Source organism: Plecotus auritus (assembly GCF_963455305.1).
Source record: "Plecotus auritus genome assembly, chromosome: 6".
Taxonomy (NCBI): Eukaryota; Metazoa; Chordata; class Mammalia; order Chiroptera; family Vespertilionidae; genus Plecotus; species Plecotus auritus.
In genome coordinates this window covers 36,925,738-37,069,916 of record NC_137773.1, presented here as the reverse complement: position 1 = coordinate 37,069,916, position 144,179 = coordinate 36,925,738, and the positions used below count along the sequence as shown (strand labels likewise).

The following is a 144,179-nucleotide window of genomic DNA, read 5'->3' as shown; positions in this document are numbered from 1 at the left end:
AGTTGCTCAACATCGTTAGTCATTATGACATGCAAATTAAAACTGCAATAAGCCCTAGCTGGTTTGGCTCAGTGGATAGAGCGATGGCCTGTGAACTGAAAGGTCCCAGGTTCGATTCCAGTCAAGGGCACATGCCTGGGTTGTGGGCTCGATCTCCAGTTGGGGGCAGGGGGAGAGGGGCGCGTGCAGGAGGCAGCCGATCCATGATTCTCTCTCATCATGCATGTTTCTATCTCTCCCTCTTCCTTCCTTTCTGAAATCAATAAAAATATATATATTTTTAAAAAACTGCAATGAAATTTCACTACACATCCTCTTGGAAGGCTAAATGAAAAAGACTGTGCCAAGTGTTGGCAATGGTGTGGAGCCATTGGAATGCTCCTAAGCTGTTGGCAGGAAGGTACATGATACAACTATTTTGGAAAACATTTTGGCAGTTTCCTTAAAAAACTTATGTAATACTAGAGGCCAGGTGCACGAAATTCATGCACTTGGGGGGGGGGTCCCCTCAGCCTGGCCTGCACCCTCTAGCAGTCCAGGAGCCCTGGGAGGATGTGGGCCTAAGCCGTCAGTCGGACATCCTTAGCATCGCCACGGAGGCGGGAGAGGCTCCCACCACTGCCGCTGTGCTCACCAGCCCTGAGCCCGGCTTCTGGCTGAGCGGTGTTCCCCTGTGGGAGCACACTGACCACCAGGGGGCAGCTCCTGCATTGAGTGTCTGCCCTCTGGTGGTCAGCACGCATCATAGTGACCGGTCATTCCACCATTCAGTCATTTGCATATTAGCCTTTTATTATGTAGGATGCGCTGTAGATGAGGCCCCCTAGACCCATAAGAAATGCAAAAAATTCACTGTTAACTCATTCTCAAATTGCCCGCCCCCCTTGGGAACCACTGGGCTTGACACTTTCCCCGCTCTGAGCTTCATTTCTGAATACATACGCATATACCATGGGAATTGTAATCTCTTCTCCGCCTACCTCACTGAGTTGTCATGAGGAGGTTCTGAGCTAATAAACCTAGAAATGTTTCATCAAACGGGAAGGGATTGTTATTTTTAAGCTCACGGGTACCCTCGCAGGTAGCAGGTGCTGATTAGGGGAGGAGGGCATGATTGTTTCCTGGGACTGTAGCTATGGAAGCTTTGCAGAGGGTTCTGCAGGCCTTGGAGGGTTGGGCTCTGGCCAGCAGCCTTGTAGCGGTGGTCGTCCCTGGAGGCACTGGGAGGGGGGGGCAGGGAGTTAGGGGGGGTACTAGGGGGGTGGCAAGGCCGAAGGGGGAGTAACTGTCAAACCTTCCCGCTTGGCACCATTCTTTAAATTGTACATGGCTGTTTCGCAGCGGTACGTGCTCAGGGCGGGCCTCCAATCTCCTGGAGTGGGGTGGGGGCCAGGCCAGGGCGGAGCCAGGCGGGCTAGGAGGGCGGGTTTAGCCGAGCCCCCAGTGAGGACGGCGCTGCTGCTGTGGGGAGGGGGGTGGTAGGGTCTGACTCAGGCCTGCCTTCACCCGGGTCTGGAGTTGTAGGGAGGAGAGGCATGCCTGGCCCCAGCGGAGGGGGCCCAGCAGCGGTGGGCCAAGGGCCCCGAGTGCCTCCGGGGCACTGACAGGTGGTCGCCAGCGTGCTATTGTTGTGGGCACCCCTGGCGGGGGTGGCGGGTGCGGGGGGTTGGAAGAGATGGGGGGTCAGAGGTGCGAGCTGCAGCTACCCCCGATGCTGGGTCTTCTCCCCGTCTGGTCAGCCTCCCCGTCCCCCTGGGGGTGCGGGAGCTGGGGTAGGGTGTCTGTGCAGGGGTATTGAAAGAGCTCCCCATGGCTGCTTCCTCTTCCTTCTTTGCAGTCTGGGCTCCTGTCAGGCGCTCTCCTCAGACCCCCTCCCCCCATCTTGTCTCCAGCCGCCTGTCCCCTGCTGCGCTCGCATTAATATGCAAATTGGTCATTACGGGGACACCGTAACAGCAATTAGTATATTACCTCTTTATATGTATAGATATATATGCCACATATATATATACATAACATATATAGCACATATATAATATGTAAAGTTATATACTATATATAAAATTGTGTATCTGTATATATATGGCATAAATATGTATAAACATTTTTCCATTCCATACATAGTTTTTCCATTCCAAGGTATTTATCCCAAAACAAATGGAAGTATGTGTCCACACACAAAGATTTTTGCTTGAATGTTCATATGTTCATAGCAGCTTAATTCGTAATAAGCAAAAACTGGAAATAACAAAAATGACCATCAACAAGAGAATGAATAAATAGATTGTAGCATAATCTATACAATGGATTACCACTTGGCAATAAAAAGGAATGAACTAGGTAACGTGGAGTAAACATATTCCACTTTGTCTCTTCCACTAAATGCAGCAATAAAACCTGGACAGGATGCATGGAGGACTCTGAACAGAGTAAATAGTAGCAGGTGAATTGGGGAAGAAAATCAGTATTTTGAGTACCATTGAACGGAGCATGAGAACCCCATTTTCCCTCCAGCGCTCTCTGGGCTGGACTTAAAGCAGTCTGAAATCTGAACGTGGGCAACAGGGCACAGACAGTGGAAACTCTAGGACCGTGTTCGGCAAACCGCAGCTCGCAAGCCACATGCAGCTCTTTGGCCCCTTGCGTGTGGCTCTTCCACAAAATACCACGGCCTGGCCGAGTCTATTTTGAAGAAGTGGCATTAGAAGAAGTTTAAGTTTAAAAAATTTGTCTCTCAAAAGAAATTTCAATCGTTGTACTGTTGACATTTGGCTCTGTTGACTAATGAGTTTGCCCACCACTGGTCTAGGAGAAGCCATTTAGTTCTGGTTTGAAAATTGAGAAGGAAACTCCTAATGCTTTCCTCTCCTCATACATTTTCTCATGCTCCAGCCCCCGCCCCCAACACTCCTGCTGCAGTGGTATGTGAGGCTTGCAGGCACCTAAATCTCTACAGGAGGGAGTTTGACTGGAGGCGTCCCAGGGTTTGGGACAAACCCTACTGCTGGCTCTTGCTCTTGCTCTCTTGGCTCTCCATCCTCTGGCCACGTGGCCCTGAAAGAGGGCACAGTTGCAGGAAGTGCACTGCAGAGCAAAGGAACTAAAACTCCAGCTTTTTGACCAAAAAGAGCGGCCCCAGGGAACCCAGAACTACTAGGGAGATTATGGAGAAGGAGGAACTCGGGAAACCAACTTAATAAAGTCATTCATGAACTCCTGAACTTGACTCCAAGCTGAGTATACATGGATTTGGTCCTAAGCAGCATACCAAGTACTTAGAATTGAACTAAAGGACAAACCATGCCCAGCCATCATGGCTCAGTGGTTGAGCATTGACCAATGAATCAGGAAGTCACAGTTCTATTCCCACTTAGGGCATATGCTTGGGTTGTGGGTGTGGGCTCAATCCCCAGTGTAGGGCATGCAGGAGATAGCTGATTGGTGTTTCTCTCTCATCCATGTTTCTAACTCTCCCTCTCCCTTCCTCTCTGTAAAATCAATTTTTAAAAAAAGGATAAACCACTACTCTATTCTCAGACTGACCACTGGATGATGCACACATGGAACAAATCTAAACAATACCGCAAAGGCTTCCAAAATGGAATTAACATTGAAACCACAATCCACAGAAGAACTTGTGGCTGAATCCAATAGACAATTCCCTGCTAAAATATAAATATCAACATTCTTCATAGTATTCAAATAAGACCAAGTCTCAAAATTCAAAAAGTCCTGGATTCAAAACAAGATTACTTGGCATACAAAGATCCAGGAGCCCTAGCCAGTTTTGCTCAGTGGATAGAGCATCAGCCTGCGGACTGAAGGGTCCCGGGTTTGATTCCGGTCAAGGGCACATACCAGGGCTGCAGGATCCTCCCTGGTCAGGGTGCTTGCAGGAGGTAACCAATTGGTGTGTTTCTCTCACATTGATGTTTCTCTCTGTCTTTCCCTCTCTCTTCCACTTTCTCTAAAAATCAATGGAAAAATATCCTCAGGTGAGGATTGAAAAACAACAAAAAGCAAAGATCTAGGACAGTGGTCGGCAAACTCATTAGTCAACAGAGCCAAATATCAACAGTACAACGATTGAAATTTCTTTTGAGAGCCAAATTTTTTTAACTTAAACTTCTTCTAATGCCTCTTCTTCAAAATAGACTCGCCCAGGCCATGGTATTTTGTGGAAGAGCCACACTCAAGGGGTCAAAGAGCCGCATGTGGCTCGCGAGCCATGGTTTGTCGACCACTGATCTAGGAGAATATCAACTTACATGGCAATAAACTATCAAAAGAGGACAATAGTGAGATGTTGGAATTAAGTGACACACTTTAAGGTACTATAATGAAAATGTTCCAAGAAATAAGGATAAACACTCTTGAAATGAATGGAAAGAGAAGTTCTCAACTAAGAAAAAGAAGATATAAAAACAAAGAAATAAAAATTGTATAACAAAAATATAAGACCCAAAATTTAGATACTCACTAGATAAGCTCAAGAACAGAATAGGAAATAGGATATAGAAAAGAGTCAGTAAGTAAACTTGGAAATAGGCCAATATAAATGATCTGATCTAAATAACAGTGAGAAAAAGATTTTTTTAATGAATAGAGCCTCGCCCTGCCTGGTGTTGCTCAATGGTTAGAGAAATGGCTGGTGCACAGAAGGATCTCGGGTTTGATTCTCGGTCAAGGGCATGTACTGGGGTTGCAGGTTAGATTCCTGCACTGGTTGGGTTGTGTCTCTCTTCTCTCTCTCCCACCATCACTCTCCCCTTCCTTTCCACTCTCTCTAAAAACCAATGGAAAAAATATCCTCAGTGAGGAGTAACAAAAATAAATAAATAAAGCCTCAAAAAGAATACCGGAATGTCATTGGAGTTTCATTTGCTTATTAGTTTAATAAAGAAATCAACAGATTAGTTTCATTATGATACATGGGGTCATGGATTTCTTTGGTTTATCCTGTTTGGGTCTTGCTGAGCTTTTTTTAAAAAAAAGATTTTATATTTATACTAGAGGCCCGTTGCACAAAGATTCCTGCAATAGGCCTTCCTTCCCCAGGATGCCGGCACTGGTTTTCCTCCAGCACCCGGGACCCAGGCCTTTGCTCTGGCCGCAGCAGAGAAGCCAAGTCTCTTCAGTCTTCGGTCTTCGGTCTTCAGTCTTCGCTCCGTGCCTGCGTATGCAAATTAACCCGCCATCTTTGTTGGGTTAATTTGCATACTCCTAATTGGCCGGTGGGTGTTGCAGAGGTATGGTCAATTTGCATGTTTCTCTTTTATTAGTGTAGATTTAGAAAAGAAGAAAGAGGGAGAGAGAGAGGGAAACATAAATCAAATACCTCCTGCACACCCCCTACCAGGGATTGAGCCAACCCGGGCATGTGCCCTGACTGGGAATCAAAGCAGTGACCTTTTGATACACAGGATGAAGTCCAACTGAGCCACACCAGCCAGGCCTTGCTGAGATTTTAAAAAAAAAAATCTTTTTCTCACTGTTATTCAGATTGGTGCTGGGAAAACTGAATAACTTCATGTAGAAAAATTAAATTGGAACCCTATCTTATGTCTGGAATCTAAAAAAAACAAAAACAAAATCGTAACAGCAGAGAGTAACATGGTAGTTACCAGGGTCTGGGGAGTGTGCAGATGGGAGAGATGTTGTTTAAGTTATAAACTTAAGCAACTAGTACTAGAAGTATGTTACTAGTAGATAAGTAGTTACTAGTAGAAGTAACTACTTATAGAAGTAGTTACTAGTAGATAAGTCCTGGAGACCTAATACTCAATATAGTAATTATAGACAACAAAACCATATTATAAACATTAATTGCTAGAAGTGTTAGCAAATGCTACTGTGCAATCATATTGCAATATAAATGTATCAAAGCAATATGTTGTACACCTTAAATGTATGCAATGTGTATATCAATTATAACTCAATGAAGATAATAAAATAAAAACTTACTATAGTACCACAGTAATCAAAACAGTGTGGTATTGACCAGCTGGTGTGGCTCAGTGGTTGAGCATCATCCTATGAACCAGGAGGCCATGGTTCGATTCCCGGTCAGGGCACATGCCTGGGTTGCGGTCTCAATCCCCAGTGTGGAGCAGCCAAACAATGATTCTCTCTCATCATTGATGTTTCTATTTCTCCCTCTCCTTTCTTCTCTGAAATCAATAATAAAATATTTTTTTAAATGTTATGAGCAAACGTAGGAGACTATCTTCGTGACCTTAGGTTAAACGAAGATTTCTTAGCTGTGACTCCAAAAGCATAATACATGAATGAAGAATTGACTAGCTCAACTTCAAATGTAAAACTTTTGTTTTTCAAAGACATCATCAAGAAAACAGAAAGTCAAGCCAGAGACTTGACAATATTTACAAATCCTGTATTGGAAATAGGACTTACAGCTAAAATGCATAAAGAAGTTAGGAGACAGGGAAAAACAACAACAAATAAATGAGAAATGAGAGAGCGAGCAGAAAACAAAATATAAAATGGCAGACTGAAACCATAATATATCAATAATTACATTTATGCAAATGTTTTGTATTGTTAGTCATTAGGAAAATGCAATTAAAACTATGATGAGGTACCACTCCACATCTATTAGAACGGTTAAAATAAAAAACATTGGCAAGGCTAAGTGCTGGTGAGGGGACAGAGCAGCTGGAGTCTTCATACTTTGCAGATGGAAATATAAAAATGATACAGCCACTTTGGAAAACAATTCGGCAGTTTCCTTATAAACATACACTTACTATATGCTAGATCATATAGTAAGTGTATGTTTAACTCTATAAGGAAACTGCCGAATTGTTTTCCAAAGTGGCTGTATCATTTTTATGATACACTGTTATGATCTAGCATATAGTAAGTGTATGTTCTCTGGTTCTAGGTATTTATCCTAGAGAAATGAAGATATGTGTTCACACAAATACCTGTGCACAAATGTTTATAGCAGCTTCATTCATAATTGTCCACTACTGGGAGCCACTCAAATATTCAACAAGTGAATGGATAAACAAACCCATACCTCCATGCAATGGTAAACTACACAGAAAAAAGGAGAAAGACACACACAATTTAGATGAATTTCTAAGTCATTATGCTGAGTTAAAGAAGCTGGTCTCAAAAAGCTACAGGCTACCTGATTCCATTAATGTGACATTCTCGAAAAGACAAACTGTCGATGGAAATCTGATCAGTAGATCCCAGGGGTTCAGGGTAGAGGTAGGTGGGATTACAAAGGCATTGATAACACCAGGGAGTTTTTTGTTCTGTATTCTGATTGTGGCGGTGGTTATACAAATCTATACCTGTGTTAAAATGCATAGAACTGTTCACCAAAAAAGTTTTTTTTATTGTATGTTGTGGGGAAGCACTGGACTTGGTTGGAATGTCTGTAAGGAGGATTCTCTGAAAGGTTGGGGCCTCTAAGGGGACCTTGCTGAAGGCGGCAGCCCCTACCTTGACTTTTCCAAACAAGTCCGATCCCCCGGGGTGTTTTGCTAGAATGTCTTTGTTTAGTCTTTAAAGACCCAACCTTCTTAAAGGATGCATGTATTTTCTCAAGGATACTTACCCTGCTAATAGTATCTAATAGTTAATTTTATTTTATTTATTTATTTTTATTTATTTATTTTTTAATAAATCTTTATTCAGATTATTACAATTGTTTCTCCTTTTTCCCCCCATAGCTCCCCTCCTCCCGGTTCCCACCCCACCTTCTGCCCTTACCTCCTCCTCACTGTCCTCATCCATGGGTGTATGATTTTTGTCCAGTCTCTTCCTGAACCCCCCATACCCCTTTTCCCCTGAGAATTATCAGTCCACTCCCTTTCTATGCCCCTGATTCTATTATATTCACCAGATTATTCTGTTCCTCAGGTTTTTAATTCACTTGATTTTTAGGTTCACTTGTTGATAGATATGTATTTGTTGTTCATAATTTTTATCTTTACTTTTTTCTTCTTCCTCTTCTTTAAGAATACCTTTCAGCATTTCATGTAATCCTGGTTTGGTGGTGATGAACTCCTTTAGCTTTTTCTTATCTGTGAAGCTCTTTATCTGCCCTTCAATTCTGAATGATAGCTTTGCTGGGTAGAGTAATCTTGGTTGTAGTTTCTTGCTATTCATCACTTTGAAAATTTCTTGCCACTCCCGTCTGGCCTGCATAGTTTCTGTTGAGAAATCAGCTGACAATCGTATGGGTGCTCCTTTGTAGGTAATTAACTGTTTTCCTCTTGCTGCTTTTAATATTCTCTCTTTGTCTTTTGCTCTTAGCATTTTAATTATGATGTGTCTTGGTTTGGTCCTCTTTGGATTCCTTTTGTTTGGGGTTCTGTGTGCTTCCTGGACTTGTAAGTCTATTTCTTTCACCAGGTGGGGGAAGTTTTCGGTCATTATTTCTTCAAATAGGTTTTCAGTATCTTGCTCTCTCTCTTCTTCTGGCACCCCCATAATTCTGATGTTGGTACGCTTGAAGTTGTCCCAGAGGCTTCTTACACTATCTTCAACTTTTTGGATTTTTTTTTCTTTTTGCTTTTTCGGTTGAGTGTTTTTTGCTTCTTTGTATTTCAATTCTTTGACTTGATTCTTGTGTTCCTTTAGTCTGTTGTTGGGTCTCTGTATAATATTTTTTATTTTAGTCAGTGTATGTTTAATTTCTAGTTGGTCCTTTTTCATATCTTCGAGGGTCTCGTTATATTTATCTGCCTTTTCTAGGATATTCTTGAAAAGCCTTATAACCATGGTTTTGAATTCTATATCCAGTCGTTTGTTTTCCTCCATTTCTTTCGTTTATGATCTGTTTCTTTGACGCCGCATTTTCACTGCTTCCCTGAGTTGGTAGGGTAGATTTGTGTGCTAGGTTTCCTATATGGCCCAGTGGGTCAGCATCCCCAGTTAACCTGAGGTGGACACTCTTGGTGCACCCCTTTGTGGACTGTGTGTACAGCCTTGTTGTAGTTAAGTCTTGATTGTTGTTGGTATCACTGGGAGGAATTGACCTCCAGGCCAGTTGGCTGTAAGGATCAGCTGTGTCTACGCTGGGAGAAGTTCAGTGTTGGAGACAGCCTTATAGGATTAGACTTGCCAAATTGTAATAGCCTCTGTGCTCAGCTTGGATGGGGTGGAGTCTCAGGGCGGAGCAGACAGTCTTGGCTTCTAGTCAGCCTTGTCCTTGCGCGCGTGTGTGCCTGCAGACCTCTGCCTTCCCCGGCTCCTGAGTCTCCGCCCGAGAGTCCAGATTCCCCCCACAAGAGCGTGGGTCCCCAGGGGCTCGCCTGGAACTGGGGTTTAGTGCAGTCAGAACTGGGGCTCAGTGCAGTCAGGAGCTTCTGACTCCCTTCCACTAGGGAAAGCCTGTGGTAACCTCCACAGCCTTTGTGCGCACTGGCATGCGCGCGCCTGCAGACCTCTGCCTTCCCCGGCTCCCGAGTCTCCACCCGAGAGTCCAGATTTCCCCCCATAAGAGTGCGGGTCCCCAGGCGTTCGCCTGGAACTGGGGTTCAGTGCAGTCAGAATTGGGGTTCAGTGCAGTCAGGAGCTTCGGACTCCCTTCTGCTAGGGAGAGCCTGTGGCAACCTCCGCAGCCTTTGTGCGCACTGGTGCGCGCGCCTCCAGAACCCTGCCTGCCGGGGCTCTCCCAGGTTTCCCCCGGGTCTCCAAGTCTCCGGGTGCCTTTCTCTCTACCTGACAGTCCAGACTCCCCCTGTATGAGCCTGGGTCCATGGGGTTTCGACCGGGACTGGGGTTCAGTGCAGTCAGAACTGGGGTTCAGTGCGGTCGAGGGCTTCCTTCCCCCTTCCACCAGAGAAAGTCAGCCAGGCTCTCAGCCGCCCTTCCCTCTGCGCGCACAAAGACCCTTTGCCATACCTCCAATTCTCTGTGAGCTTTTCTCTTTCCTTCTAGTTGTAGAATTTTCACTCAGCCAGCTTTCCTGTGGTTCTGGATGGTGTCCGTTCTGTTTTTTAGTTGAGTTTTGAAATTGTTGTGCGAGGCAGCAGTTTAGGTGCTTACCTATGCCGCCATCTTGGTTTCTCTCCCTCTAATAGTTAATTTTAGTTCAAGCTGTTGTATCAATGAAAGCCAAAGGAGGCAGGCAAACAGGGCTGCTTGTCACAACTGCCAAATAGTGCCTTAGCCCTCTCTTTCACAGAAACGTGTGTTAGAGTAATCATTCATCTGTCGTTCGGGGTCTGCCGGTCAGCCCCAGCAGTATGTTAATTTAAAAATAAAATAAATCAAATAAGGAATGCATTATTAATACGTGCAACAATATGGATAAATCTCAAAATAATTCTGCTGAGTTCAAGATACCAGGTTGAGGATGGTCCCATTTTTATAAAATTCTAGAAAATGCAGACTTATCTATAGTGGCATGAAACTGATCTGTACGTGGCGGCTGATGTGGCTCAGTAGCTGAGCGTCAACCCATGAACCAGGAGATCATGGTTCAATTCTTGATCAGGGCACATGCCCGGGTTGTGGGCTTGACCCCCAGTAGGGGACATGCAAGAGGCAGCTGATCAATAATTCTCTCTCATCATTGATGTTTCTATCTCTCCCTCTCCCTTCCTCTCTCTTAAATCAATAAAAAAAAAATACAAAAATTGATTCGTGATTGCCTGGGGGTGGGGAGGTGAGAAGGAGTGGAGGAAGGAATTGCTAAGTGACTGGAGGAAGCTTTCGGGTGATTGACCTGTTCACTATCTTGACTGTGGTGATGGTTTCACATGGGTATAATGGTCCAAACTTACTGAATTGCACACATTAGGCCCAGTTTCTCCTGTATTAATTAAGCTGCAGTAAGGCTGTAAAATACAATAGAGTGGCTGTCCTCCAGGAACACAGGATGCAGTGTCAAGGCAAAGGGCAGTTTTGTAACCCAGAGTTGCAGGAACAGACTCTGGGGCAGTCCCTTGCCCAGCTAAGTCTCTTGTGGTTGGTCACAACTTGCACTATTTCACTTTTGCATCCACAACCTGAGCGACAAAAAGAGAGGGCCAGCTTATGATAAAGCTGAGCCTTTGAGGAAATGTCTCACTCTGTCCAGAATGCCCTCCCAGTACCAAATCTTTTGTATCCTTCATACTGTATCCTAACCCACCATTCACAAGCTGTGTGACCTTGAGCAAGTAACTGGACCCCTCTAATCCTCATTTTCCTTTCCTCATCCGTGTAACACAGATAATCAAGGCGCCCACACGGTGGGGTTGATGTGAGGAGTGAATGACATCAAGTCTATAAAGCAACAACATATCCCCACCTCACAGAGGGTACTTCTGGGAGGATTGTGCTTTTTTTTATCTTTATGAATGTGTATATATTTTTATATTATGCACATAACACTTATGATGCTGGAGAGAGAGAAAAAAACTCTGGGTCAGAATACCACAGTCCTAAGTAAGGTTGGGTATCTTCCCATCCCACTTACTTCCTAGGGCCAAGAGAACCCCATTTCAGTTTACAGATAAGAACACAAGAGACAAAAGAGCTCAGTGATGGCAGAGCTGGGACTTCTAACTCCTAGCCCAATGCTTGGACAACAACGGCAGATTTGGGGGGCCAAGGTCAGAGGAGAACCAGAGAAATCGTCACTTGGGGACTGGAGGTTGGAGAGTAGGGGAGGTAGTTGAGTGAGAAACTGTTTTAGGAGTCATATAGCATGCTGCTCTAGGGTCAGGATAAAGAGGCAGGAGGGAGTGAATGAGGCACATTCATTACACTTATTCATCCCTCCATCCATTCATTCTGGCATCTGATGCCAACACTGTGCTAGGATCTGAGGGATGAGTAAGACAGGCCCCTTTACCCCACAGAGCTAACACTGCTCTGGGCCTGAGAGATGAGAACATAAAAAGGGATGTTTCTTACCATTCTAATTCTGTCAGTGCCTATTGGCCAGTCACCCTTGTCCCTTGGGTTTGTTCTTGTTGCCTATTGGTCTAGTGTTTAGGGTGGGGAACAAGAATCTGTGAGGAATGTAGTGGTCAAGAGAAGGACTTGAGACCAAGGATGGTTAATCTCTTGATACTCTAGGGTCGCGACCCACAGGTTGAGAACCGCTAGCAGGGTCGCCTAAGACCATCGGAAAACACAGATATTTACATTACGATTCATAACAGTAGCAAAATTACAGTTATGAAGTAGCAACGAAAATAATTTTATGGTTGCGGGTCACCACAACATGAAGAACTGTATTAAAGGGTTTGCGTCATTAGAAAGGTTGAGAATCACTGCTAGGCCTTCCAATCTCAGGATCCCACCTGACCTCTCTCCTTTTTTTTTTTTTAAGAAATAGAGGAAGTCAGATCCAAAATTTATTTTTATTGATTGAATGATTGATTGATTTATCTTTTTAATATATTTTTGTTTCAGAGAAGAAGGGAGAGGGAGAGAGAAATAGAAACATCAATGATGAGAATCATTGATTGTCTGCCTTCTGCATGTCCCCCACCGGGGCTCAAGCCCACAACCCAGGCATGCACCCTTGACTGGAATCGAACCTGGGACCCCTCAGTCTGCAGGTGGACACTCTATCCACTGAGCCAAACCAGCTAGGGCCTGACCTCTCTCCTTGGCTGGACTCAGGCCATGTTGAGAGTCACCTAGGTAGAGAGCCCCTCCCCCTGAAATGTAATGGCTCCTGTGCAAAATACAGAACTTGGCCTAAGGATATGACTTTGCCCACACTTAATGTAGGGGCTGTTGGAGGATGATGCTGGGAAGGCTAGTGATTTGTCTCTGAAATGGGGATGGTAGATTCTAGAATAACATCTGTCAACCACCAGAGGGCGGTGTTGGGGTATGCCAACACCCCAGAAAACTACCTCAGCCAGAGGATGATAAACAGGGCTTATCTTCTTTCAGCCCAGGCTTCTGGGACGGACCTCATTTGTTTTTATGATATGTCTTGAGCACCCTAAACTCTTAGAACCACTGTGTGTGCAGGGGCTTTCAATGGCAGCCTTGCAGACAGTCACAGAACCCTGCTTTAGTAAGAATTCTTGGGAAATGCCTGGACCAGCCAGGAGAGGGAGGTAGGGAGCTGAGATCTTGCCTCCACAGGTGAACAATGAGTTGAGGTCACAAAAGGGCTACAGAACTTACTCTGTATTAGCAATGAACTGTAATTGGGTGAGGAGGGATGAGGAGTTGGCAAAAGGTTGGAGACAAGGAGAATGAAAAAGGGTGGAGATTAACCAATGTCATCCCAATAAATTCAACTGAAAAAAAGCGGGGGGGCGGGGGGGAGGAAAATTGGAAAATCCACCACAGTTGGGTGGCCATAGGACTTCAAAGAACAGGAACCCCAGAGCTAAGTTTGAGGTCCTTCTGCAATCTGGGTGGCTGGTCAGCTTTGTTATGTGGACAGGATTCAGTGGGAAGGGTTGCATTCTGTCGGGCGCAGAACAGGAGCAGCACTCCCGTAGAATGTTCTGGATGAACTAACTCCATAGAGAGCAGGAGCAGGGGCCCAGTGGTGGTCATGCAAACACAGGCCCCTGGATCTTACAGACACCTTGACAAAGGCTTTGGGCTTGCACATGGGCAAATGGGAGTTGGAGTCTTCTCATGCAGGTCTCGGGAGCCTGGGGACCCCAGTATACATCTGAGTTACAGGAGAGGGCTCCAGGTGGGGGAAAGGAGGCAGAGCCCTCAAGTCCAGGGAGCCCCACCACCTTCTGAGAATGAAATTCTAAGTGGGGGAGGGCTTTTCCTACAGAAAGTGGAATTCAGATAGGGATATCGAAGGGAGAGGAGAGGGAGGCGGCAGATCAGGTGTCCATGACAAGCTCTGGGTCCTGCCTCCTCCAGGCCATCCCTCACCCTTAACCCCATTTCACGCAGAGATCCAAGTTCAAGCCACCAGCCCTAGAGCAATAGCTTTCTAATTTATTTCCCTGATTCAACATTAGCATCCTTTCTTTGCTTTAAAGCTTCAGTGACTTACTATTACTAGGAGAAATGCAAAATCCTCTCTGTGGCCTTCATGGACACTCCCTTTTCGCCCTAGCCCCATCTTCTGCCTGCCTACTAATATGTTCCCGCCACCGCTGTCTTCCTGCTACTCATCAACCACTCCAAGTTCATTCCCATTTCAGGCCTTTCACACTTGCTAATTCCTTCTGGTTAATTCTCTCTTCCCCTAGCCTTTCACATAGCTGGCTCCTTTTCATCATTTAGCTAAAAAATGTCACCTTCTCAGAGAGGATTTCCCTGACTCCCCAGCACCTCCCTCCCTAATCTCGCTCTGTTACATCAGTCCCTATCCTTGCTGCTATCTGAAATGGCCTTTGCATCTCCGGTGACTCTTCCCCCACTATGATGTAAGCACCTTGAGGTCAAGACCTGACCTGTCATCTTCACTACTAATCCTTAGTGCCTGGCACACAGAGGTACTCAATAAATATACATTTTAGATATATATTTTTATTGATTTCAGAGGGGAAGGGAGAGGGAGAGAGAGAGAAACATCAATGATGAGAGAATCATTGATCGGCTGCCTCTTGCATGCCCCCTACTGGGGGATTGAGCTCGCAACCCAGGCATGTGCCCTTGACCAGAATCTAACCTGGGACCCCTCAGTCCGCAGACCGATGCTCTATCCAGCTAGGGCAATAAATGTTTTTTGAAAGAATAAATGTTCAATTAACTCTATTCAGCAGGTTTGATCATTGCTTCCAATTTATAGAAAGGGAAACTGAGGCCTAGAAGGGTTAATTGACTTTCCAAAGTATAGGTGCTAGAAGCAGAACTTGAACTTGGGCTGCCTGACCTTTGTGCTTCACTTGACAGTGGGTTATTTTACCTCTACCTTTGTTCTTTCCTGGCTAGTACTTAGCACAGTTTATAGTGGTTTTGTTTGCTTGTTGTCGGGTCCCTGTGCTGGCTGTGATGTTGCTAGAGCAGGGCTGTGTCCTGCCCCCTGATGTGTTGCCAGGGCTTAGAACAGTGCCTAGCACATTGTAGGTGCCCAGTGAGTGTCTGCTGGGTGGGTGGATAAACAGCTGAGTGAACAGACAAGAGAGGGCTGAAAGTGGAGGCACATGAGTGCACCAGCAGTGGCAGACTTTCCCAGGCCCCCGCTGGAGTCCAATGCCCCAGCCCAGCGGTCCCTGGGCAAAGGGATCAGCTGAGAAGTTGCCTCTTGCTGTTGCAGGAAAGCTTCTTTTGGGGTAGATGATGGTGGCCTCACTCGCTCTTATAGTGAGAGTCACCTGCTCCATGAACCTTCAAACTTGGGGTCATTCCCCGACCAAGGGCCTGGGTTTGGCCATTGCTCTGACCACAGCTGAAGGCACACACAGCCTGTCTGGGGTGATACCCAGGGTTCCGGTGGATCTCTGTGAGAAGCCTCCCTTCCACTCATTACATTATGTCAGCACCTTTTTCAGCTTCTGAGAAACAGGAAAAACCATGTGGTGGGGTTTGAGATGATGAGAGACATGATCATATTTCTTCGGTTTGGGCATGGACAGCTGGGGTTCCTGTTTGCTCTGCTCATCCCCTTTGCCCTAAAGCCAGAATTTTGGAGGATGGGGACTGTGTGGAAAATACTCTTTAGGGGCAAAGAAAAAGGGGGGAATAAGAGTTTTTAATTATTATTATGAAACATATACATACAAAAGAAAATATACCCTACATGTATAATTTAAAACATAACAAAATAAAAATTCACGTGTTCACCATCCCATCCCCATGAACATATTTCTTCCATAGCATCACATTGCCTGCCACCAGAGGTAACACTACCTTGATGTTTGTAATTAATCATTTTTTTTTGCTATTCTTTAAAGTTTTATTATATACATAAATATTCTCAAATTATATATGATTTTATTTTGCCTCATTTTGAACTCTTTATAAATGGAATCGTGTTGGGTGTGTTTAAGACTCACTTTTACTGCTCAGCAAAATGTTTTCGGACTCATGCATATTGATCCATACAGCTGTACATTCACTTACTCTCTCTCCTGAATCTATCTTAATATATAATCCAGTGAGCGAATAAATCATAGTTTATGAATCTATTTTATATTTATGGATATTTAGGGAAATTTTTTTTCAGTTTTAGCTATTAAAAACAATGTTGCAAAAAGGGCATGAGGTAAATACTGAGGAAATATGAATAAGGTATAGACTGTAATAATAATAATGTATCAGTATTGGTTCATTAATGTGACAAAGGTACCACAAATGTAAGATGTACTAAAGGAGAATTGGGTGTGGACTGTATGAGGACTCTCTGTATTTTCTTCGCAATTTTTTGTATATCTAAAATTATTCTAAAACAAAAAGGTTATTTAATTTTTTTTTTCAATTACAGTTTACATTCAATATTATAAAAAGGGTTACTTTTTAAAAACCAATCCTGTTAGGAACATCCTTGCTTACACTTCCTATACACATGTGCAAGAATTTCTTTGAAATGCACTCCAGATTGGAATTCTGGGTTACAGAGTACATGCATCTTCCATTTTACTAGGCACTTCACTGTCCCACGCACAACATATAAGAATTCCTTTGACTTCACCTCCTGGGCAAAATTTGTAATATCTGACTTTTTCATTTTTGCCTATCTGGTGGGTGTGAAATGTTATCTCACTGTGGTTTAATTTTGCATTTCCGTGACTACTAACAAGGTTGAACATCTCTTTGTATATGTTTATTGGCCATCTGTGTTTCCTGTTCTAAGAAATGCTTATTCATGTCATTTACCTTTTAAAAAAATTTCTAGTGGGTTATTTATCTTTTTCCTATTGATTAGGAGGACTTTGTTACACATTCTGGAAACTACTCCTTTGTCATTTATAGTGATATGTATTTGTTCTCACTTGCAGCTTACCTTCTCATTCTCCTTATAGTAAATTCGATGGATGTTAAATTTGGGTGATTTATTTATAAAACCTTTCCATTTGGCTGGAGAGCTCCTTTTTGCTTCTCCCAACCCTTATTTAGCCTTGCCTGTGTCCTGGGAGGGGAGGCAGACCTGTCTGGAATAGGTTAATGACTTTTTTGGTCATGGACTCCTCATTGGATTTGGCCATGAGCAGTGCTGACAGGCAAAGGTAAGTGAAGTCAGGGTATTTGTCCTCCCAGCTCTCCCCTTGCAAGGTTGCTGCAGGCTGGCCATGCCCCTTACTAAAGTTTCTGGCTTCTACCAGTGGCCCTTTCTGCACTCTGAGTCTTAGTAGCTATTCCCTGTCCTGTTACAGCTCCTATTAGCCCCAGGAGACTGCATTTTTCCTCTTGGTTCCTCTACACCCTATTCTCACTTTTATAATGGCCCCTTTGTTAAATAATAAACTCTCCTCAAATCACCCAATATGAATATCCCAGCTGTTTCCAGCTGGATATGCTCACTCCAAGCTCATATTTTTTAATTGGTCTATCTCTACCCTCTGGATTTCTCAACCTTGGCACTATTGACATTTTATTTAATTTATTTTTTGTTTTGTTTTGTTAATCCTCACCCAAGGATATTTTTCCATTGATTTTTTTAGAGTGAAAGGGAGGGGGAGAAAGAGAGAGAGAAACATTGATGTGAGAGAGACGTATGCCTCCTGCTCATGCTCTGACCAGGGCTGGGGATCAAACCTGCAACTGAATTATGTGCCCTTGACCGGGAATCAAACCCGGGGCACTTCTGTCCACAGGCCAATGCTCTATCCTCCGAGCCAAACCAGCTAGGGCATGCTATTGACATTTTAAATGGGATAATTTTTTGTTGTGGGGCTCTGTATTGTTTAGTAGCATCTCTGTCTTCTACCCACTGATAACAATAGCACCCCCTCCTTAACTCTTCAGTTGTGACAACTAAAAATTGCAAAATATTTCCCAGGAGAGGGGGTAGTCCTCCTCTGTTGAGAACCACTGCTCTACCCCCATGTCAATACCACACTGACCTAATTACTAAAGCTTGATATCTAGTAGCACACATTCTCCCAATTTGATCTTCTTTAGGATTGTATTGTCCATTCTTGGGTCCATATTCTTTCATGTACATTTTTTTTCTTTTTTAAGAATATAACTTTATTGATTTCAGAGAGGAAGGGAAAGGGAGAGAGAGACAGAAGCATCAATGATGAGAGAGAACCATTGATTAGCTGCCTCCAGCATGCCCCCTACTGGGGATCCAGCGCACAACCTGGGCATCGAACCATGATCTCCTTGTTCATAGGTCGACTCTCAACCACTGAGCCATGCCAGCCAGGCCCATGTACATTTTAGTAAGCACCATGATCATTGAGGTTTTGATAGGAGTTACATTAAACTTATAGATCAGTTTCCAAATTACAGTATTGGTTTTCCTATCCATGGACAGAGTATAGAAGGTCTCTACATATGTTAAAGTTCTTTGTAATGTCTTTCAATAAAGTTAAAAATTTTTCCCCATTATTTTCTTAGATTTATTTTTTGTGGCACCTTATTTTTTGTAAGTATTATAAATATCTTTAAAGAGGAGGATCCAAGATGGCGGCATAGGTAAACACCTAAACTGCTGCCTCGCACAACAATTTCAAAACTACAACTAAAAGACAAAACATCTATCACCCAGAACCACGGGAAAGCTTGGCTGAGTGGAAGTTCTACAACTAGAAGGAAAGAGAAAAGAGCAGTGAGATGTGCACAGCGCTGAAAAGCTGAGGTATGGAGGTGCGCGCGAATCGGGCTGGTGGTGGGCGACTGCTTTTTTCAACCCAAAGGGAGACAAGCTCCCGATTACTCCGAACTCCAGTTTCTGGGGATACATGGGGGACCCAAACTCCTATGGGGAGAAGCTGGACTGTCTGCCATCAGGTCGGAAAGTGAGGGTGGCTTGCTTGCAGGGCTGCGCACAGGAATAATTGTTTACTGCGCTGGGGCGCTGGATGCGGGGACACGGTAGGAGACGCAGAGCCGGCCTACTGGCAGCCATCACTGTTTGCCACGCCCTAGCCTAGTGACGCCCTGAGACCCCGCCCCGCGCAACCTACAAACCCACCCAAGCTCCAAGCAGCAACTTTAGCATATGAATGGCCTGCCCTATCGCAGCTTAACCTAGCAAACTTGCAGCCCGGGTCAGACAGCTCCAAAACCTCCAAACCCCAAGCAAAGAGGAGAAAACTGTAGTTCTCGCTGTAGCTCCTGCTGGGTGGCCTCAGACAGTAGCTGACCTGCACCCATTGGAGATCTAGAAGCCAGTGTACCTAGTGGTCAGTGTGAGACACCAGATTTCAACTCCTCACATCCATAAGTGACACATTCAAGAGGCAGACTCAGTGAGCACCAAAGCCCCACTGAAACAAGTCCTGCACCATAAGCGTGTCTCCGGCGCAGCAGTTCTTCCATTATAGACACAGTGGGTCCTCACAGCCAATTGGCCTGGAGGTCAATTCCTCCCAGTGTACCAACAGCAATCAAGGTTTAACTACACCAAGACTTTGCACTCATCCCACAAAGGGGTGTATCAAGAGCATCCACCTCAGGTGATTGGGGAGACTGAGCTACTGGCCCCTATAGGTCACCTACCACACAAAGCCACTCCATCAACACAGGGAAGTAGCAAAATGCGGAGACAAAGAAACATGTCACGAATGAAAGAAATGGAGGAAAGCAAACTACTGGACGACATAGAGTTCAAAACCACATTTATAAGGTTACTCAAGAATCTTCTAAAAACCTCTGAGGAATTTAGTGAGACCTTTAAGGATCTTAATGAGAATGCCAAAAAAATGGAAAAGGACCAGTCAGAAATTAAGCATACACTGTCTAAAATAAAGAATATACAGAAACTCAACTGTAGATCAACGTACCCCAAGAATCAAACCAAAGATCTGAAATATGAGAAAACAAAAAACACCCAACCAGAAAAACAAAAAGAAAAAAGAATCCAAAAATATGAAGATAGTGTAAGGAGCCTCTGGTACAACTTTAAGTGTACCAACATCAGAATTTTTGGGGTGCCAGAAGAAGAGAGAGAGCAAGATACTGAAAACCTATTTGAAGAAATAATGGCAGAAAACTTTCCTACCTGGTGAAAGAAATAGACTTACAAGTCCAGGAAGCACACAGAACCCCATACAAGAGGAATCCAAAGAGGACCACACCAAGACACATCATAATTAAAATGCCAAGGGCAAAAGACAAAGAGAGATTCTTGAAAGCAGCAAGAGAAAAACGGTTAGTTACCTACAAGGGAGTACCCATACGACTGTCAGCTGATTTCTCAACAGAAACTATGCAGGCCAGAAGGGAGTGGCAAGAAATTTTCAAAGTGATGAATAGCAAGAACCTACAACCAAGATTACTCTACCCAGCAAAGCTATCATTCAGAGTTAAAGGTCAGATAAAGAGCTTCACAGACAAGAAAAGCTAAAGGAGTTCATCACCACCAAACCAGGATTACATGAAATGCTGAAGGGTATTCTTTAAGAAGAGGAAGAAGAAGAAAAAGGTAAAGATAAAAATTATTAACAACAAAATGACATCAAATACATACCTACCAACAAGTGAATCTAAAAATCAAGTGAATAAAAAATCTGAAGAACAGAATGGACTGGTGAATATAATAGAATCAGGGACATAGAAATGGAGTGGACTGACAATTCTCAGGGGGGAGGGGGTGTGAGGGGTGCGGGAAGAGATTGGACAAAAATCTTACACTTATGGATGAAGACAGTGGTGGGGAGTAAGGGCATGGGGTGGGGTGGGGAATCAGGTGGAGGGGAGCTATGGGGGAAAAAAAAAGAGGAACACCGCCCTAACCGGTTTGGCTCAGTGGATAGAGCGTTGGCCTGCGGACTCAAGGGTCCCAGGTTCAATTCCGTCAAGGGCATGTACCTTGGTTGCAGGCACATCCCCAGTGGGGCGTGTGCAGGAGGCAGCTGATCGATGTTTCTCTCTCATCGATGTTTCTAACTCTCTATCCCTCTCCCTTCCTCTTTGTAAAAAATCAATAAAATATATTTTTTTTAAAAAAAGAGGAACACCTGTAATAATCTGAACAATAAAGATTTATTAAAAAATAAATAAAATAAAATAAAATTACATCGCTATTTATTGGTGATGTATGTAACTGACAATGATCCAGCAACTTGCTAAACTGCTTTCTTTTAATCATTTGACTGGCTGTACATTCTCTTGGGTTTTATTTTTGTTTATCATCTGCGTGAATATGCATTATATTTATGCATATATATGAATTTTGTTTCTTCTGTTACAATCCTCATATTAATTAGTCCTACATATACCTTATTGGAAAGCCAGGCCCTTAAGTCACAGTGTTTAATAGAAATGGAGTTAATATCCAGGGTCACCACTAGCCCATATAAAGTCTGTGCAAATAGGAAAAAGAAGCCTCTCCCTCAAGACACTACTTCCATCTGGGAAATTGTCATAATACATATTGAAAGTTACAATGTCTAGCACTGGCTAGTTTGGCTTTCTGAGGCGACCTGGGCTATGACAATGTGGAATGACATTTTACAATTGTACTGGAAGTCCGATGCACGAAACTCGTGCAAGAGTAGGCCTTCCTTCCCCAGGCTGCCGGCACCGGCTTCCCTCTGGCCACAGGCAGGTACGGGGACTGGGCTTCCCTCAAGCCCCAACTTCGTCTGGAAGGACCTCCGGTCTAATTAGCATATTACGCTTTTATTATTATAGATTGCTCACATCTTTAAAATAACAGGAACCTATCGCTGAGGATAAGTAGGTTGGCAATAACTTCTAGCGTTCAGTGGCTTTTCCATTTCTTAAGCTTTTAACTCTGTTTAATTTTGGATGAAGGGCAGATGGAGAGAAACACAGTGGAAGATAAAGTGGTGGGATGTATGAGAACCATGTTAATTATAAGGATTGCAGGATACAGCAACTCTTCTGACAGCCCTGGAGACTTTACCAAAAACAATGAGTGGCTCAGGGTCATCTAATCCCAAGTTCAGGTGTGCTCTGAGAGTTAGAAGACTTCTGTGGAAACTTTAAAGAAGGCCCTGTCTCCTGCAGCCACAGGGCAGACTGAGCTGAACATTTGGCAGAGTCTGACCATGTGCAGGTCTTCGTAGAGCTTCAGAGGAGAATAGTTGTGTTAAATCTGGAAAGGGTGGGACCACAAGACCTGGGTTAAGAGCATCTGAGTACAAAAACCTGAGAAGAGGATAGAGGGGGGATAAAGAGTGATGGAAGGAGACTTGACTTGGGGTGGCGAACACAATACAATATACAGATGATGCATTCTAAAATTGTACACCTGAAAGCTATATAATTTTATTAACCAATGTCACCCTGATAAATTAAACAAAAAATACAACACTTGAGCAGTAAGATTCTAGTAGCAATCAGGGAACCTTGATTTTTAAGGCATAGGGACCTATAGTGGTGGTTAATACATTGCAGTGGTTCTCAGCCTTTCTAATGCCGCGACCCTTTAATACAGTTCCTCATGTTGTGGTGACCCCCAACCATAAAATTATTTTCGTTGCTACTTCATAACTGTAATTTTGCTACTGTTATGAATCGTAATGTAAATATCTGTGTTTTCCGATGGTCTTAGGCTCTACAGCATTAACAATAGCAAAATTACAGTTATGAAGTAGCAACGAAAATAGTTTTATGGTTGGGGGTCACCACAACATGAGGAACTGTATTAAAGGGTCGGGGCATTAGAAAGGTTGAGAACCACTGCATTAAAGTGTTCCCAGAGGCAGAGAGATGGCTCATCCATCAACATGCTATTCAGTGTCTATGTAGTTAGAGAGAATCAAGAGCTTGTGGGTAGAGGCCTGACATCAGCCACCACAATAGAAAATCAGGCCCTTCTCCCACTCCCCAGATCTGACACAGTTCATAAATCCAGGAGGACCCTACAGTGCCTCTGCATGTACATGCAGTAAACTTTCTTCAGTTCTTTACTAAAGAGACCTAGAACCATCATCAGAACAACCATGCACTGGCCTTGCTGGTTTGGCTCAGTGGATAGAGCGTCAGCCTGCGGACTGAAGGGTCCCAGGTTTGATTCCGGTCAAGGGCACATGCCTGGGTTGTGGACTCAATCCTCAGTAGAAGGCAGCCAATCAATGATTCTCTCTCATCATTGATGTTTCTATCTCTCTCTCCCTCTCTCTTCCTCTCTGAAATCAATAAAAAAATATATTTAAAGAAACCAAAACAATAACCATGCACTGGTAAAGGGAATTCCCAGACTTTCAAAGATTGATATATATGAGGGCTAACACTTGGAAAACCTAAATGCCACCCTGACTTTCTGGTTAGAATGGAACTTGTATAGGATAAGTAATGAAATGGAGCTGTGGCATAAATTGTCTTTATATCCTGTGATAATTTTCCTAGTTCTTTACTGTATAAATAGGATAAATATTCCTAACACCTGGGAGAACTTTCACATGGGTTGTGGGGTCTATGAAGTTAGGGTCAAGTGGAAGGGCTTGAAGCGATCCCAACCCTGATCAAGATAGTACATCAAAGGCAATACACACCACGATACTGTGTTCTGGGCGGTTGCCACCACCACAGCTTGAACATGCAGGAGTGCTGGTGCCTCTCGCACTCCCATTCAGCTCACCTTCCTGATCTCTGCAAAAGCCAGGACAGTCAATCCAGGCCATGGCTAGTACAGACTAGCCCTCTAGTTAAGAACAATCAGGAAAGGTTGTCAAGTAGTTTTAAAAATCTGCTTGAAAGAATCAGAGAACTAAAATGGCAATGAAGACTTAAGAGACTAAGTTCTTAGAAGGAAAGAGTAGAAGCGAGCCTGACAGTTGGCACAGCTTTTCGCCTTGAGGCATTTGCAGATTGGAAAGCTGTGATCTGGAGGTTGAGAAGCTGAGCAGCTGAGAAGCTGAGAGAAAAGCTGTGGTTGGGGACTGTGGATACAGCAAGTTTTTAGGCAGTCTCATGGGTATAGAGCAGTGGTCGGCAAACTGCGGCTCGCGAGCCACATGCGGCTCGCGAGCCGCGGTTTGCCGCTCTGTTGACTAATGAGTTTGCCGACCACTGGTATAGAGGAACAAAAATGGGAATTCGGGGATCCCAACTAGGAGGGGTTTCTGTAAATACTGCTAGGCTTCCCATCAGGACTCCTGAAGAGTTATACTCTTTTTTTTTTTTTTTTTTTTTAAATATATTTTATTGATATTTCACAGAGAGGAAGGGAGAGGGATAGAGAGCCAGAAACATCGATGAGAGAGAAACATTGATCAGCTGCCTCCTGCACACCTCCCACTGGGGATGTGCCCGCAACCAAGGTACATGCCCTTGACCGGAATCGAACCCGGGACCTTTCAGTCCGCAGGCCGACGCTCTATCCACTGAGCCAAACCGGTTTCGGCAAGAGTTATACTCTTAAGTTAAGAACCAAAATAGGCCAGTCTTTTAAAAGCAAACCCAGCTTTCCAGCAGCTGTATCTCAGACTAAATTAAGATTATCTTTTCTTACCCTAATTGCATGCCAGAAGTAAGTAAAGCGTTTCTGGAGGAAGATAACATCATGCTGTATAAAACTATAACAGTGTAGTTCCTTCTTGCATTCTTTCTCACATGGTTTTTCTCCTCCCAGGAGTACGATTTATCAAAGTCCTTTTAGTGAGAGCTTATTGATAATGTTTTTAACTTAGTTTTAAAAACGGGCAAAAGACATGAACAGACACCTCCCCAAAGAAGATATACAGATAGAAAATAAGCATATGAGAAGCTGCTCCACATCATATGTCGTTATGGAACTGCAAATTAAAACAAGGAGATACTGCTCACTACACACCTATTAGAATGGCCAAAATCCAAAACACTGATTTGTGTTTTGGCAAGGAGGTAGAGCAACAGGAACTCTCATGCATTGCTGGTGAGAATGTCAAATGGTAGAGCCACTTTGGAAGACAGTTTGCTTTGTCAGTTTCTTAGAAAAATGAAACATAACCTTAACATTTCAACAACCAATAAGCTGATAACTTATATTCACACAAAAACCTGCACATGGATGTTTATAGTGCCTTTATTTATAATTGCCAAAACATGGAAACAGCCATGATGTCCTTCAGCAGGTGAGTGGACAAATAAATTGTGATACATCCACAATAGAATATTATTCCGTGTTAGAAAGAAATGAGCTATCAAGCCGTGAAAATGGAGGAATCTTCAATGCATATTACTAAGTGAAGGAACCAATATGAAAAGGCTACATTCTGCGTGATTCCAATGATATGATATTTGGAGAAGGCAAAACTATGAAGATAGTAAAAACATTAGTGGTGTCCAGGCAGGAGGGGGGAGGTAGGAATAAATAGGTGGAACACAGAGGGGTTTTAGGTCAGTGAAACTATTCTGTATGATACTATAATGGCAGAGACATGTCATTATATATTTTCCAAAACCCATAGAATGTACAACACTAGGAGTGAACCCTAATGTGAACTGTGGACCTTGGGTGATAATGACTTGTCAGTGTAGGTCCATGGATTATGACACATGTACCACCTTAATGCAGAGTGTTGATCATGAGGGAGGCTGTGTATCGGCAGGAGGTATCTGGGAAATCTCTGTACTTTCTGCTCAGTTTTTTTTTTTTTTAAAATATATTTTATTGACTTTTTACAGAGAGGAAGGGAGAGGAACAGAGAGTTAGAAACATCAACGAGAGAGAAACACCGATCAGCTGCCTCCTGCACACCTCCCACTGGGGACGTGCCCGCAACCAAGGCACATGCCCTGGACCGGAATCGAACCCGGGACCCTTCAGTCCGCAGACTGACGCTCCACCACTGAGCCAAACCGGTTTCGGCTTTCTGCTCAGTTTTGAGTGAACCTAAAACTACTCTAAAAATAAAGTCTATTTTTAAAAATATATTTCATTGATTTTTTTACAGAGAGGAAGGAAGAGGGATAGAGAGTTAGAAACATCAATGAGAGAGAAACATTGATCAGCTGCCTCCTGCACATCTCCTGCTGGGGATGTGCACACACCCAAGGTACATGCCCTTGACTGGAATCAAACCTGGGACCCTTCAGTCCACAGGCCGAGGCTCTATCCACTGAGCCAAACTGGTCAGGGCTGAAGTCTATTAAAAAAAAAAATGCTTTTAGTTCATCTTTATTTTTGAAAGAAATGTTCACTCTTCACAGAATGCTAAGTTAGCCATTTCCCCGCCTCAGCCTTGAGATAACATTCTGCTGTCACCAGTCTTCTGTGTTTTGCTATTGAGGCCTCAGCTGTCAGTCTTATTGCATTTCCTTTGTAGGCAATCTATCTCTTCTTCCTGGCTGCTCTTAAGATCATTTTCTACGGCCCACAAGGGAGTGAAGCTGCTGGGTCTAGGGTTGGGCACTTAGCAGGGTGCCATGGGGAGCACCTGCCCTGCCTCAGAGGCCCTGGCCAAGGCTACTTTGTGTGACTGTTCGTGCTGTACTATGTCAGAAAACCCTGGGCCTCCCAAGCTGGTTTTCCACACCTGTGTCAGCACTTTTTCATTAAAAAAAATATATATATTTTTATTGATTTCAGAGAGGAAGGGAGAGGGAGAGAGAGAGAGAAACAGCAATGAAGAGAGAGAATCATTGATTGGCTGCCTCCTGCACACCCCCCACTGGGGATCGAGTCCGCAACCTGGGCATGTGTCCTGACCGGGAATCGAACAGTGACCTCCTGGTTCATAGGTCGGTGCTCAATCACTGAGCCATGCTGGCCGGGCAGCACTTTGTTTTCAGATGTACAGCCTGCTCTTTCTAACTTCTGTGTGTTCCTGAAACAGAGAAGAAGGAGACATGTGACCTGTCTGCTCCTCATGCAGGTGGACACCTGTCTCATCCCAAGTGCCTAAGGAAATGTTTCCTTTTGGTGTATATTATGGATGGAATTGTATTCTCCCCAAATTCATGTGTTGAAGCCCTAGCCCTCAGTACCTCATAATGTTGACTGTATTTGGAAATAGGGCTTTTAATAAAGAGGTAAGTGACAATGTGGTCTCTAGGGTGGTCCCTTATCCAATCTGACTGGTATCCTTATGAGAAGGGGAGATTAATCCATATAGAGAGATTCCAGGGATGCGCACACACAGAGGGAAGACCATGTGAGGACACAATGAGGAGGCAGCCATCTGTCAGCCAAGGAGAGAGGTGAAGAGGACACCAACCCTGCCAGAACTGTGAGAAAATAAAGCTCTGCTGTTAAAGCCCTGCCAGAACTGTGAGAAAATAAAGCTCTGCATGATTCCAATGATATGATATTTGGAGAAGGCAAAACTATGAAGATAGTAAAAACATTAGTGGTGTCCAGGCAGGAGCGGGGAGGTAGGAATAAATAGTTGGAACACAGAGGGGTTTTAGGTCAGTGAAACTATTCTGTATGATACTATAATGGCAGAGACATGTCATTATATATTTTCCAAAACCCATAGAATGTACAACACTAGGAGTGAACCCTAATGTGAACTGTGGACCTTGGGTGATAATGACTTGTCAGTGTAGGTCCATGGATTATGACACATGTACCACCTTAATGCAGAGTGTTGATCATGAGGGAGGCTGTGTATCGGCAGGAGGTATCTGGGAAATCTCTGTGGGTTTGTCATAGCAGATTACCCAGTGAATACAGTGTTAACTGAACTTCAACCCTGCTAGATTGTCAGCAAAGCAGAACTGGACTGGGCTGGGGCAAGTGGCCAGGTCGGATGGCTCCATCTCAGTGTTTGTTCAGATTTCAGAGGCACCTGAGCCATTTCCTCCTGGTGCCTGCTTGCCAGGGCCTGGGCTGACCTTGTCTAGGAGCAAATCTTGCATTGTAGTGAGAGGAAGGAAGGGAGCCATTTCCAGGCTCTGAGCATTGATTCCTCTGCTCAGAGGTAGCTAGTCCCATGGAATTTTTTGGCTTCTGTACTTGACTCTGGGAAAAATTGTTTGGAGGAAGATTGCTTCACAAGCACCTGCTCAGGTTGCCTGAGCATCATAAGATGGAAACATCCTGAATTGCAGAGCCATCATATGAACAGCTGCTCTGAAGGGTTGCCTAGGACCACACCACAGTAGACTCTGTGTGACTAAGAAACAAACTTTGGTTGTGTCCCCCACCTCTAGAATTCAGAGATGATCTGTTACTGCAGCATCACCTGGACTATTCAGACTGATACATGTACAGAGATGTATACGATGTACCTGGAAACACTGCAATATAAAAACAAGAACTCCGATAAAGAAATGTTCAAAGTAATGCAGGACATTGAGAAGGGAGCAACTAATACTGCTAGGCTAGGCAGGGAAGGAATCAAGAAGGAAGCATTTGAGCTGGACTGTGAGAGCTCAGGGAGAGGAATGAATGAAAACATCTAGGGGATAATTCCATGTTCCCTATGTGGGGCAAGACTGATGTACTGAGTCAGTGTGGGCAAAGGCACACAGATGTGAAAATTCTTGGGGTGTTCTGGGAAGAATCAGACCTAGTACTTCCTCTAAAATGTCTCCCCAATGAATGTTTTCTGCATAGAACATTTTTTCATGGAACATATATATCTTTCAATACATTGCTTGTCTACCAGTATTTATATAGGGAAATATTATATGTATGTCCCCAAACTTGATGCATTTTTAACAAATTGATTGGAGGGAATTCAGCAGAGAAAATGTGTAGGTTCACTCTAAATATAATTGGGAACATACAAAAGTTCATAGAAGACAATTAGAAAGGCTCTGAAGGTCAACTAAGGGAACGTGTGGCATGTTATACGGACAAAGCAGCCATGTTAATGGGTTAGTGATCAGAGAGTACTGCTTTAAATATTTTACATCCTTATTTTATCACAATTTACAGAATAAATAAATAAATTACCCCCCCCCCCCAATTTTACAACCTAACATGTTAGCACCCATGCAGGCCCTCCCTCCACACATAGCCTGTTCTCACACAGTCTGTGCTCACTTCAAGAATAAGACAAAGGCCAGCAACAAATTGAACCAGAGTTGTTATTTTTGTTTTATTGGAACACAGCCTGACATGAAATAAATAGTAATTTCCAAATTCTTAATGATTTCATAAATAATATTAAGTTAACAGACATTTTACAGAATGTTGCATTAAATAAGATAAAAAGTATACATCCATTTTGGCTGGAACAAACTGGAGGAAAATACTTCCCTGATTCCTGTATCTAAGATATATCTAGAACATTTTATTTTGATGCTTTCTGCCTAGGTGAGGTAGTGAAGCAGTAGTATGCCTGAAATGCTTGCTACTTTGCCTCAGAAGCTTAATTACACTGAAGAGGAAGGCCCTGCCCTTGGTTGGTCCTCATTCTCATGGCAATAAAACATCCTTTATTGCTACAATAAGCCAGTTGAGTCTCAACTTTCCATTGTCCACTCAGTGTTTATCACGCCAAGAAATACTTGCAGGTAGTCTAGGAACTTTTTTACTCTCAATCGTTCCCCTTCACACTTTTTCTGTGAAAAAGAACAGACAAGAGGTATTGTAGAAACCTGTCAATTCCTGTAAAAATAGGCCCAGCCAAACAAATATGCTTAAGTTTCCACTAAATGTTTTTCACTTACTTTTTCGCCATCTATATAGTCTTTTATTGAAGACAAGTTTTGGAAGAGTTTTTCAACAGCATTCCATTCTGCAGTTTGATTCCTCAATATGTCTATCCCCTGAAAGACTTCTTTAATGCATAGTTGGTACTAAATGAGGAAGATTTAAAAAATATAAATAATCAAATCAAGATCTAAAACATTGGTCCAAAAAGCTAGACTTTGTTTTGTGGTGTTTACATGAGTTTCCTTTTCCAAAGAGTTTTTCACTTGTTCTTTTTCTAGGTGGAACCAACTCATATTGGGATATAGTTTCTAAAAGTAGGTGAGGTTTATTTAATTACTGAGGAGTTTTACAGATCCTATAAAGTACTTAACCAAAAATACAATGTTTAAGAAGAATAATGATTGACCTCATATCAGAGTTTCCTTTCATAGTTCTAGCTGGTAATTTTGTTCTATTCAGACTAATGAAATAATGTATTTTACATTTTAGTATGACCGTCACATACTCCAAATGCATATAATTCTGTTACATGTCATGATCACTTTAAAATGTGGAAATGACTGTTAATATAGAGCATTCATTGTATATTGTAATGTGTACTGACCAAGATTCTAAAAGTATTACCTTAAGTTGCTAATACTTTCAAAAAGACATTAAAGTGAGGAAAGCAGTAGATTGTCAGAGTTGAATGGAGATGAGGAGGCACCTCTTACCTGATAACATCCCCAAAGGGCCTTGTTTAATGGATTCTACTTGTTATAAAGTCATTCCTAATATTTATAAGTACTCACATTCACATCACACGCATAAAAACAAAACATAGAACGTAAGTAGTTCCAATGATAACTATTGTTTTATAGCCTAAAATATGCAATTCACTTATTCATGCTATCGTAATTTAACTTACATTTTTATGTCCTGGAGTGGGAATCATCAGGTTCTGAAAAGGAAAGGAAATACATTCATTTGTAAAGCACTCTAGCATTCATGACTTAATAAAATGATTGTGAAATGGTTACCCATCATCTATTGCTAACACTCATAATTTCATTAACAGATCTTTAAAAATTAACCGCACGAACGATTACCGATGCCTTTTAAAGGCTATAGGACTCAAAAAGAAAATTACCCCTTCTCCGATCAGCAGAGTCCGATGAGTGGAGAGCAGTGTCAAGGTCTCTGCCACCAGTCTCTTCAAGGGACTTTCTACGGCAATGGCACTGATGTCGGCAGCTCCGAGAGCCAGGAAAGTCCAAAGCAGAAGCATTCTCATGGCTCTGAAATGTTCAGCTATTGCCTTTGGCAAAGAAAGTGAATTGTACAAGATTGTATCCCCAACCAATTTATTCTCTCTCTTTGAGGAAATGAATAATTTCCAACCATCAGATAGAGACTGCCTAATAATGGCATGTTGTGAAACCAAATGTTTCCAATGCCTTGTGTCTTAAAAAAAACAAGTTTACTTTTATCTTTTAATAATAAAAATCCCTGTTTTTTCCCCTTCAAAAACATTTTCTAGTACAAAAGAAAATATCTGGGTTGATACATCACTGCCCCACATTTGCATTTCTTAAACACAGATCATTGAATTTCCTCTTAAAAGATATACATAAAAAAGATAAGTATGGCATAAACCACGAAATAGAATTTTAGGCTAAAATACACAAATATTGGGAACTTTCTTTTCCCCTGAGGTCTACTGAATTCTATCACAGGGACTTGCCTTACAAGAAATTGAAAATACTGGTGGGAAGATGGTGATTAGGGCAGAGATCACCAAAACGGAGCTGGCTCAAGTGGTGTTCACTGGGGTGCTGGTGAGGATCCTTTGTGTTGCCAGTAACCAAAAACCAAACCCAAACTGGTTGAAGCCAACCAGGGAATTTATTAGCTCGTATAACCAAATGGTCCAGTATGGAGGCACCTTTATGTTTTGCTTGCCTCAGTGGCTCTTCTTGACTCCCTTCTCAGACAGCTCTCCCACTGTGGTCCCAAGACGATGTCAGAACTCCTGGATCTATGTGAATCCTGTTCCTGAGAAGCAGCAGAAAGCACATTGTGCTTTTCTGATTGCTCAATCAAAAGTCCCAGCATTCAGCCTCCTTGTGACAAGGGAGCACATACATGTTCACCCTTGGACGGTGGCCAGGGGTATGGGATATACTGATTGTCTCTCTCTGGAACTGGAGGTGGGCTTCATCCCACCCAAATGGCACACTTACGAAATTGGGGGTCCTGGGTAGTAGTAAGAGGGCTATGGATGCTGGGAAGTTGACCAGTAAGTATCCATCACAACCACATAATATACGGGCATGGCCTCTCCTTCACGTCCGACAAGGGTGGGGATGTCCTTTCACACCCTGGGTGGGCCAGGTCTGATTAGAGGACTCAGCTTTTGTGTTCCTTAGGCTCAGACCTATAATCCCAGAAGGGAGCTAATGAGGCCTCCTACTCAACCACACACTTCCTTCCTCCCAGGCCTGAGCACACATAATGGAACTGTAAGCCACTTGCTTTCAATGGAGGTTTTCAGTCAGTGTCCCAGAGTGGGCCTGTGTTGGTGCCTGGAAGCCTGACTGTAGAACGATCTAGGGCAGATGGTACCAAACACAAATGGCTATATAGAACCCTTTCCCAAAGCTGGGTAGAGTTCTGCAGGAGAAACAGAGGCAGCTGTGGGGTACACATGCCTTTTACATGCATATAATTAGAGCTCTGCCCAGGTAGGTTAAACGTGGTGTCGGACTTCAGGGCAGCCTTTCTGTAGCATGTCTGGTTTTGTTTGTGCTGAAGTTTGGGACTCTTGGTTAGACACATCTAATTTGAACACTTGAAAGGCTTGGGGCTATGGTAAACTGCAGCAGGTATGACCTGTCTACAGGTGGCAGGTGCTACACAGCTCCAGCTGATTGTTGCCATGTGACACCCGTGGCCTTATGTTGCCAGATCATCAACTTTTTCAAACAAAGCCAGAAATCCTTATTATTATGTATAATCTCTTGATTTTTAAATGTTGGCAAGTCATATTTTCAAGAACCATAAAGTGTGTCATTTTGCAGCCTCTGATTTACAGTATAGTTGTGGATCCCTAATGGAGGGCTAGTTGTTGTTGTTGTTATTATTATTTTATTTTGTTAATCCTCACCCAAGGATATTTTTCCATTGATTTTTAAAAAATATATTTTTATTGATTTCAGAGAGGAAGGGAGAGGGAGAGAGAGAAACATCAATGATGAGAGAGAATCATTGACCGCATGCTCACACTGTGGATTAAGCCAGCAACCCGGGCATGTGCCCTGACCAGGAATTGAACCCTGACCTCCTGATTCATAGGTCAATGCTCAACCACTGAGCCATGCCAGTCGGGCTCCATTGATTTTTATAGAGAGTGGCAGGGAGGGGGAGAGACAATCAGGGCATGAACGAAAAGCAACCCATCAATGTTTCTCCCTCACATCAATGTTTCTCTCTCTCTCTCTCTCTCTCTCTCTCTCTCTCTCTCTCTCTCTCTCTCTCTTTCTCTCTCTCATCAATAATCATATCCTTGGGTGAAGATTAAAAAAATAACATTGCACGTTGAAAAAAATTTAATAATTGTTTTTTACTATTATTATGAAAGAGACTTTGTATCCCTTAAATGTCATAGACTTGGGACCTTTGCCTTCACCACTAGACTGTGAGCTCCTTGAGAATAAGGATTTTATTTGATTGATCTCTTCATTCTCAAGGACCAGCCTATTGTAGGCACTCAATTAATGCTTGTTGAATAAATAACTGAATGAATAAGCAGGCACTTGGTTGTATTAGTTGAACAAATTAATATGAATACTGTAGAAATTCAAGGAGTCTAAAGGTCTCCTAATGAAAAGATAGAGCAAAACTTCAAGGTTAAGCTAGAGACCAAGCCAATATGAACTATCATGGCATTTTTTAAAATCCACATTATTTTAGGAGAACAGAAAGAAATTAGCAACCAGTATGCAGAATTAAGAATTGTGAGTGATTATATCATTTAGAAAAAAGATGTTGAATGGTGTTGAAAAGGTATATTAGTGAGTAACATCCATCCCTTTGCCCTAAAACCTTCCAAATTGGCAACCCGTTTTTAAAAATTGATACCTGTGGTTTTTACTAACTGTGTAGTCACTTAAGGTCAAATGACTTTTCTATGAACTGATTTTAATCAACCCACTGGGCATGATGCCACAAAATTTTCTTGGTGACTAAATGTAAAATGATAGTATCTCTTTCTTCTTTTTATCTTAATCTAACCTCCATCTTTTCAATCCTCAAGCATATGTTTAAAATACATTTTTATTGAATAAATAACATTATAGGAAAATAACAGAACTTCTTCCTCTTGGCCTAGCAACTATCAGTTTTTTGATGACTTCTTCCAATCTTTACTAACACATACATAGCATTACAGAATTGTAAACCAATGAATATATGCAATCTGTGTTTATCTTTTTTGCTTAATTCTTCATGTATCTATTTGTTTATTCTAAAGGTTACCTGCTATTAGATGAGATTAATGTATCATAATTTACTTCACCATTTGGGTTGTTTCCAGCATTCCATAATTTTATCATTTATAAGATACTGTATAATTTCTAAATATTTCCTTATGCTAAGGAACTTGTGTAATAATTTTTTAGCTTTTGTTACATTTTACCAGATCACCCCTCTGAAAATATTCAATGCACAAAAAATAAACCTCTTATATTTTAACAGTGTTTTGCAACTTATAAAGTACTTTCTAAAAAGTTCATTGTATCATTTCTAAAATATTTCTTTATGTTAAGGAAGTTGTGTGATAATTTTTTAGCTTTTATTACATTTTATAAGATGACCCCTCTGCAAATATTCAATGCACAAAAAATAAATCTCTTACATTTTCACAGTGTTTTGCAACTTATAAAGCACTTTAAAAAAGTAACTTTGTTTAATCCTGATATCAGCACTGTGGGATAGATTTATTTCCCTGAAGTCTCTTTAGCGATAGTGTTTAATGGTTTTGCTAATGGAATGAGTGAAATGAACCCAGAAGGAAGGTATGATGCCAGAAGTGGTGATAATCAAAGAGACTGACAAATATGTTGGTAAACCTAAATAAATAATGCTGGTTAAAAACAATTTATTTATGGGGTTTCAAGACAATGAGGAACAGACACTAAACAATGATCATGTAGGAGATAGAGTGATCAGAATTGGTGCATTTTATGGTCTTGTATTGTTTGGGAGGATGCTAAAGATACTAACTTTGGACTTCAAAATAGGCATGTAAAATTTTTAAGAGTAACCACTAAAATAACAGATATTGAATGTATAAGTCCCAAACCAGTGGACTAAAACATGGGAATAAAGGAAGCTTAATCAATCCAGAAACTAGGAAAGGAGAAAAAGAAGTAAAGAAAGAGCACAGAAAAAGATATGAGAAATATATCCAAATTTATCAGGAACGACAGTAATTGAAAAATAGATTAAACTCACCTATTGAAAGGAAGATACTATAAAATTATATTAAAATCATTTCATCTATTTTCAACAAATACACTTCATGAAAAATGACATTAAAAGGTTGAAAATCATGCCAGGCCGGTGTGGTTCAGTGGTTGAGCATTGACCTATGAACCAGGAGGGGCATATGCCCAGGTTTCGGGCTCAATCCCCTATGTGGGGCATGCAGGAGGCAGCCAATCAATGATTCTCTCTCATTATTGATGTTTCTATCTTTCTCTCCCTCTTCCTTCCTCTCTGAAATCAATAAAAAAATATATTTTTAAAAAGGTTGAAAATCAAGGGATAAAAAAATAGACTGATCAAATACTAATAAAAATAAAGCTGATGTAGAAATACCAACACTAGAAAAATAACTTATATGAGAAATTACTATAAGGATAAAGAGATTCACTAGTCGGTATAAGATAATATCTCATGGTAGTTTAATTTCCATTTCATTGAGTATGATATAAGTGAAACCAAACATTTTTCAATAGTAGTTTACTGAGAACTGGGAACTTGACTGATTTGCCTTTTCAGTTATTTTTATTTTAAGGATTAATCATTTTTATTGCAAATCTTTTCCACCTTCCTCCTAGAGTTACCTTAGTTTTAGAGTTTCCTATTGTTACAAAGTTGAAAATTTTTGTAGTGGAATTTACCTTCTCATATCCGTTTTTTTCACTTTAACTCATAACTTGTTTTCTGAAGTATTTTAAATGACAGAAAGCATGACACTCTCATTAACACTTCCATATGTACCTCAAAAAATGATCATTTTCTTATATAGCAAAATATTACCACGTCTAATATAATGAAATTAATAATTCTTTTTGGCATTTAATTTGCAGTCTACATCCAGAAAAAGTTTCCCCATGTATCCTCCAAATTCCCTTCATATCTCTATGTCCAGATCAGGATCAACTCCAGGACCACGTGCTGAATATGGGTGACATGCAACTCAAGTCTTTTCATTTGCAACAGTCCTTAAAAAAAAAAAAAAAGCCTTTTAAAATCTTCTTGTTTTAATGACAAAGAGAACCAGGGCTAGTGTTTTGCAGCACATCCAGGTTTACCTTTCCCATCCTTATGTGTTAGTAGCTTAATCCTTAATTCCTATGAACTAGAAGTTAAATTTAAAGGTGTGATTAAAGCTTAACCTTAAAAAAAACAAACTGCATAAGACGTGATGTTGGATACTTCATATTAAGATTTCAGGAGGAGACAATGTCTGGTTGCCCCAGTCATTGCTAATTTCTTGTGTTACTTTGAGTATAAAATTCTGCTTTAAAAGTGAGAGTAATTACATTTCTGGATTTTTCTTTTATTGTTTTCAGAAATATCTAGCTCTTCATCTACCTAGAACTTAAGAATGGTAAGTAAAATATAGATTTGTTTTTTTCTTCTTACTGGCATTGAAGTATTTATCTTCAAGGATGGGGAGGGCCATATAAGGCCCTCGAAATCATTTGGTCTGGCCCTGCCAAGGCATTAGGGGTAAGTTAATTAAATGTTTGACCAAATATAGCAGGCTAATTCTTAATTTTATAATTTTGTATGGCCCTCGAATGATGTTATAAATATCCAAATGGCCATTGGCAGAAAAAAAGGTTCCCCACCCCTGAAAATTGGTGGGGAGCTGGCGGGGGGAAGAAAAGTGGTCTTGGTAGTTACACATCTGTTTATATTTGTCAAAACTCATAGAACCGTATGCTGGAAAGAGTGAATTTTACTGTACGCAAGTTATGCTTCAGTAAACCTGATTTTTAAAAAATGAGCTTTCATTATTTTAATACCGGACAAGAGATTAAATCAGACTTCCTAGTTTCTTCACTGTTTACATGTTTGGAGTCCTACTATGAGAATCTCCTTTCAATCAACCACAGAAAATAGGTATGAAAATAATGAACTCAACAGTGAAGTCCACTTTGAATAGTCTTCTATAGAAACTTTATGAAAGCTCCAATGAGACAAACGGAGGTGCTAAACATTCATTACTTTAGTGTCTCCTAGTAATTTTTAGGTAGTGAGTAAAAAGAAAAAATTAAAAAGTAAAAACTTTTTTTAAAATAAAAGAAGGCTTTAATCTAGTGCAGCCGTGGGCAAACTACGGCCCGCGGGCCGGATCCAGCCCGTTCGGCTGTTCTATCCGGCCCACGGAGCCGAAAGAGCGGAGGGTTCTCTTGCTCTCCCCTCCGCTCCTTTACTATGAATTTATATTAGTTCACACAAACACTCCATCCATGCTTTAGTTCCGGCCCTCCGGTCCAGTTTAAGAACCCACTGTGGCCCTCGAGTCAAAAAGTTTGCCCAGGAAAAACCAAGATGGCGGCATAGGTAAGCACCTAAACTGCTGCCCCGCACAACAATTTCAAAACTACAACTAAAAGATAGAATGGACACCATCCAGAACCACAGGAAAACTGGCTGAGTGGAAATTCTACAACTAGAAGGAAAGAGGAAAGCTCACGGAGAAGGAGCGGCAAAAAGCTGAGGTACAGAGACACGCGCGCGCAGACAGGAAGGGCAGCGGAGTGCCTGGCTGGCTTTCTCTGGTGGGAGGGGAAAAGAAGCCCCCGACTGCACTGAACCTCAGTTTCGGGCGAAACCCTGTGGACCCAGGCTCATACAGGGGGAGTCTGGACTGTCAGGTAGAGAGAAAGGCACCCGTAGACTCAGAAACTCGGAGACTCAGGGGAGCCGCGGCGGCAGGGGTCTGGAGGCGCGAGTGCGCACAAGGACTGACTGCAGAGGTTACCACAGGCTGTCCCTGGCGGAAGGGAGTCAGAAGCTCCTGACTGCACTGAACCACAGTTCCGGGCGAGCCCCTGGGGACCCACGCTCTTACCGGGGAAGTCTGGACTGTAGGGCGGAAACTCGGGAACCGCAGAGGGCGGAGGTCTAGAGACTCACGTGGGAGGGCAGGGCTGACAGGAAGCCAAGACTGTCTGCTCCGCCCTGAGACTCCACCCCTCCCAAGCTGAGCACAGCGGCTTTTGCAATCTGGCAAGGCTAATCCTATAAGGCTGTCTCCAGCACCGAAAATCTCCCAGTGTAGACACAGCTAATCCTCACAGCCAACTGGCCTGGAGGTCAATTCCTCCCAGTGATACCAACAACAATCAAGACTTAACTACAACAAGGCTGTACACACAGTCCACAAAGGGGTGCACCAAGAGTGTCCACCTCAGGTTAACTGGGGAGGCCGACCCATTGGGCCATATAGAAAACCTAGCACACAAAGCTACTCTACCAACTCAGCAAAGCAGTGAAAAATGGGGAGACGAGCCCTAACCGGTTTGGCTCAGTGGCAAGAGCGTCGGCCTGGGGACTGAGGGGTCCCGGGTTCGATTCCAGTCAAGGGCATGTACCTTGGTTGCGGGCACATCCCCAGTGGGGGGTGTGCAGGAGGCAGCTGATCGATGTCTCTCTCTCATCGATGTTTCTAACTCTCTATCCCTCTCCCTTCCTCTCTGTGAAAAATCAATAAAATATATTTAAAAAAAAAAAAAAAGAAAAATGGGGAGACGAAAAAACAGATCACAAATGAAAGAAATGGAGGAAAACAAACGACTGGATATAGAATTCAAAACCACGGTTATAAGGCTCTTCAAAAACATCCTAGAAAAGGCCAATAAATATAATGAGACCCTCGAAGATATGAAAAAGGACCAACTAGAAATTAAACATACACTGACTGAAATAAAAAATATTATACAGAGACCCAACAGCAGACTAGAGGAACGCAAGAATCAAGTGAAAGATTTGAAATATAAAGAAGCAAAAAACACTCAACCGGAAAAGCAAAAGAAAAAAGAATCCAAAAAGTTGAAGATAGTGTAAGAAGCCTCTGGGACAACTTCAAGCGTACCAACATCCGAATTATGGGGGTGCCAGAAGAAGAGAGAGAGCAAGATACTGAAAACCTATTTGAAGAAATAATGACCGAAAACTTCCCCCACCTGGTGAAAGAAATAGACTTACAAGTCCAGGAAGCGCACAGAACCCCAAACAAAAGGAATCCAAAGAGGACCACACCAAGACACATCAAAATTAAAATGCCAAGAGCAAAAGACAAAGAGAGAATATTAAAAGCAGCAAGAGAAAAACAGTTAATTACCTACAAGGGAGCACCCATACGATTGTCAGCTGATTTCTCAACAGAAACTATGCAGGCCAGACGGGAGTGCCAAGAAATATTCAAAGTGATGAACAGCAAGAACCTACAACCAAGACTACTCTACCCAGCAAAGCTATTATTCAGAATTGAAGGGCAGATAAAGAGCTTCACAGATAAGAAAAAGCTAAAGGAGTTTATCACCACCAAACCAGTATTATATGAAATGCTGAAAGGTATTCTTTAAGAAGAGGAAGAAGAAAAAAGTAAAGAGAAAAATTATGAACAACAAATACATATCAACAAGTGAACCTAAAAATCAAGTGAATTAAAAACCTGAGGAACAGAATAATCTGGTGAATATAATAGAATCAGGGGCATAGAAAGGGAGTGGACTGATAATTCTCAGGGGGAAAGGGGTATGGGGGTGCAAGAAGAGAATGGACAAAAATCGTACACCTATGGATGAGGACAATGTGGGGGGAGGTAAGGGCAAAGGGTGGGGTGGGAACCGGGTGGAGGGGAGCTATGGGGGAAAAAGGAGAAACAATTGTAATAATCTGAACAATAAAGATTTATTAAAAAAAAAGTTTGCCCACCCCTGATAGTGTCATTGTTTTATCACATTTGGTAAGAAGGCATTATTGTATACATAAGGCATTATTGTAAAATTTCAGTATTTTGTTCCATTTGTAATTTAAAATATGTACTGTAATAACTGACACTTTCATGTTTTAGCACTTGGTACTTCAAGACACTATTTACTGGCTTTCCCACTTGCACCTTTAATGTATTTTTTAGTTTATGTATTACGTTCTATAAGCGATTGTCTTGGGAGTATATGATTGGAGAGTGTTTCCTACGTTTTTCTATCTCAGTAGTCCAAAGTTTTTATTTTAATTTTAATGTCTTCCATTATTGTTTTTGTAATGTTGTCTATACATCCTTGCATATCATATCCCTCCATTAAGTTGGTTTCCAAAAAGCAATATTCTCATTTTTAAATTTATTTTTAGAAAGAGCGAAAGACAAAGAGAAATATCAACTTGTTGTTCCACTTATTTATGCATTCATTGTTTGCTTCTTGTAAGTGCCCTGACCAGAGATGGGACCAGCAACCTTAGCATATAGGGACAATATTCTAACCAACTGAGCTACCAGGCCAGGGCCACAAATTTCTTATTTTTAAGAAAGGTAATTTCTCTTTCCCTTATTTTACTTTCAATTTTTTGAAATATAAAAGTTGTACGTACTTCATGCATACAATGTGATGACTCTGGAGGTAAGTCTACTCCGTCAACGCCACTAGCGTACCTATCACCTTCAGGTTTCCCTCGACCTTCTTTATTTTTTTTGTAAGAACACTTAAGATCTACCCTGTTAGCAAAATTGTAATTATACAATCTAGTATTGTTAACTGTAAGCACTGTGGTATATAGATCTCTTATTATTCATCTTGCATAACTGAAACTTCCTTTTTTGAAAGGTGTCTATTCCTATCTTGTGTCAATACTTATGAGTGGATTTCCTTCACATCATATGCCAGAGCATTTTACTTTTAGTCTTAAACACCTTTCTACACCCTTAAAAATTACTGCGGACCCCAAAGAGCTTCAAAATTTTATTTTCATTAAAATATAGTTGGTATACAGTATTATACTGGTTTGAGGTGTCCAACATAGTGATTCGCCATTTATATACCCTATGATCCACACGAAATCTAGTAAAAACATTCCACTAGTCACTATTGCGATGGCGTCACCACACGTCATGAGATCACTGGAAAACCCATTAGTGAGCGAATGAGAGTAGAAAAGGTAAATAACATCTACTTTCAGAAAAATAGTGGTTCGGTTTTTTTTTGGTGAGAATTATTGATCGACTGCCTCCTCCACGACCCCCATTGTAGATCAAGCCCGCAACCCCCGCATGTGCTCTTGATCGGAATCCAACCGATGCCCTATCTACTGAGCCAAACCGGCGAGGGCTAGAAAAATAGTTTTGACGTTAGCAAACACTGCACTCTCCTCCATTCCCGGGATCACACTTTGAGAACCGTGATCCGTTGCAAGTCTTCGTCTCCCCTTAAAGTTAGTGCCTGTCCATTCGGCCAGGACCGCCAGCAGGGATCAGGGAGCCGGAACTGCCGCCACCGGAAACACGCAGCATTCAAACCTCTAGAAGCCGGAGCTGCGCACGCAGGGCGGGCCTTCGCGTTCCCAGAGTGCCCCGGGCCTGCGGCGTAAAGGCGCGTAGGCCGCAGCCGCTCACGTGACCCGCGGGGCAGCCGAGGCGGGAATCTGTGAGTGGGCACGATCGTGGGGTCCCGTGGCCGGTGTTTTGTGACTCTCGCGGGCATCCCTGGGCGACTCTCCCCCGCTCTAGCCCGCCAGCCGGGAAGAAGGCTGGTGTGGGAGGAAGGGTTCCAGCCAGAGCCTTCGCTCCCACGGGAGCCTGCCGGCTCGCGTTCGCCGCGCTGCTGTCTCACCGCTAAATCTTGCTGGTGTTGAAATAAGAAACATTTACAAACATGTCCCGGATCGAAAAGATGAGCGTTATGGGCGTGCGGAGTTTTGGAATAGAGGACAAAGATAAGCAAATTATCACTTTCTTCACTCCCCTCACAATTTTGGTTGGACCCAATGGGGCAGGGAAGACGGTAAGTGCGGAGTAGCCCCCTTCAGTTTACGGGTCAAAAAACTGAGGAATAAAATACCTGGGGAGCAGAATGCTGATTAGGAACGAGAGGCGTCCCTACTGCTTCCTTCTTGGGGCCCCAGGAAGTGCCTGTCCTCTCCTCCGGTGACTTCCCGGCCCCGGGGCGTGGTCAGCGATTTTAGGAGTCGAGCAGACCCAGCATCCTAAGGATGTCCAGGCCTGCCTGGTGGACAGGTTTACTTGGGAACCCCACGAGACCGAGAGCTCTGCCCTACAAGAATCCTTTTTGTCTGTATCGGTGCTTTCTAACACTCCTTGCTCCCAAGCATAGCACTCACTTCTTAGTAGTTTTCTCAATACAGGAACTTCATAAAAAGTTATAAAATACAAATATGTGAGTTTACAAGTACGCCGACTGTTTAAGTATAATTAATAAAAAACAAATGGCTTAATTTTAAAATGAAACAGATGCAGTGAGGCTTAGTTGAATTGGAAAACTGCTGGCATACCTTCTTTTATTGTGCGTGGTTTATTGCTCTCAACAGGTGCTGCGTGTTGTGTGTGTGTTTTTTAAAAAAATAAACTTAAGGCAAACCCAGCAAAAACAAAATTGACTTGCTTTATTGAAGTGGTCTGGAACCAACCCCGCAATATCTTCGGGTATGCCTGTATTTTGTTGTTGGATGCTCTTACCTAGTCAGTAAGTTTGAGCACAACTTATTTACAGCGGTTTTTTTAAACTTCTGGGACTATTTAGAAATTTAGGTTGGGCCCTGGATTGGCAAGAAGTTGTGGAAAAAGTATAGCCAAAAGGCTGGATTGTGTTCTGGAAGGATGGCTTGAGAAAAAGCAGAGTGTAACGGGGAGAAGAGTAAATGAAGTTTTGTTAAAAGCGAGGAGAAAGAGGAAAGGTTTAGTGTTGAGAACTGAATGTCTGACTCCTGTCTACTTTTATGCAAAAATGTTATATTTGTTGAATGCCTTTTATGTAGCTAGCATTGTGTTAAGTGATCTACTGTAAAGGAGACTAGTGTAGTGTTTATGAGCACTGGCTGCCTGAATACAAATTTTTTCTTCAACATTTATTAGCTTATGTGACTGCAAGAGTGACCTAAATGTTCTATGCCTTAGTTTTCTCATTTGTAAAATGGGGATAAAAAATAGTTTCTAGAGCCTAGGATTAATGTGAGAATTAAAAGGTTACTCTATGTAAAAGTGGTTAATTCAGTACCTGGCACATAGTAAGGTCTATGTAATAGCCATTGGTTTTGTTTTTTACTTTTTTAAAAATTTCAGTTTTATCAAGGTATAATTCACATAAAATTGTAAGATATTTAAAGTATACATCTGGTGATCTGATAATACCTAATGGTGGAAGGATTCCCCCTATGTAGTTAATTAACAAATCCATCATCTCACATATTTATCTTTTTTAGTGAAAACATTTAAGTTCAGCAAATTTCAGTTATACAATATTGTTATTAATTATGGTGACCATGCTTTTTAATTAGCCATTGTTATTAAATTAGCTTAATGATTTTAATTGGAATTAGAGAATTTTTTCCAAATAATTATTTTATTATACTTTTTAAAAATAAGGGAGAGGGAGAGATGGAAACATCAATGAGGAGAGAGAATCATTGACTGGCTGCCTCCTGCAAGCCCCCTGCTGGGGATCGAGCCTGCAACCCAGGCATGTGCCCTTTTCCAGAATCGAACCCTGGACCTTTCAGTCCACAGGCTGACGCTATCTGAGCCAAACCGGCTAAGGGCTATTATACTTTCTTAATTGTGTAGTTTTTCTAGGAACTTACAGCAATTATTCTTTAATACTTAATCATACCTCTATTGCAGGTTTTATGTCAAATTGTATCTGATTGTGTCCTTCATAGTCTCTATGGTAAATAATATTTTTATAATGAATATTGTATGATTAACTTCTGTGGTTCTCTTATGACTAAATGTAATTTTCTCTTTCTTTAGACCATTATTGAATGTTTAAAATATATTTGTACTGGAGATTTCCCTCCTGGAACCAAAGGAAATACATTTGTTCATGATCCCAAGGTAATGGTGCTAGTAAATTTTTGTACTTTTAAACTAAATTGTTTATAATTATAAAAGTGATAACAGCTTATTGTAGAAACCTATCAATGGCAAAGTATAAAGAGATAGGAATGTCACCCACACACAGTCTTAGCACCCAATGAAAACCATTATTGACATTTTTATGTATTTTCTTCTCCTTTACATACTGTTTTACATAGCTGAAGTCATACTCGAATTTTGTATTCTGAGGGTTTTTTTTTCCACTTAACATCATAAAGTCCCATGTCATTAAAAAATTATATTAAGTTCTTAATCTAAGTGTTTTTGGTATATGGGCGCTCTTTATAATCTTTATGCTTTTTTGTATGTCTGAAATATTTCTCCTTAAAACATGTAACATTTTGTGAATGTTTTTAATAATTGCATAATTTTTTTACATTTCTTAGATTGCTTTTAGTTTTTCATTAAAATGTACCATGACAAAAGTCTTTGCCTGAATCTTTGAATTATGGTGTTTACTATTGGTGTTTGTCAGGGACATAGAATTTTCTGTACATATTTGGCCTGTAGGTTTTTCTTGTTGCATATATAGGTGCCTCTCTCAATATCTACCCCTCACAAGAGTTTGTTGTATATTTAACCCAGGCTTTTTTCTGTGTTTATGAAAACATATCTGTGCATATATAAATATACTCACATATGTATTTTAACACATGGATAGAATTTTATTATGCCATTTTACAAATCAAATAATTATTTAGTGACGTACTGCATATCTGTTTATATACATACTAGAGGCCCAGTGCACGGCTGGGGGAGGGGCCACGGGAGGTTTGCTGGCCTGGGAGATTGGCTGTAGGAGTGCACTGACCACCAGGGAGCAGCTTCTGCATTGAGTGTCTGCCCCCTGGCGGTCAGTGCACATCATAACAACCAGTCAACTGGTTGTTGAGTTGCTTAGGCTTTTTTATATATAGGTATTCAGGGGTGGGCAAAAGTAGGTGTACACAGAATTTTTTTACTTATTATTTTTTTAAAATACATATTTTATTGATTTTTTTACAGAGAGGAAGGGAGAAGGATAGAGAGTTAGAAACATCGATGAGAGAGGAACATCGATCAGCTGCCTCCTGCACACCTGCTACTGGGGATGTGCCGCAACCAAGGTACATGCCCTTGACCGGAATTGAACCTGGGACCTTTTAGTCCGCAGGCTGACGCTCTAGCCACTGAGCCAAACCGGTCAAACCGGTTAGGGCGTACACAGAGTTTTTATTGTATTAACGTTTGTTAATTATTGTATTCTTTTCCACCCCTGTATACACTTTTTTTTTTTAATATATTTTATTGATTTTTTTTTACAGAGAGGAAGGAAGAGGGATAGATAGTCAGAAACATTGATGAGAGAGAAACATCGATCAGTTTCTTGCACACCTCCTACTGGGGATGTGCCCGCAACCAAGTTACATGCCCTTGACCGGAATCGAACCTGGGACCTTTCAGTCCGCAGGCTGACGCTCTATCCACTGAGCCAAACCGGTTTTGGCCCCTGTATACACTTTTATTTCATTGTTTGACTAAGTAGAATTCTGTTGATTTAACTGACTCCCAGTTGGTGATTGAAATTTCTACTTTTATATGACTAAAAATAGCTAATAATGAAAGTATTTATTAGTTTTCCACTTAGAAATAGAAATACCATTTAGTACATTTACTGAGCCCTCTCTAAAATGACTATTCACATTTTCTTTCTTCTTAAACCTGTAATCTACCCTCCTCGATTGATGATCTTGCCTTGTACTATATTGAGAAAGTAGGAGGAATCAGATGAAAAGTCTCTTGTTTTCCAGTCATAAAATCTTCCAAACTACTCTGTATATGTACCCATACTATCTGTTTTCTCTCCTGTACTAAAGGTAAATTGTTTATTATTTTATCTAAAGGTCAGCCAACTCCTCTTGAAGGCTGGATCCAATCTCTCTTGTCATCTCAAGCATTTTGCTTTCCTATTGTTCCTTCATGCTCCTTCAGTAGCAGTTTCTCCCTCTGTATAGGATCATTCACATCAGCATACTCTGGTAGCTCTGATCTGTAAACATAAACAACTATCTTTTTATTCCAAATCACCCCCTTGCTACTACCTCTTCTCTGTTCCAGTTTATAACAAAATTCACAAGAGTTGTATGTACTCATTGTCATCACTTCATTGCTTTCCATTTTCTCCGCAGCCTACTTAGTTCAGATTTTCTTCTTTTTTTTCCCCTCACTGAAACTGCTCTTATAGTTACCAGTAATATCCAGGTTGCCAGATAAAGTGGTCATTTTCTTTTCCTTTTACTTAAATATATTTTTATTGATTTCAGAGAGGAAGGGAGAGGGAGAGAATGATGGAAACATCAATGAGAGAGAATCATTGATCAGCTGCCTCCTGCATGCCTCACTGGGGATTGAGCCCGCAACCTGTCTGGGAATCGAACCATGACCTCCTAGTTCATAGGTAAATGCTCAACCACTGAACCATGCCAGCCGGGCTAAAGTGGTCATTTTCTAATTCTTATTATTAACTTCTCAGCAGATTTGGTATAGTTGGTTATTCCTTTTTTTTTTTTTTTTTAATCCTCTCCAGGGGATATTTTTCCATTGATTTTTGGAGAGAGTGGAAGGGAGGGGGAGAGACAGAGAAATATCAGTGTGAGAGAGACACATCGATTGGTTGCCTCCCAGACACACCCGAACCAGGGCCAGGGATTGAGCATGCAATCATTGTCAGTGCCTTTGACTGGAATTGAACCTGGGACCCTTCAGTCTGTAGGCTGACACTCTCCACTGAGCCAAACTTAGCTAGGCTGGTTATTCTTTTTTTAAAAAACATATTTTTATTGATTTCAGAGAGGAAGGGAGAGGGAGAAAGATAGAAACATCAATGATGAGGGAGAATCAATAATGGGCTTCCTCCTGCACGCCCCCTACTGGGGATCAAGCCCACAACCTAGGCATATGCCCTTGACCAGAATCGAAGCCAGGACCCTTCAGTCCACAGGCCAGCGCTCTATCCACTGAGCCAAACCAGCTAGGGCTGAAGCTCATTCTTTAAACGAATATAATTAATTTACCTCTAAGCAAAGTGATCAAGAAAAAGACACAAGTTACCAATAATAGGAATGAAAGAGGTGACTTCACTGCAGATCTTATAGTCAGTATATAGGTAATAAGGGAATATTGTTAGCAACCTTATGCCAATAACTTCAACTATTTAGATGAAACGGAAAAATTCTTTAAAGGACACAAGCTGTCAAAGTTCACTCAATAAGAAATTGATTCAAAGTTAAAAACCTCACAATGAGATCTTACTTCAGGCTCCAATGGTATCACTGCTAAATTCTACCAAACATTTTAGGAAGAAATAATAACAGTTCTACACAGATCCTTTCAGAAGAGTGAGGCAGAAGAAATATGTCCCAACTCTTTATGAGGGTAGCATTACCCCATACCCAAATCAGACAACGACACAAATCTAGATGATACTACTCATGATCATAAATATCTCCATAAAATTTTTAGCAAAATATTAGCAAATCAAGTTCAGCAATATGCAAATAAAGATAATATTCCAGGTGTTCTCTCCCTCCAGGGAGCATGCCCGTGCCGTTCCCCTTGCCCCTCTTTTTCCCCCTCCCCCCCTGCATGTATCCCCTAATCTGTAAGGGACTGCATGAGACTTGCAACCAGGGGAACAATGGGCAGTAGAGCTCTTTTTGGGCTTATCCCCTGAACTTGTCTCCAAAGCCCCCTAGTCTGTGACTTCCCAATGAGCTAAGGCAGCCCAGCCTAGGCTCTCCTGTTGCTTCTATGGCCTTCCTTGTTTCACTCTTCTAAGTATATTTTAGCTGTGGTCAATAAATTTTATGCTTGCCTTTCTAAAAAAAAAAAAAAAAAAAAAAAAAACCCACAAGAGAAAACAAGATAATATTCCGTGACTAAGGAGGGTTTATCTCAGGAATGCAAGTTTTGTTTGACATTTGAAAACCATCTTGTCTCATTAACTAAATAAAGAAGAAAAATCATATAAGCACCAGTAGGTACAAGAAGAGCATATAAGTTCAATATTTGTCCAGATAAAAACTCAGCATTGTCTTTTATTCTTAAGTAATTCAAACCAAAAGCTAGTAGGTAAGCCTGAGAGAGGAAGGCATCAACAAAAAGCTAGCTGTGGCAGCGTGGTTAGGAATTGGAGTCCAAGTGAGGAATGAATGAGTCCATTGTTATATATAAAATTAAAATAGGTGAGGGGAGAATGAAGCCCTTAAGTAGAATCTTAAAATTATTTTCAGTTACCGTTGACATACAATATATTAGTTTCAGGTGTACAACATAGTGTTAAAAGGCAGCCAGTGAGAGGTGCAGGAGGAGTTTGTTAAGGAAAAAGCAAAACAAAATCCTCACAGAATTCATTTATATTCATTAAAAAATGTTCTCTATTCAGCTCAAGTGAGAGTAATACTGAGTTGCTAAAATAATACACAATTTCTATTTCTTAATCCCTTCCCATTTTTCACTCATCCCTCCAGCCCTCCTCCCATCTGGTGACTATCAGTTTTCTGTATCTATGAGCTCATTTCTGTTTTGTTTGTTCATTTTGGTTTTTTTTTAGATTTCACATATAAATGAAATCATAAGAAATTTGTGGTTCTCTGTCTGACTTATTTCACTTAGCATAATACCCTCTAGGTCAGCCGTGGGCAAACTACGGCCCTCGGGCCGGATCCGGCCCGTTCGGCTGTTCTATCCTGCCCGCGGAGCCGAAAGAGCAGAGGGTTCTCTTGCTCACCCCTCCGCTCCTTTACTTTGAATTTATATTAGTTCACACAAACACTCCATCCATGCTTTTGTTCCGGCCCTCCGGTCCAGTTTAAGAACCCATTGTGGCCCTTGAGTCAAAAAGTTTGCCCACCCCTGCTCTAGGTCCATCCATGTTGTTGAAAAAGGTGAGATTTTATTCTCTTTTATGGCTGAGTAATACTCAATTTTTTTTTTTTTTTTACGAATCTCCATACTGATTTGCATAGTGGCTACACCAATTTACATTCCCACCAACAGTGCACGAGGGTCCTCTTTTTTCCACATCCTTACCAACGCTTGTTTGTGATTTATTGATAATATATTGACAGGTGTGAGGTGGTACCTCATTTTGGTTTTAGCTTACATTTCCCTGATGATTAGTGACATTGAGCATCTTTTTTTTTTTCCTTTTTTTTAAAAATAAATCTTTATTGTTCAGATTATTACAGGTGTTCCTCTTTTTTTCCCCCCATAGCTCCCCTCTACCTGATTCCCCACCCCACCCCATGCCCTTACCCCCCGCCACTGTCTTCATCCATAGGTGTAAGATTTTTGTCCAATCTCTTTCCTCACCCCTCACACCCCCTTACCCCTGAGAATTGTCAGTCCACTCCCTTTCTATGTCCCTGATTCTATTATATTCATCAGTCCATTCTGTTCATCAGACTTTCCATTCACTTGATTTTTAGATTCACTTGTTGGTAGGTATGTATTTGTTGTCATTTTGTTGTTCATAATTTTTATCTTTACCTTTTTCTTCTTCCTCTTCTTAAAGAATACCCTTCAGCATTTCATGTAATCCTGGTTTGGTAGTGATGAACTCCTTTAGCTTTTTCTTGTCTGTGAAGCTCTTTATCTGACCTTCAACTCTGAATGATAGTTTTGCTGGGTAGAGTAATCTAGGTTGTAGGTTCTTGCTGTTCATCACTTTGAATATTTCTTGCCACTCCCGTCTGGCCTGCATAGTTTCTGTTGAGAAATCAGCTGACAGTCGTATGGGTACTCCCTTGTAGGTAACTAACCGTTTTTCTCTTGCTGCTTTCAAGAGTCTCTCTTTGTCTTTTGCCCTTGGCATTTTAATTATGATATGTCTTGGTGTGGTCCTCTTTGGATTCCTCTTGTTTGGGGTTCTCTGCGCTTCCTGGACTTGTAAGTCTATTTCTTTCACCAGGTAGGGAAAGTTTTCTGTCATTATTTCTTCTAATAGGTTTTCAATATTTTGCTCTCTTTCTTTTTCTGGCACCCCAATAATTCGGATGTTGGTACGCTTAAAGTTGTCCCAGAGGCTCCTTACACTATCTTCATATTTTTGGATTCTTTTTTCTTTTTGTTTTTCTGGTTGGGTGTTTTTTGTTTTCTCATATTTCAGATCTTTGGTTTGATTCTTGGGGTCCTTTGATCTACAGTTGAGTTTCTGTATATTCTTTATTTTAGACAGTGTATGCTTAATTTCTGACAGGTCCTTTTCCATTTTTATTGGCATTCTCATTAAGGTCCTTGAAGGTCTCACTAAGCTCTTTGTAGGTCTCATCAAGTTTCTCGGTGGTTTTTATTTTTATTTTATTTTATTTTTTTTAAATAAATCTTTATTGTTCAGATTATTACAGGTGTTCCTCTTTTTTCCCCCTAGCTCCCCTCCACCTGATTCCCCACCCCACCCCATGCCCTTACCCCCCGCCACTGTCTTCATCCATAGGTGTAAGATTTTTGTCCAATCTCTTCCCGCACCCCTCACACCCCCTCCCCCCTGAGAATTGTCAGTCCACTCCCTTTCTATGTCCCTGATTCTATTATATTCACCAGTCCATTCTGTTCTTCAGATTTTTTATTCACTTGATTTTTAGATTCACTTGTTGGTAGGTATGTATTTGATGTCGTTTTGTTATTCATAATTTTTATCTTTACCTTTTTCTTCTTCTTTCTCTTCTTAAAGAACACCTTTCAGCATTTCATGTAATCCTGGTTTGGTGGTGATGAACTCCTTTAGCTTTTTCTTGTCTGTGAAGCTCTTTATCTGACCTTCAACTCTGAATGATAGCTTTGCTGGGTAGAGTAATCTAGGTTGTAGGTTCTTGCTGTTCATCACTTTGAATATTTCTTGCCACTCCCTTCTGGCCTGCATAGTTTCTGCTGAGAAATCAGCTGACAGTCGTATGGGTACTCCCTTGTAGGTAACTAACCGTTTTTCTCTTGCTGCTTTCAAGATTCTCTCTTTGTCTTTTGCCCTTGGCATTTTAATTATGATGTGTCTTGGTGTGGTCCTCTTTGGATTCCTCTTGTATGGGGTTCTGTGTGCTTCTTGAACTTGTAAGTCTATTTCTTTCACCAGGTAGGGAAAGTTTTCTGTCATTATTTCTTCTAATAGGTTTTCAATATTTTGCTCTCTGTCTTCTTCTGGCACCCCAAAAATTCGGATGTTGGTACGCTTAAAGTTGTCCCAGAGGCTCCTTACACTATCTTCATATTTTTGGATTCTTTTTTCTTTTTGTTTTTCTGGTTGGGTGTTTTTTGTTTCCTCATATTTCAGGTCTTTGGTTTGATTCTTGGGGTACGTTGATCTACAGTTGAGTTTCTGTATATTCTTTATTTCAGACAGTGTATGCTTAATTTCTGACTGGTCCTTTTCCATTTTTTTGGCATTCTCATTAAGGTCCTTGAAGGTCTCACTAAGCTCCTCGGAGGTCTCATCAAGTTTCTCGGCGGTTTTTAGAAGATTCTTGAGTAACCTTATAAATGTGGTTCTGAACTCTATGTCGTCCATTAGTTTGCTTTCCTCCATTTCTCTCATTCGTGACATGTTTCTTTGTCTCCGCATTTTGCTGCTTCCTTATGTTGATGGAGTGGCTTTGTGTGGTAGGTGACCTATAGGGGCCGGTAGCTCAGCCTCCCCAATCACCTGAGGTGGACGCCTTTGGTACACCCCTTTGTGGGCTGAGTGCAAAGTCTTGGTGTAGTTAAGCCTTGATTGCTGTTGGTACACTGGGAGGAATTGACCTCCAGGCCAATTGGCTGTGAGGACCCGCTGTGTCTATAATGGAAGAACTGCTGCTCTGGAGACACGCTTATGGTGCAGGACTTGTTTCAGTGGGGCTTTGGTGCTCACTGAGTCTGCCTCTTGAATGTATCACTTATGGATGTGCAGAGTTGAAATCTGGTGTCTCACACTGACCACTAGGTACACTGGCTTCTGGATCTCCAATGGGGTGCAGGTCAGCTACTGTCTGAGGCCACCCAGCAGGAGCTACAGCGAGAACTACAGTTTTCTCCTCTTTGCTTGGGGTTTGGAGGTTTTGGAGCTGTCTGACCAGAGCTGCAGTTCGTTAGGTTAAGCTGTGATAGGGCAGACCATTTATATGCAAAAGCTGCTGCTTGGAGCTTGGATGGGTTTGTAGATTGTGCGGGGTGGGGTCTCAGGGAGTCACTAGGCTAGGGCGTGGCAAACAGTGATGGCTGCCAGTAGGCCGGCTCTGTGTCTCCACGTTTCCAAGTCCCTGCGCCCCGCGCCCCAGTGCAGTAAACAATGATTGCTGCGCGCACCTCTGCAAGAAAGCCACCCTCACTTTCCAACCCGATGGCAGACAGTCCAGCTTCTCCCCGTAGGAGTTTGGGTCCCCAGCGTCTCCCCAGAAACTGGAGTTCAGAGTAATCGGGAGCTTGTCCCCTTTGGGTTGAAAAAAGCAGCACACCCAGTTGCCCGCCGCCAGCCCGATTTGCGCACCTCCGTACCTCAGCTTTTCAGCGCTTGTGCACGTCTCAGTGCTCTTTTCTCTTTCCTTCTAGTTGTAGAACTTCCACTCAGCCGGCTTTCCCGTGGTTCTGGGTGATAGACGTTTTGTCTTTTAGTTGTAGTTTTGAAATTGTTGTGCGAGGCAGCAGTTTAGGTGTTTACCTATGCCACCATCTTGGTTCGGATCCCTCAAAAGCAACATTGAGCATCTTTTCATATGTCTAATGGCTGTCTTTATGTCATCTTTATAGAAATACTAGAGGCCCGGTGCAGGAAATTCATGCATGGGTAGGGCCAGAGCCTTCCGGCTGCCAGCCAGGGCCTTCCTTCCCCAGCTGCCACCTGCTGGCTGCCAGCCAGAGCCTGCCTTCGTTCTGCACCGCCTCCTGGTGGTCAGTGCACATAATAGCAAGTGATCGAACTCCTGGTTGAACTTCTGAGGAGGGGACACTTTGCATATTAGCCTTTTATATATATAGACTATATCCTATATAATAAAGAGGTAGAATGCAAATTAACTCTCACGCCCTCACAAGATGGCTGCCTACGACCAGGCCAGCAGGGGGATTAGTGAGGGACAACCGAATGACTGAACAAGCAGGCTGCGTGGGGCGACCAGGCCAGCAGGGGGATTAGTGAGGGACAACCGAACGACTGAACAAGCAGGCTGCGTGGGGCAACCAGGCCAGCAGGGGGATTAGTGAGGGACAACCGAACGACTGAACAAGCAGGCTGCGTGGGGAGACCAGGCCAGCAGGGGGATTAGTGAGGGACTACCAAATGACTGAACACAAGGCTGTGTGTGGTGACCAGGCCGGCAGGGGGGTTAGTGAGGAAACGACCAAATGACTGAACAAGCAGGCTGCATGGGGCGACCAGGCTGGCAGAAGGGGGCAGTTGCGGGCGACCAGGCCGACAGGGTGGGCAGTTAGGGGCGATCAGGCCGGCAGGGAGGGGGCAGTTGGGGGCGACCTGGCCGGCATTGGGGGGCAGTTAGGGGCAACCAGGCCGGCTGGGGGGGGACAGTTAAGGGCGATCAGGCTGGCATGCAGAGGCAGTGAGGGGCAATCAGGCTGGCGGGGGGCGGGGGGGCAGTTAGGAGTGACCAGGCAAGCAGGCAGGCAGGTGAGCGATTAGTAGCCAGCAATCCAAGATTGTGAGAGGGATGTCTATCAATATTGATATATCTATCAATGATGAGAGACAAATTGATCGGCTGCCTCCTGCATGCCCCCTACTGAGGATCGAGCCTGTAACCCAGGCATGTGCCCTTGGCTGGAATTGAACCTGGGACCCTTTAGTCTGCAGGTTGACACTCTATCCACTGAGCCAAACCAGCTAGGGCTCTCTTTTTCTTGATGTGTCTGGCTAAAGGCTTATCAATTTTGTTTATCTTTTCAAAGAACCAGCTTTTGGTTTCATTGATCTTTTTTGTGTGTTTTTTTTAGCCTCTATTTTGTTTATTTCTGCTCTGATCTTGTTTCCTTCTTCCTGCTCACTTTGGGCTTTGTATTTCTATTTCTAGTTCCTTCAGGTGTAAGATTAGATTGTATATTTGTGGTTTTTCTTATTTCTTCAGATAGATCTGGAATTGCTGTGAACTTCCTTCTTAGAACTGCTTTGGCTATGTCCAATAGATTTGAGGTCATTATGTTTTCATTTTCATTTGTCTCAGGTGTCTTTTGATTTCTTCCTTGACCTCATTGTTAACAATTCATTGTTTAGTAACTTGTTATTTAGCCTCCATGTGTTTGTGTGCTTTCAATTTTCTTCTTGTAAATGATTTCTAATTTCATGCCATTGTCATCGGAGAACATGCTTGGTATGATTTCAGTCTTAAACTTATTGAGATTTGTTTTGTGGCCTAACGTGTTCTATCTTGGAAAATGTTCCATGTACACTTGAAAAGAATGTATATTCTCCTGCTTTCAGGTGAAATGTTCTAAAAATATTAATTAAACAGGTCTGGTCTAATGTGTCATTTTAGGCCACTCTTTCCATGTTGATTTTCTGTTTGGATGATCTATCCATTGATGTCAGTGGGGTGTTAAAGTCCCCTATTCTTACTGTATTACTGGTAATCTCTTCCTTATGTCCATTAATATTTGCTTCATATATTTAAGTGCTCCTATGTTGGGTGCATAAATGTTTACAAGAGTTATATCCTCTTGTTGGATTGATCCCTTTATCATTATGAAATGTCCTTCTTTGTCTCTGGTTACTGCCTTTGTTTTAAAGTCTATTTTGTCTCTTACAAGGATTGCTACTCCAGTTTACTTTTTGTTTACATTTGCACAAAATATCTTTTTTCATTTCTTTACATTCTGTGTCTGTCAAGCTGAAGTGGGTCTCTTTTAGATAGCGTATGTATGTATGGTTCTTGGTTTATATTCATTCAGTCATTCTGTGTCTTTTGATTGGAGCACTTAGTCCATTTACATTTAAAGTAATTATTGATAGATATGTAGTTATTGCCATTGTATTGTTTTCTGAATGTATTTTAGTTCCCTGTTCCTTTCTTATTTTCTTGCTATCTTCTCTTGCATGTTTATGACTTTCTATAGTGTTCTGTTTGGATTCCTTTCTCTTTATTTCTAGTATATATCTTACAGATTTTTGGTTTGTGGTTAATATATGCTTCATATATGCTAAGTTATATTCGTAGCAGTCTGTTTTAAGTTGATGCTTGCTTAAGTTAAAACATATTACAAAATCACTACAATTTTTGCTCCTCCCTTCTACGTTTATGTTTTTGTCATTTTTTACTTTTGTGTCTATGAGTGTATTCCTTAATTGATTGTTATAATTACACATGATCTTCCTACTTTGCCTTTAACATTTTTTGTAATACTGGTGTAGCGGTGATGAACTCCTTTAGCTTTTTCTTGCCTGGGAAACTCTTTATCTCATTTGATTCTAAATGATAGCCTTGCTGGGAAGAGTAATCTTGGTTGTAGTTCCTTGCTTATCATCGCTTTGAATATTTCTTGTCAATCCCTTCTGGTCTGCAAAGTTTCTGTTGAGAATTAGCTGATAGTTTTATGGGAGCTTCTTTGTATGTAACTAATTGCTTTTCTCTTGCTACATTTAAAATTTTCTCTTTGTCTTTAAACCTTTTGCATTTTAATTATGATGTCTTGGTGTGGACCTGTTTGGGTTCATCTTGTTTGGGACTCTCTGTGCTTCCTGGACTCATATATCTATTTCCTTTGCCAGGTTAGGGAAGTTTTCCATCATTATTTCTTCAGTAGTTTTCAATCTCTTGTTCTCTCTCTTCTTCTTTTGGTACCCTTATGATGCAAATGTTGGTATGCTTGATGTTGTCCCAGAGGTCACTTAAACTGTCCTCAGTTTTTAAAATTCTTTTTTTCTTTTTGCTGCTCTTATTGGGTGTTTTCTGCTACCTTGTGTTCCAGATCATTGATTCGATCATCTGCTTCATGTAATTTGTTATTGATTCTTGCTAGTATATTTTTCATTTCAGCTATTGTAATCTTCATTTCTAACTGGTTCTTTTATGTTTCCTACCTCACTGAGTTCATCTAATCTTCCTCTAAGTTCGTTGAGCATCCATTACACAGTGTTTTCACCTTTGTATCTGGTAGGTTGCTTATCTCTATATCATGTAGTTGTTTTCTGGAGTTTTGTCCTGTTCTTTCATTTAGGACACGTTTCTTCATCTCCTCATTTTGGCTGCCTCCCTGCATTCATTTCTATGTATTAGGTAGATCTGCTATGTCTCCCAGTCTTTGCAGAGTGGCCTTATGTAGTACATGTTCTGTGGGTCCCAGTAGCCCAGTCTCTCTAATTACTTTAGGCAGGAGTTTTAGGGTTTTCCCTTGTATGAGTTGTGTGTGCCCTTCTGTTGTAGTTGAGCTTTGATTGCTGTTGGCATGTCATAGGTTTGGTTGACCCTCAGACTAACTGGCTTTGAATACTGGCTGTGACTACAGTGGGTGAGCTGTTGTGTGGGAGCTGACCCTGTGAAGAGGGAATCACTTTAGTGGGCTCTGGTGCCTATTGAGTTTGCCCTTTTGGTATATTGTTTGTGGATCTGTTTGGGTGGTGCTTTTGGCTACCCGGTATGTTGGTTCTGCAGCCTTTTGGGAGAGGTTCCAGTGTAGGCCAAGGTCAGTTGCCACTTGTGCTGGGCTTGAGGTCACCCGGTAGGAGCTACAAAGTGATCTGCAGTTGATTGCTGTTTGTACAGGGCTTGGAGGCATTTGGGAGATGGCATGGTGCGAACTGAAGCCAGCTGCTACTTGTGCTGGGCTTGGGACCCTTTAGTGGGTACCTTGATGTAAGCTGAAGCCAGTGCCAGCTTGTGCCTGGCTATAGCTGCTTAGTTGAAGCTACATTTTAAACTAAGAGTGGCCACCACTTATTTTAGGCTTGTGGCCACCTGATGGGAGTTACAATGCAAGTGAAGTCCAGTCACTGCTTATGTTGGGCCTAGGGCTGCTTGCAAGGCACCCTGAAGTCAGCTGCTGCTTGTTTGGGGTTTGTGGGCCTTTGAGGGATTTTAGGAAGGTCCACAGCATGAGCCTAGGCAGGCCCCCTGTGTGGAGCAGCCACTAGAGGGCTGGACTTGAGTGGGGTGGGGTCTTAGGGAATCACCAGGGAGGGCTAATACCCACTTGTGCCCACTGGCTGAGTGGGAGGAGTGTTCAACAAAGGAATAATGATGCCTATCAGCACTTCCTCAGGGAGAGCTGCTCCTTCAGTCCTTGCTCTGAAACTAATTCCTCCCTGGATGTCCCTGGCACTTTTCAAGCTGCTGTCCCTTCTCTGGAGCCCAGAACGAGTGAGTTTGTCAGCGAGCAAGTTCATGCACAGGACCTTTAAGAAGACAACTTGATCTTCAGAAGTCCTCTGGCTCACTGTACTCAGTCCCTGCTGGTTTTCACAACCAGATATTATGGGGACTTCTTTTCCTGGCACTGGTGCTCCGGGTTGGGACCCATTGCTCCTCAGGGGGGACCTCTGCAGCCCAGCTCTTCCTCCTGATCCTTTTTTTTTATTTAAGGTATTACAAATAGTAGTACATATGTCCCCCATTGACACCCCCCCCCCCCAGCCTCCTCTACCCCTTGGCCTCTACCCCCGGCACTTGCCCTCACCCCGCCCCCCAGTGTTTTGCATCTGTTGGTTGTGCTTACATGCATGCATGCATACAAGTCCTTCGGTTGATTCCTCCTGATTCTTAATCACTACACTTTGGATGTGAAACCTGCTGGTTCTGTGTCTCTGCTCCTCCTACCAGTCTTGACATGGCTTCTTTATATTCTTAGTTATAGGACTTTTGTTCAGCTGATCTTCATGTGGTTTTCAATGATGGTTGTTCTATAACTTAGTTGTAATTTTAATGTGCTCATGGAAGTAGGTGGGCACAAAGTTTAGCTCTTCCACCATCTTTACTGGAAGTTCATAGAATCTTAACTAATAAATGTAGGAGAAATAATGGAACTAGAAAATTATTATTGGATAGCTATTGTAGAAATCATTCAAGTAAAAAACATTCATTACTAGATGCTAAACCTCATGGAGGAAAGCTTGATAAATACATTTGTATGATCTTAATATATTTCTCCTCCAATACTTATTAAAAGCAAAGTAGAAAAAAATAACTTTATGGTGGAGAAGCCTGACAGATACCACTTTTATCAAGAGACTGATGTTAACATCCCAGGTAATGAGATAAATTGAAATCAAGTTTCATCTGATAAGATGCAATGAAAGGAACATATCATCACTTCTTTAATATTCCTGCCAAAGATGCATAATCTGGTTATAGTCATAAAGAAATTTAGACAAAGACAAATATGGGGAGACATTCTATAATTTTCAAAATTATCAGGCATGCAAGTCAAGGAAAATCTGAGGAACTGTTCCAAACTGAAAGAAACCGGAGACATGATGTGCAGTTCTGAACAGTGTAAAATAACAATGTGTAATTCTGAACTAGCTTTTTTGTTATAAAAGCCATATTGGAACAATTGGCAAAGCTTGAATGGAATGTGAGGACTATGTGGTAGTAATATATCAATATCAATTTCCTGATTTTTAAAAAATATATTTTTATTGATTTCAGAGAGGAACAGAGAGGGAGAGAGAGAGAGAAACATCAATGATGAGAGAGAATCATTGATTGGCTGCCTCCTGCACGTCCCCTACTGGGGATCGAGCCCACAACCTGGGCATGTGCCCTTGACTGGGAATTGAACCAGGACCCTTCGGTCTGTAGGCTGATGCTCTATCCACTGAGCCAAACCAGTTAGGGCAATTTCCTGATTTTTATGATTGAAAATGTTTCCTAGGAAATATTGGTGATGGGATAGCAGATGAGCAACTTACTCTCAAGTGGTTCGGGGGCAAATTATGTATACTATATTTCTACTTTTCTGTAACCTTGTAATTTTTTTTAAAAACTGTTTTTTAAAATGTTTTTGGTGCTTAAAAACTAAAATTTATTTGAAAAATCACACACCTGAATTTTTAAAAAAATATATATTTTTTATTGATTTCAGAGAGGAAGGAAGAGAGGGAGAGAGAGAGAGAAACATCAGTGGTGAGAGAGAATCATTGATCGGCTGCCTCCTGCATGCCCTCTACCCGGGATCAAGCCTGCAACCGGGGCATGTACCGTTGGCCGGAATCAAACCTGGGACCACTCAGTCCGCAGGCAGACACTCTATACACTGAGCCACACCAGCTAGGGCATTTAATTTCTTAATGATGCTGAATAATATAGGGGAATATGTAATTTTAATAAATCAATTAAACAGTAAAGTTAATTTTTTTTGTTCACTAATTTTCAGTAAAATTGCTTGTATTTTCCTTCAGAACTAGCATTCTAATCCTTATTAAGGTAGCATTTTTTTTTCAATTTTACCTTGAAAGGTTGCTCAAGAAACAGATGTTAGAGCCCAGATTCGTCTGCAGTTTCGTGATGTGAATGGAGAACTTGTAGCTGTGCAGAGATCTATGGTGTGTACTCAGAAAAGCAAAAAGACAGAATTTAAGACCCTGGAAGGAGTCATTACTAGAACAAAGTAGGTGTTTATTTTATATTTGATTATCCGTTCATTTTCTGTCTTTTAGTTTTTTTTATGGTTTTTCCTATTACTTTGAGTTTATTTTAGGGGAGCATATTAATTTTTTAACAGACTTTATTTTTTAGGGCAATTATAGGTTCTCAGCAAAATTGAGCAGAAAGTAGCCTGTATATTCCTTGCCTCTACATATGCACAGGCTCACCCACTGTCACCATTAAATTTTTTACTTGGTTACAATTTATCAGTTAAACAGAATGATCCCATTAAAGATTTCTTGATAATGCTCCATTCTTTTGAGTAATTTATGAACAGTTGCTGAATTGAAGATCCATAGTCACTCAAATGTAGATTGAATGAAAAAAATGGTAGTATCGTGTAGGGATGGGTGAGATGAGAAGTAGATAAGTAGGAAAGAGTAATAATTTGTCCATTTCAACTGAGCAGGTGTCATCTTGTAGTGAGTATGGATTTTGGAATTAGGCCACCCTGGATTTAAGGCTTTATCTTTATTGAGCAAATTACTTAACTGTAACCTTACCCCCTTCCTTTTTCATTTATTTCTTATTTGTTAAACTAGAAATAATCCTTTTATTTAACCAGTAATGTGTAGCATCTATTATGTGTTAGAGGCACTATACTAGGCACTAGCTTCTCAAGCAGATTCTTTTCATTGGCTTTTAAGCACATACCTTTGATTTCAGTCCACTGCAGTTACTGTTTCCATCTTCCCCTTTACAGCTAATCTTCTCAGAAGAATTGTTGACACTTAACTGTTGCCATTTCTTTTCTTTCTCCTCACTCCTTCTCTAGCCCCTTCCTATACTGAAACAGCTACAACTAAGGTCACTAATAACCTCTGTATTAATTAAGATAATGCTATGGTTATATAAAATAGACCTCATAGTGAGTGAGTCTGTGTTTTTTTTTCATTTGTAAAATTGGGGTTCAGTATCACTGTACATATTAAAACAGATGTAAGGATGGTGCTAGTGCATATAAAATGCTTAATATGTATTAAGAGCTCATGTATTAGTTTTCTATGACTGCTATAACAAACCACAAACTTAGTGGCTTAAAACAACACAATTTATTTTTTCAAATATATTTTTATTGATTTCAGAGAGGAAGGGAAAGGGAGAGAGAAATATCACTGATGAGAGAGAACCATTGATCTGTTGCCTCCTGCATGCCTCACACTGGAGATCGAGCCCAGAACCCGGACATGTGCCCTAACTGGGAATTGAACCATGACCTCCTGGTTCATAGGTCAACGCTCAACCACTGAGCCATGCTGGCCAGGCAAAACAACACAATTTATTATCTTACAGTTCTGTAATTTAGAAGTTTGAATTGGGTCTCACTAATCTAAAACCAAGGTATTGGCAGGGCTGTTTCTTTTTGGAGGCTCTAGGAACAGTCTGTTTCCTTGCTCTTTCTACCTTTTATTTTATTTTCTTTTTAAAAAAATATATTTTTATTAATTTCAGAAAGGAAGGGAGAGGGAAAGAGAGATAGAAACATCAATGATGAGAGAGAACCATTGATTTGGCTGCCTCCTGCACGCCCCTGAGTAGGGATTGAGCCAGCAACCCAGGCATGTGTCCTGACCGGGAATCAAACCGTGACCTCCTGGTTCATAAGTTGACACTCAACCACTGAGCATGCCGACTGGGCACTCTCTTTCCACCTTTTAGAGGCCACCCACATTCTTTGGTTCATGGCACTGTTCCTCCATATTCAAAACCAGCAACAGTGGACAGAGTTTTCACATTGCATCACTCTGACTTCCTCTTCTGCCTCCCTCTCCCAAACTTAAGGACCCTCTTCTTACCTTGGCCCACCCAGATAATCCAGGATAACCTATTTTAAAGTCAAATGAAGGGCAACTTTAATTTCATCTGTAATCTTAATTCCCCTTTGCCTCCTAAACTAACACATTTACAAATTCCAGGGATTGGAATATAGATCTCTTTGGAAGGCCATTGTTCTATGTACTACAACACAATAAAAAGTAGATGTTAATCACTTCTTACTTGAACATGTTTTTAGATTTCCATGACATGTCAAAACACTGTTCCCTCTTTCTTTTCCTTAAAGCCAACTTCTACCCAGCCAATAAAGGTTGGAACTCTACAGACTCAGTCCTAGATCCTCTTTCATTTTTGCTCTATATTCTCTTTTTAGATAATCTCATTCACACCTATTGCTCAAATTACTGTGTATTCATAGGTAACTCACAGATTTATGTCTCCAGGCCAGACCTCTGTTTCTAGACCGATGTACTTAACTGCCTCTCTAATTTTTCTACCAGTTGTTTCAAAGATGCCTCAGATTCTGCTATACCAAGTTCATGATCCTTTCCCTTGACTCCCCTTGAAAAACCTCTTACAGTTCTCTTACTCTCAGTGAATGACACCACTACCTATCTAGTGACACAAGCCAAGAACCTAAGTCTGTTTTGACATCTTCCTTGCCCTTCATATTCAGTCCATTATCAAGTCGTATGGATTTAACCTAAATGTCTTTTTAGTCTGTTTCTTTCTATCTCTATGACGACTATTCCAGTTCAAGCTACCATGATCTTTTCCTGGTCTAATGGGATAACTTCCTGCTCTATTTGTGTCCATTCAGTCCCCCCTACAAAACATTCTCACTTCATTCAGTGTAATGTTTTAAACATACATAAGGGAATATATAAATGACAGGAAAGATAGACACTGCCTCTGCCCACCTTATCTAGTTGTTAACAGATACTGGACAGAAGATACGAAAGAAAATGGTAGATTTGTCCTTCTGCTGAAAAATACTGAGAGATCTCTTGGAATCCAAGGACAAGGATGCTCCTCGCTCTGGGTATACTGATCTCATTTAAGAGACCCTGAGGCAGTTCTCTATTGTATTGCTTTGGCAGTGTGACCCTAGAACTTGAGGTCTACTGATTAAGAATCCTCCCTGGATTTGCTAGATGGGTACCACTAAGGTTTGTTTGCCTTTACTCTCCTTTTACAAACATGTGTCTGTTATTGAACAACCCCTTATCTAAACCATACAGTCTTTACATGTTTTTGTTTAAGGCACCTTTGCCTGTCTGCTGTGGATTATCATGTTTTGTTCTGTTCTCTTAAGGCCCTTATTTTCCTTATTTTTAAGTTCTAGGGATGGGAGGTAGTTTATTTTTCTCTATGTATTGTCTATAGGTATTTTAAATAATTGTAATTAAAAATCCAAATATGTAAAAACATATTACATAAATTCTTACTTTTTTTCTGAACCACACAGTTTTACATACTTCTTTTCTCAGTGAACTGAATTATTTCAGAATACTTTTTAGCATGAGGAAGCTATTGTAATAGGGATGAATGAAGGGACTTTTTTTTTTTTTTTACAAGTATAACATAAAGGATTGATTTAAGCAATAGAATACGTACAACTGGAGATTATTTTACATAAATTTATTATTTTCATTTTCTGTAGGTATGGCGAAAAGGTTAGTCTCAGCTCTAAGTGTGCAGAAATTGACCGAGAGATGATAAGTTCTCTTGGGGTTTCCAAGTCTGTGCTAAATAATGTCATTTTCTGTCATCAAGAAGATTCTAATTGGCCTTTAAGTGAAGGAAAGGCTTTGAAGCAAAAATTTGATGAGATTTTTTCAGCAACAAGGTTCGTAACATTTAATTAGACTTTGTAGCCCATTAAGTTATTGATATGATTGCAATTTGGATATGTCTTTCTTAAAACAGATAAAATTTTAAAAGCAAGAAAGTCATTAATTATTACTTCTCAGTGGCAACCAGTGGGCATATTTCTTTTCTGTTTTCTTTCTATGCATGTTAACTACCTGGTTGACAGTATATATGTAACTTTTTCACTTACCATATGTCATTAGCATTTTCTAAGTTATTAAAAACTTTTAATGACTGCATAATATTTCATTGTATGAATATACTATCATTTACTTAGCCAGAAATTTTTATTTAATATCTTCAAAGGTACATTAAGGCCTTGGAAACACTTCGGCAGGTACGCCAGACACAAGGTCAGAAAGTAAAAGAATGTCAAACAGAACTAAAATATCTGAAGCAAAATAAGGAAAAAGCTTGTGAGATCCGCGATCAGATTACTAGTAAGGAAGCCCAGTTAACATCTTCAAAAGAAATTGTCAAATCCTATGAGAATGAACTTGATCCACTGAAGGTAATTTGATTTCTTATATGCTAAGGAGAAAGTCACCTTTTACCATGGTAGCATTCACCCCTTATGTGCTTTATTTTTTTATGAATTTGAATGATACATATATTTGTTGAAATATATACAGTACCTAATACTTGATAATGGTAATAAATTACTATATTACTGTTTTATGTATTTACTACACTGTACTTTTTATTATTTTAGGGTGTACTCTGTTTACTTACAAAAAATTTTTACTATAGAGCAGTATGCCTTGTTAACACCGGTAGTAGCTTCATACAACTCTTGTTCAACATGTCTCTTGTGCTTGATTTAATCTCATGTTATTTTGTTCAGTGTGTCCCCTACATGTACAGAATCTACTGCTGGTAAGAGGTCACATTGAGGGATTGACCTGGAAACTAAATTAAAAGTAATTAAGGACTACACAGGTGGAGAATCAGTGATATTCATTGCTCTTCAGTCAGGCATTCTACCATAGCTACAGTCTTAAAGAACAAGAGCACAGTGATGAAAACTATTAAGGGATCTGCTTCATTGAAGGCAACGAGACTAACAAAAATTAAAGAAGGGACCTGCATCAGACATGATCTGAATTGGAGACCAGACACAGAAGTGTAGTCCTCTCAGCACCTTGCTAATCACAGCCAAAGCAAAAGGATTGTGATGTTAAAAGAAAAGGCTGGATTCTACTATCATGTTGAATTTACTGCTAGCTGTGGGCGGTTTAAACTATTCAAAAATAGTTATTCATTCCATGATGTGAAAGTGAGTGGTGAGTCTGCGAGTGCTGATGTGAAAGCAGTTGAAGAATTTTTGGAAACTCAAGAGAAGTTGATTTTGGAGGAAAATTACTTGCCAGAGCAAATATTCAATATGGATGAAACCTTTCTATTCTGGAAACAGATGCCTGGAAAGACTTTTATCCATAAGGAGGCCAGGTCAATGCCAGGTTTCCAGGCTTTTAAGGACAGAATAATAGTCTCATTTTGAGACAGTATATCAGGCGCAAATTGAAACTGTGATCTGGCACAGTGAGAACCCAAGGGCCTACAAGCATATCAGAGAACACAAACTGCTAGTGTATCGCAGGAGTTATAAGAAGTCATGGATGACCTAGCTGCTCTTCCAAAATGCCCTCCTCACATTTTTGCTGTGCGCACAAAATGGAGAAGTAGTATTTGGAGAATAACATAGACCTATCAAGTTTCTGCTTATTGATGATAATGTTCTTGCACATCCTCCTTTCATTGGTGATCTTCATCCCAATATCAAAGTCGTGTTTTTCCCTCCAAACACCACCTGTTTGATCCAACCAATGGATCAAGGAATTGTAGCTTTTTTTTTTTTTTTTTTTTTTTTACAGTTTCCTTGAATATATTCAACTATCAAGGCAAGGCATTCTTCAATATAAAACATTATAATTTTCCCGCTACTACAAAGAAATCCAATAAATAACTGTACAGTGAAGGGCCCCGATGAACACTGTGAGTGACCCTGGATCCCGGAGCAGCTGCAATGGTGGAGGTGCCCACATCACCAACCCCTCCACAAGGTCGCCTGCAGTTTGGTCTTTTTCAAATGTGACACGCTGGTGTTTCCAAGCTGCTTTATGGATGAGTCCCATCTGGTAAAGCACCGCGGGGAGTGCAGCCCAAAGAGTACAGCCCAAGAAGGGGTGAAAGCCAAGGTTTCCGCACGACAACTCTCTTCTTCCACGGGACTGGTGACCGCTGAGGCCTGGCTTCAGACCAAGTGCTTTAGCCGCATGCGCTTGGAAAGTCTTCTGTGCCCATCACGGCGCCCATCACGCTGGGAAGAGCTCGGGAGGGCTCTCTCCATAGCAATACTTGGCTATGGGATCCCTACAGGTGTTCTTGTGCTGCACGCTCTGGGATGAGGTCCTGCATTTAGCCAAACACAATTCAAAGTGATCCTCCACTGCCATGAAGAGGTTCTGGAATACCACAGCTGCCCGGTTGAGAAAGCGCTCCAGGAGAAGTTGCTTGTTGGGCTGCAGGCAGCAGGAAACGCAGTGCTCGTAAGCGCTGCAGCAGCCGTTGGACAAGCAGCCATCACAGCAGTACTGCTTGGTGCCCGGGACATTGACATTACAGCAGCCATTCGCCAGCAAGTCCTTCCTTTCACAAACATATCCTAGTTCGTCGGTGATGAGGTGCTTCCCTTGGATGGAGTTCCGGCACTAGTTGCTGGGCCGACTGCTATTGCCCAAGTTAAACTGCACTTTCCACAGAATGGGCTGATCATGGTCTTGAACCTGGAGGAGATTCCGATCTCTCACTGCCCTCTCCTCCTCCTTGAAGGTACTGGTGAGGAAGTAGATGAGCGAGAGCCCGAAGACCAGGGCGAGCACCCACCTCTTCCCCAGGAGCTGGCGCCACACCACGGCCGCCAGGTTCACCATGCCAGCGCGGACGCGGGGCGCAGAACGGGGCAGGCCCGGAACCCGGGCGGCACGGCCCCTACGCGGCGGGCAGCCCCATTCCTTACGCTGGGCGCGGGCCCCGCGGCCCTTAGCCCAGCCAGCTCCCGACAGCCACCCGGCGCTGCCTCACGTCGGAATTGTAGCTTTTTAAGACCTTCTACCTGAGGGGGACCTTTGCCTAGGCTATTGCTGCAGCTGAGGAAGATACTGAGAAGACACTGATGCAATTCAGGGAGAATTACAGCATCTATGACTGCATCGGGAACCTTGCTGGAGCTTGGGGTGATGTCACCAAGGAGTATATGAATGGCATCTGGAAGAAGCCACTTAAAGGGTTCATCCATGACTTCTAAGAAGTTTCCAGGATAAGGAGGTTACAAAAATCAACAAGACTATGGTTGAGATAGCGAACAACTTTAACCTGGATAATGGAAGAGCTCTTAGAGGTGGTTCGGGAGGAACTGACTAATGAGGAGTTGTTAAACTGGAATAGGAACACATAGAAGAAGAGGCAAGAAAAAAGAAACTTCAGAAGAAAAAGAAGAACCCCACCCCCCCAAGAATATTCTTAGTGAAGCCTTTAGCAGAAGCTTTTGCAGATTTCAACTGGCTTCTTAAAAAGTCTAATAACATGGACCCCAACACCAAAAGGTTTTCATTAATAGAGAGGAATATTCATGGTGCATTATCTGTTTCTAAGCAAACCACCATGGACATATTTCTGAAAAGAGTAATACCTACTTAAGAAGATCCTCAGGCAGGTCCTTTAGGAGGTATTCCAGAAGAAGGGATTGCTATCATGGGTGATGAAAGCTCCATGTGTATTATTGCCCCTCAATACCTTCCATCTGGATGAGATGTGGAGGTGGAAGACGGTGATATTAGCCTAGGCTAATATGTGTGTTTGTGTTTTAGGTTTTAACAATAATAACAAAAAAGTTTAAAAAGTAAAAAAAAAATAAAAAAAATTAAAAGAAAATAGAATAAGGAAATAAAAAAAGAAAATATTTCTATACAACTGTACAGTATGTTTGTATTTTAAGCTAAGTATTATCACAAAAAAATCAAAGAGTTAAAAAAAGGTTACAAAGTAAAGAAGGTTATAGTAAGCTAAGAAAGAAAAATATTTATTAATTTAGTGTGGGTTAAGTGTACAGTGTTTACGAAGTGTACAGTAATGTTGTAGGTCTTCACATTTACTCACCAGTCATTCACTCGCTCACCCAGAGCAATTTCAGTCCTGCAAGCTCCATTCATGGCAAGTGGGTATATGTGGATCTGTGCAATTCAAACACATGTTGTTCAAGAGTCAACTGTACTGTACCTTTTCTGTGTTTAGATATACAAATACTGTTGGGTTATAGTTGCCTCCAGTATTCAGTACAGTTATATGCTATATAGGTTTGTAGCTTAGGAGCAATAGGCTATACTCTAGAGCCTAGGTATGTAGTAGGTTATGCCACCTAGGTTTGTGTAACTGTACTCTGTGATATTGGCACAGTGACAAAATCACTTAATGCATTTCTCAGAACATATCTCCCTTGTTAAGTGATGCATGACTATATTTGCAAATGAGTATAGCTTTCTAAACTCTTGGTTTATAAAAAACACTTTAAGCAAATCCCATTTATTCATTTCACAAGCATTTGGATGTTTCCTGTGTGCAAGGGTATACTATACATGGGGCTACAGGAATAATGAGGACCTTCCTCTGAAGGTATTCCTAGTCTAAATACGTAAGAGCTTCTTGAAAATGGCTATTTTCTAGGTTTCAGATAGTAGATTTTCTAAAGCCATTTAAAAATTACTGATTTGGTTTTTTAAAACTCACCTATAAATAAACACATTATAAATCTTTGAGTTGTAAACTAGAAAACTTTGTTTTTGTTTCTATCCCAATACCCATTGATATTAATGCATTCTTTAGTAAATATTTGTTTTGTGCATAGCACTATGTCAGGTGCTCTTGGGGATGAGGAAGCCAAAGACTTGGATCTTGCTTTTAAAAGAACTTGAAATCTAGCCTGGCCAGTCTAGCTCAGTGGTTGAGCATCGACCTATGAACTAGGAGGTCATGGTTTGATTCCCAGTCAGGGCACATGCTGGGGTTGTGGGCTCAATCCCCAGTGTGGGGTGTACAGGAGGCAGCTAATCAATGATTCTCTCTCATCATTGATGTTTCTATCTCTCTCCCTCTCCCTTCCTCTCTGGGAAAAAAAAAAAGCAATCCACAAAAAAAGAGAAAATATTTGCAAGCTATGTATCTGACAAGGGACTTATATCTGGAACATAAAAATAACACATAACTCGAAACCAAGATGGCAGCATAGGTAAACACCTGAAATTGCTGCCTCGCACAACCACTTCAAAACTACAACTAAAAGACAAAACGGACATCATCCAGAACCACAGGAAGGCTGGCTGAGTGGAAATTCTACAACTAGAAGGAAAGAGAAAAGAACACTGAGACTCAGAGGAGGTGCAGAAGTAAAGTGCGGAGGTACGGGGGCGTGCGTGGAAAGGGCTGGCAACTGAGTACACGGTTGTCTTTCTCAACCGGGAGGGAGACACAAGCTCCCGACTGCTCTGAACTCCAGTTCTGGGCGAGACTCTGGGGACCCAGACTCATACGGGGAGAAACTGGACTGTCTGGCATTGGGCAGAACTCCAGGGCGGCTTTCTCTCAGAGGTGCTTGCAGCGATTACTGCGGGACACTGAGACCCAGGGGCCTCTAAGGGCAGGGCTGAGGATCAGCCATTGCTGTTTGCTCCACCCTGTGGATTCCCTGAGACCCTGCCCCACCCAAGCTGTGCACAGAGGCTTTTGCATATGAATGGCCTGACCCAGTGGTCGGCAAACTGTGGTTCGCGAGCCGCGGTTTGCCACTCTGTTGACTAATGAGTTTGCCGACCCCTGGGATAGGAGCTTAATCACAAGGAACAACAACAGCCTGTAATTATTGGAATCGAGAATCTAGGCCAGGGATCCTCAAACTTTTTAAACAGGGGGCCAGTTCACTGTCCCTCAGACCGTTGGAGGGCCGGACTATAGTTTTAAAAAAAAACTATGAACAAATTCCTATGCGTACTGCGGGCCCAGGATGAGTCGGCTGCTAAGCAGGACAGGCAGCGGCACCCGGCGGGCCGGATAAATGTCCTCGGCAGGCCATAGTTTGAGGACCACTGGCCTGGCTCTTTGCAATCTAAAATCACCTAACAAACTGCAGTTGTATCAGACCCAGAACATCCAAAAGAAGGTCCAAGGTCCCACAGAAGCTTGCATTGCTTCACAGCTGGGCCTCATCTGGGCACCTCCAAACCCCAAACAAAGAAGAAGAATCTGCAGATCTCTCCGTAGCTCCTACTGGGTGGCAGAGGCTAAATTTGCACCTCCTTGGAGATCCAAGAGCCAGTGTACCCAATGGTCAGAGTGGGACCATCCAGATTACAACTCCTCAGATCCATAAGGGACACACTCAGGGGGCAGACTCACTGAGCACCAAAGTCCCACTGAAGCAAGTCTTGCCCTATAAGGGTGTCTCCAGCACAGAAGTTCTCCCATCGTAGACACAGCTGACCCTCACAGCCACTTGGCCTGGAGGTCAATACCTCCCAGTGATACCAACAACAGTCAAGGCTTAACTACAACAAGACTGTGCACACAGCCCACAAAGTGGTGCACCAAGAGAGTCCACCTCAGGTAACGGGGGAGGCTGAGCCACTGGGCCCTATAGGATACCTAGCACACAAAGCCACTCTATCAACACAGGGAAGCAGCCAAAATGCGGAGACAAAGAAACAGGTCACAAATGCAAACTACTGGATATAGAGTTCAAAACCACGGTTATAAGGTTTTTCAAGAATTTTCTAGAAACCACCGATAAATTTAGTGATACCCTCAAGGATATGAAAAAGGACCAATTAGAAATTAAGCATACACTGACTGAAATAAAGAATAATATACAGAGATCCAACAGCAGACTAGAGGATCACAAGAATCAAGTCAAAGATTTGAAATATGAAGAAGCAAAAAACACCCAACCGAAAAAGCAAAAAGAAAAAAGAATCCAAAAATATGAAGATAGTGTAAGGAGCCTCTGGGACAACTTCAAGCATACCAACATCCGAATTATGGGGGTGCCAGAAGAAGAGAGAGAGCGCAAGATATTGAAAACCTATTTGAAGAAATAATGACAAAACTTCCCCTACCTGGTGAAAGAAATAGACTTACAAATCCAGGAAGCACACAGAACCCCAAACAAAAGGAATCCAAAGAGGACCACACCAAGATATATCATAATTAAAATGCCAAGAGCAAAAGACAAAGAATATTAAAAGCAGCAAGAAAAAAAGTTACCTACAAGGGAGCACCCATATGATTGTCAGCTGATTTCTCAACAGAAACTATGCAGGCCATAAGGGAGTGGCAAGAAATATTCAAAGTGATGAATAGCAAGAACTTACAACCAAGATTACTCTACCCAGCAAAGCTGTCATTCAAAATGGAAGGTCAGATAAAGAGCTTCACAGATAAGAAAAAGCTAAAGGAGTTCATCACGCCAAACCAGTATTATATGAAATGCTGAAAGGTATTCTTTAAGAAGAGGAAGAAGAAGAAAAAGGTAAAGATAAAAATTATGAACAACAAATATCTATCAACAAGTGAATCTAAAAATCAAGTTAATAAAAAATCTGATGAATGGAATAAACTGGTGAATATAATAGAATCAGGGGCATAGAAAGGGAGTGGATGACAATTCTCGGGGAAAGGGGTGTGGGGGTTGCAGGAAGAGACTGGACAAAAATTGTACACCTGTGGATGAGGACAGTGGGGGGGGAGGGTAAGGGCAGAGGGTGGGGTGGGAACCGGGTGGAGGGGAGCTGGGGGTGGAGAAAGAGGAACAACTGTAATAATCTGAACAATAAAGATTTATTTTTAAAAAAATAACACATAACTCAATAATAAATGAGTAACAGTTTGAAAATGGGCAAAGGCTCTGAATAGATAGTTCTCCAAAGTAGATATGTGTCCAGTGAGCCTATGAAAAGATGCTTGACAATAGTATTCATCAGGAAATGCAAATCAAAACCACAATGAGATGCCACTTCGCACTTACTGGAATGAGTATAAATAAAATAATAAGTGTTGGTGAGTATGTGGAGATATTGGAGCCCTTATACATGCTGGTGTGAATTTAAAATGGTGCGGCCACTTTAGAAAATAGTTCAGCAAGTTCCTCAAAATGTTGAACATGAGTTCTCATATGACCCAGAAATTTTACTCTGAAGTATCTTAACCCCAAAGGAAATTAAAACAAATCTGCATAAAAAGTTGTATAGGAATGTTCATAGCAGTATTATGCATAATAGGAAAAAAATGAAAACAATTCATGTCATAAATACCTGATCAATAAAATATGGCTTATACATATATTGGATTATTATTTAGCCATAAAAAGAAATGGAGTTCTCATACATGCTAAGTGAAAGAAGCTAATCACAAAAGACCACATATTGTATGATTCCATTTATTTGAAATGTTCAGAATTGGCAAGTGGATAGAGATAGAAAATAGATTAGTGATTGCCATGGGTAGGTGGTAGAGAGGAATGAATAATGACTGCTAATGGATACAGGGTTTCTGTTTAGAAATTGAAAATGTCCTAAGAATAGATTATGGTGATGGTTGTGCAACTCTGAATACACTAAAAAAGGTTGAATTGTACACTTTAAATGGATGAGTTGTATGGTATGTAAATTATATCCCAATAGCACTGTTTAAAAGAAGTGATGGCCTTTAATATAAATCTGTTACAAGATGTCCAGGGAGGAAGCATGGCTGAGCTGGGCCTTAAAGAATGGGAAAATTAAATCAACAGATTGGAAGGCATTTTATGTATGTTTGTATTTATTTTGCATTTTTTTCTTTATAAGTAATCTATGCTCACAATGAAAAAATTACAGAAGAATATTAATTTAAAGTAAGAGATGTTCTTTCTACTTACTGTTTTTGGCCTCCCAGACACATCCAACCAAAAACTTTTTTTGCATATATGTAATATATATGTGCATATATTCACATGTATATAAGTATATATTCACACATACAAACTTATCAAAACAGGATTGTGTGAGAAGAGCCTGGGTTAACTAAATCAGGATAAAAGGAGTAAGAGATTATTACAGTCAGATTATGAAGAGCTAATGGGTTTAGAACTTCGTTCAGTAGACAAAAGAATGACATAAGGCCCTGACCGGTTTGGCTCAGAGGATAGAGCGTTGGCCTGCAGACTGAAGGGTCCCAGGTTCGATTCTGGTCAAGGGCATGTGCCTTGGTTGCGGGCACATCCCCAGTTGGGGGTGTGCAGGAGGCAGCTGATCGATGTTTCTCTCTCATCGATGTTTCTAACTCTCTATCCCTCTCCCTTCCTCTCTGTAAAAAGCAATAAAATAAAAAAAGTGACATAAGTATGCTATATCTTAGAATGAGTTGTCTTGATAACTGTGTGTAAGTATTGTAGTAATTACCAAGATACTGGAACCCATTTTATTATTTTCTTCAGGGGCAGCCTGGTTGGAAAGATGGCAAGCACATGTAAGTCAGAAAAAGACTAGTAAAGCTATGAGCTCTGAAGTTGCCAGAAAGGATTTTATGAGACTAAATTTAGAGTATGTTTTAAACCAAATATGGGTAGGTAATTAGAGACATAGGGAGACAGTAAAATGCAAACTGTCTTTGAATACTACCAAGGAAATTCATATAGCTGAAGTAGAGCATTTGAATAGGAAATATATCAAGATAGGGCTGTGATAATATCTGATATTTATTTGAGTGGTGCCAAGATTCTAAGACTGTAGCAAATATTGAGGTGTTTGTAAATTTCTTTGTTTAATTTGACTAGTTCTCCAAGGTTTTAATCTTATTCTCTTCAGAGCCTAGTCCATTGCCTGGTACATAGCAGGTGGGTCATTAGTATTTATTAAGTGGGTTATTGCCAAAGTCCTTTTTTAGCTCTAATATTTGAGAATTCTTTCCTTCATAGAACTCAGCATAAAGTTTGGATCAAGTCACCTTCCCAGCAGCCATCCAGGGATAGCGTCATTTCAGTACTGCACTATAATTCATTCTTAGCCATTTTTACAGATTCCCCCAGTCTTTAAGAACTCTCTCATAAACTACTTTATTTCTATCCCACCACATTATCTCACTTAGCCCTGTTTTTCTTTCTTTCTATCAGTGAAAACTGCTTGAGAAATTTGTTTTCAAGTTTAAAAACACCCTCTGGCCCTCTTATTTATTTTTCCCTACACACAAGTTCATAGTCATCTATACTAATAAATACTAATAAAAGGGTAATATGCTAATTAGATGGATCGACCGGACGTGTTCCAAATGTATGCCGTTCTTCCAGACAAAGTCACAGTGGGGGCCAAGGTAGAGGTGGTTAGGGGTGGTCAGACCAGCAGGGGAGGGCAGTTAGGGGCGAGATCAGGTCGGCGTGGGGGAGCAAGCAGTTAGGGGTGAGGCGAGATCAGGCCAGTGTAGGGGAGCAAGCAGTTAGGGGCAAGATCATGCCAGTGCAGGGGGAGCAAGCAGTTAGGGGCAAGATCAGGCTGGCACGGGGAGCAGTTAGGGGCGAGATCAGGCAGACAGGCAGAGGTGGTTAGGGGTGATGAGGCCGATAGGGGCACAGTTAGGGGTGATCAGGCTGGCAGGGGAGCAGTTTGGGGCGATCAGGCCAGCAGGCAGAGGCAGTTAGGGATGGGCAGGTAGGCAGGCAGGCAAGCGGTTAGGAGCTAGCGGTCCCAGATTGCGAGAGGGATGTCTGACTGCCGGTTTTAGGCCTGATCCCTATGGCCTAAACCGGCAGTCGGACATTTCCCGAGGGGTCCCGGATTGGAGAGCGTGAAGGCCGGGCTGAGGGACCCTCCCATACCCCCATGCACGAATTTTGTGCACCGAACCTCTAATTATACAATAATAGCCCAATTGCCCCATTCATTTATCTCATTTCACACTAATGCCTAAGCTTTAAGCACTCTGCTATATTCTTTGTTGCTTACAAATTTGTCTTAGCTCCTTTTATTAGATTGCGTGCTCTGGGGATAGAGCCAAAACACAAGTGTCAAAAAAAGAATCCACAGCATCTGGTGATGGGCTAGGTTTAAAAAATGAAGTAGCTAGGGATGTCACAAACGATTCAAGCCCAGATAATGTTAATGCCACCAAGAGGCAGTTGAAAACACTGATTAAGGGAAGCTAAGAAATTTTTGAGAAGTAGAGTATCGTTGTGGGTTTGGTTCCAGACTACTGCAATAAAATGACTTCTTAGCATGTTGCTTTTTAATTAATCTCTGTTGCATTTATGGGTAGTTATTTCTTTTCATTGCTGAGGTTATTTTACTGTATGGCTATATTACAGTATGTCCATCTGTTCCCTGATTGATGGACACTAGGTTGTTTCCAGCTTTTAGTTATTACAAATCAAACTGCTATAAACTTTTGTGTATGGGTCTTTGTTTGTAATATGTTTCATTCTAGGGTAACTCTCCAGGAGGGGAGTTGATAGGATGTATGGTAAATATATGTTTAACATTATGAGCTGCCACTTTTCAAAGTGGCTGTACTATTTCATAGTCCTACCAACAATGTTTAAGATTGCAGTTGCTCTGCATCCTTATCAGCTCTTAGTATTGTTTTTTTTATTTTTTTATTTCAGCCATTACATTAGATAGGTTGTATCTCTTGAGTATTTTTTTTCATTGTGGCTTTAATTTTTCTAATGTCTTTGGATGTTGAGCATCCTTTGTATGTGTTTATTTGCCATCTGAATATTGTTTTTGGTAAAGTGTCTTTGATTCTTCTGGCTATTTTTAAAAAAATATTTTTAATCCTCACCCAAGGATGTTTTTCTCCCATTGATATTCAGAGACAGTAGAAGGGAGGGAGGAGGGAAGAGAGACAGAGAGAGAAACATTGATGTGAGAGAGACGATGCTCTTAGTACTCAGCAACACTGGTCAAGGCTATTTTCAAATTTTTTTGTCTTGCGAGCTGAATATTAAAAGTGCTTCAGATGTTCTGGATACACGCCCTTATCAAATACGTATTTTGCAAATATTTTGTTAACTGCTTTTCAAAGGGCAAGAGTTTAGTTTTGATGAAGTTCAGTTTATCAATTTTTCTTTTCTAGTTTTTTTTATCTAGGAAATCTTTGCCTGACTCAAGGGCACAAAGATTTTTTCTTTCTGTATTTTCTTCTTAACATTTTATAGTTTGAGTTCTTACACTTAAGTATATGCCCTAATTCAAGTTAATTTTAAAATATGGTACAAGGTAAGGTTGAGGTTTGCTTTTTTGCATACAGATGTTCAATTGTTCCAGCACACAGCCTACAGTCATAACCATTACACAACTCTGCATCCCAGTCTTATCTCTTATTGTTAAATATATATGTAGCTTTATACAAGTTAAGTCCTCCAAGTCTCCTACCTAGTACATAGAGTCTCATAAGGCTTAAAGAGAATGTGTAGCAGCAGCTAGTACAATGTTTGCAATTTGGTAGGCATTCAGTCAATGATAGCTGTAACTGTAAATATAAAATTACTTTTAAAAAATCTCATTCTTTTTTCAGCTAACATACTGAACACCTATTATATGTGCTGGTGATACATTAGTGAACAAAATTCCTATTTTTATAGTGATTACATGCTACTGATTAATTTACAAATCACGAGATGGTTTAATATAATTTTATTAAGTGACATTAAAGTTGAGGATGCATTTTGGTGCAGCTTTGAAAGCTTACAATAAATAAGCACTGTAGTAATGCATTAGTTTAAAAATTAGGTTCTACAAATGCCTTGTAAGAAGAATCGGTCAGCCTTGGAAATGTAATGGTAGTGGAAGACTGTCCCCAGCATCACCCAAGGAGAATATTCTGAGCCAGGTCACACACATTCCTAGGAGATGAGGCAACCAGCTGTCTCAGGAAGCAGACCACTGAGGTTATTTATCACATTTCATTTGTTCAAAGTCCTCTGTGCTTGAGCAAACTTTGAATTAAAATATAATCTTCCATGTAAATTTGCCTATAGGCTCAGAATGCACTGGTGACTCACCCTGAGTCTCTAGCCCACTCAGTTTTCCTAACTTTTTAAAATACATTAAATAGCTAGCCTTTTGAGGATTAAATTCTTAAAATGTGGTACTTTGCATAATGTGGCTCTAAGTACTCAATTAATGAATGACTTTTGGGGGTGTTGAGGATGAGGCAAGGCTTTGGAGTTAGATTTGGAGTTTACTGCTTTTCTTTACTAGCTATAAGGAGTTGGGCAAGTTACTTCATGTCTCCAATCCTCAGTTTCTGTATAACCCCTTTACAGCATTGTTCGCATTAAATGAGATCACTTTTACCAAGTGCCTGATCCTGGCACATCTTACGTATTTCTCTTTATCCATCTGTATTGTAAACTATAGAGAATTTTATTTATCGTAGAGTGTTTGTTTATTTTCAGAATCGTCTCAAAGAAATTGAATTCAATCTCTCGAAAATAATGAAACTTGACAATGAAATTAAAGCCTTGGAAAGTCGAAAGAAGCAAATGGAGAAAGATAATAATGAACTGGAACAGAAAATGGAAAAGGTTTGTGGTGGTAGAATTTTGTTCTTCAAAATTCTGGGGTTAATATAGTGAACTTCACTTTAATCCATTTTGCCACTCATTTTGAAAGAAAATATTTAAGATGTTTGTCTTCATATATATGTTAAGAGGAAGGATATTGAATACTTTTTTCATACTTCGTACCTCAGAGTGATATCTTCTTATACTTATTAAAAAGCTCTTTATTTTGGTTTTGCATAGGTTTTTCAAGGGACTGATGAGCAACTAAATGATTTATATCTCAATCACCAGAGAACAATAAGGGAGAAAGAAAGGAAATTGGTAGACTGTCAGCGTGAACTGGAAAAATTAAATAAAGAATCTAGGCTTCTCAATCAAGAAAAATCAGAACTACTTGTTGAACAGGGTAGGGTAAAGTATTTACTTGGTCTTTCTTATTGTGATATTATGCATTTTCAGCATGAATGATGAATCTCCAGGGAATTATGCTGAGTGAAAAAAGTCAATCTCAAAATATATACAGTGTATTTCCATTTATGTAACATTTTTGAAATGCCAGAATTTTAGATGTGGAGGACTGATTAGTGGTTGCTAGGCTTACTAAGTAGGAGGAGGGGCAGGAAAAAGGTTACTGTGGTTATAGTTATAAAAGCAACAAGAGGGATTTTTGCGGTATTGGAACTGTTCGGTATCTTGACTGTTGTGGTAGATATATGAGCCAGTACAGGTGATACAATTATATAGAATTTAATTAACACACATACAAATGGGTACAAGTAAAACTGAGAAATCTGAATAAGTTTGAAGGATTGTATCAGTGTCTGTATCCTGGTTGATATGACACTACAGCAGGTGCTCGAATAACTTTTATTGTAATGTTTTTGGGAGGCATAGAATTTAACTCTTGTCTGTATCAAGTAGTCTATGGTAAATTTGGTTTCATTATATGTCATTTCATTTAAAGTTGCAGAATCTATCCATGACTTTAAGTGAGGATTTACTTTATAGTTTTGCAAAATGTTACTAAAAGAACACAGTTTTCTGCTTACAATAATTCTAACACCAGGTGAGTGCATTTTTCCACACCAAGCAATTCTCCAATTCTTGGCAAGTGGGTGTCCTGTAGTTTAATTTAGTTCTGACACTAACTGTCTGAAATTAGCACAGACCCCACAGATTAAGGGCTCAGTCCTGTGAGATTGCCTTCCATTTCCAATGGCCGTTGCCAAGTCCAGGTTGTCTGTCACCTGTTCTTCTGACAACTGGCTATACATCAGACATTTCTACAACCCCTTCCTCAGATTCAATAATTTGCTATAATAGCTCATAGAACTCAGGGAAACACTATTTCCAGTTTATTATAAAGAATACAGCTCAGAAACAACCAAATGGAAGAGATGTATAGAGTAAAATATGGGGAAGGGGTGTGGCACTTTCTAAGCACCTCCATGTGTTCACCAACCAGGAAGCTCTGAAGCTCCTTGTTTAGGGGTTTTATGGGAGTTCCATTATGTAATCATTATTGACCATTGATGATTGAATTGAATCTTCAACTTCTCCCCAGAGTTGGGGAGGAGGGTACTGAAAATTCCTATTCTCTAATCACATAGTAGGCTCCTCTGATAACCAGCTCTCATCCTCCAGGAGTCACTGCATTAGAATAAACTCGGTTGTGGTAGAAAGGGACTTACAATGAATAACAAAAGACACTCCTCTCTTGCCCTGGCTGGTGTTGCTCAATAGTTAGACCATTGGCCCATTCACTGAAGGTCTCCGGTTTGATCCCCAGGCCTTTGTCGGGACACATGCTGGAGGCAACCAGCTGATGTGTCTCTCTCACATCAATGTTTCTCTCCTTCCCTCTCCTTCCCTCTCTCCCTTCCACTCTCTAAAAATCAGTGGAAAAAATATCCTAAGGATTAACAACAACAACTAAAAAAAGACATTCTCTCTGAAATTCTAAGAGTTTTAGGAGCTCAGTGCCAGGAACCAGGGACAAAGACTAAATATGTATTTCTAATTATATTACAATATCACAGTTACTATTTGGGGAAACTGGGCACAGAATATAAGAGATCTTGCTGTATTTTTTTATAACTACATGTTAATGTAAGAGTATCTCAATTTTTTAAAAATCAGTTAAAAAAAGAATTACATCTACAGCTCAGCCCATGTGGGTCAGTGGTTGAGCGTTGACCTATGAGCCAGGAGGTCACGGTTCGATTCCTGGTCAGGGCACATGCCTGGGTTGTGGGCTTGATACCCAGTGGGAGGTGTGCAGGAGGCAGCTGATCAGTGATTCTCATCATTGATGTTTCTATCTCTTCTTCTCCCTTTCTCTCTGAAATCGATAAAAACATATTAAAAATAATAATAATAAAGGTCGTCTACAGCAACAAGCAGATCGCCATCAAGAAAATATCCGAGCTAGAGATTCATTAATTCAGTCTTTGGCATCACAGTTAGAATTGGATGGCTTTGAGCATGGACCATTCAGTGAAAGACAGATTAAAAATTTTCACAAACTTGTAAGAGAGAGACAAGAAAAGGAAGAAGAAAATGCCAGCCAACTGATGGTAAATATTGTTATTTTCTTTTGTTTGTGTCCAAATCTTTAGTTACATTGTTTTCATTTTTGGATAGACCTTATTTTCTTACATTTCTGGATTAGTGTTGGGATAGAATCTGATACAAAGTAGAAGAAACTTTTATGAAAGCAAATTTTTAAATGTGGATAAGGCTAAAAATATGAAGAAATGGCAGACCTATATTTTTTTATTTGATTTTTAAGTAATATTTCTTTTTCTTTTACCAGAAAAAAGTAAAGAAAAGGTTTGCTCAGAGTTAATAATGGTTATCTGTGGGTGCTAGCCATTCCATATTTTTAAACTTTTTTATATTTTCCTTAGTGTGTATGTGTTACTTTGATAATGAGGAAACTGTCGCTTAATGAATTATGTAGTGAAAAAATTGTTAATACTTATTCTTATGTATTTAGAATGACTTTGCAGAAAAAGAAACTCTGAAACAAAAACAGATAGATGAGATAAGGGATAAGAAAATTGGACTGGGAAGAATAACTGAGCTAAAATCAGAAATTCTAAGTAAGAAGCAGAATGAGCTGAAAAATGTGAAGTACGAATTACAGCAATTGGAAGGATCTTCTGACAGGATTCATGAACTGGACCAGGAGCTCACAAAAGCTGTAAGAAAATTAATTTTAAGGTGTAAGACATTTAGAATCTTGCAATTTGAAGTATTTTTTTCTGTTGTTAATCCTAAAATTATGGCATGTTAATTAAAATATCTACCTTGCCAAAACCGGTTTGGCTAAGTGGATAGAGCGTCAGCCTGCGGACTGAGGGGTCCCGGGTTCGATTCCGGTCAAGGGCACGTAACTTGGTTGCAGGCACATCCCCAGTATGAGGTGTGCAGGAGGCAGCTGATAGATGTTTCTCTCTCATCGATGTTTCTAACTCTATCCATCTTCCTTCCTCTCTGTAAAAAATCAATAAAATATACAAAAAATAAAATATCTACCTTGTCTAACCATCACATGTAAAATGAATTCATCTAAATATCTTAATCAGTTAACTCTTTGGTTCTAAAATCCAGTGGATTAAAAATTAGAATCACCTAGGAAGTTTTTAAAAAGTACTTATGCTTAGACCTACTTCAGACCTTCCAAATTAAACTCTCTAAGAGTAGAGCATGGAAATGTGCATTCAGAACAAAACAAGGCTATTCTTTATTTATTTATTTATTTTTACTTTGTAGAATTAGAATTTTTAATTTTTATTTATTTTTATTTTTTATTGTTTGAAGTATTACAAATAGTAGTACATATGTCTCCTTTTTTTTTCCCCATTGACCTCCCCCGCAGCCTCCCCTACCCCCAGTACATGCCTTTACCTGCCCCCCTCAGTGTCTTGTATCCATTGGTTATGCTTATATGCATGCGTACAAGTCCTTCGGTTGATCTCTTACAGCACGCCCCCCCCAACCTCCCCTGCCTTCCCACTATAGTTTGACAGTCTGTTCAATGCTTCTTTGCCTCCGTATCTATTTTTTTCCCATTTCTTTCCTTTAAAAAATCTTGCCTCTGCAGACTAGAAATAAACATATAATAACAAAAAATGTTTGAGTCCCAATTTCTATGTCCAACAGTTCTGAGTCCCCGTTTCAATGTCAAACAGTTCCTTATGTGTACATGTCAGCAATGATACCTGGATGTTGGGCCCATGGTGGCAATGCCGGTCCGACCCTCTCTGGTTTGGTCCTAGGCAACCTGCGATGCACAGCTGCTGACTGCTAGCGTGGCAAGGCGTCGTCAGCGTCTTCCATCTCTGGACTGTTTCTCCTCTTGTCTTCGTGGTTGGAGCAGACCTGTCAATTCCTCTCTGTTGCAGGAATCCACATGGTCTTCGAGTTGTTTTCTGAAAGTATACAAACATATTCTTGACCAAAAGTTAATAAAGGAATCTTTTCTATATAATTGATTTGGGATCCTTTTTATTTTTGCCCAAATGATTTTCCTTTGTCTTTAGACATCATGTGTGTTTTTCATGGGTGTCTTGCTGTTAGCATTACAAATGAAAATTAATTTTGTAAAGTAAAAATTTTCTAGATGTAATTTACTTAAAGGATATTTTTCCTTACATGATATTACCCTACTATCCCCCCTTTTTTGATTAATGGAAGCTTTTGTAAATTTTATAATGCAGTCCTGGTAACTTCTAATTTTTTGCACAAAAATATGAGTGCTTTAGTTTCATTGCATGTTCAGGAATTTTACCATGAGATGAACTATCAATAGAAACTTTAGTTACCACTTTAGGCTATTCTTATGAGTTCCTTGGTTAAGAACCATTTACTTAAGTTAAAAAAGAAACCAGTATTTTTCCTCTAGGTTCCATACACTGTAGATCTTATAAATTTTTTGCCATAGTACCACTTTTTCTATGATATTACCACTTTTTCTGTGATGGAATCTTTCTTAGCTCACCTATTCTTTTCATGAATTTCCAAATTTTCTTCCTTGTTTCTGTTTTCTTCCTTTACATCCCCACCACCAAAGTTAAACATCCTAAAGCTTGGAATTCCCCCTCTCAGATTCCACTTTGATAATGTAATTAAACATTCCTTTTTGCTTCCTATAACTTAACATCTAGTGTACGTTTTTGTCAGTTTAGCATTTTATCACAATACTAGAGGCCCGGTGCACGAAATTCGTACAAGGGCCTTGGCCCCGGCCCCGGCCCCCACCTGCTGCTACCGCAGCCAGGGGCCTCTGCTGCCTCTGCCATGGCCCCCGCCCGCTGTGGCTTTGTCCAGAAGGAAGGACTTCTGGTCTAATTAGCATATTACACTTTTATTATTATAGACTAGAGGTCCAATACACAAATTCGTGCATGGGTGGGGTCCGGCTGGCCCAGCCCCAATCAGGGCGGATCGGGGCCAGGCCTATCAGGAGGAGGAGAGGGCGGGAGGTTGGCCAGCAGGCCCCGCCCCCGATTGAGGTGCAGGGGGTGACTGGGGGCTGTGGACGGTGGGCCCTGCCCCTGAATGGGGGGGGACTGATCGGGGGCCAGCAGCCTGGGGGAGGGGCCATGGGTGGTTGGCTGGCCAGCCTGCCCCTGATGGAGTGGGGGACTGATCAGGGGCAGAGCTGGCTGGGGGGAGGGGCCGTGGGCCGATTGGGGTTGTGGGGGCCCATTGAGGGTGGGGCTGGCCGGGGGGAGGGGTCATGGGGGTTGACCAGCTGGCCCCACCCCCAGATCCGGCCAGTTTGCTGGCTGCAGTGGGCGTCATAGTGACCGGTCATTCTGGTTGTTAAGGCTTTCCAGTTGCTAGCTTTTAATATATATAAATTGTCTTGTAAAGGGATGGCATTACTCAGGGACAGAGTTGCACTGTTTTTAGAGTTTCTATGTGGCAGGAAATGTAGTGAGTTACATGAGTACTTGATAAATACTTAAGTATTGACTGAAGAGTCATGAAACTATATTTTTAGACACATTTCTCTTAATTTTGCATTAATTCTTATTCTCCCACCCTTGTTTGACCCTTCCAGATTTATTTAATAATTCTCTAGTATTATAAGATAGTAAGGTAACTTTATAAGATTTTTTCCTTAAAAATCTTATTTCTTATGTTTTTTATTTCTGTTGGAGTAGTTGATTTCTAATACACTTTGTCACTATTTTAACACAAACTATGTAAACCTCTGTGTTTGTTTGTATTATTGATAAGGAACATGAGCTGAGCAAGGCTGAGAAAAACAGTAATGTAGAAACTCTAAAAACAGAAGTAATAAGTCTTCAGAATGAGAAAGCTGACCTAGACAGGACCCTGCGTAAATTGGACCAGGAGATGGAGCAGTTAAACCATCATACAGCAACACGCACCCAGATGGAGATGCTAACCAAAGACAAAGTATGACCTTTCTTTTTATTTAATTACTAGAGGCCCAGGCATCAGTGGGATCCCTTGGCCTTGCCTGCGGACATCTCTCAAGGGGTCCTGGATTGTGAGAGGGCACAGGCCAGGCCAAGGGATCCCACCGGTGCACAGTCGGGGCTGGGGAGGGACAGTGGGAGGGCTCCAGGGCGTATATGGCCTATCTTGCCCAGTCCCGATTGGCCAGACCTCAGAAGCAAGCTGACCTACCAGTCGGAGCTTCTGCCCCCTGGTAGTCAGTGCGCATCATAGCAACTGGTCAAATGGTCGGACACTTAGCATATTAAGCTTTTATTATATAGGATAATTTCTGGTAAATAGTTTATCTTATTATGAAGTATTTACTCGTTATTGGCTTTATATTTTGGGGGCTGAGCTTAATACTATAAAAATAGACTTTCAAGTTTAAAAACTGTTTTCTAATTACAAAAAACTAATATAGAGGTGTATACATACAAGTAAATATGTACATTGCTGTTAAATTTTATATCTTATACAGACGTTTTAATTTTTATATTATCAGACTTGTTACTCTTTTCTCTCATGGCTTAGGAAGGTCATCCCCACTCTTAGACTTTAGGAAATTATATATTCTCTTCTTATATTTTTATAGTTTCACTTTCTAAGCCTAGAACTTGAATCAGTCTAAAATTCATATTTGTTCTTGACATAATGTGGAGATAATGAGCTTTATTTTTAAAATATTTTTTAATAGGCTGACAAAGATGAACAAATCAGAAAAATAAAATCTAGGCACAGTGATGAATTAAATTCATTGTTAGGGTACTTTCCCAACAAAAAACAACTTGAAGACTGGCTTCATAGTAAATCAAGAGAAATTAATCAGACCAGGGACAGACTTGCCAAATTGAAGTAAGTAATAGAAATTTAATAGAAATCTCTTCTTGCTTTCATTTTTAATTGTTCTAAAATAATTTGTCATGAAAAGGTAAGTCTTATTGATTTTGGTTTTACATTTTATGAATTGAGTAAAATGGTAACAGTGATTTGGGGTCTCTTGTTCCTTGAAAGTTTGTAGAATTAACTGAGAGGATTAAAAGTCTCCTTTATAAAAAAGTGAGACCTGAAACTGTAAAACACCTAGAAGGAAACTTAGAGGAAAAGCTTTATTATATTGAAATGGCAATCATTTCTTGCATATGACAACAAAAGCACAGGCAACAAAAGCAAAATAGATAAATGAGGCTACATCAAGCTTTAAAACTTCTACACAGCAAAAAAAAACATTAAACAGAGGGAAAAGGCAGCCTACAAAATGGGGGAAAATGTTTGTAAACCGTGTATCTGATAAGGGGTTAATATCCAGAATATATAAACTCCTACCACTCAACAACAACAAAATAACTGGATTTAAAAAATGGGCAAAGGCCCTGGCCAGTTTGGCTCAATGGATAGAAGGTTGGCCTGCTGACCTAAGGGGTCCTAGGTTCATTCCTTCAGGGCATGTGCCTAGGTTGCTGGCTCCTCCCCCGCCTGGGCCCTCAGGGCATGTGAGGGAGGCAACCAATCGATTTGTTTCTCTCACATGGATAGTTCTCTCTGTCTTTCCCTCTCTCTTCCACTCTATCAAAAAATCAATAGAAAAGGTGAGGATTAAAAAAAAATGGGCAAAGGACTGGAATAGATAATTCTTCAAAGAAGATATACAAATGGCCAATGAGCATGTGAAAAGATGCCCAACATCACTAATAATCAGGGAAATGCAGATTAAAACCACATCACTTCAGCCCTAGCTGGTTTGGCTCAGTGGATAGAGCGTTGGCCTGCGGACTGAAGGGTCCTGGGTTTAATTCCGGTCATGGGCACAGGCCTAGGTTGCGGATTGGTCCCCAGTAGGGAGTGTGCAGGAGGCAGCCAATCAATGATTCTCTCTCATCACTGATGTTTCTGTCTTTCTCTCCCTTTTGCTTCCTCTCTGAAATCAACAACAACAACAAAAAAATCACTTCACACTGGTTAGGATGTCCAGTATCAAAAACAATTAACAAGTGTTGGTAAGAATGTTAAGAAATTGGAACCCTTGGGCACTATTGGTAGGAATGCAAAATGGTGCAGGTGCTATAGAAAACAATGGGAATGAATGGGAGTTGGGGGGTAATGGGGGAATAAGGACACATATTAATACCTTAATCAATAAAGAAATTAAAAAAAAACCAATGGGAAGTATCAGGATGAAGCAGGTGTGCATTCATACATGTTTATCTGAAACACATTTCTCAAAATAGTACCTGTCCTACCTATGGTACAGTCTACTCTGATATGTTCTGTTTCATTTTGTTAAAATATGCTGAGATGATGCATTGAATTGATTATATGACTTGCCTCATAACCTGCAAATTAAAAAACCCTAATCTATATGGGCATGGAGATTGGCTAGGGTGAAATTTAAGAGTAGGAGTGGAGATAAATTGTACTAGTGAGCAAAGTCTTTGATGAATGAGAAGAAATGAATGATCTTAAGTAGATGATAACAATAAAGAGGGGACACAGGAAAAGTTTACAGGAAAGGAAGGGAAGTAATATTGTGTGAATGGGCCCAAAGGGAATTAGGAGGATGTTCTCCCAGCTTCCCTCCCACCAGTAGATCCAGCAATCATATTCTCCTTGCAAAGGCTCTTAACCTGAGATCTATGGCCATGAATTCCAAGAAACCAGGCAGAATTTTGCCGATATTGCACATTTTTCTGGAACTGATGGCAAGTGAGTCAGTGTCCCAGTGGGAGAGTTCAGGTGGAAATGATTATTGCCTGGACTTCTAAAAAAGGTACTTAGCCATAGCAAATTTTGTAATATTTGTTGGCAGAATTTGTCTTATATCTACCTATTCAAACTTTTCAAACTAATTTCTCATGTTTTAAAATTGTAATTAATATTTTTTCTTATTTTATAGCAAGGAACTAGCTTCAGCTGAGCAAAATAAAAATCATGTTAATATTGAGCTAAAAAGGAAGGAAGAGCAGTTATCCAATTATGAAGACAAGCTGTTTGATGTTTGTGGTAGCCAGGATTTTGAAAGTGATTTAGGCAGGCTTAAAGAAGAAATTGAAAAATCTTCAAAACAACGAGGTAAGTTACCTGCTTTATATTATCAAGTCACTGTGACATGAATTTTTCATTGACAGGTAACTAAGGATGGGAGATTTAAAAACTTGGTTCTGAATCCAGATGGCTTAAGTTTTGGTCCTGGTTCTATAACTTAACTTGCTCTGTGACTTTGTGCAAATTATTGAACCTTCCTATACTTCAGATTCATCGTCTGAGGACATGATAACCTACCACCTAGCCAGTGGTTCTCAACCTTTCTAATGCCACGACCCTTTAATACAGTTCCTCATGTTGTGGTGACCCCCAACCATAAAATTATTTTCGTTGCTACTTCATAACTGTAATTTTGCTACTGTTAATGAATCGTAATGTAAATATCTGTGTTTTCCAATGGTCTTAGGCGACCCTGCTAGCAGGGTCCCACAGGTTGAGAACTGCTGCTGTAGAGGCTAAGACCATTGGAAAACACAGATATTTACATTACGATTCATTAACAGTAGCAAAATTACAGTTATGAAGTAGCAACGAAAATAATTTTATGGTTGGGGGTCACCACAACATGAGGAACTGTATTAAAGGGTCGTGGCATTAGAAAGGTTGAGAACTGCTGACAGGCCGTTAGGAAAGAGTAAATGAGATTATAGGTATAAAACTCTTAGAACAGTTCCTGGAACATAATAAGCTCTAAAATTTGTTATACTTTTGTGTGTTATCCGAAAGAGAAATCTGAATGTATTGTGGGAGTCAGAATTTTGAAAGTGATTTAGATAGAGGTTTTAAAGAAGAAATTGAAAAATTTGTAAGAATATTTAAATATCAGAATTAAAAACATTTTAATAATGTGTTTATAAAGCAAGAAGAATAATCATATATTTACAGAGGAGGATGTAACCATATTGACAAAACTATTATTTCATTTTCTCCTGACTGGAAACATACTTATTTTCTTAAAATAGCCATGCTGGCTGGAGCCACAGCAGTTTACTCCCAATTCATCACTCAGCTAACAGATGAAAACCAGTCCTGTTGTCCCGTCTGTCAGAGAGTTTTTCAGACAGAAGCTGAATTACAAGAAGTCATCAGTGATTTGCAGTCTAAGCTGCGGCTAGCTCCAGATAAACTCAAGTCAACAGAATCAGAGCTAAAGAAAAAAGAAAAGCGGCGTGATGAAATGCTGGGGCTTGTGCCCATGAGGTGAGACTAGGGGTACATGTAGCAGCAGCAGCAGCAGCACTGTAAAACACCTGGCATGTGGTAGCACCTCAGTACCATGTTTTGAATGAATAAAAGTTGAAGTCAGGATCCTAAGCCAGTATGCCCCGTCTCATGTTAGTTATATGACAAGAAGAAACAATGATTTTCTTTTTGATTCCTTTTTTGTTTTCTTCTAAAGGTAAATTTGCTTCTTACTCTAGTTACAGATATAATCTAAGGCAGACAGATATAATCTGTGTCTCTGTGTTAATTTAATTCCTCAATTTGGCTTGAGGGCAGAAGTCTTGACAGATTTAGAACTGTTTACTGATACTTAACTTTCTAAACCCAGCAAAAAAATTACTGAAAGGCTCTCCCCGCAGACAAATTTTAAACTGTATTACGGCCCTGGCTGGTGTGGCTCAGTTGGTTGGGTGTCATCCCCTGCACTGAAAGGTTGCTGGTTTGATTCCCGTTCAGGGCACATGCCTGGGTTGTGGGCTCAATCCCTGGCAGGGATCGTGCAGGAGGCAGCTGATTGATGTTTCACTGTCACATTGATGTTTCTTTCTCTCTCTCCTGGTCTCTCTACAAATCAATAAAATATAAGAAACTGTATTATATCTTTCCCACTCTAAAAAGGAATGAATCTTAGATGATTTCTAGTGTTTTTCCCCTTGCTTGTGCAAGAAATTCAAATGATAGTCTATTTATAAATCAAATCAGAAAGTATGTGATGATTGCCTTGTCCCCCAGAACAGAGCACAGAGCTGGTCAGAGAACCAATGACATGACCCTCAAAGAGCTGATGTCCCAAGAAAGGAAACAAGCTCTCAGAGTTAGATATTTAGAAAGTGGGGATTAATAAAGTGCTTAATTAGTTCAAACAAATGCATTATTTAAGAGAGAGAAGCTAGTGGACTACAGAATGAGAATAGGATATAAAGAACAAGGTAGGAGGGAGAATGTAAACCACAGGGAAACTGGTTAAACTCAGTTAAGAAAAGGAAAGGGGAGAGGGAATTGAGAACAGTGTGTATAAAGGGATGGAGAGTATGACCTGTGCTGCAGTAGAAGCATTATCTGGAGTTTAGGGAGTTACTTATAGGGATTGATTCCCATAAATTGGGAAGATGGGACTAGATTATTTCAGGTCTAGTTATAGCTGTCTCTGATAGGTGATGAGCCATTCTGAGGGATTTAATCAACAGTGTGTTTTAGGAAAATTGATCTAATGTTAATGTATTGAATAGATGAGAGTGAAAAAAAAACACAACTCTGGAAGCAGAAAAACCAAGAGGGTCTGTTGTTCTGGAAAACCAAAGAGGAATTTCAGGAAAAGCAGGAAAGGTCTTAAGAAGATGTGCTTTGTGGTAGCCAGCCTCCAAGACGGCCCCCAATGATCCTGGCTTTCACAATCTTGTTCCAGGATTGGTCTGTGTGACCAACAAAATACGACAGAAGTGATAACATGTCCTTTCCAGGATTAGGTTATATAAGGCCCTCAAGCTTCCTGCTCTCCTTTTTTCTCTCCTGGATCTGGGGAAAGCCAGCTGTCATGTGGTGAGCAGCCCTGTGGAGGGACCCGCTTGGTGAGGACTTGAGGCCTTTGAACAACCAAACGAGTGAGGGTACCATTTGGAACCATATTCTCTAGCAGTCATACCTTGAATGACTGCAGCCCTGGCCTTCAGCTTGACTGCAACTTCAACCAGAAACCCAACTCAGAAGTACCCAGATAGCTGCTCCTGATTGTCTTACCTGTGAGAAAAAGTGCTGTCGTTTTAAGCTGCTAAATTTTGGGCTGTTTTGTTTTGCAGCAGTAGATAATATAATTATCAAAGTTAAACCAGATTATTGCAGGCTACAAAGGGAATGTGATAAGGAGACAAAGGCAGTAGTTTGAGAATGAAAAGGAAAAGGAATAAGGCAGTATCTTGAGAAGAAAAAGATCAAATAAATGATAAAATTTAAAGTTGATAGAAATTCCATGTCAAGGAAATTTGAGCTTAGTTCTGTGTCATACTGATATACTATAAATAGCAGAAATCAACATTGTGTTATAGTTTGGGGCTCTTGCCATCACAGCTCCCATTTTCAGAGTAAGGTGCCTGGTGCCTACCTTATTCAATGTAGTTTCATAATACTTTGTGTATTGTAACTTTCGTAACCCATAGTTTTCAGTGTGAATTGTGTCTACACTTATTCTCTATTTAACCATAAAAGGGTTTAATAAAATAATGAGAGTGAAAAAATTATATGTGGGGCTAGTACCTGCCATATTAGCTAGAGAAGCAACAGTAGTCTGGGCTGACAGCTTTTGTACCCAAAACTCATGTAGCATTTGGCTGAGTGGTTGGTTGCTTTCCTTCTTCCCATCATTTTTTTAAAACTTTTTATTTTGAAAAAATTTTAGACTTATAGGAAAATTACAAAAATAGTACAGATAATTTACATATACCCTTCACCTAGCATCTCGTGACGATCAGAATTTATGTAACCATAATTAACATTGGTATAATGTTACCTAAATTACCATATTTGAATTTCAGCAGTCTTTCCATTAATGTCCTTTTTTGTTACACGATCCCAGCCTGGATCTCACACTGCATGTAGTTCTTATTTCTCCTTAGGCTTCTGTGGTCTGTAACAGTTCTTCAGTGTTTGTCTTTCATATCCTTGACAGTTCTAATGAGTGTGATCGGTTAATTTGTAGAATATCTCTGACAAACAGCACAGTAATAATTGTTGCAAACAACATCTGCCAATGGATACTAAAATCAATGGGCAGAAGTTTGAGAAGAAACAGGATACTTACACAGTCTCAATCAGTGTATCTCTCCTAAGTATTAACTACAAAAAGGAAAATAATAACTTGACAATGGATGGATCTGGCTAACACCATCTTAACCAAGTGAATAAGTTTAACATCTCCAGTAATAAGACATACTGACATGTACCCATTGATATGATGCCCTGAGAAGGATATGATATCACTTTTATATTATTGCCAAAAAATACATAACCTCAGTCTCACGATGAGAAAACATTAGATAGCTTATTTTTAATTGTGTGTTTTCTGTTAAGGCAAAGCATAATTGATTTGAAAGAGAAGGAAATACCAGAATTAAGAAATAAACTGCAGAATGTCAATAGAGACATACAGCGCCTAAAGAATGACATAGAAGAACAGGAAACACTCTTGGGTACAATAATGCCTGAAGAAGAAAGTGCCAAAGTGTGTCTCACAGATGTTACAATTATGGAGAGATTTCAGGTATGCTGATTGTAGTTCGAGGCAGAAAAAAACTTGTTTCATGGTGGTTTGAATGTGAAGTGTGAGAGTGTTAAAAACAGTAGCTGGTGTTCATGTACAGATCATGGTTAGAGTTCCCCATTCTGAATTATTTATAAACTAGAGGTCCAGTGCACGAATTCATCCATGGGTGGAGTCCACCGGCCAGGGGGAGGGGCCTCGGGCAGTTGACCGGCCAGCCCCGCCCCCTGGTCGAACTCCTGATTGAGGGGACAGTTTACATATTAGCCTTTTATTATATAGGATTATGAAAAATAGTCCTGTTTGTTTCCATTTTCAGTCTGCTTCCTTTTGCTTATATTATTGCTTTATTTCCTCTTACCAAATTTTGTTCAAATTATATATGAAAGTAGTTGTACATTGTAGTAAGTTTCTTAAAAGAAGTAACTTTGTTTTATTCTGAAGATGGAACTTAAAGATGTTGAAAGAAAAATTGCACAACAAGCAGCTAAGCTACAAGGACTAGACTTAGATAGAACTCTTCAACAAGTAAACCAAGAAAAACAAGAAAAACAACACAAATTAGATACAGGTAATATAGTCTGTTTCCTCATATTCCCATTAAAGACATCAACATTCCCAGCTTTTGTTTCTCACCTAAATTTTACACCTGTTATGTGGATAAGAACTACCTTTCCTCCTTCCAGTCCACAGTATATTCACTTTCTTTTTTCAAAAGTATCACTTCTGTTTCCTTGCTTTGTACAACAGATTTTGAATGATGAGTATCAAGTGAGCTGTACTCTTTCTCAATCATATCTGCCCTGTGAGTGGCCAGGAGGGGACAGAAAGATGGTTTGGGGGCTGGAGGGTTCTAGTGGAACTTTTGTTGCTGTGGGTGGGACCCATAGAAACTTGCCTTTGTGAATTCCATAGACCTATAAAACTGGAAGGATGCTGCTCAGAGCATTTTCTGTACTCTTACATTAATCACTGTGTCCATATGTTTTTGTGCAGTTTCCAGTAAGATTGAATTGAATCGTAAGCTTATACAGGACCAACAGGAACAGATTCAACACCTAAGAAGTGTAACAAATGAACTTAAATCAGAGAAACTTCAGATATCCACTAATTTACAACGTCGTCAGCAACTGGAGGAGCAGACTGTGGAATTATCCACTGAAGTTCAGTCCTTATACAGAGAGATAAAGGTAAGAACACACTTACCTGTTTGTTTTTTTAATTAGTTCAAATGTATGAAATGTTCTTTATTAGTATAGTGCAGTGGTCGGCAAACTGCGGCTCGCGAGCCACATGCAGCTCACGAGCCACGGTTTGCCGCTCTGTTGACTAATGATTTTGCCGACCACTGGGATAGGGGCTTAATCACAAGGAACAACAACAGCCTGTAATTATTGGAATCGAGAGTCTAGGTCAGTGGTCGGCTAGAATTATGGATATTGTGAAGATAAAATGAAAATGGTATAATAATTCTGTGTGTGGCTCCTGGGTGACAGAACTTGTACTCATAGTACTAAAGATGTCTGGAAGAAGGATTTTGGTCATAATAAGGAAGAATTGGCTGCCTGGTTAACTTAGTAGAGAATGTCCTGTTATTGGAGGTGGACAGGTGGTAGGTAACTAACTCCATATAAGTATTCCTCCATGTGAAGTTCGTCTTATCTACAAATTCTATATCCACGGCCAACACTGCCTTAGTCATAGCACTTTCTCTATTTGATTTGAGATGTAGTCTTGGAATCCTTCCCCAAACAGTGAACAGGCATCGTGTTGTCACATGAAATGGAACCCATTTGGAATCCCTCATCTCCATTAATAAAATCTAAAACCCAGCCAGTTAAGTCTTTAAATAGTTTTGGAAACAACAATCTCATTTAGGTTTTTATAATTACACATTCAGTAAGCACCAAATATATTACTGAATCTATAGTTACTGTGTTTCTTAAGTGTTTTGGATTAAATTATCAGAGGCTTATAGTATATCAGATAGTACTACCTTATATTTATATAATTTTTTAGTGTTTATAAAATAATTTGACAATAAGCCATTTAGATCTAAGTAACCCTGTTGAGATATGTGACTAAATCCCCTATGATAGAAAAAGAAATTAAGACTTTTTTTTTTTTTTTAAATATATTTTTTATTGATATTTTACAGAGAGGAAGGGAGAGGGATAGAGAGCTAGAAACATCGATGAGAGAGAAACATCGATCAGCTGCCTCCTGCACACCTCCCACTGGGGATGTGCCCGCAACCAAGGTACATGCCCTTGACCGGAATCGAACCCGGGACCCTTCAGTCCGCAGGCCAACGCTCTATCCACTGAGCCAAACCGGTTTCAGCAAGAAATTAAGACTTTTTTAAAATATATTTTTATTGATTTTTTAATGAGAAGAAGGGAGAGGGGTAGAGAGTTAGCAACATCGATGAGAGAGAAACATCGATCAGCTGCCTCCTACACACTCCCTACTGGGTATGTGCCTGCAACCAAGATACATGCCCTTGACCGGAATCAAACCTGGGACCCTTGAGTCCGCAGGCTGACACTCTATCCACTGAGCCAAACCAGCCAGGGCGAAATTAAGACTTTTAGATGTCCCATAACTTAACCATGTTCATGGAGGTAGTAAGAGGCAGGTTAATTTCAGATGTTAGGTCTACTGACATCAAAGACATTTGACTTCCCACTACACCATACCACTTCCCAATATGATAAAATACACCTGTGTTGAAGTAATACTACATGGTCATTTCTACTTTTGTGGATTCATTAGATATTTCAGGATCTTAAAACGCTTAAGGATCATTGTTTTTTAACAGTGGTTACCATGTAATTATGCTGTAGATATGTTACAAGGCCAAGTAATGCAGACTTCTGATTAGTAAACTAGTTTGTTGCTTGAAAGCCCTTTTCCTTCCAAAATAGGTGTGGACACATCAGTGATATCAATGTGTACAGTACACTTGTGTTACCATAAAATATCTACTTAATCTTAGCAAAGTAAGCTTAAAGACAAACATGTCCTTTACAATCATAGTCCTGTCTGTAAGAGAGAGACCTGGAGTGAATGAACTTTCCTATTTTTTGGTCACACAGTTGACATGAACCCCTGCAGACTCTTAAAAACTTATACCTGAAGCCAGTTGTTCATTATAATTGGGAGTACGTGGTGTAGTTTAAGAATCAAGACAATGGCTGTGGCAGTATAGCATAGTGGCTCACAGAGACTCTCGAGCTGAATGGGATTTGACTCCTGGCTCCTTTATTTACTGGCTGTTGTGATCCTGGACAAGTCATTTCTGTGCCTATTTATTCATCTGAAATATGGGATGAAAATAATGGTACTTCCTCATAGGGGTGTTGGAAGAGGCAAATGAGTTTCTTTTTAAAGCCTGGCACATAGGAGAGTGCTTGTATGACTGTAAAGTCTGACACCTAAAATAAGATAATGGAATGTTTTTCATATTTTTAGGATGCTAAAGAGCAGATAAGCCCTTTGGAAATAACACTGGAAAAGTTCCAGCAGGAGAAAGAAGAATTAATCTACAAAAAAAATACAAGCAACAAAATAACACAGGATAAAGTAATACTTCCTTTCTATATTTACTTACCAAATATACATATTAAACATTATGTTCAGAGCACCATGTTGGACATTATTATTTCACATGAAATTAAAAGTATAAGATAAATAGTATTTTCAGATTTGTGACATAATCTTGATGTTAAAAATTCTTGTTAAAATAAGGATTACATTTTAACTAGTTTCTTGATCTATAATAAAGCTGAGAAGTGAGACTATTTAATCCAATTCCATAAGTGACAAAGGGAATTATCTGAGATAATAAAATGTGCTGGTGATGAAAATTAGAACCTTGCCAAGGCTCCTAACTTTCAAGACACTGTTTCACTGTGCTGTCCTATTAAGTTTTTGTTACCTTAATTTATTTCCTTGGAAACAAATCTTAAATGCTCTGGTCCTCAATCAGTGTGTTTAATAAATATTTTTCTACAGATGAATGATATCAAAGAGAAGGTTAAAAATATTCATGGCTATGTGAAAACCATTGAGGATTATATTCAAGATGGGAAAGACGACTATAAGAAGGTAATTTAAAACTTAAATCTTATTTGTTTATAGTTTTATTTCTTGTGCTTAAAGAATTTTCTCCGTCCAACCTCAGAGAGAAGGCGGGGTGGGGGTGGGTTAAGAGAACAATCAAAGGACTTGTATGCATGTATATTAGCATAACCAACGGACACTGGGGCAGTGGGGGCTTGTCTTGGGGGGCGGGCGTGGTGGGGGGGGGTCAATCGGGGAAAAAGGAGACCTATGCAATACTTTAAACAGTTAAAAAAAAAAGAATTTCCTTTTTGTAGCAAAAAGAAACTGAACTTAATAAAATAATAGCTCAACTAAATAAAAGCGAGAAACACAAAGAAAAGATAAATACCGATATGGCAATCATGAGACAAGATATTGATACACAAAAGGTAAGTCTTCTTTGCTTGTGACTTATGGTATGACTTATACCAATAACATTTTTTAAAACTTTTATGTTCAGTAGATCCATATAGTAGAGAATACCAATTTTTAAAAAATGAAGTTACTTTATGCAGTCATGAAAGCAAATTCCAGTGTTATGTAATACTAGAAGAGAGAAAGCAATAGCATGTTCTCTTGTTCCTAATAAGGAAAAAGTACACTGATAGTCTCCCATGGAAGAATCTTGGAGTGTCACAGCAGCTGCCGTGGTGCATTAAGTTGCCTTGGCAACAAAAGGACAGTTACAACCATATCATTTTAGTCACTTTTAATTGCTTATAATGATACCTATAATAGATAAGTCTATATTTATATTATTATTACCAGGAAAACTGATGACAGTCGGGGGAAAAACCCACAAAATAGTGATTTATAGATGGCCAGGGTTGGATATGAACACTAAACATGTGAGAAAAGTCCTTCCATGCTTCTCTCCCACCTCCAAATTCATTTTCCCTGGTGACGCTGTGCTGTTATTGTTGGTTAACAAGATATTGCCAAAGATCTGCCTCTCCTTCCCACTTCCTACATGACTCTTTTTTTTTTTTTTTAAATATATTTTTTATTGATTTTTTTACAGAGAGGAAGGGAGAGGGATAGAGAGGTAGAAACATCGATGAGAGAGGAACATCGATCAGCTGCTTCCTGCACACCCCCTACTGGGGATGTGCCCGCAACCAAGGCACATGCCCTTGACCGGAATCGAACCTGGGACCTTTCAGTCTGCAAGCCGACGCTCTATCCACTGAGCCAAACCGGTTAGGGCCCTACATGACTCTTGAATTTATCTCAGCAGCAAGGGTCACTGAAGGAGGACCCTAGCTCCTTCTTTGAGAAGTCTTAACTTTGAACTTGTGATGAGTTTTCTATATTCAGACTTTTATGGTCCAAACCAACATTGTTTCTACAGGATATTTTTTCTCTAAATTTCAAAGAATCAGCTTATAATGTTTGTCTCACAATATAGTCCATTGTAATCACAGGGAAACCTACTGAAATAATTGTGTTGGCATTGCTGCTGCTGCTGCTGCTGCTAAGTGATTAGGTCTCTTTAAGGACAAAACTGTTCAATAAGAACAGCCAACTTTTTAAATTTTCAGTTTAACTCAATGGCCATGGAAGTCTCGTCAAGTAAATATTTACTATTTTTGTGGCACTTCTTACTGCCTTGTATGATTATTATTTGTTAGCTTGAAGGTAAAGATCTTATCTGACACACTTAATAGTATCTAACAGTATTGGCACATAGGACAAAAATACAAATAGGCAAAAAAAATTGAAGGGGGGACATTAATAGTATTGCTATCTTGTGATATTTTTCCGATCAGATTTTTATTGTGGGGTTCCTATGCAAGATGATCCAATGGGGCACAGGTATAAAATATTTAAATAATTACAGTTTTTATTTCATTGTGTAAATTTCTGTTCTGGTTTATATGTGCAATCCAGATTAGTCCAGGTTGTAGATTCCTTCACTCTGGCTTATTCTCCCTCTATTGAGTTTAGCACGATTCTAAGTAAGGCAGAATTAGTACTACCTGCCAGCAGTTGCCTGTTATAAATCACATGTTGGTAACTTGATCATTTTTTAACTGATTTAATATTTACATTTAGATACAAGAAAGATGGCTGCAGGATAACCTTACATTAAGAAAAAGAAATGAAGAACTAAAAGAAGTTGAAGAAGAAAGAAAACAACATTTGAAGGAAATGGGTCAAATGCAAGTCTTACAACTGAAAAAGTATGTTTTTTAAAAAGTCTTTAGTTTAAATAAAGGTCTATTATTGAATGTGAAGAATATTTGTGTTTTTTTAGAATTATTTAAGCCTTTAGCCTAAATGTCCCTTGAGACTTACAGGAAGGTGGATGGAGTTTTTATACAAATATATTTCATGGTCTTATGAATTAAATTACTGAAGAAGTGATACAGAATTTATAGTTACACTGCAGTGGTGGACAGAATTAAAAATGCCAAGTCCCCAGATTTCGGTTAGTCTGGTTCACAAGATAATGGTACCGAGCAAAAACAATATATGGCCTGTGAACCCTGCCTGGGTCAGAGCTTGTGCAATCTATAATATTGCCAAAGTGATTTGACATTGGACACTCATTTTAGATGGTCTTCATTATAATTATACTAGCGGCCTGGTACACGAATTCGTGCATGGTTGTGGTCCAGCCAGCCTGCCGCTATGGGGGCCCATCAGGCTGGGCTGGCCGGGGGGAGGGGCTGTGGGTGGTTGGCTGGCCAGCCCCGCCCCCAATTGGGGTGCTGGGGGCCCACCAGGGCGGGGGGGGGTGGCGGAGAAGGGGGCGGGGATCGGGCCTGGATCAGGCTGGTTGGCTGCCGCAGTAAGCATCATAGCCACCGGTCGTTCTGGTCGTTCCACCGTTCAGGTCGCTGGGCTTTTACTACTATATATATAGATGACAACCATGCAGATTTGTGTGGGGTTTTTTTTATTCTTAAGATTGTCCTGATTCTTCTTTCATCTGGTTTTATTGGTACTTACTGTAGTTTCTACCTTCCTGGTGCAGCAGAAAAGATTTTGTTCTTGCCTTGTCTGCCTTAGAGTTAGTTGCATTAAGAATTCTGTAAGAACCAAGGTGTTGCTAAGGCATTAGACTGGTATAAAAGGCTGTACTCACCAAATTGATTTTTTAACGGCCTCAGTTGATTAAATTTAGGTCTCTCATTCAGCCATTCCTTATAGATTTTTCATTTGTTTGACTTTACACAGAAATATGAATCAAAGAATGCTTTTGGTTTTCTAAAGTATATAGTAAACTGAAATTTTAATTTATAAAACATTACAAGTGGTTAACGCTGTTATTAGTTTAGCTGTTTAAAATCTCTTTCCTATAATGAGAAAATCAGACTTTTTAGCTGGAAGAGCTCTTCATCTTTAGCTTCTTCATTTTTTTATATATTAGGACACTGAGACTCAGGGAAAATATTCACAGTAAATTTTGATGAAAGCCAGGAATGTGACCCAGATATCCTCGCTCCCAAGCCTCAGCTCTTTAACGCTATAATGTTAGTGCTCCTGGTTGCAATTTGGAAAAAATAAAACGTTTAGAAGAAACTTTTAAATGAAACAATTTATTCTTTGCTACTGAAGAGCAAACCAGATTTTTATTTTATAATTCCTTCTGTGGTTGGTATATAGCAGTGCTTTTTACATCCATTCAGTCTACTAAGTACAACTGCTCTTTTTCAAACCTTCCTTCAACCAGAACACAACAGAAATATCAACAAAAGGACAATCAGGCCAATTCTGTAAGGATGTTCATAAACTTGACAGCAGTGCCTGACACATAAGAGGGTGCTTAATAAGGAACTGTTAAATGAATGAAGATTTTTTAAAGCATATATTAAAACTGTATTATCTACTAAGTTTGGGTATTTTACTTTTTTTGTTCAGAATTATGTTTGTGTGAGAAATTTTTTCATACAGGAATACAAACTTTTAGTAGGTGTTACTATAGAAATTAATAGTTTGAAATAAAATTATATTTGTCTTTGACAATGTGAACAAAATCATGACACCTATTATTCAATAACTCCTCATTGTACACTCTCAGTTCACAGTCAGAAGTTTGTGAATTTCTAATATTAATCACTAAGAATGCTTTATTTAGTGTCTAAAAATCCGGAACTTTCTTATTGCTCACATGTTATGAGAGTTCTTTATTCAGCACAGAAAAATCAACTGTTTAGAAAGCTGGATGCTTCAGATATTTGGAAGTAAGAAAATTTTCTTTCGTACTGAAGACTTACATAAAAAGCAAGGAAAGACTCTGTTATCATATGCTGATTGCTAAGGAGAATGCTAAGTGATATTTATCTCTCTAAAGAGATCTGGCTTTTCCACTTCAAGCTGCCAAAAGCTAAAAATGGTCCTCATTTGTCATTTTTCCCTTTTATAGTGAACATCAGAACTTGGAAGAAAAAATAGAAAATATAAAAAGAAGTCACAGTTTGGCAATAGGGCGACAGAAGGGTTATGAGGAAGAAATTATTCACTTTAAGAAAGAACTTCGATCACCTCAGTTTCGAGATGCCGAGGAAAAGTATAGAGAAATGATGATTGTTATGAGAACAACAGAGCTTGTGAACAAGGATCTGGACATTTATTATAAGACCCTTGACCAGTAAGTAAATGGACTGGGAATTTGATCCCCATTGTAGTGAATATCAACTAGCATATTTTAGTCATATTTCCCTCTTTTTAATTATATGTCATACATGCCAAAGAATGGAAAATACATATATTTATATGTGTACAACAAATACTGAAGTTATAAAGGTAAGTTATAAAGCATATTAATGCTAAGGAGTAGTCATGATACCCCTCCTCACACACACCCAATCCAGGAACTCTACCATTATCACTAACTGGCATCCTCTTAAATGCCCCTCTTTATCTCAGCCTTTGTCATCCCCACTCCTTGTAACCTCTGGCACAGATTTTTGTTTTATATGCTTTAAAAAATAATAATTTTAGCCCTAACCTGTTTGGCTCAGTGGATAGAGCATTGGCCAGCAGACTGAAGGGTCCCAGGTTCGATTCCGGTCAAGGGCATGTACCTTGGTTGTGGGTACATCCCCAGTAGGGGGTGTGCAGGAGGCAGCTGATCGATATTTCTAACTCTCTATCCCTCTCCCTTCCTCTCTGTAAAAAATCAATAAAATATATATTTTTAAAAATAATTTTATCGCATGCATGTAATTTGAGCTAAAAAAATATATTCTGTATACTCTTCTAGGATTTGCTTTTTTAAATTTTGTTTTGCTTTTGCTTATGTTGCTTAGAGCTGTTGTTCATTCATCTTCACTGATATATAGAATTCTATTGTGGGAATAGACCAGTAAGTATCCATTCTCCTATAGATGGACATTCGGTTGTTTCTGGGTCTTCACTAATATCACCCTTTCTGCTGGGAACATCCTTGTATGTCTTCTGGAGCAGAGGTGTAAGAGAGTCCCTAGAGTATATGTGAGTTAAAGGTTCCGAGTTGAAGGGTATGCTCAATTTTACAAAATAATGTTAAGTTTTTTGCCAAAGTATTTTTACTAATTTGCACCACTAGCAGAATATAAGGATTTTTTAAACACATCTTCTGACATTGATTTTTTTTCAGTTTCTTAATTTTTGCCAATCTGAGTTTAAAATGGTAAATCTTCGTGGTCTTCGTCTGCAGTCCCCTGATTTCTAATATTGCTGAACATATTTTTCATGTTTGACCATTTTGCTTCCACTTTGAAATGTTTGTGTCTTTTACCTCTTTTTAATGTATTATTAGTTTTGTTTCTTTTTCCTTACTCCTCACCCAAGGGTATGTTTATTGATTTTAGAGAGAGAGGAAGGGAGAGAGAAACATTTCGTGGCCTCTCGTATGCTCCCAACTGGGGATCAAACCCACAGCCTGGGTATGCACCCTGATCAGGAATCAAACCCGCAGCCTTTTGGTATATGGGACGACACTTCAACCAATTAGGTCACCCAGCCAGGGCTTTCAGTCATCTAATTGATTTGCAGATGTTCTTTATCTCTTCTGCATTTTAATTCCTTTTAAGTTACATGTATTACAAATATTTTTTTCAAACTTCTCATGTTTATCTTTTCACTTTCTTATAGTGTCTTCAAGTGGATAGATTTGATTACAGGGTCATTGAATTTACCAGTCTTTTCTTTTTTGGTTAGCTCTTTTTTTGTCTTAAGAAATCCTTCCCTACTCTTGTGTTTCCTTCTAAAAATTTTAAAGTTTTGCTTTTCACATTTAAGTACATTTAAGTATATAATCCTAAATGGAATTTTATGTACAGCGTCAGGTAGGAATCCAATATCACTTTTTCCCTTGTGGCTAACCAGTTGTCCTGGCTCTGTGTAGTGAGGAGCCTATCCTTTTCTTAATGATCTGCAGTGTTACATGGGTCACTTCGGGTTTTCCATCTGTTTCATTAGTCATTTTATCTATCTCTGTGCCATTGCCTAGACTGCCTTATTTCCTACATCGGTATAATATATTCAGCATATCACAGAATTTGTTTTTTTTTCTTTCTTGATTAAGGTATGTCATGTGTCCTTATCCCCCCCATTCCTCACCACCCCCCCCCCCAGAATTTGTTTTTTATTCAGTCTGACCATCTTGTTCTTTTCACTAGTGAATTTAGTTCTTTCAATTCACAAATTTGTTTCTGTCTTTTTTTTTCTACTTTCTGTCTTCTGTGGAATTTTTCTTTATTTCTCCTTTTTCCCTTCTTTGGGTTGTAAATGATATATTCCACTTCAGTTATTTAGGTGTTTACCTTTAAATTTTTTTTTAAATATATTTTATTGATTTTTTACAGAGAGGAAGGGAGAGGGATAGAGAGTTAGAAACATCGATCAGCTGCCTCCTGCACACCTCCTACTGGGGATGTGCCTGCAACCAAGGTACATGCCCTTGACCAGAATCGAACCTGGGACCTTTCAGTCTGCAGGCCGACGCTCTATCCACTGAGCCAAACCGGTTAGGACTACCATTAAATTTTTAACATGCATATTTTAAAATCAGATACAGCCCTAGCCAGTTTGGCTCAGTGGATAGAGCATCGGCCTGGGGACTGAAGGGTCCCAGGTTCAATTCCTGTCAAGGGCATGTGCCTTGGTTGCAGGCACATCCCCAGTAGGGGGTGTGCAGGAGACAGCTGATCGATGCTTCTCTTTCATCAATGTTTCTAACTCTCTATCCCTCTCCCTTCCTCTTTGTAAAAAATCAATAAAATATATTTTTAAAAAATAATAAAATCAGATACATTGATTCTTAAAGTGGTTCTGGAGCAGCATTATCAGTATCATCTTGGAACTTATTAGATAGGAAGGAGGGGTGGGGACTCAGTTGCACACCTACAGGGTAGAGATTAATAAAGATAGCTCGGCTTCCAAGTTCCTCTCTGAGGAGTGGGATGTGAAAATGTGGAGAAAAAGAAACCCTCCTGCCTTTTTGGTGGGATTGCAAATTGGTGCAGCCACTGTGGAAAACAGTATGGAGGTTCCTCACTAAATTTAAAAATAGAACTGCCTTATGACCCCAGCAGTCCCACTTCTGGGTATTTATCTGAAGAAATCCAAAACACTAATTTGAAAAGATACATTCACCCTTAGGTATCCATGAATAGATGAATGGATAAAGAGGATGTGGTACATATATACAGTGGAATATTACCTTGCCATAAAAATGAATGAAAACTTGTATTTGCAACAACAGGAATGGACCTTGAGGGTATTATGCTAAGTGAAATAAGTCAGACAGAGAAAGATAAATACCATATGATTTCACTTATGTGTGGAATCTAAAAAGACAAAACAAAAACAAACTCATAAATACAGAGGACAAACTGATAGTTGTCAGATGGGAAGGGATGGGAAAGATGGGTGAAAAAGATGAAGGGAGATTAAGAATGTAATGACTAAACCCTGGCCTGTGTTGTCCAGTGGTTAGAGCATTGGCCTGCACACCGAAGGGTCACAGGTTTGATTTCCAGTCAAGGGTATGTACCTGGGTCGTAGGTTCGATCCCCAGACCCAGTTGGGGCATGTGCAGGAGTCAACCAATCAATGTATCTCTCTCACATTGATGTCTCTCCATCTCTCCCTCCCTTCTCTAAAAAAAAAAAAAAAATGGAAAAAATATATCCTGATGGGAATTAAAACAACAAAAGAATCTAATGACCAATTGGATTAATGACCAATAATACATTTAAAATGGATAAAACACAAATGTTTCAAAGAGGAAACAAAATAATCAAACATGAAAAGATGTTCAGCAACATTGGAAATCAGGGACTGAAGTGAAGATAACAAACTGCCACTTATAAAAGTAATTATGAGGTATACAAATTATAGGGTATATAAATGCCTAAATACTATGTTGTATACCTGACACTCATATAATAGTGTGTCAACTATAATCTTAAATAAAATTTTTTAAAATCAAAAACTCACTGAAATTTTTTTTATATATATATATTGATATTTCACAGAGAGGAAGGGAGAGGGATAGAGAGCTAGAAACATCGATGAGAGAGAAACATCGATCAGCTGCCTCCTGCACACCTCCCACTGGGGATGTGCCCGCAACCAAGGTACATGCCCTTGACCGGAATCGAACCCGGGACCTTTCAGTCCACAGGCCGATGCTCTATCCACTGAACCAAACCGGTTTCGGCTCACTGAAATTTAAGAAACAAAAAAAGTGACCCAGAAGAGAAACCAAGATGGCGACATAGGTAAGCACCTAAACTGCTGCCTCGCACAACAATTTCAAAACTCAACTAAAAAACAGAACGGACACCATCCAGAACCACAGGAAAGCTGGCTGAGTGAAAATTCTACAACTAGAAGGAAAGAGAAAAGCTCACAGAGAATTGGAGGTACGGCAAAGGGTCTTTGTGCGCGCAGAGAGGAAGGGCGGCTGAGAGCCTGGCTGACTTTCTCTGGCGGAAGGGGGAAGGAAGCCCCCGACCGCACTGAACCCCAGTTCTGACTGCACTGAACCCCAGTCCCAGGCGAAACCCCGTGGACCCAGGCTCATACAGGGGGAGTCTGGACTGTCAGGTAGAGAGAAAGGCACCCAGAGACTCGGGAGACCCGGGGGAGACCCGGGAGAGCCCCGGCAGGCAGGGTTCCAGAGGTGCGCGCGCCAGTGTGCACAAAGGCTGCGGAGGTTGCTACAGGCTTTCCCTAGCAGAAGGGAGTCCGAAGCTCCTGACTGCACTGAGCCCCAGTTCTGACTGCACTGAACCCCAGTTCCAGGCGAGCCCCTGGGGACCCACGCTCTTGTTGGGGGAATCTGGACTCTCGGACGGAGACTCGGGAGCCAGGGAAGGCAAAGGTCGGCAGGCGCGCGCATGCCAGTGCGCACAAAGGCTGCGGAGGTTGCCACAGGCTTTCCCTAGTGGAAGGGAGTCCGAAGCCAGGGAAGGCATAGGTCTGCAGGCGCGCACGCACACAAGGGCAAGGCTGACTGGGAGCCAAGACTGTCTGCTCCGCCCTGAGACTCCACCCCATCCAAGCTGAACACAGAGGCTATTGCAATTTGGCAAGTCTAATCCTATAAGGCTGTCTCCAACACTGAACTTCTCCCAGCGTAGACACAGCTGATCCTTACAGCCAACTGGCCTGGAGGTCAATTCCTCCCAGTGATACCAACAACAATCAAGACTTAACTACAACAAGGCTGTACACACAGTCCACAAAGGGGTGCACCAAGAGTGTCCACCTCAGGTTAACTGGGGAGGCCGACCCACTGGGCCATATAGGAAACCTAGCACACAAATCTACCCTACCAACTCAGGGAAGCAATGAAAATGCGGCGTCAAAGAAACAGATCACAAACGAAAAAAATGGAGGAAAACAAACGACTGGATATAGAATTCAAAACCACGGTTATAAGGCTTTTCAAGAATATCCTAGAAAAGGCAGATAAATATAACGAGACCCTCGAAGATATGAAAAAGGACCAACTAGAAATTAAACATACACTGACTGAAATAAAAAATATTATACAGAGACCCAACAACAGACTAAAGGAACACAAGAATCAAGTCAAAGAATTGAAATACAAAGAAGCAAAAAACACTCAACTGAAAAAGCAAAAAGCAAAAAAAATCCAAAAAGTTGAAGATAGTGTAAGAAGACTCTGGGACAACTTCAAGCATACCAACATCAGAATTATGGGGGTGCCAGAAGAAGAGAGAGAGCAAGACACTGAAAACCTATTTGAAGAAATAATGACCGAAAACTTCCCCCACCTGGTGAAAGAAATAGACTTACAAGTCCAGGAAGCACACAGAACCCCAAACAAAAGGAATCCAAAGAGGACCACACCAAGACACATCATAATTAAAATGACAAGAGCAAAAGACAAAGAGAATATTAAAAGCAGCAAGAGAAAAACAGTTAGTTACCTACAAGGGAGTACCCATACGATTGTCAGCTGATTTCTCAACAGAAACTATGCAGGCCAGACGGGAGTGGCAAGAAATTTTCAATGTGATGAATAGCAAGAACCTACAACCAAGATTACTCTATCCAGCAAAGCTATCATTCAGAATTGAAGGGCAGATAAAGAGCTTCACAGATAAGAAAAAGCTAAAGGAGTTCATCACCACCAAACCAGTATTATATGAAATGCTGAAAGGTATTCTTAAAGAAGAGGAAGAAGAAAAAAATAAAGATAAAAATTATGAACAACAAATACATATCTATCAACAAGTGAACCTAAAAATCAAGTGAATTAAAAACCTGAGGAACAGAATAATCTGGTGAATATAATAGAATCAGGGACATAGAAAGGGAGTGGACTGGTAATTCTCAGGGGAAAAGGGGTATGGGGGGGCTCAGGAAGAGACTGGACAAAAATCATACACCCATGGATGAGGACAGTGGCGGGGAGGTAAGGGCAGAAGATGGGGTGGGAACCGGGTGGAGGGGAGCTATGGGGGGAAAGAGGAGAAACAATTGTAATAATCTGAATAAAGATTAAAAAAAAAAAGGCAACCCAACCCTTGAATTTGACAAAATGGAGGTTGTTAATGATTTTGAAGTGCAATCTTAGTGGCTTGGTTGGAAGTAAAGCCTTGAAGTTGGATGAGGAAAGGATGGGTGGTAAGAAATGGAGACAGCGAATATAGATACTTCCTACAAAAAGTTCTTCTGTGAAGGGGAGTAAAACAATGGGGTGATAGCTTGAAGGGTCTAGTTAGGTAGATAGGTTTGGTTTTAAATTTTACTTGCACATATTCTGCTACTAGGTAGCTCCTGTACTTAGTACACTGACTGCAGACCTGGTTTCATGTGTATTAATTAAATAGAACACTACAGCTAGAGGCCTCCAGCTGTTCCTGCAGACGCAGAGAGCCAGTGGTGGCCACAAGAAGAGGAATGTCCTCGGTAATGCACATGCTCATTCCCAAATCCCTCTTCTGTCTTCTCATCAGGGAAGATGAGATATCATAATCTGTCCCTCCTGCAAACAGTCCAACAGGGGAGACCATTGTAGGTGCCCCATAGTCTATGTTTGACCTGGGCCTTTAATAAGGAAGGACATTTCAGTAGAGAAAAAAATGCCTCAATCACAGAGACATCACATAACCAACCGATGGGGGTGAGAGGGTTTGGTGTGGCCAATCAGGGGCTTCTGGGGGTAGGGAGGTGTAGGGGCTTTCTAGCAATTTGGGCTTACTGAAGGATCAAATCCAAGCTATTTACTGAGGTCTTTATCTGGTAATCAGATGGATTCTACTAAGTGAGAAGAAAAGAACTGGTACAGATTTTCCCAAAATTGAGTCTTTGTAGGCTTGTGCTTGCAAACAGTGGCCTTCTTAAGGTTTATACTCTGAGCCTTAAATTTGCCTTCTCACATAGAAGGTCCAAAATTTCCCTCATTGTTTCACCTCTTAGAATGAAGCATGCAGTCAGTGTAGTTGTTGCATTTAGCTGTCTATTTAAGGTAACACAGGAAATTAGCAATGCATTTTCAAGAAAAGCTGATTACCATCTGTTATTAGTAATCATCTAGAAACATCACTGGTTATAAGCATTGCCAATGGTCAGAGACACTTGCACTGGCTGAGAAGAGGAAAAACATCATTTAGAATGTATTGCTCCTTGACCCTTAAAGAACATATCAATTAAATGATTTTAGAATATGTCAGAGTACATTGTTCTACCTTATACCAATCTTACACTGTCATTCTTCCCCAAACGTGGAAGCTTGCATATTAAGCCACACTTCTGCTGAGATTCCGTGGAAACATGTAACTTTTACAGTTTTGTATCCAAGGTAACCAACTCTCTGTGTATCTGTTGAGAGTCTGGCTCTTTGAATGCATGGATGGCTTAGCCAGGGCTCATTTTTCAACCACTATTCTTGTTGGGTTTTTTTTGTTTGTTTTTTTAAATATACTTTATTGATTTTTACAGAGAGGAAGGGAGAGGGATAGAGAGTTAGAAACATCGATATGAGAGAAGCATCAATCAGCTGCCTCCTGCACACCCCCCACCGGGGATGTGCCCACAACCAAGGTACATGCCCTTGACCGGAATCAAACCTGGGACCCTTCAGTCCGCAGGCTGACGCTCTATCCACTTAGCCAAACTGGTTAGGGCTCAACCACTATTCTTGTCTTCACCATGTAGCAGCAGTTTTACAGCACTGAGTCCCTCTAGCATCAAGCCAAAACCAAAAGATAGCCAGAGACTTTTCACACTCACTGCAGTGTGTTTTTTTAACCAAATGTTTATCTTGTGATAATGGTTGAACCATTGCTTGAATTTTATTTATTTATTTATTTATTTTTTTTAATAAATCTTTATTCAGATTACAATTATTTCTCCTTTTTTCCCCCATAGCTCCCCTCCACCCATTTCCCACCCCACCTTCTGCCCTTACCTACCCCCCACTGTCCTCATCCATAGGTGTATGATTTTTGTCCAGTCTCTTTATGAACCCCCCCATACCCCTTTCCCCCTGAGAATTAGCAGTCCACTCCCTTTCTATGCCCCTGATTCTATTATATTCACCAGATTATTCTGTTCCTCAGGTTTTTAATTCACTTGATTTTTAGGTTCACTTGTTGATAGATATGTATTTGTTGTTCATAATTTTTATCTTTCCTTTTTTCTTCTTCCTCTTCTTTAAGAATACCTTTCAGCATTTCATATAATCCTGGTTTGGTGGTGATGAACTCCTTTAGCTTTTTCTTGTCTGTGAAACTCTTTATCTGCCCTTCAATTCTGAATGATAGCTTTGCTGGGTAGAGTAATCTTGGTTGTAGGTTCTTGCTATTCATCACATTGAAAATTTCTTGCCACTCCCGTCTGGCCTGCATAGTTTCTGTTGAAAAGTCAGCTGACAGTCGTATGGGTGCTCCCTTGTAGGTAACTATCTGTTTTTCTCTTGCTGCTTTTAATATTCTCTCTTTGTCTTTTGCTCTTGGCATTTTAATTATGATGTGTCTTGGTGTAGTCCTCTTTGGATTCCTTTTGTTTGGGGTTCTGTGGGCTTCCTGGACTTGTAAGTCTATTTCTTTCACCAGGTGGGGGAAGTTTTCGGTCATTATTTCTTCAAATAGGTTTTCAGTATCTTGCTCTCTCTCTTCTTCTGGCACCCCCATAATTCTGATGTTGGTATGCTTGAAGTTGTCCCAGAGTCTTCTTACATTATCTTCAACTTTTTGGATTTTTTTTTTTGCTTTTTGCTTTTTCGGTTGAGTGTTTTTTGCTTCTTTGTAATTCAATTCTTTGACTTGATTTTTGTGTTCCTCTTGTCTGTTTTTGGGTCTCTGTATAATATTTTTTATTTCAGTCAGTGTATGTTTTATTTCTAGTTGGTCCTTTTTCATCTCTTCGAGGGTCTCGTTATATTTATCGGCCTTTTCTAGGATATTCTTAAAAAGCCTTATAACCGTGGTTTTGAATTCTATATCCAGTCATTTGTTTTCCTCCATTTCTTTTGTTTGTGATCTGATTCTTAGACGCCGCATTTTCACTGCTTCCCTGAGTTGGTAGATTTGTGTGCTAGGTTTCCAATTTGGCCCAGTGGGTCTGCCTCCCCAGTTAACCTGAGGTGGACACTCTTGGTGCACACCTTTGTGGACTGTGTGTACAGCCTTGTTGTAATTAAGTCTTTATTGTTGTTGGTATCACTGGGAAGAATTGACCTCCAGGCCAGTTGGCTGTAAGGATCAGCTGTGTCTACGCTGGGAGAAGTTCAGTGCTGGAGACAGCCTTATAGGATTAGGCTTGCCAAATTGCAATAGCCTCTGTGCTCAGCTTGGATGGGGTGGAGTCTCAGTCTTGGCTTCCCGTCAGCCTTGCCCTTGTGAGCACGTGTGTGCCTTCAGTCCTCTGCTTTCCCGGCTCCCGATTCTCCGCCCGAGAGTCCAGACTCCCCCCACAAGAGCGTGGGTCCCCAGGGGCTCACCTGGAACTGGGGTTCACTGCAGTCAGAACTGGGGCTCACTTCAGTCAGAACTGGAGTTCAGTGCCGTCAGTAGCCTCTCACTCCCTTCTCCAATTCTCTGTGAGCTTTTCTCTATCCTTCTAGTTGTAGAATTTTCACTCAGTCAGCTTTCCTGCGGTTCTGGATGGTGTCCGTTCTGTCTTTTAGTTGTAGTTTTGAAATTGTTGTGCGAGGCAGCAGTTTAGGTGTTTACCTATGCCGCCATCTTGGTTTCTCCCATTGTTTGAATTTTAAAAGCTGTTTTGTTTTGTGGTGTGTGTGTGTGTGTTTTGAGAGTCTGGCTAAAGGAAATTAATTCAGTAGTTTTAAGAATGTAATAGTCTTAAGGGTTTTATCTAGAAAAAGTGGTCTTTTTTCTTTTAAATGCACAACTTAAGTTTGGCAAATTAGGGATTTTGAGTTTGGCTCGGTAATGAAAATCATTATTAGTTTGGAACATGGTTCTCATGATACCATTTCCTCTATATGTGAGGGCTTCCACTGGCCTAAATGTTAGGAGACAGGAAGTTCTCATGGTGGTAAGTACCAGGGCAGCAGGGAAGAGTATCCATTGTAATCATGAATAACAATGGTCATAGCCAATTTCTTAACAAACTATATATCTCAAAGTTTGGTACAATTTTAAATACAAGGATAAAGATAATATTGTTAGAAAATGTCCTTTGTTAAATACAATCTTTTCTACTTCTTTCCAATTTTATTTTCATTAACTTAGTTTTTCATACTTCTGAACTCATTATTTTTTTTATTAGTAAGGCATGTTTGTATTTGGCCCTATTAATCAATACTCAATAAAATAGCTTGAGACAATGGGGAAATCCAGTTCAAGATTTGCCATTTTATGTGCATTAGTTCAAATTTTGCAAAATGGTAGCTAACCTTCCTTTGTACCTGGAGATGGTTTAAATAATGAAAGAAGCAGAACCTAAAGGTCTTTTCCTAGCAGGAAGGTTTTGGACTATTTAGATGATATTTTTCCAACCCCTTAGATACGTGCTCTCTAATTACTCCACATCAGACATTCAGTTCTTTGCTAATGGTTAAGTTCTGATTAAAATGTGGCCTCAGAACAGCAACAAAAACCCTGAACTATGGTCCTGGGGTGGCCTAATATGCTTCACTTGTGACATCAAACTAGAAGTATGTATACTTAGGAAAAAGATAATTTAGAAGCTTACAGAGCCTTTCATTAAGTGTGGGAGGCAGCTGGACAGCTTAGAACAAAAAGGAAAATCATCTCATTGCCGGGGCAGAAGCCCTGGTGCAAAGAGGAACTAAAGGACAGTGTAGTCAGCCGAACGTTTACAGGAGATGCTGCGTAAAGAAGGAAGAGGGACATGGATAGAAACAGCTGCACAAGTTACATTGGCCCATATCTCTTTCTATTTCTCTCTCTCTTTTTTTTAAATAGACTTTATTTAGAGCAGTTTTAGGTTCACCGCAAAATTGAGCAGAAAATACGGAGATTTCCCATATACTTCCCCCAACCTAATAACCATAGCCTCTCCCACCATCAGCAGCCATCACTAGAGTGAAACAGTTGAACCTACACTGACATGTCATAAGTCCATTGTTTACATTAGGGTTCACTCTTGTAATAACATCCTATGGGTTTGGACAAATATATAATGACTAGAGGCCCGTTGCAGGAAGATTCCTGCAAGAAGAGGGCTTCCTGCGGCTGTCTCTGCTGCCCCGCTTGCTTCCCTCCCTTCGCCGCCGCCCCGCTTGCTTCTCCACAGCTTCGCTCCCCTGCCCTCCCCTGCAGTCCTGTTCCCCCCCCGCCCCCTGCCGCCCCTGACTGCCCTGTCACCCCCAACTGCCCTCCCCTGCAGGCCATCTTGTGGTGGCCATCTTGTGTCCACATGGGGGCAGCCATCTTTGACCACATGGGGGTGGCCATCTTGTGTCTTGGAGTGATGGTCAATTTGCATATTACTCTTTTATTAGATAGGATATGTAGCTACCATTATGGTATCATACAGAATTGTTTCACTAGCGCATGTCTTTTTGTTTTTCTGGCCTCATGCTGTTCCATGCCTTCTTTCAAACAGGAAATTGGTAGGCCCTTGTCATTTGTGAGGATCATATCCTAAGACTTTCATTTATCACCAAAATTATCACTACCCTAAAGCTATCATTTGTCCTCATAATATGACATAGATTGTTACTGAAGATTGAAAGGAAATCTTTCAGATTAAATATAGGACCATATAATTTATAGACCACTACATTCTTAGCTCTTAGACCTTTCCATTCTCTTGTGGGAACCAGTTTTCACAAAATGTACCACTTCATGTGAGTTAGTATATGCATTTAACCAAGTGACGTGCACACCAGACACATGGTGGGGCTGATGCAGCTAACTAGATGACCACTTACCCACAACAGTTTCCAGCCCCTGAAATTCATATCTTTGCCTCAGCAGAATGATTGTTTACTAAAGGTCCTGGGCCTTCAAGGTCAATCTTAAATGTTAATTACAAAGTCCAGGTGCTTAAAGGTGTATGGAGTTCATCTCTGGGCCTGTTTTTGTTGATCAGCAGTCTACCCTCAGAGGGTTTCTGCCCAGTCCTGTGTCAGAGCCGCTTTTCTTACATAGCTCCCTCTTAGGTCAGACCCTCCTTGCTTTTACCTATATTATTGTAGTTTTCCCCACTTCTTTGTCCCTCCTACCCCCTTATATACTTTCACCAGGTTAATTTTCCTAAAGGTAGTTGTTTCTATTCCCTGCTAATTTTAGGACAGACTTCCACACCTGGCCTTTCCCATTTCATCTCTCAATATTCACTGTGATCTAAGCAAACTGAACATTTTCTTCCCTTAGGACACCTCAGATTTTCCCATGCTATTTCTCTTCCTTGGAACATTATCTTGATGAAGCCCTTCCCAAGCAGATGTAATTTTTCCTTCCTTGTACTCCATAATATTTTGTACAACTTACACGAGTTAACCCATTCAGCCTTATATTATAGATATTTATGCTTCCCGGTACTCACTCCATTACTATCCAAATCACAGAACATGGTTCACGTTGGACTTAGGTTTATTTCCATGACAATATCTAACATTTATCCAGCACTTAAGTATTAGTACATCAGTGACATGTTTTTATTTCCCTCACAGTGCTTTGGTAAGTATGTATACACAAATAGATCTTTTTTGTTTCTATGTGAATAGTATCACACTGTAGGTATTTTTCTGTTGGCTTTTTCTTTCACTTAACATGTAATGAAAATCTTTTATGTTCATATATGTAAGTACCTCATTTTTAATGGCTGCATAATATTCTATAAAATGGTTGTTGCCTACTTTATTTAACCACAAATGGACATATTAGGAAGTTTTTAAATGACTGCTACTACAGATAGTGCTACAGTGTATGTCTTTGCACACTTGTGCAGATACACTAGGAAGATAACTTCTTAGAAACAGAGTTAATGGGTCAGAGGGTATCTACATTTTTAAGTTGTTATTGCCAAATTGCCTTCCAAACACATTTACAAAATTTGTATTCATCAATAGTGTATGAACGTACCCATTTCTCTATATCTTCATATTATTACCCTTTCTAATTTTTGCCAGTCTGTTACACACACAAAAAATTGCTCACTTTAATTTACATTTCCCTATTTACTAGTGAGGTTAAACACTTTTTACATATGTTGGCTATTTGTATTTCTTCTCCAAGAATTACCTATTCATATCTTTTTACCAGTTTTTCTATTAGGTTGTCTTTTTCTCAATGATTTGTACCACTTTTTAAATATATATTCTAGATATTAATCCTTTTCACATACATTGCAAGTTAAGTTATTCCTAGTTTGTCATTGTCCTTTAACTTTACAGTATTGCTTGTGACTTTTAATTTTTAGGTAGGCAAATCTTTAGTCTTTCTTTATGGCTTCTGGATTAGATGGACCTCCCCAATCTTAAAATTATAAAAATGTTTTCTTCTGTTAGTTGTATTTAAATTTTAATCCTTTAATTAATTTGGATTATATTTGAGGTTTGTTAAAGGGTAGTGATATAAGTTAAAGTTTTTCCTTTCTCCAACACTACTGAAAGCTCTCCTATTGATTTAAAATGTCATTTATAAAACTAAAGTTCTGCAAGTATTTGGTTTTATTTCATTTCTTTTTCTGTCCTATTGTGATTTATTCTTTTGCATTATTCTTTGGAAATAAGAACTTTAGAGTCACCTTATGGATTTAATTTTTTAAATGTTTTTAATCTTGTTGGGAGTTGTGTTTGGATTGCATTTGCTTTATGGATTACTGAGGAGAGTAGACATCTTTGCAGTATTGGATCTCTCATTTTGGAATCTATAACTAGTCTCTTCTATTTAATCAGTTCCTATTGTAAAGTTTTATAGCTTTCCATTTAGAGCCTGTACCTTTTTGTTAGATTTTTTCCCTAGGTATTTATTTCATAGTTTTAATTGCCACTGTGATTAGGATCCTTTTTTTCTATTGTTTTCTATTGGATTTTGCTACTAGATAATACAACTATTTCTGTATGTTTATTTTATTTCTGACCACTGTGTTAGTCTTAATAGCTTTACAGTTGATTTCTTAGATTTTCTGAGTGCACAATTATATCACTTGCAGAAACAATGACATGCTTTGGGCTGCTGCTTCCTCTACTTCATTGTCTTCCTGAATTGTTAGGATATTATTTTAGGGTAGCCATAATAAGAGGCATCTTTCTCTTGTTACAATCTTTAGCAGTAACACTTCCGTATATTTCAACATTAATTGAATGCTGCTGTGGATATCTGATCGAATCATTTTGTCAAATTAAGAAAATTTTCTATTTTTCACTGAAGATTTTTATCAGAACTCAGTGTTATAACAAGTACTTTTTGGACATCTATTGAGATGATTTTTTTTCTCTTATAATCCATTAATACAATGAGTCAATTTTTTTTTCCTGTTGTACTGTTCTTGGGATAAATACTACTTGGTTTTGATATATTCTTTTTAATACCTCACTACTAAATGATCTTATATAGGTTATACTTTTTTTTCTCTATATTTCTTTTTAAAAAATATTTTTATTGATTTCAGAGAGGAAGGGAGAGAGAGATAGAAACATCATTGATGAGAGAGAAACATTGATCAGCTGCCTCCTGCACACCCCCTACTGGGGATCCAGCCCACAACCTGGGCATGTGCCCTGACCAGGAATTGAACTATGACCTCCTAGTTCGTGGGTCGACACTCAACCACTGAGCCACACAGGCCAGGCTCTACTTATATTTCTTTTTGCTATGTAATATTTCATATACTTGAGAGTTTTAAGTGTACCAATGTACCTTGAAGAATGGAGAATATTTAGTCATAAAACTATCTGAGCTTGGTGGCTTTAAAGATGGCATTTTGACTGCCATTTTAAAATTTTAATTATCATATTCAAGGGCTGTTAATAGTCTATCCACTTTTCTCTGATTCTGATGAAGTTACTGACATCATCATCTTAATGGGAAAATGGGTATAACCAAACCTAACTCTCCCAGTATTATAAGGATTAAATGAAATAATATGATTAAGCATATTAGTGCCTTCCATAAGTTACCACTATTATTATTGTTATTCCCTCAAGTGAGGTTAAACTCAAGACTAGACAGAAGGGATACAGCCAAGTAGCATCCGCTGTGTCTGACACAGCCCTTGGTGAATCGGGGTCTTTCTCACAGTGCTCGCTCAGCACACTACCCACGGGCCAGATGCACCAGCGCGGTTGTACAGGGAGACACAGCAGAGGTGTGTTTGCACCTTGGACCCCCTGCCTCAGCTGGAGCTTGTTCTCTACTTTGGGAATGTTTATTTATGTAAGATTTTTAACTTGAATGGAAAGATGACTTTTTTTAAAAGTCATTTGAAAAAACTATGGCTTACAACCTGGGCCAGGTGGTTCAGCAGGTTGGGCATTGTCCCGTACACCACATAGGTTGTGGGTTTGATTCCAGGTCAGGGCACATATCTAGGTTGCGGGTTCAATCCCCAGTTGGGGTGCATTCGTGAGGCAGCTGATCTATGTCTCTCACTTCGATGTTTCTCTCCCTCTCCCGTCCTCTCTCTCTAAAATCAATTAAAAACAAACAAACATATCCTCAGGTGAAGATTAATTAAAAAACAAAAAACTATGGATTACATTATTGGTCCCAAGAACATTCTCTGAGGGTGTGTGTGTGTGTGTGTGTGTGTGTATTTTATAGCAAATATTTAGACATTTTGTCTTCATTCTTTATTTTTTTATTAATCCTCACCCAAGGATATTTTTTTTCCATTGATTTTTAGAGAGTGGAAGGGAGAAGGGGGGTAGGGCAGGGAGAGAGAGAGAAACATCGATGTGAGAGACACATCAATTGGTTGCTTCCTGCACACACCCACGGTTGGGGCCAGGGATCAAATCTGCAACCCAGGTACGTGCCCTTGACCAGGAATCAAACCCGAGACCCTTTGGTGCATGGGCCAATACTCTAACCACTTAGCCACACTGACCAGTGCTGTCTCCGTCCTTTTAAAGGAGTATAAAATGTTAGCCTGAGACAGATGTATAAAGTAAAATATGGAGACTTGCATTCTCCTCATCAAGCAGAATATGGTTTTTTCCAGTCAATTACTTTAAAATCCTTCATCTGATACCTAAAATGTATTTATGTTGAGTCATTTCTTTCTCTTTGGCTAGTGAACCAGAAGATCATGAAGTGATTATGAAGAGGCAGAAGCATTACGTTCAGTTTCTTTTTTTGTGTGTATCAGATAAGAACCTTGCAAATGGAAGTGAGGCACCTCACATCCTCTGTGTGGCGGTGGCACTGATGTCTGCCTGTGTGTCACTGGGGCAGCGCTTGTTGGTTCATAAGCCTCCACAGAACCCCAGGGCTTTTTGGTGAAAGGTGACAATAGTAAGAACTGCATTAGCTTTTGAAGGCTACTTTTGTTTTTACAAACATTTATTCTTTTTAGTGTTCAGAAACTACTAGTTTTTTAAGAGTGTTGCAAGGGGACGGGAAGGGGTGCACATATGTTAGGATTTATGAATCTTTGACTAGGAAGGGAAAATAAAAGTTTTGAGGTTCAGCTCAGTTTAAGCCCCTAAATCGCCCTTTCTGTACCAAAGCTTCTAATAGATAAAAAGCTCACAGATCTGAGGAATAAAAGCAGCCTAAGAGACTGACTCTTGGTAAACCTTATTAGTAATTAAAGAGGAAAATGACAGCATTTGCAGAGATTTGCCTATTTCCCCATAGAGTAAGGGACCCTGTACACCTCCCTCCCCTCTTTACTCCCTTCCATTCAGCAGGTCTTCCTGTAACTGGTGGCCATCAGTGGAAACAGTCCTTCCAATAAGCCTAAGGAAAAGTCTACTAAAAACTGTTTTCTGAAGTGTTCACAGTGTTTATGTGTGTCTTTAAGGGAGTGTTTGTCATATCATAAAGAGTAAAAAAGGAGAGGGCAGGGACCCTGGAGCTCTGGAAACATGACGGCAGTTCTCATTATTAGCCAAGCAGCAAGGTCTTGGTCCTGGTTATTTTTTCTAGCTCTTACTATGTCCTACTTTTATCACTGAAATATCAGGGAAGTTACTTCGTGATATTGTTAGGATGTTACTTACATTATTATTATACACATTATATACTTCACATTTTAATATATTGCTGTTACATGTAATATGTTACCATATTATTCTATTAAAAGTATCACTGGCTTTTTTTCTAGAGCAATAATGAAATTCCACAGTATGAAAATGGAAGAAATCAATAAAATCATCCGTGACCTCTGGCGAAGCACCTATCGTGGACAAGGTACCGCGTGGTGTATCGCCATGCTCCTTCCAAAGCCCTGTCCCAGCTCCCACCCCACGGCTTCTCATCGTGCTGCATCCCCTCCTGGGCCCTTGCTGAAAATCTCTTTGATGTGTTCTAAGAATTCTTATCTTGACAACATCTTGTAGCAAGAAGAAATGCAGAGGTTTCTATTCCAGAGCCTGTAGGCCTTACATATTTGGCTACGATGCACATTATATTTAGCTGATGACATAATAAATTCTGTTGAGTGTCGATAGGGATAAGCCGAAATGCGATAAGAAGAAACCGTCAGGAGGAAACTCTTAGTAGAGTAGAACTAAGAAAGGCGGCGCTGAGACCAGGGTTGGGGTCTCTGGGTTGCTTCCCGCCAGGAATCCGCGGGAACCCTCTCAGCCAGAGGAAAGGTTCCAGACGAACCAGGTTTCCCCTGTGATGTCAGCCTCACACGTTGCTCCTGGGCTTATTTGATCATGTTGGCAAATGACAAAAGGCTAGAGTGTAGGTTCTTCTGAAATCTTCTTCCTTCTGTGTCAGATATTGAATATATAGAAATTCGGTCTGATGCCGATGAAAACGTATCAGCTTCTGATAAACGGCGGAATTACAACTACCGTGTGGTGATGCTAAAGGGTGACACGGCCTTGGATATGCGAGGACGGTGCAGTGCTGGACAAAAGGCAGGTACTTTAGAACCTAGGGGACACCTTCACCCAGGGACTCGACAGAGAGAAACAAATGTCAGTGCGGGGGAAGCCCCCAAGGCCACCCGGGGATGGTGGGAAGCTCCTACCGCGCTCCTGGCTGCCACGCTCCTGGCTGCCACGCTCAGGGTCAGGATCCGCTGCCCTCACTACACCCCCCCACTTCTAACCGGCATTTCCTGCAGCATTACATAAATTAGGCTTTTAGGAGGAGGGCCTGAACATTCTCACAGGATAGGCTAAATATAAAACAAGGAGCTGAAGACCATTCATTGTTTTACAGCATTCCTTATGAGAATAAGGTTACTGTGTCATTGATTGCAAGGGAGAGGTGTGTTTTAGAGTCAAGGACAGGCAGTATTAGCAAACTAGATCCTAGGTTGAGCCAGATGAGGCATTATAATAGATGAGCCTCTCATTGATAAAGCAGCCCCCTTATAGGTCCAAGTACCCCAACACCACCCAGCCTAGCCTTGGGGCCTGCAGACCACCACCCCCCCCGCCACACACACACACACACACACACTCTCAGCTGCTGGACAGGGCACCTGGTGCTACGTTAGGCTCTGGGAGGACAGCCTAGGTTGGGTATGGAGCACAGAGCAAATTAGAGGAAAGATGTTAGAGTGAGGAAAGTGGGGCCTGCATCCTTGGGGAACAAGACTGGGTATTCCCTGTGCACAGGTTGGTACCCAAGATGCCACAGATTCCTCCTTTCAGATTAGAAGCAAAAGATTATATTGATAGCATCTCTTTACCCTTGGTTTTAACAAATTATTAAAATTCTAGAAATAGATGCTCATATTACCCAAGTTATTTTTATAAATAGTTTTAAATTTTGACCTAAGACACTCCATGCATGTATGTATTTTGTTGTCAGCCCAGACAGCTATACTAGTTTAAGGCATCTGCAGATTATCGTAATCGTAGTCTGCAAAAAATGACAAATATGTGATCTATAATCAGTATCCCCTACTTGCTCTGGCGATTTTTAGTGGTAATTATGAATGGGAAAATATAGTTTGAAACATGTCTCTTTGGGTTAAAAATACTTTCAAAAATAATTTCTGAATAAAAGTAGATTTCCTGTAACTACTGTAAATTAGAAAAATTAATTTGTAGTGATTGGGGGAGAAGACAGAGAAATGGTTTGGTAGAGGTGGGCCAGGACCTCCATTAGACTCCACTCCGAGTAGTGGTGGGGAGGTGGCAGCAGTGGGTTCAGACACAGAGGAAGAAGTGTCTGTCCAAAGGGTCAAGCGCTCCATCAAAGAGAGACTGTCAACTGCTCTAGAATCACGAACTCACTGACTCTCCTTCACTTACACATTCAAGGGGAGGGGGACTTACAGCTCACACAAAGGTGGCTTAGACTTCCTAGAAGCGTCTTTCACTCTTAAATTGGTGTGCCTTGTGCCCTCAGATGGTTTCAGCTGGGCCTAAGGGGTTTATATTAGGTTTCTATTAACCATGGAAGTGCCTCAGTTTACTTTAGGTTGTTTGGATTTCCTACAGGTAGGCTTAAATAATGCTGTATTTCTGTACTCCTGGTACTTTGACCCAAGAATTCATTCTTTCTGTCTCAAAATGCACGAACATATTTGTGTGGGTGAGAGCATGATGTAGGTTAGGTGCCTCTTTTAGAACACAGAACAGAGAGATTTAAGGAAGGGATAAAAGGCCTCTGAGGCTCTGGGAAATGTAATGTATCCAGGTTTCCTGGTAGATCTCATTATCAGGAAATAAAATAGGTTGTGAATTTTTAGGTTGTTAATCTTATACCAATTATTAAAATTATTAGTTAATGCTAAATGGCAGTGAATTTCTGATTCACGTCTGTGATTTCAAGTTTTGTTATAGCTGATGTGATTGGGAGTGGGGGTCAGCACGGCTTTTAGCATTTTATTTCATTGCACATGATAAGCTGAGATCGTGCACGTGATGGTTCACTTTCTGGAAGGGCATAAAGTCGGTCACAGTGCCAGGCTCTCCCAAGCAGAAGAGCAGTGATATACCTAAGGTCAGCGGCCCTGTGACCTTTCCCGTCTGAAGAGACCCAGCCAGGTCTGCACACTTTCCCATGGATGAGAAATGGTCTGTGCGAAAGCTCAGCTTTGGTGCTTTTTCCAGGTGTTAGCCTCCCTCATTATCCGCCTGGCCCTGGCTGAAACCTTCTGCTTGAACTGCGGCATCCTTGCCTTGGATGAGCCAACAACGAATCTTGACCGAGAAAACATTGAATCTCTTGCACATTCGCTGGTTGAGTAAGTTTCTCAAATTTAAAGTAAGATTAAGAGAGTTCCATGGTGAAACCCCTCTCTAGATGTGTCTTCCTTGGGGAAGCTGGTTGGCTTTACCTTTTGATAGTAATTTATCAGATTTTTAAAAATGAACTAGATGGTGACCACCAGCAGCAGACACACCCTGCACCTCCCCGAGTGTGTTCATAGGGAAACTGGTGAGTTTTCTGGTTTGGTTTGGCTTTCCTGTAAACCCACCAGAGGGGCCCACACGTTCTATACAGGCGTTACCATGACTTGTAAAACATTCTAGGTGGTCACGGTGGTTTTGGACTATCTCCCCAGCTTTCCACATGCGTCAGACTCAATGAGGAATGACAGCTCTTATTCAAAAGTATATTGGTGGTTAAGTGGAATCCAGAAAGGAAAATTGCACACACCTTGCAGCACAGTCACCTGTGGGAGACCCCTGGCAGACATGTTTCCTATCTGATAGCCAGGTTTGGGCCAGAGAGAGAATTGAGCAACCACAGAGCCACCTCCCAGGAGACCTGTGTGACCAGCATGTAAGGGCTAGTGCTTTTGAACCTAAGTACATCCAGCTCCGGGCAAGGGATATACAAGTGGTTGATTAGAGGAAAAGGTCTTTCAGGTCTCAGCCTTGTAACCTCAGCTTATAGATAACAGGCACGGCGTCTCAGTCCACCCACTCAGGCCGTGTGTCATGCTCATGATGCATCTAGTGACTGGGGGTGGCAGAATTCTGAGTAGACACAGCTCCTGAGAAGGCAGCAGGGCTTGCACACGTTATTCCCCTTGCCTGTAGTCTTGTCTTTTCAAAAAGAAAAAGTATTTTCTTCCAGAGAAAACTAGTCAGAGGTCAAGAAAACCCAAGGCAAAGGAGTAAGTCAAGACTCTAAAGTTAAGCAGCATAGATATGAAGGAAAACTTCAGAGCATTTCCAGCTGCTATGGTAAGAACTTCGTGTTCTGGAAGAAACTAGATCACATATTCTTACCAGTTCGTAAGCCAGACCTACATGAAGAGTCAACACATGCATCCCCACTGCCTGGAGAGGAGATAGGCTCCTACCTGACAGAGGCCGGGGTCCACCCCACCCCACTCCCACTTCCTGCGGGCTGGCAGAGGCCCTGCCACTCACGGTCATATGTCAAACAAGGTTCTCAGTAGCTTTTTCAAATAAAGGAAAGAAAGGGTTATATATGTTATATATGCTCTTTAGTAACAAAATGTTCTAAATCTATTGTTTCAGGATAATAAAGAGTCGCTCACAGCAACGTAACTTTCAGCTTCTGATAATCACTCATGATGAAGATTTTGTGGAGCTCTTGGGGCGATCTGAGTATGTGGAGAAATTCTACAGGATTAAGAAGAACATCGACCAGTGCTCAGAGATTGTGAAGTGCAATATTAGCTCCCTGGAAGCTTATGTTCACTGAGAAGGCTCGAGATTTAGCTGCCTTAGAAACACAGGTCCTTAGGCAACTGCTTATTTCTGGTATCAGCTGAGTCAGTAAGCAAATACATTCTTTAAAAGGAGCTCTGTGTCTAGGATTTTGAATGTCTGAGAAGTTCTAAAATGATTAAAGTTGTTTCACATGAAATGTGGACCGATTCCTGAACTTCATCCCCCTCCAGGCAGCCTGACAGGCCTGCAGGTCTCAGCAGATAGACTCGGCTTCCCTTCTTCCCTTCCCAGTATCAGTGTGGGATTCCCTGGCCTGGTCTCCTACTACCTTTCCCTTCTCACAGCACCGTTGAGAAGTAGGTCCTCACTGCCTTCAAGATTTACGGTCTTTGCATTTTAAAATAATCTGTGTTAAATGTTATCACTAAATTTATTTGCTGAGATACCGTTTTTAAAAGCTGAGTTGTCACTCTGGCCAGTGTATTCCGCTTGCCTGTAGTCTTTTCAAAAAGAAAAAGTATTTTCTTCCAGAGAAAACTAGTCAGAGGTCAAGAAAACCCAAGGCAAAGGAGTAAGTCAGATTTCTAAAGTTAAGCAGCATAGATATTAAAGAAAACTTTAGAGCATTTCCAGCTGCTATGGTAAGAACTTTGTGTTCTGGAAGAAACTAGATCACCTATTCTTACCAGTTCGTAAGTTGGACATCATCCTGTGTACTGAAGGATTTCCCATTTGATTCCCAGTTGGGGCATATGCCTGGGTTTTGGGCTCCCAGTGGGGGGCATACAGGAGGCAGCTGATAGATGTCTTGTTCTCACGTTGATGTTTCTCCCCTATTTTCTTCTCTCTCTAAAAATAACTTTTTTGTTTATCCTCATCCAAGGATATTTTTTCCATTGATTTTTAGAGAGAGTGGGAGGGAGGGGGAGAGAGAAACATTGATGTGAGAGAGACACTGATTGGTTGCCTCTGCGTTCGCCCTAAATGACGCTGGAGATTGAACCTGCAACCCAGGTACATGCTCTTGACTAGGAATCCAACCCGTGACTCTTCATTGCAGGTGCTGAAGAGTCTACTACCACTCAACCACACCAGGTAGGTGTCTAAAAATCAATTTTTAAAAAGTCTTTTTAAAAACTGAGTTATCAGTGACTATTAACATCTGACGATGACCATAAATGATGAGATTTTAATGTATGGCTCCACTCACTCTATAAATCCAGCCAAGTGACCTTCCTCTGGGCCTCAGTTTCCCCAGCTAAAATTTTACAAAGTTGAATGGGGCTTCAGGGTTTCACGGAACCGTAAGTAATCTTGTAGTCACTGTCCACCATCTTCCCTCCCCACACATCCAGCCGCAGGGCTCTCTAGAGAGGGAGTTCCCCACTGTGCACATCCACCCTTAGAAAACTCTGACAAAGAGCAAGGCCCCTTCACTTGGGGCCTCACCTGCCATCACAAGTCTTTAACTCTCCCTGTGTATCCTCAGCCTCACCATCAACCGGCTGCTCTCCAGGTGTGCATTACAGGGCGGAGCAAGCAAGGCTCGCGCATAAAGTCAGGACCTGCTCCAGTGGGGTCCCACCACCTCTGGAGGAGCAGGCCCCTCATTTCACTACGGATGTCATTTCTAATAAAAGCCAAATCACACTTTTCCTTGGAATTGCCAACTGACATCTTGAAGCCTCTCACAAACATCGCATACAGAGTGCTACCAAGCCACATACTTTTGAGTTAGACCAGTGGTCGGCAAACTCATTAGTCCACAGAGCCAAATATCAACAGTACAATGATTGAAATTTCTTTTGAGCCTAATTTTTTAAACTTAAACTTCTTCTAACGCCACTTCTTCAAAATAGACTCACCCAGGCCATGGTATTTTGTGGAAGAGCCACACTCAAGGGGCCAAAGAGCCGCATGTGGCTCACAAGCTGCAGTTTGCCAACCACAGAGTTAAGACTGTGGAGTTTGATCCTTCAGAGCTGTCAGTCATGTGGCATGGTTCTGTGTCATCTGCAGACAATGAGGATATGGTCTAGACAGCCTTTCTCAACCCAAGTCTAGAAGAGAATTGAGCTCGAAGGTCCTTAAAGGGGGGATAAATGGTGACAAAAGGAGATTGGACTTTGGGTGGTAAACACAAAATACAATATGCAGATGATGTGTTACAGAATTGTAGACTTGAAACCTATATAATTTTATTAATGTAATCACAACAAATTTTTAAAAATGGAGGAAATAAAGAGCTCCAAGGTCCTACATACCTATAGTAGGTTGAATAATGGCCTCTGAAGATACCAAGGTCTTAATCCACGGAACCTGTGAATATTATGTAGCCAAAGGGGCTTTGCAGATATGATTAAAGCTAAGGATCTTGAGATGGGATTACTCTGGTGAAATGTAGTCACTAGTATCCTTATAAGGAGGCAGAGCCCAGCGGGTGTGGCTCGGTGGCTAGAGCTCCGCCCACAGACTGAAGGATCCCAATTCCCTCCCCATCCCCACCCCCACCAAGCCTCTGAAAGGAACCAGCCCTGCTGGCACCTTGACTTTTAGCCCAGTAAAACTGATTTTGGATTCCTGACCTCCAGAACTATAAGAGAATAAACTTGTATTGTTTTAAGCTGCTGTGTTTGTGGTAATTTCTTACAATTCGTTATAGCAGCAATAGGAAACTAACACATATCCACTGTATGTAATCAATTTCTATGTATATAAAAGGATACTAGTTATGTACTATCCTTGAGAGAATTGGAAAAAATTACTCAAATTCCTTTCTGTGGTTCCATGAAGAACCCTGGTGGAAAAGGCTGGTCTAGACCCTCACCCAGTGCCTGGATGAAAGGGCCAAGTAGCACAGCCACCACTCAAGCCACCTTGTTCAGTCATCCTAATGAGCTTTGAAAAACTGAAATTACCCATATTTACCAAACTAGCATGACCTTGACAGAGGTATCATGAGAAAAAACAAACCAATTCTCACTCAGAGCACAGATCCAGAAATTTATAAATTAAGAGCAAATCAGTCCCAGTCATATTAAAATAAACATAACCCACTGCAGGGAGAACATAATTTGCCAATGATACATCCGGTAAGGGGTTAATCTCCAAAATATATAGGGAACTCATACAACTTAACAAAAGGAAGTTAAAGAATCCAATCACAAAATGGGCAAAGGACCTAAATCAGCCGTGGGCAAACTACGGCCCTCGGGCCAGATCCCGTTCGGCTGTTCTATCCGGCCCGCGGAGCCGAAAGAGCAAAGGGTTCTCTTGCTCTCCCTTCCGCTCCTTTACTTTGAATTTATATTAGTTCACACAAACACTCCATCCATGCTTTTGTTCCGGCCCTCCGGTCCAGTTTAAGAACCCATTGTGGCCTTCGAGTCAAAAAGTTTGCCTACCCCCTGAAAATAGACACTTCACCAAAGTGGACATACAGAAAGCCAAGAGACATGAAAAAATGCTCAAAGTCACTTATCATACGTGAGATGCAAATCAAAACAACATGAGATATCACCTCACACCTGTCAGAATGGCTACCATCAATAAATCAACAAGCGACAAATGTTGGCGAGGTTGTAGATAAAAGGGAACCCTCATGCACTGCTGGTGGGAATGCAGACTGGTGCAGCCATTATGGAAAACAGTATGGAGTTCCCTCAAAAATTTAAAAACGGAACTTCCATTTGACCCAGTAATCCCACGTCTAGGAATATATCCAAAGGATACAAGAAACATGAATCAGAAAGGATATATGCACCCCTATGTTCATAGCAGCACAATTTACAATAGCTAAGATTTGGAAACAGCCTAAGTGCCCATCAGTGGATGGAAAAACTGTGGTAACATTTACACAATGGAATACTACACAGCAATAAAAAAGAAATCTTACCATTTGCAGCAGCATAGATGGACCTGGAGAGCATTATGTTACGTGAAATAAGCAAGTTGGAGAAAGGTAAGTATCACATGATCTCACTCATATATAGAATCTAATGAACCAAATAAACTGATGAACAAAAATAGACCCAGAGACATAGAAGCATGAACAGACTGTTGAACCTCAGAGGGAAGGCAGGGGAGGGGGTTGGAGGTGGGAAGAGATCAACCAAGGAACTTGTATGCATATATGCAGAACTCATGGACACAGACAATGGGGTGGTAAGAGCCTGGGTGTGGGGGGCGGGAGTGGGCTGGAAGAGGTTAATAAGGGGAAAAGGTGGACCTATGTAAAACTTTCAACAATAAAGATTTAAGTAAATAAATACACATAATTAACCAAGGTGTTTTTATCCCAAGAGTGCAAGACTACTTCAGAAAATGAGAAACCTGTTCCTAAATCATCAACCAATAAAGCCAAAGGGGAAAATTTCTGACAGACACCTAACACTGGCCATTATTTGATAACATTTACTATCTCCTAGCTTAGCAAAGGATAAGAGAATATATTCTTAATGTTGTCTTCAAGTCAAAATTAAACTCGAGCCAATGATGAAACATTCCCATCTATCTATATAAAACTCTAATATGCAAATAGACGGAACAGCTGAACAACCGAACTGGTCACTATGACGTGCACTGACCACCAGGGGATGTGCGTGAACATGGCAGGCGTCGGCCATGGCAGGATGGTGGAGCAGGTGAATAGGGGCGCCAGACCAAGGTGGGGCGCCGGTCACTGTCATTGGGGTGAGCCTCTGGTGGTTACTGAAAATTCTTTGCTCCTGTGTGCTGTGGTCCCGCCTGGCACTCACACCTGCTGCCGGCACTGGCCCCGCTTGCACCCGCTCCCAGCACCAGAGCCACCGCTCACACCTGCTGCCAGCGCCCAGCACCCAGCGCTGGCCCCAATTGCTCGGTGCCTTCAGCGGGTGCGAGCGGTGGCTGCTGGCCCAGATCGCCCCTCAGGGCTTCTCCACCTCCCTCTGCTCCTGAGGGGCTATCAGGCCAGCAGCCTCCGCTCGCACCCGCTGATGGTGCTGGCCCCAATCGCTCTGTGCCATCAGTAGGTGTGAGCGGGGCCGGCGCCGTAAGCACATGGGAGTGGCAGGAGTGGGGCTGCCAGCAGACAGGGGACCAAGGGCTGCAGCAGGAGGAGCCGGGCAGGGGTGTGAAGGATGGGCCAAGACCCGCCCCTGTGCCCACTGCAGCCTCGTGGCCCACAGTTCCTTTCTAGGTGCACGAATTCATGTACTGGGCCCCTAGTTAAATAATAAAATCAGTTACCTTCTAGCAACATGTTTCTGAAAGCTCTAGCCATTGCAATAGGAATGACCAAAAACAGCAATACAGGACACATAGGCAACGAAACAAAGTCAAACAGGCTTCCCAATTTGAGTCTGGTTTTCCCCGAGGATGCAGCTTCCCTTGCAGCCCTGTTGAGAGTGACTGCCGCTTGCTCTCCTCTACCCCCACCCCCCCTTCCTCTTGTATCCGTGGGCATGGAGGTGGGGTGGGTGCCCTTCTTGCTTTTCATTGCTGCTTCTCCACAATCCTCCTCCTTCACACTTGGAATGAACAGGCATTACGGAATGGAGGTTAAGAATATGAGCCAGGCCAAAACCGGTTTGGCTCAGTGGATAGAGCGTCGGCCTGCGGACTGAAGGGTCCCGGGTTCGATTCCAGTCAAGGGCATGTACCTTAGTTGCGGGCACATCCCCAGTGGGAGGTGTGCAGGAGGCAGCTGATCGATGTTTCTCTTCCTTCCTCTCTGTAAAATATCAATAAAATATATTTAAAAAAAAAAAAAAAGAATATGAGCCAGACTATTTGGGATCAAATCTTAGCACCACCACTCACTAGTCCTGGGACCTCGGGCAAGTCATTTATCCTCTTTTGCTTCTGTTTCCTTATCTTGTAGAGTTGTTATGAGGATTAAATGACTTCATAAACTGCTTGGAATTGCCTGGCACACAGTAAGTACTGGGTGTGCAAGAAAAGCCTATTTTCAATGTACTCTTTCTTACTGCAGTTATCTTTAGCCACCAGCCTGGTCACTCCCCCTACTCCCTGACAGTTTTATCATCCAGTTCACCGTCATTGTCCAACCCTAATTTCATAGTCATTGTGATTCAGATCCAAATGAAGACCGAAGACAAACCCCTGGCTCTCCGCTCCTTGTTCTTTTCCTCCTGTGAGAGACACTCCATGGACTTGCTCCGAGTCCAGTCCTTCCACTAACAATAACTGCGACCCTCCACAAGCTCAACTGGAAGCACCTCACACTCCAAGCCCTGATACTTTCCAGCTCACTCCTGGGGCCTCCAACCCCAGCAACTCTTTGAGCCCACCAGGAGTTTGGCCCGTTGATTCTACCGCTTTTTCAGTTCTTCACTTCCCTCGTGCCTTCTCTCCGGCACACCTGAAGTTCCACGGCCCATCCGTACATCACTGTCTTGCATAGACCTTCCACGGTCTTGTCCTCTTCTGTCCTCAAACTCCTGACAGCGCCAGCCCTCTTCCCGCACAAGCTGTTTCCTTCACTGGTCCCCACCTCCCTCACCTTTGAGGTTGTGGTGCTCTGTGCTCAGTCTGAATCTCCGCCTCCTTCTCTGCACTCCCTTGTTTGTTGATCTCATCCGGTCTCAGCCTTAAAGTTACTATCTTCGTTTGGGTTCTCCCAGAAGCAGAACCTAAAACAATGATCCCAGCCCTAACCGGTTTGACTCAATGGATAGAGCATCGGCCTGCGGACTCAAAGGTCCCGGGTTCGATTCCGGGTTCGAATGGCTTGGTTGCGGACACATCCCAAGTAAGGGGCGTGCAGGAGGCAGCTGGTCGATGTTTCTCTCCCATTGATGTTTCTAACTCTCTATCCCTCTCCCTTCCTCTCTTTAAAAACGAATAAAATATATTTTAAAAAAATAAAACAATGATCCCGGCAGAAGTAAACAGTAGGGGACTTGGGAATTATATAGTGAAGACAGCCAATGAAGACTGTGTTCTTAAACCAGCAGCCCTAGCAGGCAACTGAAGGTTCATCCCACAGGGAGACTGGGAACTTTGGCAGAATATATGTTTCAGAATTATCCCACCTGAGGGGCAAGAGAGCTGGGCATGTATGTGTATACCCACGCCTAGAGGCACCAGCGGAGGGCTCTTCCAGGGCGAGCTGGCTGTTGGCTCACCATGTACACCAGCAGAGCTGCCTTTTACAGGTTTTCCTTGTTGTTTTAAGTAAGAAAGAAAACGCCTTTTGAGAGAGATACGCATAGCAGAAGATGTAAGTGGGATGGAGCAAACTGGAATTTTTTAGGATAGAAGTAGGGCCCTGATGGCAACTTGAATAATCATGTGGATGCTACCCCTCAAATAAGTCTCTAGTCCAGATCTCTTCTCAGCTCCTGACTCATTAAGCCGCCTACTGGACATCTAGTTGCACTTGAATATGTAATAGACATTTGAAACTTACAATGACCAAAACCAGTCTTTCCCTCAGAACCTCACATAGGCATTCAATTAATGTCAACTCCTTTCTTCCCATTGCTCAGGCTAAATCATGGCATCACCCTTTACTCTATTTATCTCACAGCATGCATCCAATCCATCCGTTTAATATTATGGGTTCAAACGTCAAAATATATCCAGAACCTGGCCATGCCTCAGCATCCGAACCTCCACTGCTCCGGCTCAAGCCACCATAACCTCAACAGTCTGAGTACGCACCGAACTGCTCTGAGGATTCCGTCCTGCCCCTCACAGTTTGTTCTCAACACAGCAGCCAGTCATCGATTTAAAGTAAATGAAATAAATGTTTCTCACAGAGGTGAGGGTTAGCAATTCTGAAACCACTTTATATCAAAATCAAACAAACACGTATATCGTAGATAATTAGAGCTGAGTTTCTCACTGTTGAAGAAAGATGTTTGCATATCAGGAAAGGGGGGAGGCTATAAAAAGAGCCCAGTGATGTTGGATTGAATCCAAAGTATCAGTGTAAATGTATGGTTTCAGCATGTAAAGGGTTTCAGCTTAAAGAAGGGAAGAGTAAAGACTGCCAAAAATATGCTTCTCCATAAAAGCAATGAGAACAAAGTCAAAATAAACTCTTTTTAGAACTTTAGGAATTAACTAAAGGCTTGCAACAAGCCAAAGAGTGCTTTTCAAGGAAAACAGCTGAGTCTCAGTAAGAAAAGCCAGTGCATTTTAACTTGCCCTAATCCCATTCCCCTCTCCCTGTCTCTGTGGCAGCTTTGAAAACCAGCATAACTACAGTACCTGTTAAATCAGCAGCGCCTGGAGGAAGCGGAATGGGTTTAGAGCTCCCCAAAATCTTCAGCCCAAGGAAACTGCCGCTCTTTGACCTGTCTGGCAGCTCACTGAAATGCTCCACCCTCAGGGTCTATTTGACCTGAGGCAAGCTCATGCTGCAAACAGCCCTACCTGCTGTAGCCAATCAATGGTAATTGGTTAACTTTGCAGCTGCCTGAGGCACGGGCGCTAAGAAAAAAATTAAAAGGACAAAGTGGGAAAGGATATGTCCATGAGGGCTTTGACACATTGAACATATTCCTGGGAATCTAGAAGCTCATGTGTGTGACAGAGCTTTGTGCATTCTCAGGAAAGACCTGAGAAGGCTCTAAACTTTGACCTCTGGCTGACCTTGATACTTAGGCAAGAAGTGAAGGCTAAAGCACAGTTATAAATTGCCTGCTATTGAAAGCATGACCAAACCATCTCAATCTCAATCTCAATCTCAATCTCAATCTCAATCTCTCTCTCTCTTCTTCCCTCCCTCCCTCCCTCGCTCATTCACACGCACAGAGCCCTTCAACAAAGGCTTGGAAACTTATTAATTCAAGGCATTGAAAGAAATCTCTGTCCAATCATTAACTTACTACTAAACTAACTAAGTAGAGACTTCAATGAACACGCAAGACAAAGAAAACAGCTTTACTTAATTAGTCCAGGAAAGTCAATAAATAAATAGCAATGACAACAATTACAAACCCTGGGGAGGAGTAATCTGATTTTCTGAGTTGACATCATATTATGTCCAGTTATCAACCAGAAATTATAAGACATGCAAACAACAGGAATATAGGGCCCATATGCAGCCAAAAAAAAAAAAAAATGTCAGGTGCACTCTCCCTCCCAGGAGCATACGTACCTTTCCCTTCCCCTCTTCTTCCCCGACAAGCGTGCATCTCCTAAACTCTAAGGGTCCCCAGGAGACTTGCAACCAGGGAGCAATGGGCAGCAGTGGCTCATCCCTGGCTAACCCCCTGAACTTGTCTCCAAGGCCCCCTTTTCTCTGACTTCTCAGTGAGCTAAGGCACCCCCACCCAGGCTCTCCCCTATATGAAATATTACTATGTGACTATTAATAATATATTAAATTCAGACAGCATACTTCAGACAAAGGAAAGTTATCAGGGATAAAAAGGGGCTTTATATAACAAGAGTCAGTTTTCCAAAAAGACATAACGATGCTTAACATGGTTGCCTGTAATAACTGTCAGTTTTTGTTTGTTTGTTTTTAATCCTTACCTGAGGATATTTTTTCATTGATTTTTAGAAAGAGTGGAAGAGAGAGGGTAAGACAGAGAGAAATATCGATGTGAGAGAAACACATCAATTGGTTGCTTCCTGCACAAGCCCTGACCAGGGCCCGGGACGGGGAGGAGCCTGCAACCAAAGTACGTGCCCTTGACCAGAATCGAACCCGGAACCCCTCGGTCCACAGGACAACGCTCTGCTCTATCCACTGAGCCAAACTGGCTAGGACACAGTGTCAGTTTTGAATGAGGCAAAAACTGATAGAACTGCAAAGAGAAATAGATTATTCCATTATTACAATTGAAGACTTCAGTACCCTCTTTCAGAAAGGAATACATCCACAGGGAGAAAATCAGTGAGGGAATAGTTGAATTCAACAGCACTATCAATCAACTGGGTAAAATGGACAACTGTAGGCTATTTCATTCAACAGCAAAATGCACATTCTTCTCAAGCTCACACGGAAAATTCACCATTTGGGGCCCTAAAACAAACCTTAACACAGACGAATAGAAATTATACTTTGTCTGCTCTCATACAACAATGGAATTAAACTAGGAATCAATAACAAAGATAGCAGAAAATCTAAAAATATGTTTAGATTAAACAAAACACTTCTGAACAACATAGGTCAAAGAAAAAAATATTTAGATAAATTAAACAATATTTTGAACTAACTGAAAATGAAAACAACTTGTCAAAATTTATGGGATTTGGCAAAAGTAGCATTAGACGAAAATTTATAGCATTGAATATATATTAGAAAACAAAACAGATCTAAAGTCAATCGTCTACTAGTAAGTTTCCATCTTAGGAAACTAGAAAAAAGAGCAAATTAAATGCAACATAAACAAAAAAATAAATAATAAGAATTAGAACAGCCCTAGCTGGTTTGGCTCAGGGGATAGAGCGTTGGCCTGCGGACTGTAGGGTCCCAGGTTCGATTCTGGCCAAGGGCACATGCCCGGGTTGCTGGCTCGATCCCCAGTAGGGGGTGTGCGGGAGGCAGCCAATCAATGATTCTCTCTCATCATTGATGTTTCTATCTATCTCTCCTTTCTCTTCCTCTCTGAAATCAAGAAATATATTAAAAAAAAGAATTAGAACAGAAATCAATGAACTTGAAAACAAGAAATCAATAGAGAAAATCAAAGAAACCAAAAGCTGGTTCTTTGAAAAGATCAATAAAATAAAAAAGTCTCTAACTAGGCTAAGAAAAAAAAAAAAGAATACAAATTATTAATAATATAAATGAACTAAGGGCACCACTGCAGATCCCATGGACATAAAAAGGATAATCAAGGAATACTATAAACACTACAAATAATATGAGCTATTCAATGCCTAAAAATTTGATAACCTAGTTGAAATGGGCCAATTCTTTGAAAGGCACAACCAATCAAAACTTGCACAAGAAGAAAAAAACAATCCAAATAGGTTTGTATCTATTAAATAAGTTGAATAATAATAATCCTCTAAAATATAAAGCACCAGGCCCAGATGGGTTCATTCACTGGTGAATTCTGCCAAACATTTTATGGAAAAAAATTATACTAATTCTCTACAACCTCTTTCAGAAGATATAAACAGAGAGAATACTTTCTAACAAGTTCCATGAGGCCAACATTATCCTAATATCAAAACAGACAAAAACATTATAAGAAAATAAAAGTATAAATCCATATCCTACCTAATAAAGAGGGAATATGCTAATTAACCCTCACACCATCGCAAAGATGGTGGCACCCACAGCCAATAAGGAGGGAATATGCTTATTGACTGCCCCCGCCCTCAAAGATGGCAGCACCCACAGCCAATAAGGAGGGAATATGCTAGTTGACTTCCCCGCCCTCAAAGATGGTGGTGCCCACAGCCAATAAGGAGGGAATATGCTTATTGACTGCCCCCGCCCTCAAAGATGGCGGCGCCCACAGCCAATAAGGAGGGAATATGCTAGTTGACTTTCCCGCCCTCAAAGATGGTGGCGCCCACAGCCAATAAGGAGGGAATATGCTAATTGACTGCCCCACCCTCGAAGATGGCAGCGCCCACAGGCACAAGATGGTGGCACCCAGTCCCCTCAGCCCCGCCAGGGCGGCGGGCGCATGGCTGCTCTGCACGCCTGCCTTCGGAGTCCCCCAGTCCCCTTAGCCACTCAGCCGCCCAGGGCCAGCCCGAGGTGCAGGCAAGCCTCAGATGGCGGCTGCCCAGCTGCCCAGGGCTGGCCTGAGGCTCAGGTAACCAGGACTGGCCAAGGCTTGCACTGGCGGCAGTGGCAGCAGCAGAGGTGTGATGGTGCGTCACCTTTCGCTGATCACCGGGTTGCCTACCGCCCTGAGGGCTCCCAGACTTGAGAGGGGGCAGGCTGGGCTGAGAGACACCTCCCTCCAGTGCATGAATTTTCATGCACCGGGCCTCTAGTATCTTACAAACAGAGATGCAAAAATCCTCAACAAAATAATAGCAAATTAAATCTGACAATGTATAAAAAGAATTATACACCATGACCAAATGGTTTTTCCTAATGCAAGGCTGGTTCAACGTTCAAAAATCAATTAATGTAATCTATCACATCAACAGGCTAAAGAATAAGTATCATATTATCATATCAATGGACAAAATCCATCACCCATTCATGATAAAAACTCTCAAACAAACAAACAAACAACTAAGGATAGAGAAGAGCTTCCTCAACTTGACTAAGAATCTCTACAAAAAAGCCTATAGCAAACATCACACTTTATGGTTAGAAACTCAAAGCTTTCCCACAAAGATCAGGAACAAGGCAAGGTATCTCCTCTCACCACTGCTTTTCAACACTATACTGGAAATCTTATCTAATGCAATAAGACAATAAAAGGAAATAAGAGGCATATAGATTAGGAATGAAGAAATAAAACTGTCTTTGTTCACAGATGACATGGTCATCTAAATAGAAAATCTAAAAGAATCAATAAAATACTGCTAGAACTAATAAGTTATTATAGCAGGGTTACAGGATACAAGGTTAATATACAAAAGTTGATCACTTTCCTATATACCAGCAGTTAACAAGGGAAATTTGCAATTAAAAACACAGTACTGTTAACATTAGCACCCCAAAATGAGATATGTAGATATCAATCTGACAAAATATGTATAAGATCTACATGAGGAAAACTACAAAACTCCTTTGACAGAACTAAATAAATGGAGAAATAGTCCATTGTTCATGGGTAGGAAGACTTAATATTGTTTAGATGTTAGTTCTCCCCAACTTAATCTGTAGATTCAATGCAACCCCAATCAAAATTTTTGCAAGATATTTTGTAGATATTAACAAATTGATTCTAAAGTTTATATGGAGAGGCAAAAGACTAGCCAGCACAATACTGAATGAAAAGAACCAAGTTGGAGGACTGATACTACCTGACTTCAAGACCTACTATAAAGCTATAGTAATCAGGACAGTGTGGTAATGGCAAAAGAATAGATTATTTGACCTATTGGTGGAACAGAATAGAGAGCTCAGGAATAGACCACATAAATACAGTCAACTCATCTTTGGCAGAGGAGCAAAGGCTATACAATGAAGCAAAGATAATCTTTCCAACAAAAGGTGCTAGAACATCTGGACATCCACATGCCAAAAAGAAAAGAAAACTGGACCCAGACTTTATATCCTTCACAAACGTAACTCAAATGGATCACAGACTTAAGTGTAAAAGTCAAAACTATAAACTCTTATAAGATAACATAGGAGAAAAGGTAGATGACTTTGGGTTTATTGGTGACTTTTTACATGCACAATCTATGAAAGATATAACTGATAAACTGGACTTCATTAAAATTAAAAATTTCTGCTCTTCAAAACACTGTCAAGAGAATAAAGACAAGCTACAAAAGACATATCAAATAAAGGACTGTTATCCAATATATACCAACCCAAATTTTAAAAGGGCCAAAGACCTTAACAGAAATCTCATTTAAAAAAAAAATACAGAAGGTAAGTAAGCACATAAAAAGATGCTCCACATCATATTTCTTCAGAGAAATGGTGAGATACCTATTAGAATGGCCAAAATCCAAAACACTGACAACACTAAATGCTGGCAAGTCTGTGGAGCAACAGGAACTCTCATTCATTGCTGGTGGGAATGCAAAATGGTACAGCCACTTTGGAAGACAGTTTGACTTTTTTTTTTTTTTTCCAAAACTAAACATACTCTTTTTTAAAAAATGTATTTTATTGATTTTTTACAGAGAGGAAGGGAGAGGGATAGAGAGTTAGAAACATCGATGAGAGAGAAACATGGATTAGCTGCCTCCTGCACACCCTCCACTGGGGATGTGCCTGCAACCAAGGTACATGCCCTTGACCGGACCTGAACCTGGGACCCTTCAGTCTGCAGGCCGATGCTCTTTCCACTGAGCCAAACCAGCTAGGGCACTAAACATACTCTTACCATATGATCCAGCAATCATACTCCTTGGTGTTTATGTAAATGAACTGAAAGCTTATGTCCACACAAAGACTGCACAGAGATGTTTGTAGCAGCTTTATTCATAATTGTCAATAGTTAGAAACAACCAAGACATCCTTGATTAGGTGAATGAGTAAACCTAGACAATGTAATATTATTCAGTACTGAAAAATAAATGAGCTATTAAGCCATGAAAAGACATGGAAGAAACTTAAATGCATATTACTAAGTGAAAGAAGCCAATCTGAAAAGGCTATGATTCCAACTATGTGACATTCTGGAAAAGGCAAAATTATGGGGACAGTAAAAAAGATAAGTGGTTTGGGGTTAGGAGGGAGGAGGGGATGAATAGGTGGAGCATAGAGGATTTCAGGGCAGTGAAAATATTCTGTGGATGCACGTCATCCATTTGTCCAAGTCCACAGAACGAACAAGAGTGAACCTTAATGAAAACGATGGACTCTGGGTGGCAATTACGTGGTGTCAGTGTAGGTTCATCCGCTGTGACAAATGTTCCGCTCTGGTGGGGATGCTGATGGAGGGGAGGCTGTGCATGTGTGGGGCGACGGGGCCTGTAGGGACTCTGTAATTGTTCCTCAGTTTTGCTGTGAATCTAAACTACTCTAAAAAATAAAACCTATTTTTAAAAAAGCAATGACTTCACAAAATTTAATAAATGATAACAGAAATTTTAATTTTTTTTGAGAGAGAAACAGTTTCCAAGAACTTAACATGTTTCCATCTGTAAGGGCCCCCAGTGTGTCTTCCATAGTAGATGAAAACAGAACTACACACAGCACATCATTGCAAAATCTGGAACATGGGGACCAGAAAAATTTCCTACTATTTCCAGAGAGAGAGAATTAGAACAGGACTGGATTCAAAAAAGCCTTTGCACTTCTGAACAGCAGTATTGGAACTTAGGAGGCAATAGCACAGGTGCTCAAGATTCTGAAAGAAAATTACTTCCTGCTTGAAATTCTGTGTTTCTTAGAATGTGTCCTGGGATGCAAAGAACAGGGAAGGCAGATGAGAGAGAGGTGGAGGGAATCCCAGGGCAGTGGTGACAGCTGTGCAGAAGGGTCAGTGGGCAGCTGTCCCTGTCCTAGCAGGTGAGCAGGCCCTGAGGAAGACTTTCCTGGAAGATGACATTGTGAGAATAACTAATTTCCCCAAGTCTCTTGAGAAGAGATTAGTTAGGTGCCCAGAATTAAGGGTAAAGGACTGAGATGAACATAGAAAACTAAGCCAGTGGGAAAACAAGATTTTTAAAAAAGTTTTTCTATGGTATATATATATTTTTTCTTTAATTGAACTTATTGGGGTGACACTGGTTAACAAAATTGTACAGGTTTCAGGTGCAAGACAATTTTCAATCCCAGAGGAAATGAGTTTTGAGGGAAAATAAAAAAATCATAATTAGCCATGTTTCAGCAATGAATACATTAGTATAATTATGTAAACGATGGACAAGGCTTTTGACTGACCAAATGTATGATTTATGTACTAATATATTGATAGGATACAAGTGGAAGAAGAATGGTGGGGAGAAAGAGAAGTAAATATTCAGCTAAATCACAGATAACGACTACACCTGAATATCAAGAAATTTGGAAACATGAGGGGCTAAATACCAAAAGCAGTGAAAATGGTGGTTTTTCTGGAGGAGAGGCAAGGTCTGACAGGTCTGAGATTTTACCCTACTTGCATGCTAACTAGGTTGCCACAGAAGACACAAAACTCTGGGATCGGAGACAAAGAACATTTATTATGCACAGTAGCATTTGCCACAGGAACTTCTTTAAAAAGGTCGTAGGGAGCCCAAGCTTCATGGGGGGCGTGCAGAAGGCAGCCCATTGATGATTCTCTCTGATTCTCTCTCTGTCTCTGTCTCTCTCTCTCTCTCTCTCTCTCTCTCTCTCTCTCTCTCTCTCTCTCTCTCTCTCTCTCTCTCTCCTGCTCCCCCCTCGCCCCCCGCCCCTCCCCCACACCTTCCTCTCTGAAATACACACACACACTCTAGGGAAACAAATAGGGCAGCCAGTGTCTGACTCACATGTGTGCAGAAATGCAAGAGCACAATGGAGAACTGATTCTCACAACTACTGTTATTCATCATCAGCCTCCTTGAATTATTTTTTAAATTTGCATGCACATATAACTTCCATAAAAATACAAATCTATAAGTTAGACATTTTAAATTATTCAGACAACTCATCTAACCCTACTCCTACTGACTAGGCATATTTTCTTTCCAACGGAGACCCAACGTTGAAGAAAATTGGAAAAGGAAGTTTTCTGAAACCTTGCACAGGGAGGGCAGGTGGGGGTGGGCGGGGCTGAGCGCTGGGCTGCCTGGACCGGATCCAGCGGCAGCCAAGTGCCAGGGAACAGCCCTTCTGTACTTTGTGTTGAATGGAGCCCCAAAGAAAATCAAGAAAATCAAGAAATAGCAACATAGTTGGCTGGCTGTGGGGCTTGTCCAAGGGCTGACGGCTCAGCTCCCGGGCCCTGGTGGCGGGACAGGAGGAGGGCGGGCTGTACCAGCCGCTTATCAGCCCCATCTCCCATTACATAAGGCCGCGCCCCTATCTCCCCGCATCGCCGCCGGCGCAGGGCCAGCGCATCTTCTCCCACACACAGCAGCGCCTGCCCACCGCTCCCCGCCTGGGTTCGGCTGGTCCTGGGGAGTAGGGAGGCGTTGACTCATGCTGACAGGGCTCCCGGGACTTGCACAGCCCAGGGTGGTTCCCCAAACCTTCCCCCATCCAAGACCCCAGGCAAAGATGCCTTGGCCCTATTCTACCCATGAAGAAACGGAGGCCCACAGAGGGGTCACACAGCCAGGGAGCAGCACTCCAGGCACTGGGAGGGGAGGGGTGGGGGGAGGGAGTAACGCGAGGGGCAGGGGCTGCACGGCAGGGCCTGCAATTGGGTGGGAGCTTAGGGTTTGGACAGAAGAGATGGTGGGATAGTGTTGCCTGTGGGAGGAGAGGGAGCAAGGCTGGGAGGCTGCAGAGCGGGAGAAACAGCTCCTGCATCCCTAAAGGCCCTTTTGAGGAGATTGGGCCCCACTGTGGGGAGGGGGGTGACAGAAGGAGCCTGAGCTAGAAGGCAGAGAGGGGGCTGGAGGGGAAGGCACTGGCTTAGGGGAGGGAGGAAGTGGGTGAGGGAGAGGGTTTGACATCAGCACCCAATAGGCAAATGCTGCTGTCTGTTGTGGGGGTTTCTGGAGGGTTTCTAGAGAAATGAGGGAAGGGCAGGAAATGGCTACGTGCCAGGGTCCCTGCAGGAGATGGGCTGTGCCCGGGGACCCAGGAGCCGGCTTCACTGTGCAGAAGGGAAATGAGGCCCCCAGAGGGCACGGGGCTGGTTTCCACAGAGACTGGTGGGCAGTCCACTCTCTGACCTGGGACTGACCGGACCAGTGAGGTCGCCCAGCAGGATGGGCCCACACAGTGTCCAGGTGGCCTGTGCTCCCATCAAAGCCACGCGGAAAAGGGAAGGTCCCGGAGGGTCTGCCTGGATCTTTTAGTGGAGACCCGGAAACTGGACTTTTAAAACCCTTCACACAGCGGGGCTGCTGGGACCAGGAGGCCGAAAGAAGTGGACCTCACTCTGCTCCTGTCCTGTTTGTGCTTTGTATCCGAAACAAGCATCCCTTCAGTAAAGCAAAGGACGGCTTCATTGGAAAAATAAACCCCCAATTTCCCATATCTGGTGGACTGGGGTCCTAGCACTGTCCGCCAAGCACACGCGGTGGCCCACAGGGGTCTGGGGACAGGAGCGGGGTAGGCCCTTGGGTGGCCACCACGCAGGACCGCTGGTGCTCCAGCGACATGGCTGACGCCGCCCCCCACCCCCCCGGGCCCTCTCACCTGCCCCTGGAGGGAACCCACCAGATCTTGGAAACTGCCCAGACCCCTGTCATTAGTGAGTCCACAAGAAATCAAACACTTTCCTTTATGTGATGCTGGATTTTCCACAAAGTAAAAATCAAGATAAGTAAAGATGTGGTTACTAGATAGTGGCCGACAAAGCGGGGACCAGGGTGTGAAGCGTCACCCTTGGGCCTATAAAAGCTGCCACGAGAGACCAAGGCCACAAGCCGCTCAGCTCAGGCCAGCCTACGCGTCTGCTCCTGCTCCTGCTCCTGCTGCGTCTGCTCTGGGCTCCATGGCGCTCTGGCTGACCTTGGTCGTGGTCCTCACCTGCTTTGGCGGCCTCGCCTCCCCGGGCCCTGTGCCCCCCTTCACGGTCCTCAGAGAGCTCATTGAGGAACTGGACAACATCACCCAGAAGGTGAGTGCTGGGTGCTGGGTGCTGGGCTCTCGGAACTGGTCATGGTCTGGGCCATGGAGGCTGGGCCTGGCACTAAGATGCCTGTGGGTCAGGAAGAAGCCCCAGGGGCCGGGTCATGAAGGAGAGAGAGGGGTCAAGCTGGGGGTGCCGCAGAATGGGTGGCCCCATGAAGGGATTTGGCAGAGCCCCAGGGACCGCCTGTTCCCCTGGCCTGGCCCTGCCTGCCCTAGCAAGCGCCTTCTCATCCATTCATGATCAGAGAAAAGCAGAGAAGGGCCAGCGCCCGCTCAGAACTACTTGGCATTTGCCAACGGGATTTGAATGCAGTCATGGGGCTGTTATTCAGAGCATCTTCATGAAGCCCATTCTTATGGAAGGTTCACTGGCAGGGGCAGGTCCTCTCCCGGGGTGGCAGCTCACACTTTCTGAGTGCTAACCATGTGCCAGGCCTGGGGCTGAGGGCTCACAGCTCAGTTCATCCCTGTCAGCCACCTCGAGAGGCAGGTATGATGACCCGTTTTACTGACTGGGCCTCAGTGCACTTAGTTCACAAAAAACAGATTCAGCACAGAATGCCATGCTCTGAACTGCGGCGTCCCTGATTCACAAGGCAGGGCAGATCCCACCGCCTCCATCTGCTTGGCCTGCCTGGCGAGTCCTTCCCTACGGGCCCCCTAGTGGCCTGCCTGGCGTCTTCTGCCCTCAGCCCTGGCTGTGGCGAGTGTCACACAAGGCGGTGGTGAGCGTCCCTTAGTGGTTGTGTCATTCAGTTTCTCTCTCTCTCAAAGGCCCCTGGAGAATGGGTCTCCCTGATGGGCAGAGAAGAAAATGGGGTTCAGGAACACTGAGGGGGCCAGGCCTGCCTCAGTGCAACACCGGGGGTGCTTGTGGGACCGATCCCCACTGAGACCTGCCTGGGCCCTGCCAGCACTGGCTCACTGTCCTTTGCTCCCCCAGGCCCCGCTCTGCAACAGCAGCATGGTGTGGAGTGTCAACCTGACCGCTGGCTCGGTAAGGACCCCTGGGCACCAGGACCCCAAAGCTTGTCTTCTCAGAGCCCCGCTCACAGGGCTTGGGGGGCTCTAAGCAAGCTTAAAGAGCTGCTCTCTCCCTCCCTCCCTCCCCCCAAACCCACCTCCACCAGACCTCTCAGTACCCCCTGGCCATGCCCTGAAGGTGTCATCCAAGCCGTGAGGCTGGGGGTGCCTGCAGGGCCTGACGCCTCCTCCTCCCTCCTCCCGCAGTACTGTGCAGCCCTCGAGTCACTGATGAACGTCTCCGACTGCCGTGCCATCCAGAGGACCCAGAGGCTGCTGAGGGCACTCTGCCCTCCCAAGCCCTCAGCCGGGGTGAGGCCCCTGCCCTGCACCCACCTGGCACCCCTCCTGCAGCCCTGGGCTCGCCCTGGGGGCACAAGGGGGCCTGGCTGAGCATCGAAAGCACCCACCCACCTGGGGGCGGGTCCACTGTGGCCACTGGGATTTCTAGGGCCTGGGAATGAGGGCCCACATCTGTAAAATGAGTCAGGACAGCAGTACCCACCCGTGGGTCTTCTCTGAGGACCCAGTACGCCCAACCCGGGGAAGCCCCTGGCGTCGCCCACTAACGCACCGGCCTCTCTGTCACTACAGCAGGTCTCCAGCCAGCCCGTCCGAGACACCAAGGTGGAAGTGATCCGGCTTGCCAAAGACCTGCTCCAACAGCTAAGGAAAGATGTTCGCAACAGGAAGTTCCACTGAAAGCATCCAGCGCAACCTGCTGGCGTCACTGTTGGCAGAGCTGACCCACCCATTTAAGTTGCAGATTTGTTTCCTTTCAGGTGTCAGACATTTCTTGGGGAGATGGGGTGGAGGGGGCGGGAGGGGGTGAGATTTCCTTAGCTTAGACCTCAGCCTGTGCTGCCTGCCTTCAGCCCAGCCTGACCCTGAGCTTGGTGGGACTCCAAGCTCAGTGGAGGAAGGTAAAAATATGGCCCCACATGACCTCCCCTTCCTTAGAGCAAACTAGCATTAAGTGGGCACCACCCTTGCCAAGCGTGTGGGAGGGGCCTGCTTCCCAGAGGTGACTGAGGCAGGAGCCCAGGCCTCCTTCTTCTTGGCCTTATTTATTACTGTGTGTTATTTAAACAAGTGTCTGTCTGTGTGTGTGTCGGGGCGGGCGGCAGAGAGACTGCTGCTGCCAGAACTTGGAGCCAAGGGCAGGAGACTCGGCTCCAGCACTAAAGCAGCGGCGCTAGAGCCCTGGGAACAAGTACTGTGTGCAAACCCTGCTACCTCATGGGTCCTGGGCGGAGGCTCCTGTCTGCAGCCTGCAGCCGGCCCTCAGCCAAAGAGTAATTTATTGTTTTTCCTTGTATTTAAAGTTAAGTATTAAAATATGTTATCAGAGTTAATAATATATATATATAAGAGCAGCCTAGAACACTGCATGTGGCATGTGTGGGCTGGGGGGAGAGGTCATTAAATAAATATTTTCATTGACTTTGTCAAGCTGGAAGCCAGAATAAAGGTGGTGACAAGAGACCTCATGGTGTTTGCCTTTTATTTTGATCTGTGGGAATGCTGGCCTGTGTTTCTAAGACTCTGTGGAGCTCTCCTGGAAACCAGCCAATTGGAGGGGTGCCTGGGATGGGTGGAGGGGGAGCGGGGGACAAGACCTGGGCTGAAAGAAAGTGAGCAAGCCCCTGGGGGAGGCCTAGCCTGCAGGAAGAACCCTCACCTCCCCCTGCAGAGAGCGGGGGAGGCTGGGCCAGGATGTCAGGGTTCAAGGAGGGCGTCGGGAGCAGACGTTGACCTCAGAAGTCATCTCATGATCACAGCTCTAGATGAGTAGCCAGCCTGCGTCTCCCTCAACCTCTCTGAGGCTCAGAGAAGAGGAGGTGGCTTGTTCAAGGTCACATGAGGATAAGTAAAGCCAGGATTTGAACCCAAAACTCAATCCAACTCCACTTAACAATACTTAACAACCCTGCCTCCCTCTGTTCAAGTGAATGCATGGCCTTTATAATATTTTCATCAATCTGTTTGGGCATCTCCCTGATGGAGCGCTTACTACCTACTTTTCAGGGACAGCCCATTCCATTTCTAAACACTTCTCATCGTTAGAGAGTGTACACTCACCACCTCTGCGAATGAAGACGCACCGGTTGACTTGTGGCCCCTGTGGAGAGGTCAAGTGGAGTGCCAGGGTCACGGGTCCTGGTCAGGTCTTTCTGCTCCACGCCTGGTCTGGGAGCAGTGGCCTCAGCTGGCGTCGGGCCGGGCCGTCTTCAGTGGTTTCCACGGAGAACCTTTGGGAGGTGCCCAGAGCAGAGGACTGCCCCAGAGGGATGCCTTTGCAGTGGGTGGTGGGTCACTGGAGACCAGTCTTAAACTCTGGCGGGCAGGTGCCCTCCCTGGGGAGCCCAGAGCCCCTGGGAACATCTACAGTGATGCTCAGAAGTCAGTGGAGGCAGCCGCCCAGGAGCAGGGAGAGCTTCCGCAGGCAGCAGAGGCCTCGGCAGGCCGTGTCCTGGGGCGGATGACCACACAGACTGCAGTGGAGTGGACCCTCACTTGGCTCCCAGGCAGAGGTGAGGGAAGAAGTCACAACTGACGAAGCAGGATGTCAGGGATGCTTGGCCCCGAGAGAGAAGACCTGGCAAGGGGGCATGGGAGCTGCGTGTCCCACGGGCTGTCCACAGCAGGGGCTGGCTGGTCTCTGTGGCCCCACTGCAGTAGCTGAGGACAGCCTGTGGCCTGCCCTGCACCAGCCTTCTGGGCAGATGATGACCAAGGCACCACATGCACTCAAGGCTTAGATGATGGAGGGTCTGAGGAAGGCGCTCTACCCTAGAGGGAGGGGACAGGAGGCAGATCTCCACTACCCCTCTCCATCCAGAGATTCGAGAATTTTAAGGCCAGAAGGATGTTTATGGAAGATTAATTATAAAACTTAGCATCCATCTGCTGGTAGCATCACTTTTGACCCATGTCCATCCAAGGCATTGGCCTATCTGTCCAAAAGGAAGATGGAACGTCTGCTGGTGAAATTTCATGCGACTCTCCCAAAGCAGAGCCTGGAATTGAGGCTGGTGTTGGGGAGGGTCCCTTAGGATGTCCCAGGCTGTAATCTGAGCCCTGCCGTCCCAGGGCCCTGCAGCTGGGTGCAGTCCCGACAGAACCACCGGGCCCCACCACTAGGGGTCCGCCGAGTGCCACATCCTCAGTCACCCACAGCTCCCTGCCTGCACCTCTGAGGCGGTCCCTAGACGGGGGCCTGTGGCTGTTGAGTCAGAGACGGCGTCCAGGGATGGCGGATGTCTCACAGAGCCACAGAACCAAGCCACCTTTGGTGGCAACAGGGAGGTGGGAGCAGCCAGGAAAGAGGGAGGGAAAAAAGAAGAGAATACAAAGGTCTGTGTCAGCCATTGTGGCTGGGAGCATCGGCAC

General features: G+C 41.7%; 4 protein-coding genes across 4 annotated transcripts; 2 read left to right on the top strand and 2 right to left on the bottom strand.

Annotated features, from left to right (window-relative positions):
- Positions 1 to 29,337: 29,337 nt before the first annotated feature.
- IL5 (interleukin 5) lies at positions 29,338 to 30,803 on the bottom strand (the record flags this gene model as incomplete). The annotated part of the gene is made up of 4 exons (XM_080674401.1): positions 29,338 to 29,436; positions 29,545 to 29,673; positions 30,438 to 30,470; positions 30,660 to 30,803. The coding sequence occupies 4 exons, from the start codon at positions 30,801 to 30,803 to the stop codon at positions 29,338 to 29,340; spliced, it is 405 nt and encodes a 134-aa protein (XP_080530527.1).
- A 10,583-nt stretch (positions 30,804 to 41,386) lies between these two features.
- Positions 41,387 to 121,679, top strand: RAD50 (RAD50 double strand break repair protein). The gene is made up of 25 exons (XM_080672877.1): positions 41,387 to 41,808; positions 43,791 to 43,874; positions 59,323 to 59,474; positions 62,952 to 63,137; positions 63,467 to 63,671; positions 76,632 to 76,760; positions 76,980 to 77,145; positions 79,122 to 79,315; positions 79,738 to 79,944; positions 82,992 to 83,174; positions 83,914 to 84,071; positions 86,110 to 86,285; positions 87,221 to 87,458; positions 90,546 to 90,735; positions 91,180 to 91,306; positions 91,732 to 91,925; positions 94,210 to 94,320; positions 94,753 to 94,845; positions 95,118 to 95,231; positions 96,898 to 97,025; positions 99,215 to 99,439; positions 117,025 to 117,110; positions 117,648 to 117,790; positions 119,945 to 120,078; positions 121,328 to 121,679. Exons 1-25 carry the CDS (start codon positions 41,680 to 41,682, stop codon positions 121,512 to 121,514), a joined length of 3,939 nt encoding a protein of 1,312 aa, XP_080529003.1. The 5' UTR covers positions 41,387 to 41,679; the 3' UTR covers positions 121,515 to 121,679.
- Positions 65,476 to 66,093, bottom strand: LOC308250367 (SREBP regulating gene protein-like; the record flags this gene model as incomplete). Its single annotated transcript, XM_080672896.1, is given in 2 exon segments — positions 65,476 to 65,871; positions 65,875 to 66,093. Coding segments are annotated over 2 exon segments (615 nt in total).
- A 17,938-nt stretch (positions 121,680 to 139,617) lies between the features above and the next one.
- On the top strand, positions 139,618 to 141,488 carry IL13 (interleukin 13; the record flags this gene model as incomplete). The annotated part of the gene is made up of 4 exons (XM_080673413.1): positions 139,618 to 139,749; positions 140,707 to 140,760; positions 140,994 to 141,098; positions 141,381 to 141,488. The coding sequence occupies exons 1-4, from the start codon at positions 139,624 to 139,626 to the stop codon at positions 141,486 to 141,488; spliced, it is 393 nt and encodes a 130-aa protein (XP_080529539.1). The 5' UTR covers positions 139,618 to 139,623.
- Positions 141,489 to 144,179: the final 2,691 nt, after the last annotated feature.

What these genes read in the sequence shown, in the direction of transcription:
- RAD50 (XM_080672877.1), top strand. Translation starts at nt 41,680, where the DNA reads ATGTCCCGGATCGAAAAGATGAGCGTTATGGGCGTGCGGAGTTTTGGA. An exon ending in CATTTGTTCATGATCCCAAG is followed by an intron (nt 43,875 to 59,322) that starts GTAATGGTGCTA and finishes TTACCTTGAAAG; the next exon opens with GTTGCTCAAGAAACAGATGT. An exon ending in AAGATATTGATACACAAAAG is followed by an intron (nt 95,232 to 96,897) that starts GTAAGTCTTCTT and finishes ATTTACATTTAG; the next exon opens with ATACAAGAAAGATGGCTGCA.